Raw genomic sequence first — 144,179 nt, forward strand, 5'->3', positions numbered from 1 at the left:
AAGGGCTTAGGAAGCGCCTTAAAACTCAGTGTTTGATGCGATTGCCCCGTATCGGTACAAAATTCACCAAAGGCTTGGATTGAATCCTATAAATTTCTATTAAGTTAGAAATAAACCTAAGACTTACAAGCATACTATTAGATAGTAAAGGAGTAATGTCTTGTAAGATTGCTACGACAAATCCAAATTCTGAATAATGGTTAGAGGCCATGAAAATCTGAAACAGACCCCATATTTGAAAAGCATGTTTGAAACTTGATTAATTTGCATGAAGGGTGAAAGACCTATCGATTACAAATAAGTTTTAAAGGAGAAAACTAAAAAATATGGAAATGTATATGCATACATAGCTAGATTGGTTGAAAAGGATATAATTAAATTCACGGAGTTGATTTTAATACAAACCCATTCACCAAACGGAATGCTTAAGTCTTTTTGCGATTGATCTAGCAAAATTTCACATATGAAATATGGCAAAATAGATACTAAAACCGCCTTCCCAAAATAGGATTTCGGAAGTGACTATAAAAATAGTCTAAGGGTTTGGAAAAATCTAAATAATGCTAGATTTGAAAGCAAGCTTAAGGAATCCATCATGGGATTAAAGGAAGCATTGCATATAGGAATGGGAACGTGTTTTCTCATGAAGTTAATAAGAGGGTTGGCTTATGCAGAAACATAGAAATTATGATGAATAAGAAGTTTAGTGGGAGCAAAAGGTAAGGTCCAACGAGAAGTTTACAAACTCTATTGTGAAATAACTATCAAATGCTAAATGACTAGATTTGAAAGTATTTTCGACAATGGACCAAGATAAAGGTGATACTTAGTACATATTGGGAATTAAGCTCTATGGTATAGACTTAATTAGATGTTTAAACGAGTAAAGGAATTTACCATATTAAACATGAAGGAATTTAAAAGGCTTTCGACCCATATGTATAAAACTAAGTAAATGTTTAAACTAAGTATAAGCTAGGCTAAGTACTAAGTAAAACAAGAAAGACTCTGGTAAGAGACTTTCAACCATATCACATAGCGAACAATTTAGCAAGACTCAATGAAACTGAATGAGCTAACATGTCAAATTGATGGAATGAAGATTGAGAATCATTATACAATCAAATGCATCATGTAAAGCTATGATATGGAATCGTCAAACGACTTACTTGCTTAGAGCATATGAAGTACGTATATAGTACCAATCAACTTGAATCTAAGTATTAGATCATTAGAATATAGTCTGGAACGTCCAAAGCACTTAAATAAGTAATTGGATGAGTTCTTGACGCATGGAAAAGAATATAATTTGAGCATTGATGATGCAAGCACAATCCTTAAACAAGGATTAAATCCTTAACAAGGAAGCCATTTGTAAGCATGAGGTAAGAATCGCCGTGGCTTGAGAATGGTAACATGGATGTGCGTCAATGTATAATGTTCGGAAATTTAAGGTAAATTTCCATGATCACAAGTGATTAGGGTATCCCAAATCGTTGTGAACCGTTTGGAATGAAACCCAAACAAAGTGTCATCAAGAAGTCTACTAAAGTATATGTTGAGAATATTGTTGCCTTAAAAAGCAATAATAAGGAAGATGTTAAATGGAAAGTTTGTTGTTGAATGTTGATGATTGTAGGTTGTCAAGCTTGGACAATAAATTAGTGGGAGCCATTGCTTGGACAAATCATGAAAATTAGTGGGAGCCATTGCTTGGACAATAAATCCTAAATCACATGTAATCCATTAACACTCTCAAAATTTTATCATCTTATTATGGAAATGGTGGATAATGGAGATGCTAAGATTTGCAAAGTAATTATAACTAAACCTATGCAATAAGTGAACGAAAACATTCACAAATTGCGTGAAAGAAATCAAGCATATTATATATGTGTGTGATTTCTATAAATGATTTATGAAGAGTACTATTCTTAAAACATTTGGGAAAACCATTTACCATAAGATGAAACATTGTGAAGTTTCATAGTGGAATAACTTTTTGTAAAATATTCCACAAAACTATTTAATTATGGTTTAGAATTAAATAATGAGTCAATTCAATTTTAAATAATATTCAAAATAGGGTATCAAGACAATGTCTTGGATAAAGAAACACTTATTAAGTGAACATTGAATATTTTAATCGAAAATTATCCCTGATAAAGGTCATTTAAATGATGGACGATTAATGACCAATAGAGATTAGTGTGTAGTATGATTTATAGCACCGTTTCTTGTGCTACGAAGACATAAATAATTTGCACAGGTATTGGTTTATAACCATACTGGATCGACCTATGAGAATACTTTAGAGATTCAAAATCGTCATAAGTATATTTCTCATTATAGCTATCGGAAATTTTTTCCTAGACCATGAGTATTGTGAAGTCTCTTGTTTGAGTACTAGTCTGTTTTGACGATGGTGAAACGTCTGCCGTAAATGGGGATTATAACGACAGCAATTAGATGGCTAGGTCCACTTAGTAAAAGATGCTACATTACAAGACTGGGGATGTCCCCTACTAACAATAGGGAACATTTCTTTGTTTCTGCAAGGCCTGTCAAAGAGCGAGACTGTGAAAATGCATGGTCGTGCTCAGATGGATTTTAGAAATCATCTACTTATTGACAGTCAAACTCAGATTTCGAGAAACACTTCTGGACGTAATGGGGATGACAAATAATCTTCCCATATAGTTCATGAAGAGACGTGAAGAGACCTAGGAAAGGGGCTATACATTAAAAGCTGGGAGATTGAAAGGAATGGTGTCCTTTGAACAAGTGTATTATTCTGTTAGTGGGTTCCGAATTATTAGAAAGCTAATATATTTAGTAAGGTCAAGTGATCAAAATGGCAGGGTGGAGGCCAATTCCGATTAGTAACATTAATGTATAATTAATGTTACAGCTTAATCTTGACTGAACCCTTCGGGTCACACCCAAGCAACTAACGAGCCGACACGACAAATTAATTCGGAAGTTATTAATGAGTCGACCGAGTAATTAATATTTAGACGTCAGAAATTTGAGCTTGGTGCGTCAAAACCGATCGCTAGATAATCTCAAATGTCGATTTAAAATTTAGGATTTGACAAGACGGGAAAATGCTTCAAGTAACAAGTAAAATCCTAGCCACGCGAAAGGCTAGAAGAGCGCGCCAAATAGGAGCGTGCCACGTGGCAGCACACATGGCAGGACGCCATGTGGAAGCCCACATGGTAGAACCATGTGGTAGCCGCCAAGTGTTGGCAGCCACCAAGTGGCAGCGTGCCATGTGGCAGCGCACCATGGTGGCAGCGCGTGTGGCAAGGGGTCGTGGACCCGGGTGACGAGTCATGGACACGGGCCAAAAGAAAGTTGCCCAACCGAACCCAATTTGGGGCTCAAGGTTGAGTGACACATGGTTAGCTCACAATGCATGTGAGTTGCCTTGGGGACCAAGTGGGAAGGTGGTTCACACCTAACCATGTGACACTTGTTACTTGTTGCTTGGTTTATTTAACTAAGGGTTGAATTCATCAATCTTTCCATGTGGGATCTTTTTGTGACAAGTTCCACATTGAATGATGAGTGGCATTCACAAGCTATCATTCCTTATAAATAGCCAAAGCATGGCTTGAGAATTCTTTGCTTGAGTAGGAGTTAAATAGGGCATTGCCATTGCAAAAACCCTTGAACTCATATAATACTCGGACTTGGTCGGGTCTTACTAACCCTAAGACAATAGACCTTAAGTCAGTGGTCGTGTTGCGGGTGGATCTCCGTCGGAGGCCGTCATAATTTCGGGGCTAGTTTTCAAGTAAGAGCCCAATCGGTCGGGCGAAGCACGCGTTTAAAGTTATAATTCTTATTCTACCTTTTGAGTTTATTTTTTTATGCTTTTATGATTTTAATTATTGCGAGCGTGATCCTTGGCTCGAGTTTTTTCCGTGGTGAGTCGAACTCACCAAACCGCAACAGTTTGTGCACTCTCTTGTTATAGGCACGAGTCATTCTCAGACGGTATATCTCATGACGCAAGGCAGCATTGCATCTGTGTTCCAAGAGTGAGTCTAATGCTAGCCGCATGGCCTCCCAGTTTGCCTCTTCATCGTAAAGCATGCCTCGTAGAGTCGGCTCATAATGCTCGATGGGCAAGACGGCTTCAGCATCATATACCATGAGAAATGGGGTTTCATCGATTGCCCATTTTGCAATTTTCTGGATGGCCTATAGGACATGAATTAGTTCTTCTGCCCATAAGCCATCGGCTCTTTCAATTTTCTTCTTGATGCCATTACAAATGAGTTTGTTGAAGGCTTCAACTTGGCCGTTTGCTTGGGGTCGGCCTACTGATGCAAAATAATATGTCACCTCCTTGATCTCCCAACCAATTTTTTAGTTGAGGCGTTTCAAACTAAGGGCCATTATCAAACACCATAGACATAGGTACCCCAAACTGGGTGATAATGTTATTCCATATGAAAGAGACGACATCCTTTGTCTTGATTTTTTGACCGCCTCCGCCTCCACTCACTTGGTGAAGTAATCTACAGCCACCAGAATACATCTTTTTTCGCATGGAGCAGGCGTGTAAGGACCTAAAATGTCAATGCCCCATATAGAAAACGAGACTGGGCCGTGGATTACCGTCAGGTCAGTAGCCGGACGATGAATGAGCTTGCCAAATTTTTGGCACTTATCACATTTTTTCACCATCTCTTTAGCGTCTGACTCAAGGGTGGGCCAAAAATAACCCTGCTGCCTGGCCCTAACGGCTAAGGATTTGCCGCCTATATGGGAGGCGTAATATCCTGCATGCAATTCTTTGAGAATTTCCTTCCTCTTTTATGGGGTAACACACTTCATAAGAGGTTTCAAAAACCCTGCTTTGAAGAGTTCTCCATTTCTCATCTCGAAGTTTGCAACTCGTTTCTTCATGACGGCTGCCTCCTGTGGTGAATCCGGGAGCGTGCCGTCTGTGAGATAAGCACGGATGCCATCCATCCAGGTAGAGCTTCGGTCAAGGATTCCAATGGGCTCTTCATATATGCTCCTTTTTTCAAGAACTTCCCAAAAGACTGACCGAGGCATGTCACATCAGGCGGAAGATGCCAATTTGGACAAGGCATCCGCCTAGTTGTTGCCAGACCCGGGCACTTGACTTAGATTTAGTGTCCCAGCCTCTTCTTTGACTGCATGTAGGTATTTGATCATTGTCGGATGGGTAGCTTCGTACTGACCCTGATATTGGCTTACAACCAACTGTAAATCAGAGAAGGCGTCAATTTTTGTTGCCCCTGCTGCCTTACACATGCGGATTCCGGCTGGCAGGGCTTCATATTCCGCCTCGTTATGTGAGGCCTGAAACTTATATCATAGTGCATATTCAAATTTTTCCCCCTCAGGTGACTCATAAATAATTCCTGCACCACATCCATTTTTTGTCGAGCTCCCGTCTACATACACTTTCCAAACCTGATCAAGGTTATTTGGAGGAATCGGCCGTGTCATTTCAACAAGGCCAAAGTTTTCAACCATTGGGTACTGGAGTTCAGCATTTCTGAGTACATTGCTAATAAAATAAATCGGGAGCTAAGTGTCGTCTCTCTCAACAAGGAGAACAACACTGAGGGCATGGTCTGAGACGGCAAGGTACATGTACAACGTCTTTTTGGGCAAAGGGCTAACAAGCCTAGGAAAAGAGTGCAAGTGTTCTTTCAATTTCTGAAAGGCCGCCTTAGCATCATCCCCCCATTCAAATCTAGTCTTCTTCCTAATTGCTTGGAAGAAGTAAAGGCATTTGTCACCTGACCGGCTGAGGAACCTCCCCAACGACGCCAGGCAACCGATTAGTCTCTGTACTTCCTTGACAGTGCGGGGTAGCTTCATGTCAATCACTGCCTATATCTTCTCGGGGTTAGCCTCTATCCCCCTTTGATAAATCAGGAATCCGAGAAACTTCCCAGACTCAACACCAAAGACACATTTCTTAGGGTTTAACAAGACCTTATGCCTCCTGAGTATGGTGAAGGTTTCCCGGAGAACAGCAAGGTGATCCGTCTGCTGCTTGGATTTGACTATCATGTCATCAATGTACGCCTCTACATTCCTCCCAATTTGATTAATGAAGATTGTATTAATCATCCGTTAGAAAGTAGCAGGCGCATTCTTCAAGCCAAACGACATCACAATATAGCAGAATAACCACTGATTAGTGACGAAGGCCGTCTTTTCTTGATCTTTTTTCCACAGGGGTATCTGATGGAAGCTGGAATAGGCATCCATAAAGCTCATAAAGGCATGGCCGGCTGTAGAATCGACCAGACTGTTGATCTTTTGGAGCAGATAACTATCCTTTGGACATGCCTTGTTGAGGTCCGTGTAATCAACACACATACTCCAGGTACCATTCGGCTTCTTTACAAGCACAACATTCGCAATCCAGTCGGGGAAATTACATGACCGAATGAACTCAGCATCCAGCAGCTGCCGCCTGACTTCTTTCCTTGCCGTGATTTCTTTTTGTTTGCCGAATGAGCTTCTTTTTTGGATCCACGGCAAGTTTGTGGATAGCGAGATCCGGGCTGATGCCTTGCATCTTTTCTACTTCAAAGGCAAAAATGTCTTTGAATTCTTTCAGCAGGAGGTGCAAATCTGTACCCAACTTAGCATAAGCAGCCGTCCCCACCTTAACAGTACGCTCTAGACGACTGTCATCCAGAGGTAAATCAATATGCTCACCAGCTGGCTGGGGACGGAGCTCATTTGACTATTCACCCGTCGATGATTATTATATTTTCTCTTTCTTCACCTCCACCAGCTGATGAGCCTTTCTTTTCTTTTCGGCTGCTGGTGGGGGTGGATTAACGTCCTTGACATTGTCAAGGTCTATTGGTTCCTGTCCTTGGCCGTCTGAGGCCACAGTGGACTTGACAGCTGAGAGATAACACTCCCAGGTCGTCTTCTAATCCCCATTCAGGGAACCAACAGATTCGTCATCCTTCTCATACTTGATCAGCATGAGGGAAGGAATGATTACTGCCTTGGCCTCGTTGAGAGTTAGACGGCCTAAAATAATGTTATAGCCGGTCAGCTCCTCAACTACCAAGAACTTGACGACCAGGTGTGGTAGCCGGATAAATAGATCAATCCTACCGACTAGGTACACCATCCCCCCTCCAAAGCCAACCAGGGAGTGGTTTACTTGGTGCATGCTGCTGGGCTTGTAATTTAGCTTCTGCAAGCACGGAAGATGGATGATATCCGAAGAACTTCCGGTGTCAATAAGGATTCGCCCAACCAACTGATTGGCGACCTTACATTCAATGACAACCGGGTCATCATGCGGGTGACGGACACTACCCTGTCCTTCTTAGTGATCAAAACGTCTGGAAGGTGGAGCTAGCTGATGCCTACTCATTATCATCATTGTCCATATTTCGAAGATGGCTCTTGGTGCCCCGGATGGTTGGGCCACCACATGAGAACCCACCTGCTATACCGGCTCCTTGTCAGTTTCTGAGCTACTAGCAGGCTGGGGAGTCTTAGAAGACTGCTCCAGGTTCTTCTTATTAGTCCCTTTAGACTTAGAGATGTAGCATTTTAACATCCCCTTGTCAGCCAGACGGTCCAAAACCTGTTGAAGGCTGAAGCAGTCGTTGGTGTCATGGCCAACTTCCTCATGGTATTGACAGAATTTATTTTTGTTCCTTGATTGAATGGAACTTTTCATTGGATTTGACTTCTCAAGAGATAGCCGGTCCTTAATCTCCATGAGGATGGAGTTGCAGTCCTTATTAAACTCGTACTTGGGGACGTACGGTTTAAACTCTATCTTTTTCTTCTAGGACGGCTGGTCAGAATCGCCAACCGCCCAGACTTCTTTTCTCTTCTTGCTCTCTTCTTTTTTCTTTGCCGGCTGAGCAGTCCGGCAGTCTTTTTGTTTATCAGACTTCTTGGAGTCTGACTGGTTGCTAGGCAAGCAGAGGTGTAACACCCCAATAATTCTCTCTTTAAACCTGTGAGGACCCTAAACAATATTAAAGAGAATTACTGGCGTGCTACTGCCACGTGTTCAAACGTTAAGGTTTTATCATAAAATAGCAGCGGAAAAACTAAATCAGTTATAACTAAGTTTCAAAACCAATAACCAAAACCAAATTAAATCTTACAACCTAGAACCATTAAGGCCCTTATTCAAAACCCCACAAAAGTAGTAAATAAATAAAACCAGAGTTTAAATAAATTCAAACTTATGAAGAGAAATAAAATGAGAACAATAACCAACTCTCCACTCAAAATCCTACCACCTTGATGCAAGTCCAAACTATGTAAACACCTGTGATGATTCTGCTCCCCAGTATTACAAGTGTAAATATTGGATCATTACAGGATCATTGAAAGGCGAAGGCCATGACCAAAGAAAAGACACACAAAAGCTCGCAATCAGTAAAACTGAGTACATATAAGCTACGAAAAATAATAAGAAATTTCTAGCATGCTACTAACAATCAATCATCGGATACAATTTAATTATAAACTCAAACACATGACTCAACTGTTTACATTACTATAAGACTGCACTAATTAATAATAGTTAAATCATTTCATTTTACTCATTGGATTAAGCAATAGACAAGGTTGTCCATCCCATGCTGCATTTGGAACATCAATAAAAGAAAACCCATGCCTCCTTTCGGAAACATCAATAAACATCCAACGACCATGGGCGCGACTGCGTGACCGTAGATTGTATGAGATCTCATCTAACTCCTATTTTTGAAAAATATTTGAAATAAGAGACTCGTTGATCAGACGGCCTCGAGAAAAGTGCACGGCTAATACCCCATGTACCCCAACCCTTAATTGTCATTACTCCAAATGTGCACAAATCTAGAGTTTTATTTCTCATCCATCTTGCACTTTACGTGATTTACAAGTTTAGACTTGGTGATGACTCATATGCAAACAATACATAAAAATCCAATATCAATCGATCAAGCAAAGCAAGTTTCCAATTTCAATCCTTGATTTATTTGTGACAGGTAATATTTGTTATTTATTCCTTTAACTACTATTTTGGGTGTTTTTGTCCCTCGGGAGAGTTACAGCTCAGAGACTGGTTGCGTGCGGCCTGTACCTGCAATACAACGGAGACTCCGGGTGGTTGGAGCTTCGCCTCTAACGATCAAGTTAGTACTTGAAGAATAACGGGAGAAAGTGCGAAAAAAGAGGTAAGATCTTCTCGAATTCCGAGATCAGGTGATTCACTGATGTAAGAGAATGTAGGGTATGCTGTAATAAATGTAGATGTCCCAAATTTTTGGGAAATCTCCCTATTTATAGGGTCTTTGGTAAATGTGCCCCTGATTAGGTCATTCTGACCTAATTATTATGGGATGCGTCGCATTGCGACTTTCTCGGGATTTGGGCCGATGAATGCCGCCTTTTCTTCCCAAGTTCAAAGAGAGACACGTGTCAAAAGGAAATTGGCCCACCTTGGACCAACCAAAGTATGACACGTGTCAAGACCTGATTGGGCCATGTGGCATTCGTAAAATTACCCAAAACATTTTCCCCCTCACAGATGTGACGTGGCGCGCCATGTGGCATCTATGACACATGTCACTCTTCCATATGTGGCGATTTCGAAAGGGTTTTTTTTAATTGTGAAAATTTTAACTTTTCACATTTCGGGGAAATTACAAAATTACCCTCAAATTTACCCCTCTATAAATACTAACTTTGGACTCTAGTTTTGGACGTTTCCAAAACATTTTAGAGAGATAAAGTCAAAGAGCTTCTAGAGAGAGAGAGAGTCTACCTAACGTTTGTGTGTGAATACAAACTTTGAATATCTCCTCCTGCTTCAGCCGGTTACCAACTGCCTGTGCCTCAAGCAAGCAGGATCTTTTACAGCAACTCAATCGGACCTCGTCGTTTGCCCCCCTTTCAGAGACAAACGTAAGGTACCGCCTCTACCCCTTTCAACTCATTTAAATTATTTAATTTCGTTCAATAAATGGACTCATCACCAACACACACGGCACGACCTAGGTTAATAGTCAGCCAGCCACCTGGGACGGATGAGTCTAGGATTGGGAGAGCCGGGTCTAGGTGCGTGGAGCAATTTTATACTCCCCAACCAACCATATATGTGTCTGTGCAGGACACGGCGGCTAGAACCAAACAGACGGCCACCAGACGGCGTCAAGGAGACGGTTCTTTGGAGGTACCGTCTAGAGAGGTGACCCCGGTTGAGGGGTCTCAGGGTAACAAAGGTTCTGGGGAGTATTCCCCATCTGGCATCCCAAGAACCCCTTGCGATAAAATTTTAAATGAGGGTGGAGACGGTGAAGAAACCATTTCCCAGATGAAAATTGATCAAGCTGACCCTGCCCACCAAAACGGGGAGGAGTCCACTTATGGGTCAGCCGGTGAAGATTTTCCCTCGGGGTCAAGCTCTGAGGATGATAGTGACACTCCCCTCCCTCTGCTTGAGGATAAAGACGATCCCTTCTAGATTCATGTCTCTGCTAAGGATAGAGACATCATGATAAACGGTATAGAGGGCTTGGTAAGGATTACACCATCCGGGTGCCGCCTGTGTTGGGCACTATTGCCTGGGAGGATGACCAGCCGAACACCGACGCCTACTTTGGTGTTATGAGGCGGCATTTTTGGCAGGTCTCTGCTTCCCTCTTCACCATGCGGTGAGAGCTATTCTTAGGGCTTATGGCCTAAGGTCTGGCAGCTCTTACCAAACTTATGGGCCAACATTCTGGGGTATGTTGCCTCCTGTGAGATGCAGAACTTGAACCCCAGCTGGCAGGCGTTTACCCATATGCACTACTTGAGTCGCAACCCAGGCAGCTGCAGGGCGTGGTACACGCTGACCACCCTTCCAAAGTATCAGATCACGCCGGACAAGGTATCTAAGTATGACGGTTGTAAGACACGGTTTTATTTGCTGTCTTCCCCAACCCATAGGGAGAATCGGGAGATGAGCCGGTACAATAAGAAACCTAACCTTCTGGGTCGCAAGTGCGCTCTCCCCAAAATACCGGGAGACGACAATGACGCAATCATGGAGACAGAGTTATTTGAGCTCCATCCAGAGACTATCTCTACCGGGGACGTAATCAAATTCCCCAACAACTGGATTCCCATGTGCGCATGGTTTAAGGACGAGGCATTCTTGTCCGCCTGCGGCCTCAGCACCATGTTTCCAAAACGTATGTCTGACTGGCATTCGACTTAATGCCGCTTGTATATCTGCTACTTAATCATAGTTTTAATGTTTTTGTTATCTTTTTGCAGAATAAGCGCAAAACATGGTGGCTGAAGAGAAGACTCCCAAATGGTCCTTCGCTCAGATAAGGAGGGACCTGACGGAGGCCAAAGCTGCTAAGCTGAGGGCAGAGGTAAATTCTCTTCACATCTCTTCATTTTATCAGGCGCTACCGGATGCTAAGCTTAGTTATTGATGTTCAGGGTGGAGAGCCTCCAAAGTCCTTCACCAAGAACCTCTGTAAACGGGGTCCTGAGTACGACTCTACCCCCACCAAACCTGCTAAGTCTGCGAGAGCAACTTCAGGTAAGATGTGCCTGGACGGGTCCTCTTGATAGAACCGCCTCCGCATCGGGGGAAGAACACCACCGTGGGAGGCTTCGGAGTGGGCTTTGATTTGGTCCCATCTAGCCTCTATGCGCCTGTGGGTGGAGTAATCCCACAAGCTTCTGAAGGTAAATTCAATCCCTTTGAATCCCGCCTGAGCTGGGCTGGCCGTTGCGAGTGAAATCACACTCGCAACAAACATCCTCGTCAAACAACTGGTATCAATCTGGTGCTGCCTATATGGCTCACTCACCTTTAACGTCTGGTGCAGATCAATCCCCCCAATGGCCAGATGTTAAGGCGCATGTCCGGGCCATGCTGGCGGCTGTGCATAAGAGGGAGAAGGACGCTATTCCCGGTATTGAGGTGTTCAATGTTGAGCGGATCTTGTCACTGCTGTCTGAGGTACACTTAACTCAATTTTTCTCTAATTTAACATAAAGTATCCCTCATGTTTGACACCGCTTGCTTTTGCAGACCATGCTGAGGGTTGAGGGGCTCAAGCGGTCTTATGCCCGGAAGACGGAGGAGCTAAAAAGAGCCATTAAATCGGCTAAGGATTCTATGGATGTTGCTGAATATGAGTGTACAATTAGTGAACTAGAAACTAAAGCCATCTTGATGCAACAGGCGGAGGAGATTAAGGGTCTCAAGCAGGCTCTGGAGTAGGCTAAAGAGAAAACCAGCACGACTGAGGCCAAGCTCAAGAAGATGGAGGATGACCTCCTGACCCTGCAGGGAGTCTTCAAAGAGAATGATGACCTCAAGGCGGAGGTTGAGAAGCTAAAGGAGGACACGGTGCAGGTCTAGAAAAACCTCAAGGCAACCATTGAAGCGGCTGAGAATCGAGTGATTGCCGAGAACGAGGAGGATTCTGACACCGGATGAAGATCACCTGGGCTGCCCTTTAACCTGACAAAGACTAGAGGATGTGGTCTCTGGATTTTCAATATGCCGAGACTTTAGTCTATTTAAGGGAGAAGGGTGAGCCGGATCCTGAATCATTCTCGGCTTAGATTAACAAAGAGTTCACCGAGCCTCCCAGAGAAATGCATGAGGAAGGGGAAGTCATCGATGTCCCTTCTGACGGGAGAACCCCAAAGAGGACCCGGCGGCTACCAACGAAGGGGCTCAGCATCCGGAGAGCCAGGCGGACCTCTCTCAGCCATGATTTCAGCGGCAGTATGCCATTTATGCTTTTTTTCTTTCCTGCCTGCGTGCTGAGTATTTATGTTCTTTACCGACTATGGAGTCGGTTAACAATTTAGTTTCTCTTTTCCCGGATGTGATCCGATAACAATATTTATCCGGATTCTCCCGGTTTTGAATGAAAGTATGTCGACTAAGTCGGCTTTATGAAATTTTATTGTCTTGATTTATGCATGTATATATCTTGCAATTAGAAATTTTTTGCCTATCTTTTTAAAGCACGGGGAAATTACAGACAGTAGAACAGTATACCTGCTATTCTTGCCCCTGATGGTTGTGTGATTGGTTTCGGTCCTTTTATGATTGATTGACTTTGGAATGTTTGATACTTTAAAGAGTATGGAATGTTCCTAAGTCAATCAATCACAGTAGTGATTTCCCCAAACCAAGTGCATAGCCGGCATCCATCAGCCGTTATGCCCAATCCGAGAATCCTCATAGGATTCTTTACTAGGCAAACGAACAACAACCGTTTGTCAGTCATTAACACAAGAGACATTGTCCACCTATCTGATAGCTTTTAAACGGCTGAAAGGCCGTCTGGAGTACCATCAATCACTTGCTCTATTAGGGCAATGGGTTTTTCATTGCTAGCCAAACGGAATGTTTCTGCGTGTCCATCTATGGAACAAGACACATTGTTCGCCTGTTTGTTGAGTCTTAGACAGCGTAGTGGGCGTCTGGTACATTCCCAATCCATTGCACCTACATCGCCTACCCCATTGGAGTAGGGGGCACAACTTGTTCAATAGCCTAACAGAGAACTTCATTATTTGTCGGCTGATGTCTCTTGACATCTGGCTCCTAAACTTGATCATTCTTTTAAACTATTGTGGTCAGACAGCTATGAGTTGACCAATTTGGTTGTTCAATCTTTGTCGTCTACATATTCTGTTAGAGCAGACGATAGAATGTCCTCTGCGACGATAACACCCGGAGGGGCGTCTCCGGACGCCTTACTCAAATTGGAGCAGACACATTTATAAAAACAATTTTGCATCCGGCCATTGGCCTCAATATTAATTCTAATTTTAGCCACTATGTCTTTTGACTTAATATAATTTCATATTTAAATGTCCGTCTGTGTATTACTCACATGGAGGTTCCGTTGCAAGCATTATGTTAGCCGCTAAGTTTTAACTTTAGCTTTATTTAAGTTGTTATCCGCCTGTGTTTTAACTTTAGATTTAGCATTATTACGCATGCATACAAAGCAATTAAACTGATATGGAAACAAAAAGCAGCTTTTCATTGATAGGCTTTTCATTTACAAAAATTTACAGGTCTCAGAAGTAGTACTTTTTCATGTTATCTATGTTTCAAGTTCTAGGCAGCCGCCTTCCGTCTGGAGTTTCCAGGCGGTAGGTGTCGTTTCTTACTTCTTCATAGATCCGGTGGGGGCCTTCCCAATTGGGAGTTAGCTTCCCTTGCTCATTGGCCCTACCCGTTGCCTCCATCTTTCGCAGCACAAAGTCCCCAACTTTCAAGGGTCGTTTTTGCACTCTCTTGTTGTAAGCACGAGTCATCCTTAAACGGTAAATCTCATGACGCAAGGCGGTATTGCCCCTACGCTCCGGGAGCAAGTCTAATGCCAGCCGCATGGCCTCCAAGTTTGCCTCTTCATCATATAACATGACCCGAAGAGTAGGTTCATAATGTTCAATGGGCAAGACGGCTTCAGCGCCGTAAACCATGGGAAACGGGGTCTTGCCGGTTGCCCCTTTTTCTGTGGTTCGGATGGCCCATAGGACATGAATTAACTCTTCAGCCCATAAACCACAGGCTCTTTCAACTTTCTTCTTAATACCGTCTTAGATAAGTTTGTTGAAGGCTTCAAATTGGATGTTTGCTTGGGGTCGGCCGACTGATGCAAAACAGTGTGAGATCCCTTGATCTCCTAACCAAGTTTTGACCTGAGGCGTCTCAAATTGTGGTCCATTATCGAACCAGGTGATAATTTTATTCTATATGAAGGAGATGACATCCTTTGTCTTGATGTATTTTATCGCCTCTACTTCAACCCACTTGGTTAAATAGTCCAAAGCCACGAGAATATAGCGTTTTTCGCCTGGTGCAGGCGCCTAAGATGTCCATGCCCCATTTAGCAAACGGGACCGGGTTGTGGATTGCCGTCAGGTCAGTAGCCGGGCGATGGATAACTTTCCATATCGTTGGCACTTGTCACACTTTCTAACAAATTCCATTACATCTGACTCCAGAGTGGGCCAGAAATAATGCTGCCTGGCTCTCACAGCTAGGGATCTGCCGTTTGAATGGGAGACGCAGCATCCCGCGTGCAACTCTTCGAGAACTTCTCTCCCCTTTTCAGGGGTAACACATTTAAATAAGGGCTTCAAGAAACCTGCCTTGAAGATTTCTCCGTCTCTGATCTCAAAGTTTGTTGCACGCTTTTTCAGCATGGCTACCTCCTGAGGTGAATTAGAGAGCGTGCCGTCTGTGAGATACACCTGGATGCCATCCATACAAGTTGAACTTCGGTCCAGAATTCCAATGGGTTTATCATCAGACGTGCTTCGTTTTCCTATTATCTCCCAAAAGACTGACCAAGGCACATCACAAGAGGCGGGGGATGCTATCTTTGACAAAGCATCCGCCTGATTGTTCTTCGACTGGGGCACTTAACTTAGATGAAATTCTTCAAATGTCCCCGCTTCATCCTTGATCGCCTGCAGATACTTGATCATAGCCGGATGGGTGGCTTCGAACTCACCATGGTATTGGCAAACGACCAACTGAGATTTTGTACAGGCGTCAATTTTTGTTGCCCCCGCCGCCTTACACATGCGGATACCAGCTAGCAAGGCTTCGTATTGCTCCTAATTGTTTGAGGCCTTGAACTTGAATCGTAGCGCATACTCATATTTTTCCCCTTCCGGGGATTCACAGATTATACCTGCACCACAGCCGTTCATAGTAGAGCTCCCGTTTACATGCACCTTCCGAACATGATCAAGGTTATCCGGAGCAGCCGACCTTGTCATTTTGACAATGAAGTCGGCAAATGCCTGACCCTTCACTGCCTTTCTTGGTTCGTAGGTGTAGACACCTAAAAATGTCTCCCCAAAACCAAACCCGATGATAAACAAACTTTCACCACCACCATTGGTCGGGTTCAGTATTTAATCCCGAGAGTGCTTAAAAAATCGTATTTAATTAAATTCAATTTTTGAATAGTCCATGGATCAGTCTTGATGTTTGGTCAAAGCATAGTTTTAATTTCAGCCCAAACTTATTTTACTGTTTTATTATTTAATTTTAGCCCAAACCTTTTTTATTTTATTGTTTTATTATTTATTTTTGGCCCAAAATTTTTATTTATTTTAGTCCAAATAATAATAAAATCAGAAAATGGCCCAAAATTATCAATCGGCACTTAAAATGCTGAACGGATTTAGGGTTAAAAATGAATTTTGACGGAAAAGCGGACTGAAAACCCCCGCGTCACGGCAACAGTCCACTGTGTCACGGGAAACTGTACCGTCTGTCGGTGGGGTTCCCCGTGACACGGGACACCTGCTGTGACACGGGGGTTTTCGTGTTCTTTCCACGTAAACCCTTAACGCGTTTTCTTCCCCGTTCACTAAATATTTCCCGCGTCACACAAAAGTGCACCATGTCACGGGAATGTTTCCCGTCTGACGGTGGGATTTCCCGTGTCACGGTACACTTTTTCGTGTCGCGGTATATTTTTTTAGGGTTTTATCATTTTAGGGTTCCGTGTGTTCCCTCAACACATTTTTTCTATAAACACCCCCTCATTTCTAATGTACGGGGCAGGAATTAATTCTCTATTTTTCTCTCTTCTATGCTCTAGCCTAAACACTAGCCTACCCTTCTTCTTTCAAAATTCCTTCTTCAAGTACTCCAAGGAGTCCATACTTTACTCGTGGTTCTGTCCTTAAGACAAGGCGTGAAAGGTAGAACTGTTTGAGGGTTTGGCCCCATATCAATTCTATTTAATTTAACTTAATTAAATTATTGTTTTATTATTATTTCCTTGAAGTTACTAACTCGTTTATTATTTTATAGTTGCAAGCAAACAAAATCAAAGTAAGAATTATGCTCCTTTTATTTCTATTATTTTTCTAACGATTTTATATTGTTGGAATTATTGTTAAATTGCTTCCAATATTAATGTTTATTCTATTATTATTTATGATTACCATATTGCATGTTTAAAGGGAATAATGTAATTGAAAATCACGCCTAATAAGATAATTTGGACGACCGGTTTAGGTTCCTTTTTAATCTTGTTGTTAATCAAGTGATCACTAATATTTTAGAATTATGTGTTGCATTAATATTAAACCAATTTAGCTTAATAATAGTTTGGAGCAAATTGAATATTTTGTTTGTATTCCTTTGAGATCGCAGGAATCATTTTTCTCTATAAGAATCGAGTAGAGGCCAACACGGGCGAATGTGACTCCATGACTCACTTCGTACCATCATCCCCGATCCTCCTTTCGTGGTTCCGAACCATATGGAGTTAGTAATCTCATGGATTATGAATGGGGTGTAACCTTCACGGGTCAATTGTTATTGCCTATCGTTGTCCCTTTATCATGGTTGCCTTTTATGATCCGTGAACGGTTTACAAGTTCCTTAAAAAATTGTTGGCGGCTCTCTACTTTCCTTGTCCCTAATCAAAATGTCAATTCTCACTTCCTAAGAGTTCCAAGAATATTCACACATGCTTTAACGTAGGCGCACTTCGAGCGACGCCTACAATTTGGCGACTCCATTGGGGAGGATTCTTGGTTATTTATCGATTTGAGTGATCGGTATTTAATTAAGATGAGTGGATGAGACTTGAAAGATTCTTGAAAAATATTCTGTGATTAATTTGGCATTTTTGCATAAGCATAGACGTTTTAACGTCGCATTTAGGTCTGTCCCGTAGGAAATATTGAATAACTTAATTGCGTACGAAGGAAAATAGGGCACCAACCAGATTTTCTGACTGTCGTGCCACGGCAGAATCTTCCGTGTCACGGTGCAGTACACCATCTAACGGTGTGCAGTACCGTGGCACGGGAATCTCTGCCGTGTCACGGCAGTCCTAAAATCAGTCCGGTGGCTTGTTTTCTCTTCTCACAGTCAACTTCTTTCGATTTTTCTGAAAAAACGTGTGTGTTCTACATGTGTCTTAGCCCCGGGGGATTTAAGCTCTATCAACCCAAAAACGCTCATGGCAATAAGGGTTCGTCCGAGTTATTAAATCCACCCAAACCATGGAGTCGAGTTCGATTTCATCACGAACTCGCGGAGCCGCCCGTTGGCATAAACCCTCACGGGAGGCTGCCTTGCTAACACGTCCAAACTCTTAAACATGGTACCCTTTTGACACCTAAAGCTTGACCAATAGTTGAACATAGATCTTGACCCTAGGTTGCAAACTTTTTTTACAGCATAGTGACTAAATGTTGCATGGTTTGTTTGGTACTAACCCTCATGTGTTTACTTTTTTTGTTTAACCCATGACCGAGGGTTTTTATTTCCACATAGTAATTAGTACGGACCTAAAATCGACTAAAATCTGGAAAAACTCACAAAAAAGACCTGGAACTGAGCACCGTGTCACGGCAAGTCCTGCCGCGCCACAATGAACAGTCTCGTGACACAGCGCTTTCTACCGTCTGGGGGTAGACTGCACCGTTTCACGACAGTCAGCACCGTGACACGATGCCCAGGAAAAGTGTCCCGTTAGTGTTTTTTTGGTTTTTGTGCATACGTATGTGGTTTATGTGTCCAATTTGGTGTCATGTCTAGCTGTACGGTCATAACACGCGTCCATAACCTCACTTAATCACTCACATGTCGTGTTCACACACTTTTTTCGTTATTCGTGCACCATTTCATGACCGTATTTTAGGGTAGTTTTTTTTTTGTGTCATTTTTTTTCGGAGTAAGTCGGATGGTATCCTCCCATATTTTTTTAAAACAAAAAAATAAATAGAATTTCAAAATTATAGATTTTTTTTTTAATTTTTCTGGATGGGTTAAGGTTAAGTTTGGACATTAAAGGTGATTAGGGGATTTTGCTCCTACCAATCGGAATGCGCCACGTGGGCCAATCAGGACCTGCCAAGTGTCCCCTAGTTGGAACTGTCAGGGCTTGCCACGTGGCACGCGCTTATTCGTCCACCTTGGACCTGTTATGTCACGACATGTGGCATACTCCATGCCTAATGGAGAAACCGGCCACCCAGGCCCAACTTCCGAGGGAAGCCCAATCGGCCCTAGGTTTACCTAAACCTAGGATGGGCACGTTTCCCAAGGTTATAAATACCTCCCTTAATCCTCATTAAGGGGGGGGTCAGGACAGAAACATTACGGAACACACTAATAACCGGCTGATCTCGCTAACTAAGCAGATTACCTACCTTAAACACTCTCACCTAGAGAGACCTTATTACTTTAATTTCCGCATTAATTACTCCTTAATCAGGTACTAACTTGACCGTTGGAGGCGGAGCTCACAGGAGTCTCCGTTATTTTGCAGGTACAGGCGTCCGGTTCCAGTCTCGGAATTGTAACTCTCCCGCAGGACATCAGAAAACCCCGAAACATTTGGCGCCGTCTGTGGGGAGAGTACTTCAGAGATGGCATCCAAGTCTGTACCGACTTCTGAAGAGAGGCGTCCCCTAAATGACCCTCAAGTTCAGTCGGACCATGACACCGAAAGTGAATTTGAAGTTGAAACTCATACAGCTCCAGACGGGACCCTAAGGGCCCGACGTACCCGTCATACCGAAAGGAGGGAACGGGAGCATCTTCTAACAGGAAGCGAGCCAGCAGGCGCACCGCCTGTTCGGCAACAGCCAACTGATGGGTCTGCTCCCATCACAAGGAACGAACTCATGACCTTCATGAGGAACTTCAAGGGAGAGATTCAAGAGCTGATCAACAAGAAGTCGCCTACTTCAGTCAAGGAGCAGTCGGCCAAGAAACCCCCCACTTCACTGAAGAGGAAGCCAGTTCAAGGGCGAGAGGCGACTCCTCATCCTAAATCTAGGAAGCGGGAGCCACCTGCCCTTGATTTCACAAAATTCCGTTATCCTACAGGAAATAGGAAACCGGTTCGTCATATTCAGGCGGACGGGTCAAAGCAAACATTCATAGATGCTCGGCTACTGCTAGAGCAGAAGAAGAGTGACCGATTGTCAGAGTCGGCTTCTACTTCAAACTTTCAAGACAGTTTGCGAAATGCCTCGATGAGGCATACTCAGTCGTACCATGAGAGTCAGTCAGGCGGCACCTCCCGTCAGTCCGGCTTTCATAGTGCCCAGGCGGTACCAAACTTACCATTTGTGCCGCAACAACAGTATTTTATGCAGCCACCTCCATTTGGTGGACCTACAGCAAAAAACGTCCAACCTATGGACTGGCAGCTACGGTTGCTTAGACTTGGTGAACAGCCGTCGGCCTTCTCCAAGGAAATTACTGACGCCGCTCAGCCGGCCAAAGTAAAAAATGTACTAGTAGGCGCCTATGACGGCACTACTAACCCAGAAGACCATCTGATGGCATTCACCAACCTGATGTACCTTCAAGGGTTGGATGATCCCACTTGGTGCAAGTGTTTCCCAGCGACTCTCAAAGGAATCGCACAGCAATGGTTCGGCAACCTGCCGACTGGTTGTGTAAATAGCTTCAGGACGCTTGCTTACTTATTTGCCTCCAACTTCGCCATGAACATCCCTGCGAAGAAAACGACCCTTGATTTGGGAACAATTCAGCAGGGCGAGAAGGAGGGGCTTCGTTCTTACATTAGGCGGTTCAACCTGATGAGAATACAGATTCAAGGGTTACCGGATGAGGTAGCTTATACCGACTTTTTTAGAGGTCTCAAAGACGGGTCTACCTTCAAATTTGATTTGGTTCGAAAAAGGGTGGCGACTCTTCAGGAGGCCTTGATTGAAGCAGAAGCCTATATACAGGCGACTGATCTTTGTACGATAAAACAGTCGGACGGGAAAAGGTTCGACAAAAGAGAAGGACGACAGAAACAGTCGTCAAACAAAGATGAGAAAAGAAAAGAGGTCTGGGCGGCTGATTCCTCTAAACAGCCGGCCCAGAAAAAGAAAAAAGAATTTAAACCATACTCCCCAAAGTATGCGTTTAACAAGGATAACCAGTTTATCCTAAAAGAAACCAAGGGACGGATCTCAATTGAGAAGCCGGTCCCCATGAAGGGTTCTGCAAACAACCGGAACCAAGATAAAATATGTGCTTATCATGATGACGTTGGTCATCACACCAATGACTGCATCAGTCTTATGCGGTACCTAGACCGCCTGGCTGAGCAAGGTGATCTTGACACTTATGTCAAGAAAACTACGGGGAACACTTCCTCAAAAAAGCTGTCGGACAAAAAGAATCAACAGGCCGACAGCTCCGATACAGATGATGCAGTCGTCTATACCATTGCAGGCGGCTTCTCAGGAGGCGGCCCCACTATTAGGGGCAACAAAGATAATATAAGGCGGTTGGATGTAAATTCCGTTCACCAAGAACGGCCGTCCAAATATATATTTCCTGAGATTGTCATCACTGAAGAGGATCTAGGAGGGGTAAGGGGGCCGCATGACGACCCTCTAGTTATTGAATGTAAAGTGGCCAACCAGAGGGTTGGCCGAATCCTCATAGATACCGGGAGCTCCTCAGATCTCATCGGCAGCAAATGTCTGTCGAAACTGAAATATCAGACTGACTGCATACATCCGGCCTCCCACCCTTTAATAGGGTTTGGAGGAGGAGTCGTCCACCCACTGGGACGAGTAGATTTACCCATTCGCCTGGGCGAAAAAGGGGAAGGACGACACATGGTAGTCCGGTTCCTAGTAGTAGAGGAACTCTCGGCCTACAACATGATTCTGGGTCGACCAACCCTGAATAATTCCAAGGCTGTTATAATCCCGTCTCTTATGTTGCTCAAGTTTGAGAGGGATAATGGAACAGTCGGCTCCCTAAGGGGAGATCAGAGGATGGCCCGAGAGTGCTATCTCTCGGATGTCAAGCCCACTGTTATGGCCACTGGGTCAAGTGGTAAAAAAACAGACCTTGACAATGTCAAGGAGAGTGCGCCTGTTCAAGAAGCAGGCGGCAATAAGAGAAAGGCGTCCCTGACAGAGTCCGCAAGAAAAGCAAGAAAATAGCAATCATTGGCAGAGGAGCGGCCGGATGAGTTCCGCCCTCAGCCGGCTGGTGAGCATGCGGACCTGATCTTAGACGACTCACGTCCTGACCGAACAGTCAAAGTTGGGACGACTGCTCTGAGAAACCTTGGTGACGACTTTCACAACCTATTGAAAGAATACAAGGACATCTTTGCATTTGAAGTCCATGAAATGCCAGGAATTAGTCCTGATCTGGCGGTACATAAACTCGCCGTGGATCCGAAAAAGAAGCCGGTACGGCAAAAGAAGCGGAACCATGGCGAAGAAAGAAGTCAGGCGGCAGCCGCCGAAGTTAAAAAATTACTTGATGCAGGGTTCATTCGGCAATGTTACTTCCCAGACTGGGTTGCAAATGTGGTGCTTGTTAAAAAGCCGAATGGCACCTGGCGAATGTGTGTAGACTACACAGACTTAAACAAGGCGTGCCCCAAAGACAGTTACCCTCTGCCTAAAATTGATAACCTGGTCGACTCAACAGCCGGCCATGCCTTGATGAGTTTCATGGACGCCTATTCTTGTTTCCATCAAATTCCCTTATGGAAGAAAGATCAGGAGAAGACGGCCTTCGTCACTGATCAGGGGTTATACTGTTACACGGTCATGCCGTTTGGTCTTAAGAATGCCCCGGCTACCTTCCAACGAATGATAAACACTGTGTTCTTTGATCAGATTGGGAGAAACGTCGAGGCATATATTGATGATATGACTGTCAAGACTAAACTTCAGAAAGATCATCTTTCGGACCTCCGAGAAACTTTCGCCACACTCAGGCGGCACCATGTCATGCTCAATCCCAAGAAATGTGTATTTGGAGTTGAGTCTGGGAAATTTCTCGGATTCCTTATCAATCAGAGAGGAATAGAAGCGAACCCTGAGAAGGTGCAGGCGGTCATTGACATGCAGTCGCCTCGTACCATCCGAGAGGTTCAGAAGTTAACAGGTTGTCTGGCGGCCTTGGGGAGATTTCTAAGCCGATCAGGCGACAAATGCCTATACTTTTTCCAGGCAATTAAGAAAAAGGCAAGGTTTGAATGGGGGCCGGATGCTGAGGCCGCCTTCCAGAAATTAAAAGTTCACTTGCATTCGTTGCCGAGGCTGGTCAGCCCTTTGCCCAAAGAGGTTCTCTACATGTACCTGGCCGTCTCTGATCATGCATTAAGCGTTGTTCTCCTTGCTGAAAGGGACGGCTGTCAGCTCCCGGTCTACTTTGTCAGTCACGTACTGAAAAATGCCGAGTTGAGGTATCCCCTAGTGGAGAAATTTGGTCTTGCACTCTTCATGGCTGTTAAAAAATTGAAGCCCTACTTTTTGGCACATACAGTCGTCGTGTATACAGACCAACCTATCAAGCGGCCGCTGACCATCATGGAGTCGTCAGGCCGAATGATCAAATGGGCCATAGAAATACAGAGCCTCGAAGTTACTTTCGAGCCTAGAAAAGCAGTGAAGGGGCAAGCCTTTGCTGACTTTATTGTAGAGATGACTCGTCCTCCTGACTCTCAAGTTCCAGACCAAGTATGGAAGGTATATGTGGACGGAAGCTCTACTTCAAATGGTTGTGGAGCAGGCGTCATATGTCAGTCGCCAGAGGGCGACAGGTTCGAGTATGCTCTACGCTTCAGTTTTCAGGCTTCAAACAATGAGGCAGAATATGAAGCTTTACTAGCCGGGATCCGCATGTCCAAGGCGGCAGGGGCAAGAAAAATAGACGCCTGTACCGATTCACAATTGATAGTGAGTCAGTACAATGGCGAATACGAAGAAACCCATCCGGCCATGATCAAGTATTTACAGGCGGTCCGACAAGCAGTCGACTCCCTTGAGGATTTCCATCTGATCCAAGTGCCGAGATCAGAAAACAACCAGGCGGATGCACTGTCAAAATTAGCATCATCCGCCTCCTCTGATACTCCTCGAACTGTTTTTTGGGATGTAATGGAGAAGAGAAGCATCGAGGAAGACCCTATTGGAATCCTAGACAGAAGCTCAACCTGGATGGATTCAATCAGGGCATATCTGACAAACGGTACACTGCCGGATGATCCTCGACAGGCGGCAGCACTGAAAAAACGAGCCACCTGTTTTGAAATGATTAAGGGAGAACTTCACAAGAGGGGGTACCTTCAACCCTTCTTAAAGTGTGTTACTCCAGAAAAGGGACGAGAGATACTAGATGATCTTCACTCTGGTTACTGTGCTTCTCATATAGGCGGTAGGACGCTTGCTCAAAGGGCAAGGCGGCAGGGCTACTTTTGGCCTACTTTGGAAGCAGATGCAATGGAGATGGTGAAAAAATGTGACAAGTGCCAAATGTTTGGCAAACTAATTCACCGACCGGCTACTGACCTCACTACCATTCACAGCCCACTACCGTTTGCTAAGTGGGGCATGGACATTCTGGGTCCATATACGCCTGCTACAGGCGGAAGGAGGTACATACTTGTTGCCGTCGACTACTTCACTAAATGGGTAGAGGCGGAGGCTGTAAAGGGAATCAAGACGAAAGATGTAATTTCATTCATTTGGAAAAATGTCATCACTCGGTTCGGGGTTCCCATGTCTATGGTTTTTGATAATGGTCCCCAATTTGAGACGCCTGTTCTCAAAAGCTGGTTGGGTGACCAAGGAATTTCAAACTACTTTGCATCTGTCGGCCGTCCACAAGCAAACGGCCAGGTAGAAGCCTTTAATAAAATCATCTCAGACGGTCTCAAGAAAAAGATTGAACGAGCAGGCGGCCTATGGGCGGATGAACTACCACATGTTCTCTGGGCCATTAGGACAACTGAAAAAGGGGCGACTGGAGAAACTCCATTCCTCCTAACTTACGGTGCGGAAGCTGTTCTTCCAATAGAACACTACGAGCCGACTCTTCGTGTAATGCTATATGACGAAGAGGCAAACTGGGAAGCCATGCGCCTGGCATTAGACTCACTTCCTGAAAAGAGGGGCAATGCTGTCTTGCGCCATGAGATCTATCGCCTGAGAATGACTAGATCATACAACAAAAAAGTACACAGGCGTCCACTCAAAGTAGGGGACTTTGTACTTAGAAAAATGGAAGCAGTTGGTAGGGCTAATGAGTCTGGCAAACTAACTCCCAACTGGGAAGGACCCTACCGAATCTATGAGGAAGTCAGGGACGGTACCTACCGTCTGGAAACACCAGACGGACAACCGTTGCCTAGAACTTGCACTTACTATTCAATTACGAGGGGCATGCCGTCTGTACCTTTACAGTCGGCTACTCTCCATTGAGTTTTACACTCTATCTTCAGAGGGGCATGCCGTCTGTACCTTTACAGTCGGCTACTCTCCATTGAGTTTTACACTCTATCTTCAGAGGGGCATGCCGTCTGTACCTTTACCGTCGGCTACTCTCCATTGAGTATTTCACTCACAATAGGGGCATGTCGCCTGGGCATATAGTCGGCTACTCTCCATAAGAAGATGGCCGACTGGTTCCAAACACATATCCACCCCCCTAATACTTAGCTAAAAAGATTAGGGCATGGCCGACCCTGTGCCTAACAGGCGGCTACCCTCCTTTTATTTAGCACCAACGTTCACCAAGAACTTACCAAGGCCACAGGCCGGATGATCAGACCAGGCGCCAAGCCAACTGATCAAATCTACAAAACTAATACGACCTGTCCCAACATCATAGCAGGCGTCCGACGGCATCCCTCCGGATGAAATTTGTCGCAGAGAGCAGCTCCCTTTTGGGTGGAACATTGCTCTATAAACTAATTACACGGCACCTATACGACTGTCCCCAAGGGCAACCACGTAGCCGTTTTTGAGACAAGGATAACTCTATCACTAACCAAACCAGTGGTAGCAGTTGACATCTGAGTCAGATGACCGCCTGTATTACTTGGGATAAATGCAGGGGGTACCTATTGAGTTAATAGCCAACAAACGTTGGCGAATCAAGGGGATCAGCCGGCCTCCGCCACCTAGTACCTCTACTACTCAATCTAGATTGTGACGAAGACTAAGTAACTCCTATGTTAACTTAATAGTCACTCAAACTTAGTATGGAGCCTTAAAGGTATGAGTCGTCCGCCTGTTTTTAACAAACAGGGGCTCTCAACCACTACTCTTGCTAGGTTAACAAATTATGAGTTAAAAGCCAACATTGGCATAAAGGGAAACAACCGGTACCCGCCGCTTGTTATCTCTACTACTCAATTCCTTGGCGACTAGGTAATACTCTATTTACTTGGTCAGACCACTTTCCTACTTGGTTAAAATTACAAAAAGACAGGCACGCCTGCCTAAAAAGGATCCAGACAAAATAGTTCGAATACCGATTGAATAAATGGCCGACTGATCGTCTATCCTGGAAACAGACAACCAGTCGTCCAGGGGCATAGGCGGCGTACTAATTATCCGTACCTGTCTGCAACGTTCGGCCATGTACAACAGTCGGTCTAGTAAACAATTGGATATTAGATATGGAATACTTGACAAATTTGAAGCAAAACAAAAATTCATTAAAAATAAGCCGGTCATTAAAGACCAGCAAAATATTCAAAGCCCCGGCCCCCTGGCCGGGTAAATACAAAGCAAACGGCACGCAGGCCGTGGAAAGAATACATTAAGCTTAAGAAGGGGGCAGTTCAGTATTAGCAGCTGCCGCCTGGTCAGCACTCTTCTTGCTGGACTCGGCTTCAGCTGCATCCTTTTTTGATGCCTTACTCCCAAGTGGCACAAGCGCCACAACCGGCTCCTCCTCCTCCTCCAACGCTTCTCCCAACGCCTCTTCTTCAGCAGCCGCCAGGATCTCTTGATTATATGTTTCCGAACACTGGCGGTACGTTCTTTCCCAAGAGGCAAAGTCGGCACTGGGGAAGAGGCGGCCCCAGGTCATGCGCTGGATTTGAGCGGAGTCTTCCATCATCTCCCGGACGAGCTCTTTCTTCTCTTGCTCGGCCTTTTCCGAGAGCTCTTGGGTAAGACTCTTCTCTTGGCTCACCAGGCGTTCTTTTACGCTGGCCAAGGATTTCTCCATGGCTTCGTAAGAGTACATTTTTAGGCGAAGTGGTTTCAGCTCGGCCTTAAGATTTGTGATGGTCGCCTCCAGCTCGTCATTCTTCTTCTGGGCCGCCTCTAACTGAGCCCGAACAGCGGCGGTAGCCTGCGCCTGATAATAAAGAATAACAATGGTCAGTACTTCATTTTGGGCAATTTGAAACATTGCCTTATCACAGTCAGAGGCGGCCATAGCTTTTGCAGCCTTTACCTCTTTGTTCTTCCGATCAAGCGGCTTGCGAAGGCCGTTAACTCGGAGCAGGGCCTAAGTACAAAAAAAAAAAAAAAAAAAAAAAACAGGCGTCAGTTTCCAAACAAAACAAAATAACAGGCGTCCTGGAATTCAAATACTCAAAAAGTATACCTCAGCAAGGACCCCTGCAATCCCATCAAGGTCAAGGGTGCCGACACCCCTGACCGCCTCCTTTTCAGATGGAGGAACTGCTTTGATCATGGACTTGGCTACCTCTACCAAGTCAGGCCCCTGAGGGCCGGCTGCATCAAGCGTAAAAAAGCAAGTTAGACCTAGTCAAGAAGGAAGCAAGTGTAAAAGTTTTTACAAGTAATTGTCCATACTTCTAGGCGACCCTGCCGGGGTTTTAGAAGAAGTGGCCGGCTGCTTCTCAGCCGCCACTGTTTTTCCTGGAAGACCTAGGAGAGCTTGCAACAGTCGTCCTCCGGGCCTTGGGGTCCGGCTGTTGCGAGGAAGAAGCTCTTGGAGTGCCCGACTGAAAAAAAAAGGAACTCCTAAAAGAGGAAGAGTTAGTATATGCATAAGACAACTCCTAAAAGAGGAAGAGTTTCGAAGCCTACCAAGGGTGCCCCCTTGTTGGGGGAGTCGGTACAAGACTGTTGCATGAGAGAGGCCCGCAACATGGCCGCCGCAGTCTTGGATGCTGTTATTTTACTCATGGCGTCAGCTGCAAAAAATAAACAGCAAAGTTAGTAAAAATCCCAAGTAAACAAGGCGTGAAAAAACAGAGTATTTGTCAGGCCGGCTACCTCTAGAGCACCGACTGCTGAGGCCACAGGCGGCCAAAAGGTACTCGTCATAGAGCCACTTGAAGCTCGGGACGCAGTTTAGGGGTACTTGCTCTCGTACCCCTGAAGTAGAGTTCACCCTAGTCTCTACTTTGAAGAGTCCTTTGTCTAGGATCTCTTTTTTAGCCTTTGGGGGAACAGGCGGCATGCTGCGGCCGCCTGCGAGAAGAGGCGGATCCCTATTCCACTTGTTAAAGCGTTTGTTCAGCTCCGTGTCTGAACCCTCGATGATAAGGAAGGTGTTCCGCCAATCCTTCCATTTGTTCGCCTTACCTCTCGTCATGAGGTAGCCCCTATGGCTTGTTAATTGATACCAGCCGGTACCTCCCGACTTAGGGGTCCGGCTGAGATAGTTCATGTGGGCGAAAGCCTCAAAGCTTGGCTCCACCCCGTACATTTCGCACCCGGCCACATAGCCGAGTACGTTTACCCGAGAGTTGGGGGCTAAATGCCATAACCCCAAATCATACCCATCTAAAATCCGCTGAACAGCCGGATGTAATGGGAAGCGCAGTCCAGCTTTGATGGCCGCCACATAGCAGCCAAAGCAGCCGTCATCATAGCTGGTACCAGCCGGCCAGACGACAGTGTCTTCTGGATCCGGCACGAACAGTAAAAATCCGGGGCCCATTCTGTGGTTAGCTATAAAGCTCTCCACTTTGTCTTGCATGGCTGCGATCCGGCCCCGGGGTACCGTGCAGTAGTAGGGGGTGTTTTCCTCTCTGTAAGAGGCGGACGGCTCCGCCCAATTGCCCCCCTTCTCAACTGCATGAGAAAGCCTCGCCTCTTGTAGTCGGCTGTTTCTTTCTTCTGAGCCTGGAGAAGCGTGGCCAGAAGAGCTGGACTCGGACTCGTCCTCTGACGAGTCCGAAGAGGACGACTCCTCCCCTCTCCCAGAGGGGCCCGCCTCCTCTCCCTTAGAAGGAGCAGGAGGAAAATTAGACATATCAACGGTGAAATGGGAAGGGACCACCTTGACCCCTCCCTCAGAACTGTCGGCTTGGCAGCCGCCTCGTTTCACTTCTACATCTGGCGCCTGGTCAGATGTTTCACTAATGAGCACCCTTTGGGAGGAGCCGTCCGAGTTTGAGATCATAGCAGTCTTTTTTGTTCTGGCCATCACGTTCTGCATAGACACAGATACAGTCGGACTTTGTATAAAGGGCAAAGATGGGTCCAGAAAAGGGCAGGCGGCACTCCTAGTCCTAGATTCAGCCGTCCCCGGTGACCGGCTGATCACTAACTTAGGTCGTGTCGTGTGCTTCCGTGATGCCATTTCAAAAAATAAAAAGAAAATTAAGAGTAAGAGAACTGAGTTACCTGAACGAGTGACGGTTGATGAAGTTCTGGAAATCCGGTGCAGTCGGCTTGTCAGAACAGGCGGTAGGCAGAAAAAGTCCAAAATGTCAGAGCAAGTTCAGGGGTCCGAATGTTCTCAAATAGTTCTCAAAGTGTGAAAATGACTCAAGGCAACTCTCCCTTATATAGGCGAAGTGAGAAGGCGAAGGGTCACTTCCAGAATTCAAAATTTGGGCGGGAAAATCTCTCGTCCATTCGCCGACTGACACCTGTAGCAGGCCGTCGCCCGTTACAGTGCGACACCTGTCACAGGTAACACGTGACCAATCACGTGCCACCTGTGAGGGGCAAATGATTAGGGGATTTTGCTCCTACCAATCGGAATGCGCCACGTGGGCCAATCAGGACCTACCAAGTGTCCCCTAGTTGGAACTGTCAGGGCTTGCCACGTGGCACGCGCTTATTCGTCCACCTTGGACCTGTTATGTCACGACATGTGGCATACTCCATGCCTAATGGAGAAACCGGCCACCCAGGCCCAACTTCCGAGGGAAGCCCAATCGGCCCTAGGTTTACCTAAACCTAGGATGGGCACGTTTCCCAAGGTTATAAATACCTCCCTTAATCCTCATTAAGGGGGGGTCAGGACAGAAACATTACGGAACACACTAATAACCGGCTGATCTCGCTAACTAAGCAGATTACCTACCTTAAACACTCTCACCTAGAGAGACCTTATTACTTTAATTTCCGCATTAATTACTCCTTAATCAGGTACTAACTTGACCGTTGGAGGCGGAGCTCACAGGAGTCTCCGTTATTTTGCAGGTACAGGCGTCCGGTTCCAGTCTCGGAATTGTAACTCTCCCGCAGGACATCAGAAAACCCCGAAACAAAAGGTGTGTTTGTTTTGGTGTCACAGCACTTGGTCAAGAAGCAGGGGTAGATTGTTACGGTTCGAGTCAATACCTCAACAACCTCTTATACCAAAGAGGCGTACAAGGAAACCACCACAATCATCTCCACAAGATCCATCTCCAGTCTACTTTCAACCAATGGCTACTAAGGAAGATATCGAGAACATCAACAGGACAATTGAAATGTTGTCTAACATGATGCAAACGCTCACCACTAGAGTCAACACGGTAGAGCAAGACAATCAGAACAGTTTCACTGCCGCTGCAATGGACAAGATTAAGGAACAGATGAGTAAGATTTTTGAAGAATTCACTTATGTAGAGCAACTTGTCGCCTCTTCGTCCATAAGGGACAAACTTCCTGAGAAGTTTTCCACTGCTGACATTTCCAAATTCAAGCCTACTGATAATCCGCTCTTCCATTTGAAGGCCTTTTCTGCGACCATGGCTCTTAAGGGAGTAGATGTGACACTCTTCCCTACGGTGTTCCCTCTTTCCTTAGAGCACGCCTGTCAACAATGGTTCTACTCTTTGGAATCCAAACATGTTGCGACCTTGGAGGATGTTGCCGAAAGCTTCATGAATCGTTACAAGTGTAACATTCAGGCCAAGACTTCTGAACGTGAACTCTCCATTCTCAAACAGAAAGAGAATGAAGGCTTCACCACTTAATTAAGCAGATGGAGGGAAACAGTTGCGCTCTTGGTGGATTCCCCCAAGGAAAAAGAGATAGTTCGCTTGTTCATTGCCAATTTGACTCATAAGTACAAGCAACATTTGAAGTTTCTGCCTTTGAGTACCTTCAAATCTGTATACGATATTGGAATCAATATTGAGGATGAACTGATGAATACTGCTGGTAGCAACAATAATAACAGCACTTGGAAAAACAAGAAGAACAACACTCCTTCTTCTTCGTCTTCCAAGCCCAATAATGCTACCATTAATATCAATATCAATGATGTGCTGGCTCTTAATGCTCCTCCTCAAAGATTCGAAAGGCAAAGGAGGGTTTACACGCCTTTAGGAATGACTTATGACGCTGCTTTTGACCGTTAGCATGGTTAAGGATTTATTATGCCAATCGGACCGTTTCCAGAACCTCGACTAGAGAATAGAACCGCTAGCTATGACCCCAATGCTTATTGCAAGTTTCATCAAGGCAAGGGTCATAATACTGAGAAGTGTTGGAGGTTGAAGGATGCGATCCAAGACCTAATTGATGCTAATCAACTTCCTGTCCCTCCAGGGGGCAAGAAGCCTAACATTCAAACAGGTCCTCTTTCTGATGCTTTGGCTATCATGGGAGATGAAGTCTCCTTTGATCCGTCAATACTCATTCAACCTGTGAATGAACCTTTGCCGGAAGTGGTATTTGTCTCGAGCTATGAAGAAGTGAATGGAATTTGGGATAGTGACGATGAAGACGTCTATCTCAAGGATATAGCCTGTTCATCTCTTGGCACAAGTGAAGATGTTTGGGGAGACCTTGAGGTTAAGGTTCTCATTAGAAGTGGACGGTTGCAACAACCTAGTCCACCTCCACCTCCACCTCCACCGCAATCACAACCAATAGTTGACCCCATCGACCCTGTGAACAACGATGTGGTCAAACAATTACAAAAGACCAACGTGGAAATGAATGTATGGAAGCTTTTGGCCACCTCTCACGAGCATCGAAAGGCTGTGATGAATGCGCTGGTGAAAATAGGAGTTGATGATGATATGACTCCTTAAGGACTGGTCAACTTTCTCACTACTGAATTGCCAAGTACTAGCAATTTGATTTCTTTTTCTGACAAGGATCTGCCCCCGGAAGGGGACCAACATAACAAGGCCTTACACCTCACTATGGTGTGTAGGCAGATGAATGTTCCTATGAGCCTGGTTGATAATGGCTCTGCAATCAATGTATGCCCACTCCGCACTGTAAAGAAGTTGGGCATAAAGAATGAAAAACTGACTCCCTCTACTCAAGGGATCCGTGCTTATGATAATACTCGCCGTCAAGCCGTGGGTATTATCATACTAAACATAACTACTGGGGCCATTGAACGTTGCACCAAGTTTCAGGTGGTGGACATTAAGGCCTCTTTCAATCTGTTGTTAGGACGTCCTTGGCTTCATGAGCTAAAGGCGATCCCATCATCGTTGCACCAGAAATTGAAAGCCATAGTAGGAGGGGTTCCAATTACCATTGATGCCTCTCCCATGCGCATTCAAGTTATCGACACTCCTATCGTCCATGTCGAACATGACGAAGAAGATGAAGATCTTTTGGGGTTTTCACTCGATGATGTTCTCATGATCGAAGAAGAGGAGAAGCGTCATCTCGACTTTAATCCCTATTCAAACACCAATATTAATGCCATTATGAAGAATCAAGGGCATTTCCCTGGAATGACCCTCGAACTCAAAAAGAAAATGGCTGAACTTTGGGGCCATCCTGGTACACTCAAGAAAGATACCTTTGGCTTGGGATTCAAGCGAACAAAATAAGATGTGAAACAAGCCCTCTTGAAAATGAAGGCTCGCAATAACGCTCGAATCATGAAGATGGAAATGGCCATGGATCCATATCCATTCACCCTCAATGGCCAGTACATCAAAGAAGGGGAAGACTTCCCATGCTATGAATTCCCTGAACCTTTCGTCCACGATGGGAAGCGTGAACCAGGATTCGAGATGTTCCTCGATTGTGACTTTGTCGATGAAGGCGAAGAACTCTTCACAACTGAGAAACCAGCTAGTCCAAGCTCTGATGATCTAAACATTGACCTTCTTTTTGGACTAGAAAAGAATGAATCCAAGCCTACCTACAATGATGATTCCGAGCTCATTCAAGCTGTTATATCAAACAAGGATTTTGACCCCTCCGAGTTAATCGTCCAGGCTGATGATATTTCAAAGGGATGACGCAAGACATGTAGGATCACTACGCCAAACGGAGAGAAGTTGGAAATAACCGCTGGCGAAGGTCCTATGTTTGATGAGTCTGAGTCGTCCGGGTCCGAGTCCGAGTCTGAGTCTAAGTCTGTAGATGAGTCCCTAGGTTCTGAGGCCGACCCTCTTTCTACTATAGAGTCCAATCCTTAGTCTCTTGTTGAGTCTTCTCTTTCCGGTGAGGTCACAGCTGACCTTGCCCCTTTTGATGTATTGACCGATGAATTCAATAAAATGAGTACCTTTGCTTAAGATGCGTGTCATTCCCCTAACCCTGATCAATATTGCTTTGCTAACGATAAAAATGACAAAGAAATAATAAAAGCAATGGAAGAACATGAAAATAAAACGACAGTTATCGAAGATACAGAAACATTTAATATTTCAATGATACGACTATTAAAGAAGTAAAAATTGGATTAACACTAAGTCAAGATGAACGCAAAGAGCTAATTAACTTGCTTAGTGAATTTGTTGATGTATTTTCTTGGTCATACCAAGATATGCCAGGAATTGACAGGGATATAGCTCAGCATACGATACCACTCATTCCAGGTATGAAGCCTGTCAAACAAAAGTCGCGCCGTATGAAACCGGACGTGGCTCTCAAAATCAAAGAAGAAATCAGAAAGCAATTGGCCGCAGGTTTCATCAAAGTATCCAAGTATCCAGAGTGGATAGCAAACGTGGTTCCAGTTCCAAAGAAGGATGGAAGGGTCAGAATGTGTGTTGATTACAGGGACCTCCAGTTCCAAAGAAGGATGTAAGGGTCAGAATGTGTGTTGATTATAGGGATCTCAATAAGGAAGCCCGAAAAGATGGGTTCCCTCTACCTCACATTGACATTCTGGTCGATAACACAGCAAACCATGCACTCCTATTGTTCATGGACGGCTACGCCGGATATAATCAAGTATTAATGGCCGAAGAAGATATGGAGAAAACCACATTCATCACACAATGGGGTACGTATTGCTATACGGTAATGCCATTCGGGTTGAAAAACGCGGGTGCCACCTACCAAAGAGCAGCCACGACATTGTTACATGATATGATGCACAAAGAGGTGGAGGTCTATGTTAACGATATGATCGTCAAGTCAAAAGATCGCCCAGGCCACATCATTGCACTTCGCAAGTTCTTTGAAAGACTCTGCAAATACAACATGAGATTAAATCTAGCAAAGTGTGCATTTGGAGTCACATCAGGCAAGCTACTTGGATATGTGATCAGTTCTCGAGGGATCGAAATCGATCCCACAGAAGTCAAAGCGATCATGGCCATGCCACCGCCTAAGAATGAGAAGGAAATTCGAGGCTTCATTGGAAGGCTGCAGTATATAAGTAGGTTCATATCAAAACTCACAGCGATATGTGAACCTATATTCAAGAAGCTTAAGAAAAATGTCCCAGTCACATGGGATGACGATTGCCAAAAAGCTTTCGACAAAATCAAAGAGTACCTGGCAAACCCACCCGTGCTAGCGCCAGCAATACCTAACTTTCCTCTTCGACTCTACCTTACGGTCACAAGAGAAACGATGGGGGAAATGCTAGCACAAGAGATCGAAAGCAAGGAGAATGCAATTTAATACTTGAGCAAGAAGCTTCAAGGATACGAGACACGATACACACCACTTGAAAAGTTTTGGTCTGGCACTTGTGTGGGCCGCACAGAAACTAAGACATTACATGCTCACTCATACAGTCCATATCGTGTCCAAGATGGATCCTCTCAAATACTTGTTTGAAAAAGCAACACTCAATGGCAGATTATCAAGGTGGATAGTCAATCTTGCTCAGTTTCACTTGAAATTTGTACCACAAAAAGCCATCAAAGGTTCTACGGTTTCTGACTTCTTAGTAGATTTTCCGCTAGAAGATGTTGAGAAAGAAGAAGATGAATATGATTTCCCTGACGAAGATTTACTCATGACCAAAGATGATAGCTTGACGCTCTATTTCGATGGAGCTTCAAATCAAAAAGGTTGTGGTGTAGGAGTCTTCCTTGTATCACCCAATGAAGAGCATATCCCAATTTCCATGAAGCTCGACTTTGATGTCACCAACAATGCCGCAGAATATGAAGCATGTATTTTGGGATTAGAAACAGCTGTGGCCTTGGGAATCAAGAAGCTCAGAATCTACGGTGATTCTTCACTAATCATTAACCAGATCTCCAAGAGATGGAAAGTGAGAAGTAAAAGTCTCGCTACGTATCAATCTCATTTAGAAACTCTCACGGAGCAACTAGATGAAGTGGAATATACGTATTTGCCTAGAGAAGAAAACCAGTTCGCCGACGCACTAGCTAAATTAGCATCAATGGTGCGAATTCCAACGGATACAATTAAAATGTCGTTGACCATAGAAAAGAGATATGAACCGGCTTATGTTCACGCACTTGATGATGAACAAGAATTGCAAGAAGAAGATGAAGAGTCATGGTATACAGATATCCTTAACTACGTGACAAGAGGAGAATACCCTCCTAATACTGATAAAAGGGCACGTCGTGCTTTGAGGCTCCTGGCCTCATAGTATGTGCTCATTAGGGTAGAACTCCACAAAAGGACTGCACTAGGAAGAAATCTCTTATGCATAGCCAAGAAAGAAGCACACAAAACCATGGAAAATCTTCATGCCGGCATATGTGGAACGCATATGAATGCTAAGATGTTAGTCAAGAAGATTCAACGACAAGGTTATTATTGGACTACTATGGAAAGAGATTGTCACGAATACGTCAAGAAATGTATGAAATGTCAAGTTTTTGCAAATTTACAGCACGTTCCACCTTCGCTTCTCTACACATATACCTCTCCATGGTCTTTCTCTACTTGGGGTATCGATATCATTGGAAAGATAACGCCACCAGGACAAGGGGGACATGAATTCATTCTCGTAGCAATCGACTATTTCACCAAATGGGTCGAAGCTGCCTCATATGCTAAGTTAACGGCAAAACACGTATCTCAATTCATTGAGAAAAATATCATATGCCGCTATGGGGTACCTAATGAGATGATCAGTGATAATGGAACGCATTTCCAAGCCTAATGCGCGGAATTATTACAGAAATATCATATCAAGCATCACAGATCATCACCCTACAGACCACAAACAAATAGTGTTGTCGAATCGGCCAACAAAAATGTGAAAACTATCATCGAAAAGATGACGGAAAATTACAAAGATTGGCCAAGTAAGCTACATTTCGCCCTTTGGGGTTATCGAACCTCTGTTCATACATCAACAGGGGCTACCCCTTTCTCTTTGGTTTATGGAGTTGAAGCTGTACAACCAATAGAGCTCGAAATCCCTTCTCTCTGAATCGCGTTGGAAAGCCAACTAGATGAAGTCGATTGGATTAGAGCAAGATATGCTGAATTAGTCTTACTTGACGAAAAACGCTTGGCAACTTTGCATCATGTCCAAACCTATCAACAGCGCATGGCGCGACATTTCAATAAAAAAGTCAAGCACTACTGGAAATAAGGTCATCCGTAACGGGCAAAAAGGGCCCATCCGTAACGGGCAGCGTCCGTTACGTATGCGGCCGTTACGGATGGCCATTGTTATTTGTAACGGGCACTGTCCGTTACGAATAACTCATTATTCGTAACGGACATTTCAAGTGCCCGTTACGAATAACCCATTATTCGTAACTGACATTTCCGAATAATGGGTTATTCGTAACGGACATTTCAAATGCCAGTTACGAATAATGGGTTATTCGTAACGGACACTTGAAATGTCCGTTACGAATAAGGCCTTTTTTGTATTAAAATAAGTCCTTATTCGTAACGAGCAACTCAAACGCCCGTTACGAATAAGTGATTATTCGTAAGTGACATTTGAAATGTCCGTTACGAATAAAGTTTTATAGTATATAATTAAATACGTATTTATAACGGGCAACAAAAATGCCCGTTACGAATAAGTTATTATTTGTAACTGACAAGTCTCCTGCCCGTTACAAATAATCATTAAATTAATTTTTTTGATTAAATTTCGGCACCATGTATTTATATATAATTAATATATATTAATTAAAACCTGTTATAATAAACCTGTACCTGTAAATAAACAATTATACCAAACAATCTTTCGTAAAAATTAATACGACGTAATATAAAAATTGAAGTAGTAAAACTACATTACAAATAAAAACTTGTATAAATTTATCCAACACATACAACAACACTAATAATATTACTTTGTTCTACCTAAACTAATAGTTATGCATTCAATAAATATTTACTTCTAAAGTATTGCGCCCACTGTTCTCGAACCACATTCAACTCGTCAACATCATACCGGGCTGTTCTTGGACAAAAATCCTATTAAAAAAAATAAAACATATGAATGAGGTTACAAAATAAAAACAATCCATAATAAAAACAATCATTAGAATAAATAGGATGGTCCAAATTATAGAAATAAAACTCAAAATATAGAAATAAAACACATTACATCCTTAATTAACTTATATTTTGGTTTCTATGAATTGAAATCAATGAAAAGTGACCATTTACTCACTTTTGAGAGCATATAAAGCCAAAAAGGCTTTAAAATTGCCTAAGGGACTTCTATCTTTCCCATCTTTCATGTGGTCCAATTAACACAACAAAACGTATAACATCCTTAATTAACTTATATTTTGATTTCTATGAATTGAAATCAATGAAAAGTGACCATTTACTCACTTTTGGGAGCGTATAGAGCCAAAAAGGCTTCAAACTTGCCTAAGGGACTTTTATTTTTCCCATCTTTCATGTATTGGTTTAAATTAACACAATAAAACACATAACATCCTTAACTAACTTATATTATGGTTTATATGAATTGAAATCAATGAAAAGTGACTATTTACTCACTTTTGAGAGCGTATAGAGCCAAAAAGGCTTGAAACTTGCTAAGGGACTTTTATCTTTCCCATCTTTCATGTATTGGTTTAAATTAACACAATAAAACACATAACATCCTTAATTAACTTATATTTTGGTTTCTATGAGTTGAAATCAATGAAAAGTGACAATTTACTCACTTTTAGGAGCGTATAGAGCCAAAAAGGCTTCAAAATTGCCTAAGGGACTTCTATCTTTCCCATCTTTCATGTATTGGTTCAAATTAACACAATATAACACATAGCATCCTTAATTAACTTATATTTTGGTTTCTATGAATTGAAATCAATGAAATATGACCATTTACTCACTTTTGAGAGCATTTAGAGCAAAAAAGCCTTCAAAATTGCCTAAGGGACTTCTATCTTTCCCATCTTTAATTTCATGTATTGGTCAAATTATAGAAATAAAACACATAGCATCCTTAATTAACTTATATTTTGGTTTCTTTGAATTGAAATCAATGAAAAGTGAGCATTTACTCACTTTTGGGAGCATTTAGAGCCAAAAAGGCTTCAAAATTGCCTAAGGGACTTCTATCTTTCCCACCTTTCATGTATTAGTCCAAATTATAGAAATAAAACACATAACATCCATAATTAACTTATATTTTGGTTTCTATGAATTGAAATCAATAAAATATGACTATTTACTATAAAAATGCTTCAAAATTGCCTAAGGGACTTCTATCTTTCCCATCTTTCATGTGTTGGTCCAAATTATAGAAATAAAACTCATAATTTATAGCAATATGGGATGAGTAGTGTATTAACCTCCGATCCATTTGTATGAATTTCAATTTTTGCCTAGCTATGTGATCATTTTCCCCTTAGATAATACAATGGATCAATGTTAAACAACAGAAAGTAACAAGCTTCCACCATAAGCTTTAGAGTGATAAATGCAAAATGACATAAATTGAGGCACTTACTAATATAATGCAACGAGGACATGAGCAGCAGAATAAGTATTGTTCTTTTAGAGCCTTATGTCGAGTCATGGTGCTTCCAGCAGTTTCTATGCAACTTATTAGTACCTTCAAGAGCACCAAAAGATAACAATCAGAGAAACACCAACATGTTAACCTATACTAATTTCTTTGATATGCAAAGTTTAATAATTTCTTTGATATGCAAAGTTTAATAATTTCTTTGATATGCAAAGTTTAATAATTTCTTTGATTCACCTAATTAAAAACCTATACTTACAAGATTCTTTGTTACAATAAATAAATAAATAAATAAATAAAATAAAATAAAAAAAAAAGAAGAAGAAAGGGAAAATCCATTGATATCTTCATTTAAAAATAACATAATAGAAAGATCCTAAAGCAAGACTAAGCTATTTCCCAAAACAGTGAAACACCAAGATTATAATATGTTAGTAAATCACTAATGTGATGAATCTTTTAGACTCTTGAAGTCCCAAGCTTCCTTTCAAATAATCGCCACAATAAGTATATCTGCAACACGCTCGTACCAACTAGATCAAATGATTCCGTAACGGCTTTATGGATTGCTCTCTTGCTCATAACTTTATTCACTGCATTGTCATACAGATAAGAGACAGTCAACACGATAACAGTTTATACCGACACTTAGAGATATTAATACTTATGGCAGACCATTGTTAGGCCCACTAACAGATGAATTCAACGTCGTGTAGAAGTGACCACAAGGAATGTAGGTATTAGAAAGTACTCTAAAATTCAAGAAGGCATCTGAAATGGGTGATTTCTAAACTCGAGAGGAGATTAATAAAGTACCTATTGCATGTCGATCAGTCTGTGCCTCTAGCCAATGCTGTTCAAACTGAATGTTGTAAAGAGATTGACCGAGCTTTTCAATCGGCTCTACCAAAGGTTTCACATGCTCTGCAAACATGAACCTAAATTTGACAAACAGCCATCTCACCTTATATCAGTATATTAGAAACCTCTTATGAAGCTAAAATAGGGAAAACTGTTGTCTTACCATCCTTTGCATGCTGGTCATAGTATGAAAAATGTCCGACTTGTACATCGAAATCAATGGTTTCATGATAAGGTGACTTATTGGTGAAGCAGAAACTGAAAGGTCCTTTTTTATGAGCAGTAAAGTCGAATTTTTCACTGATCTTATCATGGGTGTCAAGGATCTGATCGCCTTCAGGTCCCTTCACCTATAAAACACAGCAATAAAAATGTTCCATTCATAAAAATCATATTATATGGGTATTTATCACATAATAATCACAGTAATTAACCTAACCCCTAGTACAATTCAACCAATGGAACCACCAGAGAGTTCCATGTTCCACGTTCCAGTAAACTTATAGATCAGTCAAAGACTTTCATTGTCATTTGTTAATAAATTAATCAAACAATAATTAAAACAATAATTAAAAATAAAAATTAATCAAACAATAATCAGATTAATACGCAACACATCTTAAACAATAATTAAAAAAAAAAATTGCATCAATTTTATTGTCATTTGTTCATAAATTAATCAAACAAACATAAACCCAACTTCATCGGAATTACCATAAATTATAAGTATTTGTTAAAAAAGAAATTGATCAAATCGAAACAAAAATAGGAAAAGTTACAGACTTCATAGCAAATAAACACTCAAAATGTTCATATCAACACAAAAAATCAAGCAAAAACTAGCAGAAAAAAACAGCGAAATTCGAATATTAACCCCAATTTGACGAACAAACTGAATTCACAAAATCGATTGTACATACAAAAACAAAATTGACAACTGACAGTACAATCTAAACACTAATCCAGAAAAAATAACGCATCAATGAAGATCTTACTTCTTCCCATGGCGGCTAAACTTGAAGAAAATTTGAGCTTCGAAAAACGAAAACCCTAAGAACGGGAAAAAGAAGAAGGGGAAATTAAAAGTTAGGGTTTACTTTGAAATCACTCTCCTGATAAATCAAATTCAACATATAAAAAACCCCTAATTTCAAATTGAATATGAACAATGGAAAAGAGAGAGGAGATTACAATTTTGGAGCGGCAGGGTTTGCCGCAGGAAGAGTAGATGAGATTAAGAACAGGCTCATTAGATTCAGAGAAATTGGAGAGAGAAGTGAGCTCCGCATGTTGTTGAGCTTCTGCTACGGATTTCAGAAGAGCTCCACAATCTCTGCACTGCAACGATACGCCTGACATCCTCGTTACTCAATAGAGAGAGAGAAAAAACGGAGCTTGAGCTGAGGATTTCAGGGATGACGATGAGCGAAAGGGGAAATAATATTTTGAGAGAGAGAGAAAGGGGAAATTAAAATTTAGGGTTTACTTTGAAACCTAATCGTAACGGGCAAGACTTGTTAGTTACGACTAGTTGGTTATTTGTAATGGGCAAGATTTGTTGGTTACGATTAGTTGGTTATTCGTAACGGGCAAGACTTGTTGGTTACGACTAGTTGGTTATTCGTAACGGGAAAGACTTGTTGGTTACGACTAGTTGGTTATTCGTAACGGACATTGAATTTGCCCGTTACAAATGATGTAATTGTAACGGAAAATCATATGCCCGTTACGAATAGCTTGTTACAAATAAGATTTTTTTCCACTAGTGAAGACTAGGGACATCAAAGAAGGTGACCTGGTGCTTAAGGCACTTTGCAAAAATGTGTTGGATCCAAGAGGAAAATTCAGACCAAATTGGTCAGGCCCGTACATTGTTAAAGCCACCTTGTCCGGCGGAGCGGCACAATTTGTAGACATGGACGGGGTAACGGTTTCCACAATTTAACCAACTTGGATCAACTCAAGAAATTATATGCGTAGTTGCATGGGTTCATGACCTAATAGAGCTACGTTTGGCCTGTTTCCTTTTTTAAGGATACGTAGGCAACCCCTCAAGGGAGCCCGGCCACTTTAAAAAAAAATCATTCCTCTGTCGATCAAGTATACGCGCCAGTTCAACATTGTGTCACGACAAAATGGAGCTAGAATAAAAATTATAAAAAAAAGTTTGCCGCGCCACGGGAAACTCTACCGTGTCACGGAAAATTTCCACCGTGGCATGGTGGACCTGCAGCAAAAAAAAAAAGAAAAAAAAAGTTTGCCGCGTCATGGGAATTTCTACCGTGACACGGTAGAATCTCAGATTTTTCGATTTTTTTTTAGTGACGCAATCTTCGCAAATTCAATTATTTGTTCGACGTTTTTTATTTGTTCTTTCATTGCGTTTGACTTCTTGACTCGGATATATAAAAAAATAAATAAATAAAGAGTCATTGTAATTTTTATTTAAACGAAAATAAATATGTTATTATTGAAATAAATGTGACTAAAATTATTGGCATCATGCGCCTTATTTTAAAAAATTATAAATCATAAAAGCAAAGCAATACTGATCTAATCCCTCTTCACTTTAGGAACTTTCTTCTCTTTTTCAACTAGGTCAGCCTTCACCATTAATGTGTCTTTTGTAGCCCGAACCGTCACACTCCTATTCGAACTTCCACTCCTTTCACCGTTCTTAGAATTCTTTGGTTGCTTCTATCTATAAACCATCTTCTCTTTACCCTTCCCTTTCACATAGTTCTTCCTCTTAGGCATTGTAGGAGTCTTAAACTCAATCCCTTGTGTTCTTGGGCCGAGACGATCTTTAGGATGCGCCTTCTTACTTCCGAGACGCCCCTTCACATCAAAGTTGCGTGATCCGACTCGATCCCTTCTACTTCTAGGATTCAACCATGCCTTGTATGCACTAGATAAGGGAGGAGGAGCTTGGTTACTTGCAGAAACGGTCCACAAAGGTCTTCCAATCCAATAAGCCTCGTACTTGTGAACGTTACTTTCATGCAACGATACTTCACGAGGACTATCGTTATAGCGTGGAACTACTTGTTCAAGTCCATACTGTCGCATCAATCGAGAAGGACAATTGTAGACACCCATTTGTGTCTCCCCAAAACCAAACCCGGTGATGAGTGCCTTTCACGTCGAATCATAATCGAATGAAACGAAAGTGTGGAAAGGTCTAGTGTTGCGGAAAGTTTTATTTCTTTTCTTTTCTCTTCTCTCTGTTTTTGAAAACTTTATTTTAAGGAAAACAGCCAATCCAGTTTGGTTGGTCCATAATATGGGTCCAATAGGGGTGTAGTTGGATGGAGCTTGCAAAGACCTTTCCAACGATATATTATAAGCCCAATTCCGATGAATATTGAGGAAGTTATGGCCAATTTACTAAACTGGGCCCGGTTTGAGTTTTAAGTACGGCCCAATGATCTAGGAGAGGGCCTAATAGGATTTACCATTCCTAATGTAATTAGGAATGGTTTTGGTCTTCTAGAACATTCTAGAAGGTTTTATCATTCTTAATTCAATTAGGATTCTTTAGAGTTTTAATTAGATCAAATAGCATTTTCGACTGAAATTATATTATTTTATCTTCAAGTACGGTAAAATTATCAGATTTTCGAAAACGTGTTAAAATCCGGTTTGGCGTCCAACCCCAGGCCTTGGCGCCTGGAACCAGGATTGGCGCCAGACGCTAGCCATTGGCGCCTGGCGCTAGCCACTGGTCCTGGCGCCAATGAGCCAGGGTTGGCGCCAAATTGTTTCTGTGATCTTCAGACTCTGTTTTGATAAATTATCTTTTTTGGCGGATTTTCTCTATAAATATCGTATCAAAAACTCCGTTTTGAGGGACGAATTTACATCTATCATTCATCAACTCTCATCAAGATTTTCTTGATTATTCTCTCTCTCTTTCTTTTTCTAAACTAGGCCTTTTCTCAAATACAAAATTCCGCATTCACAAGATCTAGATACACCTAGCCATATTCGAAGTTTCCTTCTCCCTCGACGTGAAAGGTTTTTAATTTCTGAGGGTTTGGTCCCAAATCTCTATTATTTAATTTAATTGTTTTGTTTATTATTTTCCTTGAAGTTACTAACGTGTGTATTTTGTAATTAGAAAGAGGTACGAGGCATCCAAGTAAGTACTTTATTGATTTAATTGATTTTATGATGTAGACATCATGTTTATATTGTTATTATGATATTCCTAGTATCGTGTCTAGGGTGTTTTTAATATTAAGCATGATTAAGAATATGATGCTTCCTATGTTCTTTCTAACATTTATGATTATGATTGATGATGATTATTCATTATGTTGCTTGATATATATTGAATATTGTTATTGCTTGATCACCTTTTATTGCAGGTTAAAGGGAATTGGTATTTACAACCACGCTTAATAAGATATTTAATAATCTTGTTAGGTTAATTGTGATTATAAATTCAAGTGATCGCCAATAATAGTTTATTTGTGCATTAAATTCAACCAAAATAGATTAAACATGTTTAGGGTTAATCCTATTGATTGCATGTTAATCAGAAAGCCCACATGAATACGAGCAGAATAAAGTAGAGGCCTATTATTAGGGCAGGTTCAATCTCTTTTAGGTTGGATTTGTACCTTCATCCCCGAACCCTTATTTGGTTCATGACCTTATGGAGTTGATGATCTCTTGGATCGTTAAGGGGTGTAACCTTCACCTCGTGATGGTTTACAAGTTCCTTAAAAACTTGTTGGCGACTCTTTTGCTCTATCTTCTTCCCTTTTGGACGCCACCGTACTTTAGTGTATGATCACAGTGGGGTTCAAGCTAGTGAGATAATTAAAGGCTTGAAACTATTCCCTACAACAATAAAAAGTCAGTCTTGAGATACTAGGAACACGGCAATACGGAGTATCATTCGTACCAACTATCCTAGTAAGCCTCCACCAAGGCACCACCCAACGAATGGAAAATTCCCTCTTTGCAAAGAAATTCTTCCAATCTTCATACGACATGTTCACAGAGTAATTCTTCATCCTGCGGACTAGATTGTTGGGACCATATTTTTCATATCGACGGGGGCTTCAAAAAGTTCTAAACGCTCCATCAACCAAATCTGCAAAACAAAAAATCAGCCGAAAAAAAAAATTGCAGATTCCACCGTGACACGGCACGAATTCACAGTGTCACGGCAGAAGACCACTGTGACACGTGCCTATTTTGTGTCACGGGGGCTACTCAGAACACGTTTTTACCTGCAACAGTACCAGAGAGCCCTTTCTGACGGCTTTCCGGTCAGCTTTTGCTTCGTCAAGGCCGCGTAAAGTTTCTCCAAGGCACGTGGGTATAGGAGATCTCCCAGATTCAACATGTTCAAGCACAGATGCTAGACAAGCATGTCCTATCCTACCGTTTGCAAATAAAAGTTTGCTAAACATGCAAAAAAATATAAGCCCTTCTACGGTATACATGATAAGACTCAGAGACAGAGCGATTGAAATATTAATTTGCAAGTTTTTCTAAGTCTACTTCATTAGCATACACGATTTTATTTAAATCTGGATCTGTTACATTCAGATGGCGTTCAAAGTCTTGGTAATAATACTCACGTAGGGTAGGCATGGCAATAAGATTTCTGGCAGGAAATCCAAAGATGGCACCGAATTCCTCCGGCAGGGGACAGATTTCATCGTAATCAAATTTAAAACAATGTGTTTCTGGACTCCAATAGTCTAATGCTGCCCTAAGAAAATCATGTTCAATCGCTACATGTCTCAGGGCTAGTAAACCCCTAACATGAAACAATTCCAACTCTCTTTTGTCAGCATTGGTCAAAGAATAAGACCAGTCGCGCAATGTATTATCAAAATTCTAAGACATTATTATTGAAATATGAAATTCTAATTATTTTGTGTCTCGTAATTATGCATATCTTGATTATAATGGTCCTATTTTATAGCAAAAACGCTCATAACTACTCAGAATCTATCTTTCTATACGCGTAAACCACACCGTTGTAGAATACGCGCACCGTGACACGGGAATTCCCATAGTGTCACGGAAATTAGTGTCGCGACATGGCAGATTTTGCCGTGACACGGTGTACGGTGTCGTGTCGCGACGCCCACACGTTTTTTTATCCTTTTCTTGTATCTATCCGAATTTTTATTGTTTTATCTTCACCGTTTATTTTTTTTAATTTGTTTTTTCGAGAGTTTAATTCCTAATAAAATTCTCAATTTTTTTTTATTTTATTAATATTTTTATTTTTATTTTTATTATTTTATTTTATTATTATTACTTCTATTCATCTTTATTATTTATTATTTTATTCTATTATTTATTACTATTTCTTTTTCTTTGGGGAAGTTATTAACCTCGTCCCATTTCCAAACATTTTTTGGAGTAGTTATAAAACTTATTTATATTTTTCTTTTCTTTTTGTTTCTTTTTTTTCTTTTGGGGAAGGTCAGTACCCTCCATTTACTCCACTTACGTTTTTTTGTCGCGTCATTATTAAATACACAATCACACACAATGAGTCTCAAGCACACACTAACACACACTAATAAATACATAAACTGTGAATAATGTACAAAATGAGTCATAATATATAAATAAGCAGCGTCATGTGTCATCATAGTATGTACAAATAAAGACCCTCGGTCAAAAATCTGTAGAACTAGAAGAGTGAGGATCAGTGTCATCTCCAGCCTATGAATATGGGAGCGGCGAGCCAAAGAGCCCCGCCATCATCCGGGTACGAGGAGTAGTATCCCTACTAGTCCCTGTAATTCCAGTAGCAGTCAAACTCAAAGCAGGACCCGTCCAACTGGCAAACGACGTAGACTGACTCAAAGAAACAGGAAGCGTCGGTGGAGGCATCGTCCCATACACTAGAACTGAAAACAAGCCCGACACCGGTGGAGGAACCCTAGAGGATGGAGCTGAATATAAGCCAGGATCCACAGGAGTGATAACAGGCCTACGCTTGGGCTGTGAAGACTTAGAAAACGATTGTCGCTGCCACTGACCCTGACCCTGAAAATGCTGGAACGACTGGGGGACTGAGGCTGCTACCACGGAGCCTCCTGAAATGGCTGAGAAAGCTGGGGATCCCGTTGAGACTGAGAATGCCGATGAACCTCAGGAGATCCTCTACCACGACTAGGCTCTCCCTCGTCCGAGCCTCTATGCCTCGAGCGCGAGCGGGACCTCCGTCGCTCCTGAAGGACACAAAATCAAAGGATGTCAAAAGTGCGAAATAAAAACAAATGGTAAAAATGAGAAAAAGTGAACATGCCTCAAGAACATCGCTAGAACCGCTCCGACAACTCGCACCACGTCGAAGCTTGATGATGCAGTACTTCAGAGCGTCAACCAGCTTCATGAATCCCATCATCTCTGCACGGGTAGGCTGAGAACAAAACAGAGAAAAATCAGTAACAAGCAGTATTAAAAAGGATGAATAATGTATCAAAAGCTTACCAGCTAAAAAACATCAGGCAGAGACTCCTGCGCCTGTCTAAAACCCTCTGGCACGTCAACAATATGGTCCACAGTAATACCAATCGGCCCTGGGTAGCGGACAGATTGAGGCGGAATCTCAATCCTCCCCACACGGCGAACAGTCGTCTAAAAATACGATCGAATAATCAAGTTATTCGACTATTTAAACAGAGACTTACAACAAACTCCTCAAAAGAAATCTTACCTCAGGAAGACGGGGTGGAGGAGCCAAAGAGGGAAGCAAGTCCTGCGCATAATCGCCCTCCATACGCACAAGCTCCTGCCAAGGAAAAGTGTAGCGCTCTCCCTTGTTTATCAACTACCTAAGCAAGCGCGAGTCCAGCATCGACTCCGGTGGAGACAAGGGCACTACAAAGTGATTACCACTGTGGTGACGAACGACACGCTCCCCCAGATACCAGACAAAGCGTCTGGTACCAACAAAAACAGTGCGGTACGCTGAAAGCTGCAAGGCCTCGAGAAGATTAGTCATCCCAGCCCAAGGACGATACTGGACATCAATAACAACCTGAAAACCATAAACAGTTGCAATGAAGCGCCGGAAATAACGTCAAGATAGAAAATAACAGGCTACAAAAGTAATTCTTACACCAGCAGAAGAGGTGCCTCGGCGTAGCAGCCCGCGTAGTGCAGAGACAAACTCCACCCGTGACTCTCCTCGGTCACGCCAGCTGGCCCCGACAGGGAAGTCATGAACCGCTCCACGACGCCGTCGAGGGGCAAATTTCGGAAAGTACTCGTAGAACCATAGCTGCAATGAAAAGAAATCTTTCAGCACATAAGTCAAACAAATTAAAATAAAATAAGAAGAGGAAAAGATCGTCACCTCTACGACTCTCCATAAACCGTAGACAGTGACAGGGGACTCGTCGTTCAGCTGCCTACAGCCATGACGTAACGGCAAGAGAAGATCGACATATCCAAGGCTGGCCCAGCTATAGGATCCTATCTCACTGATCCTAAGCAAAGAAGGACGGTAGCAAACGAGCGCACGCGAACTCCTATCAGGAGAAAGAGTCATGGAAAGGAGAATCAAATGAAGATCCGCACTCGCTGCTCATGTGATGTCTCCTCCATGTCAAAACCACGGGCCAGAACCGAAGCCAACTCTGATTGCCCGCTCCTAGGACCACCTCGAGACACCGGATAAGTCTTGATATGCTGAACAATCGGACCTAATAAATCGGCTGCCTCAGCCGCTCCCCAAGAAAGATCAGACATATGTGCTACGCCCCGGTAATTGAAGCGTAGACCACTGATCATGATAAAGCCCAGAGGGGTCACTGTCGTCTCCCCCAAAGCAAAGTGAAAAGTGTTGGTAGTATCCCAAAAATACTCCAACAACGCGCGAACGACTGTCGCACCACAACCCCGGGGGCTGCGAAACCCTACGATTGCCGAATAAAAGTCTACTAGACTAGCTGATTCTCATAAGGCGTTCGTAGCAGTATCCCTCGTGATAATCCGATGAAGTCCAGGAATCAAATATCCGGCTTCAGAACCGTGATGGCGAAGCGTGCTGTCGACTATGCCGGCAAGTAGACGATGAGAAACGTGGTTCTCATGACAGAAAACCAACTGGTCTGGTGTCCACGGAGGTGGAGCCAAACTTCCTCTATGACAGGGTAAAGTCGTATCCCCTAATCAAAAGTAATTCCTAAATCCTCTCACTAATGTAGATAGGGAAGTAGGGTCGAATCCATAGAGAAACGAGTCTTTCTATTCCTAATTGATTAAAGTAATCTAAATTATAAAGTAACCAATATGTAAATTTGGATAATAAACTAAACTACAGAGATTAAGAATAAGGAGAAAACAATATATAAAAGGATGTAGGGCATAGGTTCACCAATAAATAATATTCCAAGGTAAAACAAGATAATCAATCATCAATGCATACATTAATCAGATCATAAAGGGTTTTCGCTACGTATTACAATCACACAATTAATTTACCGGTATTAAATCTCATCTTTCGAATCTCGACTCAACCATTTATAAATTAACCTGCCTATTGAAACTAGACCTAAACATTAATTCTCATTTGTCGAATCTCGAATCAATATTGTTAAACTCATGCATAAAATATCTGCGCAAATCTAGTCACAAAGCGTTAAATCAATCAATAGGAAATTAATCTAGCATTGACAATTAACAACAATAAATTACCCCTTCATATTATTTATGGATCTACATAAACCCTAGAAATAAAACTACTCACACATAATAGAAACTAAACTAATCAAAGCAATAAAACAAGACATGATCAAAAGAATAAAATAAACAACTAAGATTAAGAGAAGACAAATCGTTACCAAAATAAATCTGGAATTAAGAATCAAGTTAAGAACAAAAGTATAAGAGAGAGAACTAATCTAAAAGCTAAGTATAGAGAGAAAATCTAAGAAAACAAATTAAGAGAGAGTAAAAGAAGAGAGTCAGTCGATCCTAAACTCGTTTTACGGAGAAGTATTTATACTCCGTAAGAATCCTAAACTAAAACAAACTTAAACGACAAAATTAACTCCTAATAATAATACGCGCACGATCGGGCGAGGCATCGCCCGATCGAGCGCGCCTTTTTCCTTCAGGTATGTTTCTCGCGTCCGGCCGGGAGCGTCTTCGGGCGCCGACCTTTGCATCTCTCGCCCGGCCGAGCACGCCTCCGGGCGCCAGCCTCTTTGGCCGGGCGGCTCTCTTGGGCCACTATTTGGACTACGATTAGGCTCCAATTCTTCGGGCCAATCTGGGTTTCCTCTTCGGGTCTTGAATACTCGGTCCAAATGCCCCGGTATCACATATACCGAGCCCGTAATCACCAGTTCGATGGCTCTAACCGACCCTGGGCTATAATATATGGTCGTGCTTCTCCAATGTTGTCTTTCTGCTGCAGTCTGCTGCAGGTGCTGCTGATCTGTTGTTGCTGGTCTGCTTTTGCTGCTGCCTGCTGTGCTGTCCTGCTGTGCTGTTTGATGACTGCTGCAATCTGCTGCTGGTTGCTGTGCTTGCTGCTTGCTGTGCTTGCTGCTTGCTGTTGTTGCTGGTCTGCAGTGCTTGTTGCTGTTCTGTGCCTCTGCTGCTCTGTTGTGTGTTGCTGTGCACTGCTTTCTGCCTTGTTGTTTTATGCTGCTGTTTTGTGCTTTATTTTCTGTAGTTGAGGCTAGCTTTGGTTCTATTTTTTGCTGTCTTTTTGTTGTATTAGTTTTCTTGTCAGTTTGCAGGCTTGTCTGCTACTGACTGTTGGTTTTGGTGTCTTTTGGGTGTTTGGTTTTGTTGTTTTTCTGGTTGTTTGTTGTCTGGTCCTGGTTTCCGGAACCCTTCCTAGAAGGTGGCCGGAAATTTGAGTCCAGTTGTTCTAGGTCCTTCCTAGAACCCTTCCTAGAAGGTGGCTAGGTTTGGATCTAGAACTGGTTGTGGGGTTGGCCTGTTGTTCTCAGGTCTTTTGGTGTTCTGGTGGTAGTTATAACTTAGCTTTTGTAAGTTGTAACTTTCTCTCTTTGGTAATAAAATCTTATTTTCCAAAAAAAAACATCTCGGGAAAATGCTCCAAAAGTGCAAATCCCTGCAAAAGTTAACCAAATCTACGAAAACACTAGAAAACACCAATTAGTAATAAAAGTGGCTCTAAAGAGCCAAAAACACTACTAATTATGACCAAGAGACGGGGGTAAAATACTATATAAAATAGACACATCAGACTTCCCCAAGCCAAACCTTTGCTTGTCCCTAAGCAAAGATCTCATCAATGAATAAATAAATATGCTTCACCCCAAAAAGTAAAAAAAACCAAGCACAAACGATTCAGGGTAAATCAAATAAACATTCTTCAAAATCTACCAATCAAATCCATCCAATTACCTTTTCTCCCTGACAATTGTCAAATAGAGCAAACCACAAGAGCATATAGAATTCAAGACCAGCGCTCACACACTCAACTCTCATTTATGTGGCGAGTAAAAGATGTACTCGATCGTTCTCCAACCAACCCCTTTATGTGAACAATGCCCTCCCAACTCACACTCTCGTGTGTATAAAACAATGAACGCTCAACCTACTAGTTGACTCGAAATATGTTAAGTCATAACTTGCATTGATAAACAACACTTTCACATTCATACAACTCTATGCACAAAGGTCGGAAGGTCTTTAAAGCTTGTAATGTAAGGCTAGGGTGAAGGGTAGGAATCATTTGGGAACAAGTGAGGGAAAAGCTATGCTTAAGGGAACAAATCCTAATAAAGCCCATGATAAAAATAAATAATGATCAACATCTCCTACATAACCAACTCTAACAAAAATCCACCAAATATACTCCAAACAATATAAATAATCCCAATCTTACATTTTCACTCATAAGATATAATAATGAAGAACTTGAGTGAATAAACAAACTTTATTTCCAAACTTGATTTTTTCATTGAAACTCAATTTTTCTTTCTGATCAACCTCCAACTAGAACATTTGAACATTGAACGTTTTTTTTTTGCTTTTTTTTCCTATTGAAGTTCACTTATTTTTTCACCTTTTTTCTTGAACTTCTCTTTTTTTTTTCATAACATCATGCTTTATTTTTTCAAGAAAATATAACTTTCAAACTTATCAAAAATAAACATGTACAAAAATAAAACAACTTCTCAAATCCCACCCAAATTGTGCAAATAATAAGCACACTACAAACTCCCTCACCTCACTCACTAATAGCTCCCCCAAGCCAAGGTTGGGACTAGTAACCAACGGGGCAAATCGGCTTGTAATGTGGCTAATAAACAACAAAAAGTCAAGGCAACAACATGGGTAGCAAGAAGGGAACAAATGTATCTACAGTCATCTGGAGGCTACTGTAGACACCCATTTGTGTCTCCCCAAAACCAAAACCAGTGATGAGTACCTTTCACGTCGAATCATAATCGAATGAAGTGAAAGTATGGAAAGTCTAGTGTTGCGGATAGTTTTATTTCTTTTCTCTTCTCTTTGTTTTTGAAAACTTATTTTAAGAAAACAGCCAATCCAGTTTGGTTGGTCCATGATATGGGTACAATAGTAGTGTAGTTGGATGGGGCTTGATAAGAGCTTTCGAATGATATATTATAAGCCCAATTTCGATGAATATTGAGGAATTTATGGCCAATTTACTAAACTGGGCCCGGTTTGAGCCTTATATGCGGCCCAATGATCTAGGAGAGGGCCTAATATGATTTATCATTCCTAATGCAATTAGGAGTGGTTTTAGTCTTCTAGATTCTTCTAGAAGGTTCTTTTCATTCCTAATTCAATTAGCATTGATAAATTGACTTTGGTTGTCTTTTCAGAGTTTTAATTAAAATCAAAGAGCATTTTTTGAGGAAAATACGATTTTATCCTCCTGTACGGCAATTTTTATCTGTTTTTAGAAAATGCGCGAATTTCTAGAATCAGCGCCAAACGTCAGCTATAGCGCCCGGCGCCAGCATTGGCGCCTGGCGCCAACAGCCAGCGTTGGTGCTGGTTCGTTTTTATGTGCGCCAATGCTCTGTTTTAATAATTTTATCTTTTTGGCTGATTTTCTCTATAAATAACGTCATAAAAACTCCGTTTTCATTCACCAATTCTCATCAACATTCATCTATATTCACATACAATCAGTTTTCATTCACTTCTTTAATCGTTCATCATTCTCTCTCCCTTTTTCTAAACTAACTTTTTACATACAAAATTCCGCATTCATAAGATCTAGAAACACCTAGCCATATTCGAAGTTGCCTTCGCCCTAGACGTGAAAGGTTTAATTTCTGAGGGTTTGGTCCCAAATCTCTCTTTCAATTATTTAATTTAATTGTTTTGTTTATTATTTTCCTTGAAGTTACTAACGTGTGTATTTTGTTATTAGAAAGAGGTACGAGGCGTCAAAGTAAGTGCTTTAATGGTGTTTAATTGATATTATGATGTAGAAGTCATGTTTAAATTGTTATGATATTTCTAGTATCATGTATAGGGTAATTTTAATATTAAGTATGATTGTTACGATGCCTTTTATTCTCTTCCTAATATTTATGATTTTTAGTATCATGTTAGGGTTAAAGATTTGATTTTTATTTCTTAGTGACATGCTAGGGTTTTTTTATTAATCTTGTTAGTATCATGCCTAGGGTTTTGCTATTTTTATTATGCTTTAACATGATTTATGATTATTTTTATAATTGTTTTGATTATGATTATAATTTTTATTATTGCTATAATTATTATTATTATGATTAATATGATTGTTTTTATGATGATTATTGTTTTGATGACTATAATTATCATTTTGATTATTTATTATGTTGCTTGATATTTATTTTTATTGCTTGATCACACCTTTTATGCATGTTTAAAGGGAATTTATACTTGTAATCACGCTTAATAAGATAATTAATAATCTTGTCTAGGGTTAATGTGATTATAATTTCAAGTGATCGCCAATAATAGATTTGTTTGTGCATTATATTCAACCAACATAGATAAAGAGTCTTAGGGTAATCCTATTGATTGCATGTTAGTCAAAAAGCGCAAATGAATACGATCAGAATAAAGTAGAGGTCTATTATTAGGGCAAGTTCAATTTCTTTTAGGTTGGATTTGTACCTTCATCCCCGAACCCTTATTTGGTTCTAGATCTTATGGAGTTGACGATCTCTTGGATCGTTAAGGGGTGTAACCTTCACCCTGTGAACGGTTTACAAGTTCCTAAAACTTGTTGGCGACTCTTTTGCTCTATCTTCTTCCCTTTTGGACGCCACTGTACTTTAGTGTATGATCACAGTGGGGTTCAAGCTAGGGGTTAATGCTTGAAATTTATTCCCTACAGTTTTTGGCGACTCCGCTGGGGAGGATTTCTATTTTAATTCTTGAATTTGTTTCGGCAATGATTTAGAATGAGTGGATGAGACTCGAAACGTTCTAAGTATTTCATGTGCGTAATTTTGATTAACATTATTGTCATATGCATAAAAAAGATCTCATTGGAAAGACCATCCGTAATGAGTTAAAACATAGGATTTTACACGTAGGAAATTTGAGAAATATCTTTCACAACTAGGACCGAAATAACACCGCGCAAAACTGGAAAATTTTATCGAGCACAGAAAGTTGCTGAGGCATGTGGGAATTAGCACTAGGGGCCAGAGTATTGGCGCCAGACTTTTAACTGTAGCGCCAGACGCCAGCATTGGCGCCAGGCGCTACAGCTAAAAACTGGCGCCAGTCTCTATTTACTGGCGCCAACTTCCCCTAATACCGAGCTAGAAATATGCGTTCTAATTTCGACCAGTTTTTCGTATTATTTGCTCGATCCTACTTCCTGATTGAATTTTTTCTCACTTTTCTAAACCCATATGTGTTCTACATATGGACATAACCCTCTGGGAATTCATGATCCATCTACCTGATTGAACGCTCTGTGCAACAAAGGGTACATTCGAGAATGTTGAATTCACCAAACCATGGAAGCGAGTTTTTTCTAAAGCTCGCGGTGTCCCATCCACTCGCGCCAACCCTTCACGGTTAGGCTTCCGCGCGGTGCTACCAAACAATTAACCATGGACCCTCTATTGACTAAACCATATCCCGAAATTTAAAGAACTAGAGCCATGGTTAGGTTGCAAACTCATTGCATCATATTGTGCCTACTTGACTAATTGTGCATTATTTGTTGTGCCTATATTCTATGTTTCTCTTAACCGTTTATTAAGCTTGTGTTGAGACTAAATAAATTAATGACTTAAAGAACTTTGCCTAATTAATTAATTAATCAGTTAATTTGAGTCAATAAAGTCTAATATTTTAATCAGAATTGACCTAGTACGACTTTAGGCATACCCCAGCTGATTAATAACACCGAAAACAGTCCCAGATTGAAGCTCCACTATTGGCGCCAAAATCTGAACTGTAGCGCCACCTGTGGAGTGTGGCGCCTGGCAACAACTCTGTCTTCTGGCGCCAAGCTACATAGTGTGACGCCAGTTCTGTCGTTTTGCCGACAGTTCGGATTATTGGTCGAGTCATCACCTAGTGTCTAATTAACCAGTTTGCTAATTAATTCGGTTAATTTTAGCTATCAATAGTACTTGGTTGAGTCATTAATCGAGTTTAAGCAATAAGTCCCATGGTCTTACACAAGAGTCCAAGCATGTCACTTACACTCAACGCACACACCAATACACATACTTTGACCATGTTTAAGAGAGTCTTGCGTGCGCGTTTTTTCCGTCATTTTTTTTAGGGGGGTAAGTCGGATATTAATCCTCTAATTTAAAACTATACTTAGTTCCCTAAAAATATGTACATTATTTTTGCCAAAAATATGCACCCATTTTTTTTTTAATTTTTTTCCTCCTTAAAATAAACCGTAAAGTCAAGTTGATTCGAGTCAAGTAATTAAAATGCAAAAGTTTAAATTACAGCGCGTGGTCGAGGAAGGAAGGACAGTTAATCAAAGACAACCTTTTCGTACAAGTCAAACTTTTCGACAAACCCATAGCTCGCAAGAGGAAAGATAAGACTATAATGGAAACACAGGAAGAAGTCAATGAGCTTAGGAACCAACTGGTTACCGTGATTGAGACACTGAAGCTCCTCACACTCAAGATTGATGATCCCGTGAAGCAACAACAGATGGACCTCATGCAAGAGACTCTAAGCAAGCTATCTAGCGACTACAAGTTTCAAGGGCTTACATCACAAGGGGTCTCGGTGTACAAAGATCTTCTTCCACAGAAGTTCAATGCTAATGACATCCCAAAATTCAGAGCAACTGATACCCTTATTTTCATTTAATAGCATTTGAAACAATAATGAGTATTAAGGGTATCGATAAGAAGGTTTTCCCCTCTCTGTTCTCACTATCTCTCGAGACCGTTTGCCAAAAATGGTTCTTTTCTCTCGAGAAAGAAAAGACTTCTACCTGGGAGTCCATAACAAACGCTTTTGTTGATAGGTACAAGTGTAACATTTAAGTTGAGACCGACCATAGGGAACTTGAGATCCTCAAGCAGAAAGAGAATGAAGGCTTCACCTCTTTCTTTAACAAATGGAGGGAAACCTCAGCTAAGATGATTGAGGTGCCAAGTGAAAAAGAGTCTGTGAGGTTGTTCATCAAGAACCTTAAAGAAAAATATTCCAAGCATCTCAAGTATCAAAATAATCTCCATACCTTCAAGGCCGTCTATGACATTGGGATCAATATTGAAGACGACCTGGCTAAGTTAAAAGCTACCAACAATAACTCCAACAGTGGCTGGAAAGGAAAGAAGAACGACAATCCTTCTTCTTCCAAAACCACCCACTCAAACAACGTTAGCACTTTTAATTTAGGAGAAGTCCTTGCTATGAACAATCAAGGGCAAAAGAAACCATTTAGGAGGAACTTTACTCCTATTGGCATGAGTTATGACACCGCATTTGATCGATTAAATGCAAAAAGTCTTATAACTTCTATTGGACCATTTGGGGACCTACTAGTCGAAAAGAGGTCGGCTAATTGGAACCCCAATGCACACTGTAAGTATCACCAAGGTAGGGGCCATCTCACCGAAAACTGTTGGAAGCTTAAAGAAGCCATCCAAGATTTAATCGATAACAACAAGCTACCATTGCCCCCTGCCAGTAAGAAGCCAAGCATTGATAATGCACCTCTTGCTCACACCTTGGCTATCTCTGATGAGGAAAACGAGGTTGACCCCTTGTCTCTCATTAAACCTGTCAAAGGAATTCATGCCATTGAAGAAGACGAGAAGATATTCTTTCGACGCCATGGATTACCTTCTAGAACCGGCAAGTAAAGAAGATATACAATTGCTCACACTGTCTATGATGGAAGTATCGCATTTACTACATGAAGCTCTCAAATGGAACCCCAAAAGAAATATGACGAGGTTCCACTTCTGAAAGATGAACCTAAAAGAGAATTCACACCAGTGAGAACGACTTATGAGGCAAAGCATTTTCCTTTACAAGTCACTGAAAAACCCAAGAAGGGTAATAGAATCTACACTCCAATTGGGATCCCATATGCACAAATGTTCGAAATGCTTTCCGAGAGTGGCGAGATCAAACCTCTCGAACCGAGACCATTCGAATCATTGAAAAGGACATATAGGTATTACTGTCATTATCATCAATCAGGGGTCACACTATCGAAAACTGTTTCAAATTCAAAGTTTTGGTTCAGAAAATGATTGATGAAAAGAAACTAGTCCAAGTTCCACAAGAAGACGATGCAACCATTAGTGGAGTTTGGGACAGTGATGAAGAAGATGTCTATCTAAAAGACATAATAGGATCTCCACCTTCTGTGTCATACGCCATGGATGACTTTTGGGCTGAAGAAGACTTATCGATAGACGTCCTCACAAGATCCGGGAGAATGCAACCTCCCGTTTCAACACAACCTATGCCAACCACACAACAAGTTCCCATACCTATCATTGAAGACAATGATATTGTTAAGCAGTTTAAGAAGACAAAAGTTGAGATGAACGTATGGAAACTTTTGGCAACATCCCGAGAACATAGGTTGGCTGTAATGAATGCCTTGGACAAAATTGGGATAGATTCTGACACTACTCCTCAGGGATTAGCCTACTTCCTCACAAGTTATCTTCCTAGTCCAATTAATTTGATCACCTTTTCTGACAAGGATTTACCCCCGGAAGGTGACAAACACTACAAGGCATTAAACCTCACAGTAGTTTGCAAGAGAATGAATGTTCCTATGACTCTTGTAGACAACGGATCGGCCATCAACGTCTGTCCACTTAGAATTGCGAGAATGCTAGGCATAAGGGATGAAGATTTAACTCCGTCTACACAAGGAATAAGGGCCTATGACAACACTCGTCGTCAAGCGCTTGGTAAAATTACCCTGAATGTGACGGCAGGAGCAATAGAACATGCTACTACTTTCCAAGTAGTAGACATTAAAGCTCCGTTCAATCTGCTGTTGGGACGCCCTTGGCTTCATGACCTAAAGGCCGTCCCTCATCTCTCCACCAACAAGTAAAAGCTATAGTTGGGGGAATTCCTATTACCATCGATGCTTCGCCTATGAGGATCAAGTCTATAGAAAATCCAATCATTAATGTGGAGCACGACGAGGACAATGAAGATTTATGGGGCTTTAACAAAGAAGTCTCCTTAATCCAGGAGGATGAAAGGACCCCTCTTTGCCATGACCCCCATTCCAACATGATTGTAAATATTATGCTGAAGAAACAAGGACATTTTCCTGGGATGACCTTAGGAAATAAGAAAGGAACGGCAAAACCGCTGGAGTCACCTGGCCTCCCTAAGTTAGACACTTTCGGACTTGGTTTCGAACCGACTCGGAAAGATCTCAAGAGAGCTCAGGAAAAGTCAAAGGCACGTAGGGACGCTCGCATTCAAAAGAAAGCAATCCCAATGGATCAGTACCCTCTTACACTTAATGGTCAATTTATAAAAGAAGGAGAGGACTATCCGTGCCATGAATTTCCCGAGCCATTTGTTGTAAACGACATAAGACAACCGGGATTTGAGATTTTCTTGGATTGCTACTTCACTGATGAAATCCCAACTCCTGTCCACAAGGAGAAAGCACTCCATGCTTTGACTTTAACGTCATGGGATTACTGTTTGGGCGAGAAAAGAATGAGCCAACTTATAAAGAGGATAGTTCCTCGCTAATTAAAACACTCCTACAAAGCTAGAGCTTCAATCCCTCGAAGCTAATCACTCCAGTTGAAGGATCAGTACAAGGGTGGCGCAAGACTATCAAGGTGACTACTCCAAGTGGAAGGAAGATATCCATCACGACAGGGCAGGGACCAATGTTTGAAGAGTCGTCTGAGTTAGAGTCTGAGTCGGAGTCTCCCCCACTAGAGTCTTCTAAGTCTTTAGTAGTAGCACCTTCCCCTCCTATTTCTTCTCCTAGAAATAATTAGTGATCAAGTCCCTGAGGACATATCACTCTTTGATGTAATGATTTCAGAGTATAATAATATTTCTTCTTCTCCTTATTTCTCGTGTTCTTCTCTAAACAAAGATGACGAGCATTGCTTAACTAACGATTAAAAAGACAAAGAAATTATTAAAGCAATGGAAACACTCGAAAAGAAAACACCAGTAATTGAAGAAACTGAAACGATTGATATCTCAAATGATTCAACCCATAAAAGAGAAGTTAAAACGGATTAATACTGAATAAGCAAGAAAGAACCGATTTAATTAACTTACTTAAAGAATTTATCGATGTATTTGCTTGGTCATACGAAGATATGCCAGGCATTAATAGGGAAATAACTAAACACACTATACCACTAATTCCAGGAATGAAACCCGTAAAACAAAAGTTACGTCGAATGAAACCCGATGTAGCTCTTAAAATAAAAGAAGAAGTTCAAAAACAAATAACTTCAAGTTTCATCAAGGTATCCAAATACCCCGAATGGGTCGCCAACGTCGTCCTAGTTCCGAAGAAAGACGGAAGGGTAAGAATGTGTGTCGACTATCGAAATCTAAATAAGGCAAGTCCAAAGGACGACTTCCCTTTGCCACACATCGATATTCTGGTAGATAACACGGCAAATCACGCGCTTCTCTCATTCATGGATGGGTACGCAGGTTACAACCAGATTCACATGGCAGAAGAAGACATGGAGAAAACAACTTTTATAACACCATGGGGCACTTACTGCTACACGGTAATGCCATTCGGGTTGAAAAACGCGGGTGCTACTTACCAACGTGCATCAACTGCCTTACTCCATGACATGATGCATAAAGAAGTCGAGATATATGTTGACGATATGATTGTGAAATCAAAAGACCGTCTAGGCCATCAAGTAGCCTTAAGGAAATTTTTCGAAAGGCTAAGAAAATATAATATGAGGTTGAATCCATCTAAGTGCGCTTTTGGAGTTACCTCAGGCAAGCTTTTGGGTTATGTCATAAGCTCTAGAGGAATAGAGATAGACCCAACCAAGATCGAAGCAATCATGTCAATGCCACCGCCCAAGACTGAGAAACAGATTCGAGGATTTATTGGCCGGTTACAATATATAAGTAGGTTCATATAAAAATTGACGACCATATGTGAACCAATCTTCAAAAATCTTAAGATGAATGTACCAGTGATATGGGATGATGAGTGTTTTGGGGTTTTCTGATGTCCTGCGGGAGAGCTACAATTCCGAGACTGGAACCGGACGCCTGTACCTGCAAAATAACGGAGACTCCTGAGAGCTCCGCCTCCAACGGTCAAGTTAGTACCTGACTAAGGAGTAATTAACACAGAAATTAAAGTAATAAGGTCTCTCTAGGTGAGAGTATTTAATGTAGGTAATCTGCTTTGCTAGCGAGATCAGCCGGTTATTAGTGTGTTCCGTAATGTTTCTCCTCTGTTCTGTTAATTATTCGGTCCCTTGATTAATGAGGATTAATCGAGTATTTATAGCCTTGGGAAGCGTGCAACTCTCTAGGTTTAAGGTAAACCTAGGGCCGATCGGGCTTCTAGACTGAAATGGGCCTTGATGGCCGGTTGTCCCATTTGGCATGAGTGGACACGTGGCGTGTCTTAAGTGGTCCGTGGAGGACGCGTGGCGGAACCTGGTTGGTCCACTTGTCAAACGGCGCTTGGTGGATAAAAATCCCCTAATCATTTGCCCCTCACAGGTGGCACGCGACTGGTCACGTGTCGCCTGTGACAGGTGTCGCACGGTGACAGGCGACGGCCCGTTACAGGTGTCACCTTGCAGACGGCCGGGAGATTCTCCCGCCCAAATTTGAATTCGGAAGCGACCCTTCGCCTTCTCATTTTGCCTATAAAAGGAAGTGCTGACTTCGGTCATTTTCACATTTGAAAATTTTTGCGAGAACATTCGGACCCCTGAACTTGCTCTGACATTTTCGGACTTTTTCTGCCTACCGCCTGTTCTGACAAGCCGACTGACCCGAACTTTCAGGACTTCATCAACTGTCATCCGTTCAGGTAACTCAGTTCTCCTACTTTAAATTTTCTTTTTATTTTTTGAAATGGCACCATGGAAGCACACGACACGCCCTAAGTTAGTGATCAGCCGGTCACCGGGGACGGCTGAATCTAGGACTAGGAGTGCCGCCTGCCCTTTTCTGGACCCATCTTTACCCTTTATACAAAGTCCGACTGAATCTGTGTCTATGCAGAACGTGATGGCCAGAACAAAAAAGACTGCTAGAATATCAAACTCAGACGGCTCCTCCCAAAGGGTACTCCTTAGCGAAACATCTGACCAGGCGCCAGATGTGGAACGAGGCGACTGTCAAGCTGACAGTTCTGAGAGAGGGACCAAGGTGTTCCCTTCTCATCTAACCGTGGACATGTCTAATTTACCTTCTGCTCCTTCTAAGGGAGAGGAGGCGGGCCCCTCTAGGAGAGGGAGGCGTCGTCCTCTTCGGACTCGTCAGGGGACGAGTCCGATTCCAGCTCTTCTGACCATAGTTCTTCTGACCATAGTTCTTCTGACTCAGAAGAAAAACATAACCGCCTACAAGAGGCGAGAAGTTCCCATGCAGTGGAGAAGGGGGATAATTGGGCAGAGCCGTCCGCCTCTTACAGAGAGGAAAACACCCCCTACTACTGCAGGGTGCCCCGGGGCCGGATCGCAACCATGCGAGACAACGTGGCGAGCTTTATTGCTAACCACAAAATGGGCCCGGAGTATTTATTGTTTGTGCCGGATCCAGAAGATACTGTCGTCTGGCCGGCTGGTACCAGCTATGGTGACGGCTGTTTTGGCTGCTATGTGGCGGCCATCAAAGCTGGTCTGCGCTTCCCATTACATCCGGCTGTTCAGCGGATTTTAGATGGGTATAATCTGGGGTTATGGCAGTTAGCCCCCAACTCTTGGGTAAACGTACTCGGCTATGTGGCCGGGTGCGAACTGAACGGGGTGGAGCCAAGTTTTGAGGCTTTCGCCCACATGAACTATCTCAGCCGGACCCCTAAGTCGGGAGGTACCGGCTGGTATCAACTAACAAGCCACAGGGGTTACCTCATGACGAGAGGTAAGGCAAACAAATGGAAGGATTGGCGGAACACCTTCCTTATTATCGAGAGTTCAGACACGGAGCTGAACAAACGTTTTAACAAGTGGAATAGGGATCCGCCTCTTCTTGCAGGCGGCCGCAGCATGCCGCCTGTTCCCCCAAAGGCTAAAAGAGAGATCCTAGACAAAGGACTCTTCAAAGTAGAGACTAGGGTGAACTCTACTTCAGGGGTACGAGAGCAAGTACCCCTACACTGCGTCCCGAGCTTCAAGTGGCTCTATGATGAGTACTTCTTGGCCGCCTGTGGCCTCGGCAGTCGGTGCCCTAGAGGTAGCCGGCCTGACGAATACTCTGTTTTTTCACGCCTTGTTTACTTGGGATTTTTACTAACTTTGCTGTTTATTTCTTTCAGCCGACGCCATGAGTAAAATAACAGCATCTAAGACTGCGGCGGCCATGCTGCGGGTTTCGCTAATGAAGCAGTCGTACGCCGACTCCCCCAGCAAGGAGGCACCCTTGGTAAGCTTTGAAAACTCTTCCCCTTTAAGTTGTATTATGCATATACTAACTCTTTTTGTTTTCAGTCTGGCACTCCAAGGGCTTCTTCCTCGCAACAGCCGGACCCCAAGGCCCGGAGAACGACTGTTGCAAGCTCTCCTGGGTCTTCCAGGAAAACGGTGGCGGCTGAGAAGCAGCCGGCCACTTCTTCAAAAACCCAGGCGGGGCCGCCTAGATGTATGGACACTTGCTTGTAAAAACTCACTCTTGCTTCCTTCTTGATTAGGTCTAACTTGTTTTTCCTTTTGCTTAATGCAGCCGGCCCCCAGGGACTTGACTTGGTTGAGGTAGCCAAGTCAATGGTTAAAGTAGTTCCTCCCTCTGACCGGGAGGCGGTCAAGGGTGCCGGCACCCTTGACCTCGATGGAATTTCGGGGATCCTAGCTGAGGTATACCCTTTTGAAGTCCCAGGACGCCTGTTAACCCTTATGATTGGAAACTGACGCCTGTTTTTCTTTGTACTTAGGCCCTGCTCCGAGTCAACAGCCTTCGCAAGCCGATTGATCGGAAAAACAAAGAGGTAAAGGCCGCAAAGGCTATGGCCGCCTCCAGCTGTGATAAAGCAATGTTTCAAATTGCCCAAAATGAAGTACTGACCATTGATCTTCTTTATTATCAGGCGCAGGCGACCGCCGCTGTTCGGGCTCAGCTAGAGGCGGCCCAAAAGAAGGTTGACGAGCTGGAGGGGACCGTCACCAAATTTAAAGCCGAGCTGAAACCCCTTCGCCAGAAAATGCACTCTTACGAAGCCATGGAGAAATCTTTGGCTAACGTAAAAGAACGCCTGGTGAACCAGGAGAAGAGTCTTACCCAAGAGCTCTCGGACAAGGCCGAGCAAGAAAAACAAGAGCTCGTCCGGGAGATGGTGGAAGACTCCGCCCAAATCCAACGCATGACCTGGGAACGACTGTTCCCCAGTGCCGACTTTGCCTCATGGGAAAGAACGTACCGCCAGTGTTCGGAAATATATAATCAACAGATCCTGGCGGCTGCTGAAGAAGAGGCGATGGACGTTGCGTTGGAGGAGGAAGAGCCTGTTGTGGCGCTTGTGCCACTTGGGGGAAAGGCATCAAAAGATGATGCAGCGAAGGCCGAGTCCAGCAAGAAGAGTGCTGACCAGGCGGCTGCTGCTGATACTGAACTGCCCCCTTCTTAAGCTTTAAGTATATTTTTTCTTTTCACGGCCTGCGTGCCGTTTGCTTTGTAATTACCCGGCCAGGGGGCCGGGGTTTTGAATATTCTGCTGGTCTTTTATGGCCGGCTCATTTTAATCAAATTTTTTGTTTTTGTTCAAATTTGTCTAAGTATTTGAAATTTGCTCACTAGACAGACTGTTGTATATGGCCGAACGTTAAGACAGGTACAAATAGTAAGTATGCCGCCTATGCCCCTGGACGACTGGTTGTCTGTTTCTAGGATAGATGATCAGTCGGCCATTTAATCAATCGGTATTCGAACTCTTTATTCAATTTGACCAAGTAAATAGAATTACCAAGTAGCCAAGGAATTTAAGTAGGAAAACAAGCGGCGGGTACCGGTTGTTTCCCTTTATTGCCAATGTTGGCCTCTAATTTGTTATTTGTTAACCTAGCAAGAGTATTGGTTGAGAGCCTTTGTTTATTAAAAACAAGTGGACGACTCGTACCTTTTAGGCTCAGTACTAAGTTTGAGTGACTATTAAGTTAACATAGGAGTTACTTAGTCTTCGTCACAATCTTGATTGAGTAGTAAAGGTATCAGGCGGCGTAGGCCGGCTAGACCCCTTGATTTACCAATGTTTGTTGGCTATTTACTCAATAGGTTATCCAGTAGGAATAGGGGTTCGAGTGCCCTTGTTTGTATAAAACAGGCGGACGACTCAAACTTTTTAGGTTCCATACCAAATTTGAAGGAGTGACTATGAGTTAACTTTGGAGTTACTCAGTCGCCGTCACTTTTATTTGAGAAGTAGAGGTACCAGGCGGCGTAGGCCGGCTAGACCCCTTGATTCGCCAATGTTTGTTGGCTATTAACTCAATAGGTACCCCCTGCATTTATCCCAAGTAATACAGGCGGTCATCTGACTCAGATGTCAACTGCTACCACTGGTTTGGTTAGTGATAGAGTTATCCTTGTCTCAAAAACGGCTACGTGGTTGCCCTTTGGGACAGTCGTATAGGTGCCGTGTAATTAGTTTATAGAACAATGTTCCACCCAAAAGGGAGCTGCTCTCTGCGACGAATTTCATCCGAATGGATGCCGCCGGACGCCTGCTATAATGTTGGGACAGGTCGGATTAGTTTTTAAAAGTTAGATCAGTTGACTAGGCGCCTGGTCTGATCATTCGGCCAGTGGCCTTGGTATGTTTTTGGTGAACGTATGTGCTAAGTAAAAGAAGGGTAGCCGCCTGTTAGTTACAGGATCGGCCAGGCCCTAAACTTTTTAGCTAAGTATTGTGAGTAAAATACTCGAGGGAGAGTAGCCGACTGTAATGGAACAGACGGCATGCCCCTGTAAAGATAAAGAGTGAAACTCAATGGAGAGTAGCCGACTGTAAAGGTACAGACGGCATGCCCCTCGTAATACAAAATTGAATAGTAAGTGCCAACTTTATTAAGTAGCTCTTTACTTTACATCATTCAAAAGAAATATTTCTTAAGGTTATCTACATTCCAAGTTCGAGGCAACGGTTGTCCGTCTGGTGTTTCCAGACGGTAGGTACCGTCCCTGACTTCCGCATAGATTCGGTAGGGTCCTTCCCAGTTGGGAGTTAGTTTGCCAGACTCGTTAGCCCTACCAACTGCTTCCATTTTTCTAAGTACAAAGTCCCCTACTTTGAGTGGACGCCTGTGCACTTTTTTGTTGTATGATCTAGTCATTCTCAGGCGGTAGATTTCATGGCGCAAAACAGCATTGCCCCTCTTTTCAGGAAGTGAGTCTAATGCCAGGCGCATAGCTTCCCAGTTTGCCTCTTCGTCATATAGCATTACTCGAAGAGTCGGCTCGTAGTGTTCTATTGGAAGAACAGCTTCTGCACCATAAGTTAGGAGGAATGGAGTTTCTCCAGTCGCCCCTTTTTCAGTCGTCCTAATGGCCCAAAGAACATGTGGTAGTTCATCTGCCCATAGGCCGCCTGCTCGTTCAATTTTTTTCTTGAGACCATCTGAGATGATTTTATTAAAGGCTTCTACCTGGCCGTTTGCTTGTGGACGGCCGACAGATGCAAAGTAATGTCCAATTCCTTGGTCTCCCAACCAGCTTTTGAGAACAGGCGTCTCAAATTGGGGACCATTATCAAAAACCATAGACATGGGAACCCCGAACCGAGTGATGACGTTTTTCCAAATGAATGAAATTACATCTTTCGTCTTGATTCCCTTTACAGCCTCCGCCTCTACCCATTTAGTGAAGTAGTCAACGGCAACAAGTATATACCTTCTGCCGCCTGTAGCAGGCGTATATGGACCCAGAATGTCCATGCCCCACTTAGCAAACGGTAGTGGGCTGTGAATGGTAGTGAGGTCAGTAGCCGGACGGTGAATTAATTTGCCAAACCTTTGGCACTTGTCACATTTTTTCACCATCTCCATTGCATCTGCTTCCAAAGTAGGCCAAAAGTAGCCCTGCCGCCTTGCCCTTTGAGCAAGCATCCTACCACCTATATGGGAAGCACAGAAACCAGAGTGAAGATCATCTAGTATCTCTCGTCCCTTTTCAGGAGTAACACACTTTAAGAAGGGTTGAAGGTGCCCCTTCTTGTGCAGTTCCCCCTGTATCATTTCAAAACAGGAGGCTCGTTTTTTCAGTGATGCCGCCTGTTGAGGATCATCCGGCAGTGTACCGTTTGTCAGATATGCCCTGATTGAATCCATCCAGGTTGAGCTTCTGTCTAGAATTCCAATAGGATTTTCCTCGATGCTTCTCTTCTCCATTACTTCCCAAAACACAGTTCGAGGAGTATCGGAGGAGGCGGATGATGCTAATTTCGAGAGTGCATCTGCCTGGTTGTTTTCTGATCTCGGTACTTGGATCAGATGGAAATATTTGATCATGGCCGGATGTGTTGCTTCGTATTCGCCATTGTACTGACTCACTATCAGTTGTGAATCAGAACAGGCGTCTATTTTCCTTGCCCCGGCCGCCTTACACATGCGGATCCCGGCTAGTAAAGCTTCATATTCTGCCTCATTGTTTGAAGCCTGGAAACTGAAGCGTAGAGCATACTCGAACCTGTCGCCCTCTGGAGATTGACATACGACGCCTGCTCCACAACCGTTTGAAGTAGAGCTTCCGTCCACATATACCTTCCAGACTTGGTCTGGAACTTGAGAGTCAGGAGGACGAGTCATCTCTACAATAAAGTCAGCAAAGGCTTGCCCCTTCACTGCTTTTCTAGGCTCGAAAGTAACTTCGAGACTCTGCATTTCTATGGCCCATTTGATCATTCGTCCGGAGGACTCCATGGTGGTAAGGGGCCGCTTGATCGGTTGGTCGGTATACACGACGACTGCATGTGCCAGAAAGTAGGGCTTCAATTTTTTAACAGCCATGAAGAGTGCAAGACCAAATTTCTCCACTAGGGGATACCTCAACTCGGCATTTTTCAGTACGTGACTGACAAAGTAGACCGGAAGTTGACAGCCGTCCCTTTCAGCAAGGAGCACCGCGCTTAACGCATGATCAGAGACGGCCAGGTACATGTAGAGATTTTCCTTGGGCAAAGGGCTGACCAGCCTTGGCAAGGAATGCAAGTGAACCTTTAATTTCTGGAAGGCGGCCTCAGCATCCGGCCCCCATTCAAACCTTGCCTTTTTCTTAATTGCCTGGAAAAAGTATAGGCATTTGTCGCCTGATCGGCTTAGAAATCTTCCCAAGGCCGCCAGACAACCTGTTAACTTCTGAACCTCTCGGACGGTACGAGGCGACTGCATGTCAATGACCGCCTGTACCTTCTCAGGGTTCGCCTCTATTCCTCTCTGGTTGATAAGGAATCCGAGAAATTTCCCAGACTCAACTCCAAATACACATTTCTTGGGATTGAGCATGACATGGTGCCGCCTGAGTGTGGCGAAAGTTTCTCGGAGGTCCGTCAGATGATCTTTCTGAAGTTTAGTCTTAACAATCATATCATCAATGTATGCCTCGACGTTTCTCCCAATCTGATCAAAGAACACTGTGTTTATCATTCGTTGGAATGTAGCCGGGGCATTCTTAAGACCAAACGGCATGACCGTATAACAGTATAATCCCTGATCAGTGACGAAGGCCGTCTTCTCCTGATCTTTCTTCCACAAAGGAATTTGATGAAAACCAGAATAGGCGTCCATAAAACTCATCAAGGCATGGCCGGCTGTTGAGTCGACCAGGTTATCAATTTTGGGCAGAGGGTAACTGTCTTTGGGGCACGCCTTGTTCAAGTCTGTGTAGTCTATACACATTCGCCAGGTGCCATTCGGCTTTTTAACAAGTACCACATTTGCAACCCAATCTGGGAAGTAACATTGCCGAATGAACCCTGCATCAAGTAATTTTTTGACTTCGGCGGCGGCCGCCTGACCTCTTTCTTCACCATGGTTCCGCTTCTTTTGCCGTACCGGCTTCTTTTTCGGATCCACAGCGAGTTTGTGTACTGCCAGATCAGGACTAATGCCTGGCATTTCATGGACTTCAAATGCAAAGATGTCCTTGTATTCTTTCAACAGGTTGTGAAAGTCATCACCAAGGTTTCTCAGAGCAGTCGTCCCAACTTTGACTGTTCGGTCAGGACGGGAGTCGTCTAATATCAGGTCCGTATGCTCACCAGCCGGCTGAGGGCGGAACTCATCCGGCCGGTCCTCTGCCAATGATTGCTATTTTCTTGCCTTTCTGGCGGACTCTGTCTGGGACGCCTTTCTTTTTCTGTCGCCTGTTTCTTGAACAGGCGCACTTTCCTTGACATTGTCAAGGTCTGTTTTTTCTCCACTTGACCCAGTGGCCTTAGCAGTGGGTTTGACATCCGAGAGATAGCACTCTCGGGCCATCCTCTGATCTCCCCTTAGGGAGCCGACTGTTCCATTGTCCCTTTCAAACTTAAGCAGCATAAGTGACGGGATTATAACAGCCTTGGCACTATTCAGGGTTGGGCGACCCAGAATCATGTTGTAGGCAGAGAGTTCCTCTACAACTAGGAATCGGACTACCATGTGTCGTCCTTCCCCTTTTTCGCCCAGGCGGACGGGTAGATCAACTCGTCCCAGTGGGTGGACGACTCCTCCTCCAAACCCTATTAAAGGGTGGGAGGCCGGATGTATGCAGTCCGTCTGATATTTCAGTTTTGACAGACATTTGCTGCTGATGAGATCTGAAGAGCTCCCAGTATCTATGAGGATTCGACCAACTCTCTGGTTGGCCACTTTACATTCAATAACGAGAGGGTCGTCATGCGGCCCCCTTATCCCTCCTAGATCCTCTTCAGTGATGACAATCTCAGGAAATGTATATTTGGACGGTCGTTCTTGGTGAACGGAATTTACATCTAACCGCCTTATATTATCTTTGTTGCCCCTAATAGTGGGGCCGCCTCCTGAGAAGCCGCCTGCAATGGTGTAGACGACTGCATCATCTGTATCGGAACTGTCGGCCTGTTGATTCTTTTTGGCCGACTGCTTTTTTGAGGAAGTATTCCCCGTAGATTTCTTGACATAAGTGTCAAGATCACCTTGATCAGCCAAGCGGTCTAGGTACCGCATGAGACTAATGCAGTCGTTGGTGTGATGACCAATGTCATCATGATAAGCACAGATTTTGTCTTGGTTCCGGTTGCTCGCAGAACCCTTCATGGGGAGCGGTTTCTCAATTGAGAGCCGTCCCTTTATTTCTTTTAGGATAAACTGGTTATCCTTGTTAAACACATACTTTGGGGAGTATGGTTTGAATTCCTTTTTCTTCTTGGCCGGCTGTTTAGAGGAATCAGCCGCCCAGACCCCTTTTCTTTTTTCATCTTTGTTGGACGACTGTTTCTGTCGTCCTTCTCTATTGTCGAACCTCTTCCCGTCCGACTGTTTCATTGTACACAGATCAGTCGCCTGTATATAGGCTTCTGCTTCAATCAAGGCCTCTTGAAGAGTCGCCACCCTTTTTCGAACTAAATCAAATTTGAAGGTAGACCCGTCTTTGAGACCTCTAAAAAAGTCAGTATAAGCTACCTCATCCGGTAACCCTTGAATCTGTATTCTCATCAGGTTGAACCGCCTGATGTAGGAACGAAGCCCCTCCTTTTCACCCTGCTGAATTGTTCCCAAATCAAGGGTCGTTTTCTTCGCAGGGATGTTCATTGCAAAGTTGGAGGCAAATAAGTAAGCAAGCGTCCTGAAACTGTTTACACAACCAGTCGGCAGGTTGCCGAACCATTGCTGTGCAATTCCCTTGAGAGTTGCTGGGAAACACTTGCACCAAGTGGGGTCATCCAACCCTTGAAGGTACATCAGGTTGGTGAATGCCATCAGATGGTCTTCCGGGTTAGTAGTGCCATCATAGGCGCCTACTAAAACATTTTTTACTTTGGCCGGCTGAGCGGCTTCAGTAATTTCCTTGGAGAAGGCCGACGGCTGTTCACCAAGTCTAAGCAGCCGTAGCTGCCAGTCCATAGGTTGGACGTTTTTTGCTGCAGGTCCACCAAATGGAGGTGGCTGCATAAAATATTGTTGTTGCGGCACAAATGGCAAATTTGGTACCGCCTGCGCACTATGAAAGCCAGACTGACGGGAGGTGCTGCCTGACTGATTCTCATGGTACGACTGAGTTGGCCTCATCGAGGCATTTCGCAAACTGTCCTGAAAATTTGAAGTAGAAGCCGACTCTGATAATCGGTCACTCTTCTTCTGCTCTAGCAGGTGCCGAGCATCTGTGAACGTTTGCTTTGACCCGTCCGCCTGAATATGACGAACCGGTTTCCTATTTCCCGTAGGATAACGGAGTTTTGTGAAATCAAGAGCAGACGGCTCCCGCTTCTTAGATTTAGGATGGGGAGTCGCCTCTCGCCCTTGAACTGGCTTCCTCTTCAGTGAAGTGGAAGGTTTTTTGGCCGCCTGCTCTTTGACTGAAGCAGGCGGTTTTTTGTTGATCAACTCTTGGATCTCTCCCTTGAATCCCCTCATGAAGGTCATGAGTTCGTTCCTTGTGATGGGAGCAGACCCATCAGTCGGCTGTTGCCGAGCAAGCGGTGCGCCTGCTGGCTCGCTTCCTGTTTGAAGATACTCCCGTTCCCTTATTTCAGTATGACGGGTACGGCGGGCCCTTAGGGTCCCGTCTGGAGCTGTATGAGTTTCAACTTCAAATTCACTTTCGGTATCATGGTCCGACTGAACTTGAGGGTCGTCTAGGGGACGCCTCTCTTCTGGGGTCGGTACAGACTTGGATGCCATCTCTGAAGTACTCTCCCCACAGACGGCGCCAAATGTTTTGGGGTTTTCTGATGTCCTGCGGGAGAGCTACAATTCCGAGACTGGAACCGGACGCCTGTACCTGCAAAATAACGGAGACTCCTGAGAGCTCCGCCTCCAACGGTCAAGTTAGTACCTGACTAAGGAGTAATTAACACAGAAATTAAAGTAATAAGGTCTCTCTAGGTGAGAGTATTTAATGTAGGTAATCTGCTTTGCTAGCGAGATCAGCCGGTTATTAGTGTGTTCCGTAATGTTTCTCCTCTGTTCTGTTAATTATTCGGTCCCTTGATTAATGAGGATTAATCGAGTATTTATAGCCTTGGGAAGCGTGCCACTCTCTAGGTTTAAGGTAAACCTAGGGCCGATCGGGCTTCTAGACTGAAATGGGCCTTGATGGCCGGTTGTCCCATTTGGCATGAGTGGACACGTGGCGTGTCTTAAGTGGTCCGTGGAGGACGCGTGGCGGAACCTGGTTGGTCCACTTGTCAAACGGCGCTTGGTGGATAAAAATCCCCTAATCAATGAGTGTCAAAAAGCCTTTGAAAAGATCAAAGCCTATCTCGCAAATCCTCCCGTATTAGCACCAGCACTTCCTGGAATACCTCTTAGGTTATATTTGACGGTTACCAAAGAGACAATGGGAGCTATGCTAGCACAAGAAGTAGAAGGCAAAGAGAATGCAATCTACTATCTAATCAAGATGATGCTCGAATACAAAGCACGCTATACGACACTCGAGAAGTTGTGCCTCGCCTTGGTGTGGGCCACAACCAAGTTAAGACATTACATGCTAGTGCTTACCGTCTTCGTAGTCTCCCGACTAGATCCACTCAAGTATCTATTTGAGAAATCCCACTCAACGGACGCATATCGAGATGGATAGTCAATCGAGCCCAGTTTGATGTAAGGTTCATGCCACAAAAAGCTATCAAAGGATCCGTGGTGTCAGACTTTCTAGCAGATTTTCCAATAGAAGACTCAACGCCAATACAAGACAACGAATTTCCTGACGAAGACCTAATGGTTACTGAAGATGATACTTGGACCTTATACTTCGACGGAGCCTCAAACCAAAAGGGATGTGGCGTTGGAGTATTACTAGTATCACCTTAAGAAGAGCGTGTTCCAATCTCCATAAAGCTTGATTTCGACGTTACCAACAATGCTGTTGAATATGAAGCATGCGTGGTAGGCCTTGAAACAGCTTTAGCATTGGGAGTAAAAAAGTTAAGGATATTCGGAGACTCTTCTTTGATTATCAATCAGATATCTAAAAGGTGGAAAGTAAGGAGCAAAAGTCTAGCCCCTTACCAAACCTATCTGGAAACTCTTACCGATCAGTTAGAGAAGGTAGAATACACATATCTACCTAGGGAAGAAAATCAATTTGCTGATGCCTTGGCAAGACTAGCCTCAATGGTTAGGATTCCCACGGAAATCGAGCAAATGCCTCTAACTATAGAAAAAAGGCACAAACCAGCATACATCCAGGCTATAGAAGACGACGAAGTAGTCCAAGACGAAGAAGAAGAAGAAGAAGAAGAAGAAGAACCGTGGTACACGGATATACTCAATTATGTCACCAAAGGAGAATACCCTCCCCATGCTGACAAAAGAGCAAAACGAGCATTAAGGCTTTGGCTTCCCAATATGTACTCATAGACAATGAGCTACATAAAAGGGTACCTAAGGGTCGAGCTCTCTTATGTGTAGGAAAGAAGGATGCACAAAGGGCAATGAGGATAGTCCACGAAGGAATCTGTGGCACTCACATAAATGGCAAAATGTTAGTCCAAAAAATAATGCGAGAAGGATATTATTGGACTACAATGAATAGGGATTGCCATCAATATGTAAAAAGATGCCCTAAGTGCCAAATTTATGCCAATTTACAACATGTCCCTCCATCCTTTCTCTACACCTACACTCGCCATGGCCATTCTCTACCTGGGGAATTGACATCATTGGCAAAATCACTCCCCCAGGAACAGGAGGCCACGAATATATCTTAGTAGCAATTGATTACTTCACAAAATGGGTCAAGCGCAATCATACGCTAAACTCACTGCAAAACATGTAGCACTCTTTATCGAGAGAAATATTATTTGTCGATACGGAGTCTCACATGAAATGATAAGTGGCAATGGAACTCACTTTCAAGCCGAATGTGAAGAATTGTTACAAAAATATAGCATTCGACATCATCATTCTTCCCCTTACAGACCTCAAGCAAATGGAGCAGTCGAGGCAGCTAACAAAAATTTAAAGACTATCATCGAGAAAATGACGAAAAATTATAAAGATTGGCCTGACAAACTTCACTTCGCATTGTGGGGTTACCGCACGTCAATTCGCACATCAACAGGAAATACGCCATTTTCCTTGGTATATGGAATGGATGTCGTACAACCTGTCGAACTAGAAATACCATCTCTACACATTGCGTTAGAGAGCAAACTCGATGAAGTTGAATGGACTAGGGCAAGATATGAAGAATTAATTCTACTCGATGAGAAACGACTAGAAGCTCTACATCACACTTAGTGTTATCAAACTCGCATGGCTAGGCATTTTAATAAGAAGGTCAAGACAAGAAACATCAAATTAGGAGACTTGGTGTTAAAAGCACTAAGGAAAAATGTTTTAGATCCAAGGGGAAAATTTAGACCTAATTGGTCTGGACCCTAAATTGTCAAAACAATCCTGTCAGGAGGTGCAGCAAAACTAACTGATATGGATGGCAATGAGTTCTCGAACATGACAAATCTTGACCAACTTAAGAAATACTACCCATAATTACATGAGTAGGATACTCAAGAGAGCTACGTTTGGCCTGATTCCCTAAGAAAGGATACGTAGGCAACCCTTTACGGGTGCGGCCACTTTATTTTTCGACATTCCCGCGTCCCAGAATTAATTAAAAATTCGACAGAAAATCGGCGAGATATCGGCATCAGAGAGAAGAATCTGGCGCCAACCAACGACCATCAGCGCCAGCCGACGGCACTGGCGCCTGGCGCCAGACTTCCCTGGCAGGCGCCAGTCGTAAATAAGTGGCGCCAATTCACAGACAAATTCTGGGCAAATTTCGGTGTTTTTCGGAAAATTTTCGACTTCCGTACTCGAAGAATTTTTGGAAAATTAATTTTTTCGGTTTTCATTGCTTTAATAAAATAAATTTAAAGTACATAATTTAATTAACAGCTGAAATTTCATTGATAAAATAAAATTACATTATTGATGGAATTTTAATAAAGCTGAAATAAATTAACTTTAAATAAAAAAATATAAACTAAGTCTAATAATTTGAAATTAAGCAATGCTCCTAATCTTTCTTTTCTTTCCTAGCCCTTTTCCAATTTTTGTCTACTCCCTCCTCCTCATCCATAACCTTAGCTAGTAGGCATCCTTTAGAGGACCTACATTCAATCTTAGAGTAGATGGTCTCCCCTTTAGCTAGGACTCCATGCTTCTTTTCTACCCAGACTTTTTTATCTGTGGTGTCAGCTTTCCTTTTTCCCTTATCTTAGGTAGTATTTTTCTTCCTAGGCATTGCAGGCGTTTTGAATTCAACTCTTTCACCTAAGCGTTCCTTAGTAGGAATCACCTTGTCACCTAGACGACTCTTCACACCAGTTTTACCCTGGTCTTTCTTCGAATCCTTCGAAGGTTTCTTCAGCAACCACTTCTTCACATCATTGGGCAAGGAAGGAGGAACCTTTTAGGTAATTACTTCCCATAAAGGTTTGGCACTCCAATAAGCATCAAATCTGTCTACTTCTTGGGAAACAGGGTACTCATAGGCGGGACGAAGATCCCCAGAAGGAATATTCTGAAGCAAGTCGTATTGTCTTTTTACCCTGCAGGGATAATAATAAGTCATACGAGACAAACTTGGAAGACGGCAAAAAGGTTGCTTGTTGACACCAACCATCCTTTCTATTTTCCACCATGGGATGACCCACTTGATAGCAAAATTGCGAGATTCGAAGACCCTTCTCCACTCATGGTGCCCAATTTTAGGGAAGCGTTTCTTCCTCCTCACGAAGCAATTTGGGGTGTACTTCTCAGTGTTGTCCGGAGGGCTAATTAATTCTAGCCTATCCATTAGCCACATCTGTAAAAAAAATTGCAATGCAAATAAATTATTATTACAATACAAAAATATATTTTTTGATTTCTGTAATTAAAAATATTATTTTTCTACCTGTAATAAAATTGGAGAGCCACAAAAAGGTGCTTTTGGGTTCCTTTTCAATTCATCAAGACTAATCATGGTCTCTCCAACTATCAATGGCATTGGATTTCTCCCTGATTCAATTTGTTCTAGTACGGTGGTTATAATTGATTGACCTTCATTATTTTTACCACTACTAAGAAAAAATTGATTAAGCATGCAAAATAAGAAAGCCCTTCTTCTATAAATATGAAAAGACTCAGAAAGAGGTTTATCAAAATAATGGCGTGCAAATTCTTTCAAATTAACTATGTTGCCATCTACTATTTTTGATAGATCCCTTTCTTTCAAATTGAAGAAGCGCTCAAAATCCTTATAATAATATGCCTCTACTCTAGGGATTACTACGAGGTCTATTGCAGGGAAACCTAAAATAGCACCAAATTCTTCCGACAAAGGGCTAATCTTATCATACCCTATTCTAAAGCAATGAGTATCAACATTCCAATATTCTAGAGCGGTATGAATGAAATCTAAGTCAAGATCTACCCCTTTGATGCCATAAATTCCCCCCAAGTGAAACAAATCTAATTCTTTTCGTTCTCTGGCATTAAGAGATCGACACCATTCATGGGTGTATTGGGTGAAAGTTTTGGTGACTAGAGACATGATATTATTTTTCTAAGGCCAAGAATTATTTTATTTGCTGAAATTATGAAAAGAATCGGCTGGATAGGGGGCTATTTATACACAAATTACGAGCAGTTTTAATCGGGGTAAAATACGGAGACAGCGCCAATTTGACTTTTATTTGACTTTTCCTTTTTTCATTTTTCTTTTGGGGGAGAGAGTCGGATACCCTCCATCAATAATAAAAATGACGGAATTTTTGCGCAAAATTGTTTGTCACACTTTTCTTGCACACACAAACATGCACATAAAAATAATAATAGAAAACATAAATAAACTCATAATAAGTATGTATATAAAAAAAATAGTGAGTCTAAGGCAAAGTTCTATACAAAGTCAAAATAAAAAATCACAGGAACAAACTACGGCGCCGGGGGACGTACAACCATCATCTCGTAAAATTGCGCCGTACGTGGAGTCACCTCTCCACCAGCTCCGGCTCCAGCTCCAGTCTCCGTAGGAGGAGGAAAGCTCAATGTGGGTCCCCTCCACCTAAGATCAACTTGAGGCTGAGGCTGCAGAGGCTGCTGCGATGACGAGCCAACCTCGTACATCCCACCACCTCTGAAAGCCGAGGTAGCCTCTCCCTGGCCTACCGGCGCAGTATGAGCACCCTCAGAGGAAGAACCCGAGCCCTCCGCAACATCAGCACGGGCAGCCTCAGAGCGACCGCCTCTACCCCCTGACGTAGTACGGAAATGTCTCGAGCTAGACCTCGCCGGATCCCTCCGCACCTCAGGTCTCGTGCGGGTGTGAGAAGCAATAGGTCGGCTCTGAAAAAAGAATTAAATCAGAAACAAGGCAAAATGGAAGCGGTAATGCAAATACATATGAAAGAAAGACCACCTTTCAGACGGCATCGGCCCGACGGTAGGTAGCCGCATTCCTCATCCGGACAAGCTGACTCCGGAAGGCATCTATACATCGTGCCATCGCCGAAACCACCTCGCGCGAAAACTGTCAAAGAAATAAGTCAGTAAATATGCGTAATATATATGGACAAAAATGCAAATAACCAAGCTTACTCGAGTCTGGTGGCGAGGAATCGACCGCTCTACGAAGCGCTCGCCCTCGGGAGCCGGAGGAATCATCTCCTCGTTCGACCCGTATGTCCCCTGGTAATGGATGGACATAGAGGGTGGCACGAATTCAGCAGCACCGTCCTGGTAAAGCAAAAAAAAAAAAAACACTAAGTCGGTAAAGCATTAATTGGGGGCTATTTAACGGAAAGTAAAACCTGAAAAATCTTACCCTCACATCCTCAGCCGGTACAGGGGCTGGAGCTAACAACGACAGTAGCTCCTCAGCATAGCATCGCCCGGTGATCACTTAAGACCGCCAAGGGGTACCAGCTCCCTCGGACATGCTCAACAACCGTGCGGCGTCGAACATGTGACGTGGTGGAGGAGCAGGAACGACGAAAACATCAGAGGAATGTTGTCTAGAAACCCTCTCTCCTAATTACGCGATTGATCCATAAGTCCCCAGGAAATAGCGACGCTCAACATAGTAATGTGCGGCTAACCCAGGGACTGTCCAGCCGACCCACGGCCGGTACACCACCTTAGGCCCCTGCAAAGAGCATCAATCAGGCGAGAGTTTACCTAAAGCATCACAAAGAGGCAAATAAGAAGAAATCTTACCGCGATGATCCAGTCTCGGACATATGTAGTGGACACCTCCACACGGCGGCCGCCCCAAGAAGCACTCACTGGAAATCCGCGCGGCGACGGTCTCGCCGGCGCAGCAGAGGGGAAGTACTCGTAGAACCAGATCTACAAGGAGTTAAAATTATAAGCAAGTGCTAACTAAAATGTAGAGCTAAACTTTATAAGGAATAATGTTTACCTCTACGACCCTCCAAAAGGCGGACAAAGCAACATTCGTCCCAAAGGACCGGTGTCGACACAAGTCCCTCATTGCACAAATGAAGTCAGTGTAGGCCAAGCTAGCCAGTCATAAGTCCCGATCTGGTGAAGATCGCGGAAAGTAGGAAGGTAGTAAAGCAAGGCCCTACTACCCTTGTCAGGGGAGAACGTCCCTGACAACAACATTAGTGCAAAGATGCGCACCCGCTGCTCTCGGGTGGTCGCATCGTCATCAAAAGCCGCTGCCAGCGTCGAGCGGCGAATCCCCCCGTCACTAAACTGAGACGACTCGACCTCAGCTCGGGCCCGAATAGTGATCGGCCCCAACATCTCCTCAACCTCGGGAGAAAAGACGTCGATTCCACCGTCGAACGGCAGTGGCACAGAGCTGAACTCCATTCCCGTGATGAGACTGAAGTCTGTAGGAGTGACATCATCTCACCCCAGGGGAAGTGGAAAGTGTTGGTGGTGTCTCAGAAAAACTCCACCAAAGCACGCACTACATGGTGACCCCCGCTGGAGGCAACCATCGCCTCGGAGGTCTCTAATAAAGTAGCAAGTCCGCAAGACTCCCATAGGAGTCTCGTCTCAAGGTCCCTGGCGATGTACATCTTGTACAAATCGTCCAAGCCATCACAGCCGGAACCGTGATAGCGCGTCCTCCCGACCGTGATGCCCCGTCTCACCCTCTCAGAAATGTGGTGGACGGGGGCAAAGAACAGGGTCCGCTCATCCCACTCGGGGAGTCGACTAAGCGAAGTGGATGGTGTAGCGTCGTTCTCTATGGGCTCATGCTCCCGTCGAGTGTTTCGGGACCGTGAACCAAAGCCTCGCTGTCTAGCCATGCTACATTGTGCAGAATCATCATAAATTAAGGTTCTATAGTATCTAAGGTTCGCCTAGCCGCATGATACTATGTTCGCAAAAAAAAAAAAACAGAGTACGTAGTACTAAAACAGAGCACAAATTCAAATTGAGCATATACGACATTTTTCAAGTAATCAAACAATTTCTTGCAATACTATAGTAATTATTGTGACAAATTGGACAAGAATTGCTAGCAAAAACATCAAGAACGGGTCACATTGTTCTTCACGACCTTAAGAGGTCCAACAATGGCAAATTGCTCATTTCTTCACCAAATTGAGTCAAACAAATCTCAAATTACTCCCAAGGCAATATATAAACATAATCAAGCAATTTCATGGCATAAAATTTGATAAACAAAGCAAATTAAGCATTATCAATTTCGAATTTTCATGAAATTCGAATATAAACATGTCAAAAATTCATAAAAACCGATGTGGGTTTGAAGAAAACTTACATAGATCGGGAAAATGGATGAAAAAAGCTTTAATTTGCAACAAATATGAGTGAATTTGGTTGAGAAACGAGTAAGAACCAAGCAATTGAAGTTCTGCAGTTTTTCGAGCAAACACGGCGAAGCAAAACAGCGAAAATGAAGAAGAAAGGGGTATTTAAGGAAAACCCTGTGCTGGCGCCAAGCGCTAGGCGTTGGCGTCAAAAATCAGGCTTGGCGCCTGGCGCTAAAGGAAATTGTGTGGCGCTGATGGTTTTTCAGCGGCGCCAGAACACTCAGCTTCTCAGTGAGGTTTTTCTACCCCCTTGCAACATATTTTGGGTTCGTTGGTACGCCATTTAGCCCCTCTAAGAAATTTAACATGATTTTTAGTAATCGGCTTGATTATACCAAGTGATCGACTTGATGAAAGATCGTCTCACTTAGCTTAAAGCGCCTAAGCATTGACTCATTAACAAAAGGCACCGATATAGTGGTTCGTTCAGCAAAAGGCACCGACGTACAAGTTCAAAGCAACGGAAGCGCCGACGTACAGGCATAGCGGAAGCAAAGTTCAAGCGAGCTTTTAAAGATCGACAAGCGTGGGTCTTTGGTAATTTTCCTCGGAATATTATCGCAACAAATGAGGATAGCTTCATGCGAGGATATCTTCGACATCGTTCCCTGGCTTGCGGAGAGTTGTCACAAAAAACTGAAGGTAATTTCAAGCGAAGTTGTCTTCGACCGTGTTCCCTTAGACGTGGAAGATGGTCATAATGCGGATGAAGATTGTCTCAAGCGAAGCAATCTTCGATAGTATTCCCTTGGACGCGGAATATTATCATAGCGGAGGAGGATCGTTTCAGGCAAAGCAATCTTCTATATTGGAAGCAGTTACAAGCGTAGTGGTTTTCAAGCGGGATGACATTCTCTAGCTTGTAGGAGGTCATCAAAACAACAGTAAAGCGACAACAATTAGTTACTTTCTGAGACGTGTGCTCGACGGTGCAAGATACGCGTTTCTTAACTCTCTTATCTATTTAACTAACGCTAGTTTGCAGGTATCGGCGTTACAAGAGTGATTTAGGATCGCAGAACGTTCTGAATTATCCTCCGTCCCTATCGATACTTTGACTTTCGTTTTCGAAACTTGCGTTTCTCCAAACTCAGTCAAAGTGGGGGCTTCTGTTGACACCCATTTGTGTCTCCCCAAAACCAAACCCGGTGATGAGTACCTTTCACGTTGAATCATAATCGAATGAAGTGAAAGTATAGAAAGTCTAGTGTTGCGGATAGTTTTATTTCTTTTCTCTTCTCTATGTTTTTGAAAAATTATTTTTAGAAAACACCCAATCCAGTTTGGTTGGTCCATGATATGGGTCCAATAGTAGTGTAATTGGATGGGGCTTGACAAGAGCTTTCGAACGATATATTATAAGCCCAATTCCGATGAGTATTGAGGAATTTATGGCCAATTTACTAAACTGGGCCCGGTTTGAGCCTTATATGCGGCCCAATGATCTAGGGGAGGGCCTAATATGATTTATCATTCCTAATGCAATTAGGAGTGATTTTAGTCTTCTAGATTCTTCTAGAAGGTTCTTTTCATTCCTAATTCAAATAGCATTGATAAATTGACTTTTGTTGACTTTTCAGAGTTTTAATTAAAATCAAAGAGCATTTTTGAGGAAAATACGATTTTATCCTCCTGTACGGCAATTTTTATCTGATTTTAGAAAACGCGTGAATTTATGGAATCAGCGCCAAACGCCGGCTGTAGCGCCTGGCGCCGGTGTTGGCGCTTGGCGCTAACGTTGGCGCCTGACGCCAACCGCCAGCGTTGGCTCTGGTTCGTTTTTCTGTGCGCCAATGCTCTGTTTTAATAATTTCATCTTTTTGGCTAATTTTCTCTATAAATAACGTTGTAAAAACTCCGTTTTCATTCACCAATTCTCATCAACATTCATCTATATTCACCTACAATCAGTTTTCATTCTCTTCTTTAATCGTTCATCATTCTCTCTCCCTTTTTCTAAACTAGCTTTTTACATACAAAATTCCACATTCATTAGATCTAGAAACACCCAGCCATATTCGAAGTTGCCTTCGCCCTAGACGTGAAAGGTTTAATTTCTGAGGGTTTGGTCCCAAATCTCTCTTTCAATTATTTAATTTAATTGTTTTGTTTATTATTTTCCTTGAAGTTACTAACGTGTGTATTTTGTTATTAGAAAGAGGTACGAGGCGTCAAAGTAAGTGCTTTAATGGTTTTTAATTGATATTATGATGTAGAAGTGTAATACCCCATCTTTTTTTTTTAGCTAGTATCCTTCGCGAGTGGTTTCCCTACTAACTTATTTTCTAATGAATTATTATCTTTAATTACAATAAATATGTATATATATATATATTTATTTTTTTATTATTATTATTATCATATCTCGTTAGTTTATAAGGATGTTAGTTAAGAATAATTTGTATAGTATGTACGGAGTAATTGGTGCATGACTGGTATGGTATTTGACTTACATTGTTGTCTTACCATTTTCATTTTTATTTTAACCAACTTTATTTCTTGAAACCCAAGTGGTGCGTGAACTTGATGGGTGGACATTTGTTAAGGTGAAAAGTTTAGTAGTTAGTTGCTAACCTTTAGATTTCTTAACCTCCATTTTATGTCACTAATAACCGCATTAATTTTGCGTTCACTTCCTATTCTTGTAAGCCATTCAAATCCCCTCCATTCAACTTCTCACTCCATCTATATTAAGAGCTATGTGCCGTGAGTCTTGGCTGCCAAACTCTCTTATTTTTTTCCTCACAAAATTCCACTCAAAATTTATCTATACTACTACACTCAAGGGGAGGAGATTGAAGGGGGAAGTATCGTTCTTTGGTCTTTCTTGTGTAACTTCTACTCTACAATAAGGTAACTAGCATAATCTCTTTAACTTAGAATTTCATAGTTATAGATGTCAGATTACGAATTAGAGTGGGTTAAATTGTATTTTGCTAATTAGAATCATATGCCTTACTGGTCCTATCGTATCTAATGTACATGTTAATTACATATGTTATAGTTTAGTTGGTTTTGTACGATGGGTTTGCGTGAGTATGAATGATTAATATTTAAACTCGGTGGTTTATATATACTTGACTGACCTCACCTATTATCATGCCAAGTTGTAGTCTAATATGTAGCCTAGTCCTAATTTCTAGCCACGTACAATGAATTATTAGGCAAATTGTGTTAGTGGAATGCATCAAACATATATTTTCCTTTAATCTTGTCAGACTTTTATACACTAATTAATTTATGAATTGAATTGTTACTTCCATTCGTATGATTTGGGTCTAGTAGAATCATTTTATGATTATAGAAGTTAGGAAGGAAACCTTTCTCATGTGATTAATAGTCTAATATTAAATAGTTAAACTTTAGTATTTTTGTTATGCGTGCATAATGATTGATTGGACTCCATTGATATTAGCTTGTTATTGATCTTATGTCTGATGGCGGTACAATTGAATTAATTCAGCTTTTCAGTTTAATATTAGTGGATTTATAATTCTAATGTACTGTGAAATAATATTATTCATTATCCATGTAAAATTATTTGTTTGTCCTACTGTTATGTTTATGACCATGCATCCTTGCTTAGTTTATATCCATGTAAATATTTAGTATTTCTCTAGATCCTTTTTGGTTTGTTTGATGGAGGTAGATACTAAAAAGACTTTTGATGTAACCCGTATGACGTTTTGAGTGTAATAAGGCTTTATAGGCCGTGTTTTGAACCTAGTTTCATCTATCTTGTTATGAAACTCTAAACATAGGTCTTTCTTTTGCAAAACGCTTTCGTCTCTTAAGTGGCATTTCCGTCCTGATGTTATTTCCGCTGACATTTTTCCGTTGTTAAGGATGGGGTGTTACAAGAAGTCATGTTTAAATTTTTATGATATTCTTAGTATCATGTCTAGGGTAATTTTAATATTAAGTATGATTGTTACGATGCCTTTTATTCTCTTCCTAATATTTATGATTGTTAGTATCATGTTAGGGTTAAAGATTTGATTTTTATTGCTTAGTGACATGCTAGGGTTTGTTATTAATCTTGTTAGTATCATGCCTAGGGTTTTGCTATTTTTATTATGCTTTAACATGATTTATGATTATTTTTATAATTGTTTTGGTTATGATTATAATTTTTATTATTGCTATAATAATTATTATTATGATTAATATGATTGTTTTTATGATGATTATTGTTTTGATGACTATAATTATCATTTTGATTATTTATTATGTTGCTTGATATTTATTGCTTGATCACAACTTTTATGCATGTTTAAAGGGAATTTATACTTGTAATCACGCTTAATAAGATAATTAATAATCTTGTCTAGGGTTAATGTGATTATAATTTCAAGTGATCGCCAATAATAGATTTGTTTGTGCATTATATTCAACCAACATAGATAAACAGGTTTAGGGTAATCCTATTGATTGCATGTTAGTCAGAAAGCGCACATGAATACGATCAGAATAAAGTAGAGGCCTATTATTAGGGCAGGTTCAATCTCTTTTAGGTTGGATTTGTACCTTCATCCCCAAACCCTTATTTGGTTCTAGACCTTATGGAGTTGACGATCTCTTGGATCGTCAAGGGGTGTAACCGTCACCCTGTGAACGGTTTACAAGTTCCTAAAACTTGTTGGCGACTCTTTTGCTCTATCTTCTTCCCTTTTGGACGCCACCGTACTTTAGTGTATGATCACAATGGGGTTCAAGCTAGGGGTTAATGCTTGAAATTTATTCCCTACAGCTACCTAAAAGAATGAACGCCTTCGTCCTCCTCAATGTGCATAATAATGAATCATATAAACATTACTTATAGTTGCAAACCAATACTCAAATTCATTGACATACCAGGAACTAACACACATTCCTAACCAAATCAACTAGTTAAGCACTGTATTCACAAGTAGTTGGGAAAAATTGACACATGTTGAAGTTTCAAGGCAATCAAACATCAAATCATGATCAACTAATCCACAATGCTTATCATCATATACCAAGAATCAAAACAAATTTCTCAAGTATGGGGCATAGGGAAGCATGATTTACAATTCATTGGAACGTACTTTTAGATTTTTTTATTTTTCAATTTTTTTGTATTTTTTTCTATATAAGAAAGCAATAAAACTAACCCAGAAAGCAATAAATCTAAACTAAGAACACACACCAAAAATAAAAGAAAAGAGAAAAAGAAAGATACCTAATCCAAAATCTCCCCCAAGCCAGAATCAGACAATGTCCTTATTGGCTTGGGAACTAGCCCAACATAGCTAGTCCTGATCATCCTCATCCATGGAGCCGAACCCTGCACCTCCACTGCCACCTACACCACCTGCACCAGAAGAGCTACCACCAAAATAATCAGCATGAAAACTCCCCCCCCCCACCCGCCGGTCCCCCGAAAGGAATGTCTTGGTCGTTCCCATGGAAGGCTAAATAGTCAGTATAAATGCCTTGGGCAGTGGGATCCCTATCGTATCCCTGGGGTGGAAGCTGAAACCAGTCAGGATAAATAGCATCATCGGGAATGTTGCCCCGACGAGCATAATTATCGAACATAGGGTAGAGAGCTCTACCCTGGTTCCTCTCCAGGTACCCTAACCTCTGGTCTATGGAGCCTACCATCCTCCTAAGGTCAGTGTGGGAATGCTCGATACGTCCTAAGGCCTGACCTATACTCTGAAGGTCCCAAATTGGGTCAGAGTCAACATGGGGGACGAAGTGAGGCATGCGAGGTGGAGAAAATGCCACCTCGGGCTGGGGCTGAGGCTGAGGCTGGGGTGGTGGAACTGGTAGTGGTATTGGTGGTGCTTGCCTCCTAGTGTTGGCAACTAAAAGGTCATACGTATAGGATGGTTGCCCTGGGGGAAAGGCGGTCAAGTCAGGACTAGGTAGGGGAAAGATGGGCAAAGGCTGCTCGGCCCCAGTCCTAATACACCAGTGGGGTGTCTGCTCACTATCCGGTCGTACCCACCCCAACTCCTCAAAAATACCTAGCAGTCATATAGGTATCTGGTCCACATTTGGTCAGTTGGTGGGGTCCACCCTCAACAAAGCCGACCTTTTTCACTACTATTCTAGTGATAAGGCCTCCTATACGAATGGGGGTGCTAGACTGGGTACTGGCTGTGGCATGTCTGCTCAAATGGTGAATAATATACCTACCCATGTCCAGTTTCCCAAACCCAAACACATAGTGTCCTATAACAGCTAGTTCATTGGTTTGGGCGTTATGGGGCTTGTTCCTACCTAAAAAACACAAACCCGCAAATCTTTTCCAGATTTTTGGGATAAGGTGATGAATAGGTTTGGTACTAGCATGTTGGGGGTCGGGAGTAGGCAAACCGGTCAGGGAATAATAAATGTCACCCATTTTATATTCAGCATGCCATTGGTGTGGTAATTCAGAATTTAATTCAAACAATTTACAAAATTCCACATAAGTTAAACTAATATTCCTATTGTTCAACCTAAAAATTAAATTTGGTCCATTTTTACTATTTACAACTCTCAAAGAAGTCAAGAATTCACAAGTTAATTCGCGGTATGTAGGATAATGCATATCAACGAATTTTCTCATGCCTATGTCATTTAAAAATCTTTTCACAAAATCATACAAACCATACGATTCTAAAGTAGGGCGGTGTAACCACCGTGAAGGAATTACCTCGCGCCCGACTAGGTGTTCTAGCCGCTCCTTTTTCTCCTGGCTAGCAATACGGATCGTCGACCAGTATGAGAGTTGTAAATCCGGGTCATACTCCTCCCTCGAGCTAGAACTCCTACCGAAAATAGATCGAGTCCTCTTTGAAGCCATGACAAAAATGGGTATAAAAGAAATTAATTTGAACGAAATTCAAAAAATTTTATATAGAAATGTAGAGGATGAAGAGAGGATTAATAATATGCAAAAAGTTTTGGATTTGGTTGAGGAATGAAGGAGAAAACATAGAGAGAAGTTAGAGGAAATTTGAGTTTTAGAGAGAGAAAGTTATGGAGGAAAGAAGAAATGAAGGAAGAAAGAAAAAGAAAGAAGAAGAAGAAAGCGGACGTGCCCCTCGCGCCCGGTCGGGCGATCTGAAAAATAATATGAATGAAGCTCTCACGCCCGGTCGGGCGCTATTCGCCCGATCGGGCGATCTTAAAGCCCGATTTTCATCAACTCTCGCGCCCGGTCGGGCGCCCTTCGCCCGATTGGGCGATCTGATGATGCAATATTCGCCTCTTCTCGCGCCCGATCAGGCCAAGTTTGCCCGATCGGGAAGACAAATATGTCCGTATACGACGATTTTCGCGCCCGGTCGGGCGCCCATCGCCCGGTCGGGCGAAAAGATCTGATTTTTTAACCCAGCTCTCGCGCTCGGTCGTGCGAGCTTCGCCTGGTCGGGCCCGAGGCTAAATGTCGAATTTTGTTGCTTTCTTCTTTTCTTCAATTTTTGGCTAACTCTTTTCCTTCAAAACTGTACAAAAACTCATAAAACTCATTAAATTCCCTCATCTTTCCTCTCATAAGAAAAAGAAAGAAAAACTAGTCTAAAAAGCATTAAAAATACGGGTTGCCTCCCGCAAAGCGCTGGTTTATCTAGGTCCCGCACGACCTTCTTACCAAGTACAAGAACTAGGAACCTCGGCCTAACGCTTCATCGGGCGGTTTCTCACCCGGTCGAGCGGTGTTTTGGCTACGACGCGGCTTCTTTACATGCCCTGTGGGACGCCAATTCACCTTATCTGGTGGATCCTCCTTGACTTGGGTTGGGGTCTCTTCAATGCTACGCACTAAAGATCCTTCTTTGATCGAGGGTTGCTTCAAATTATCATTGCATTTAACACTTGCAACTCGATCTGGTGGAACACTCACCGTAGGCTCAATTTGCACAACTTGCTTGATTGATTCCACCTTCTCGTCCTCAAAGCCAAGACCGACAGTGTAGAGGGCTCTTTCTATTGCATCAACTTCCTTCTTCCATTTGTCTATCTCATCTGAAAGGGATGCAACACAAGATACCGCCTCCAAGGGATCTTTTACAAGAGCTTAGGGCTTGTTAGAATAACTTTGAACCACATTAACACTAAAGCACTTCTCCTCTGTCATGGGGCTTTTAGGGGTGTTATTAAGATTAAAAATAATTTTATCGTTCCCTATTGATAGTGTTAACTTGCCACTTCTCACATCTATGATTGCTCCTGCAGTGTTAAGGAATGGTCTACCCAAAATAATTGGGGTTTGCAAATCCTTAGCCATATCAAGAACAACAAAATCAACGGGTATATAAAATTTACCTACTCTAACAGGGACATCCTCAAAAACACCTAAGGGGTATTTGAAAGAACGGTCGGCCATTTGTAGAGTAATATTAGTAGCTTTTAATTTACCCATATTCAACTTGGAACACACTGATAATGGCATAACACTAACGCTAGCACCCAAATCACACAATGCATTATCAATCATTAGATTGCCAATATGACAAGGGATAGAAAAGCTACATGGATCTTTTAATTTAGGTGGAGATTTATTTTGAAGTACGGCACTACACGCTACAGTGAAAGCTATTGTCTCTACCTCATTAATAGACCTTTTTCTTGTCAATATTTCTTTCATAAATTTAGCGTATGCAGGAATTTGTGTGATTAATTCAGTGAAGGGAACTTTTACCTTTAGATCTTTTACCATCTCCAGGAACTTACCAAACTGCTTGTCCAAGTTTGTCTTCAATTGACGATTGGGGAATAGAAGTTTGATAACTGGCTTTGGAACATTATTTCTCTTATCTGGAGTGGTCACCTTCCCTAGAGTCGAATCCTGCAATGTGTAATTAGATATATTAGTACTATGCTTTAGCCCTGCGGGGCTATTAGCTACATTGTCAGGTTTAACGGAATCAAGATTAACATTATTTATTAAAACAGGTTCATCATCTCTGGGCATAGGGGGCCCTTCATAGTTTGAACCACTCCGTAGAGTAATTGCATAAGCTTGATCCGTAGGCCTGGTCGGCTGTGCTGGCAGAGCTCCCTGTTGGCGGGCTTGTAGAGTAGCGGAAAGTTGTGCAATTTGATTATCTACAATTTTATTGTGTGCTAGAATTGAATCAATTTGTGCATCTCTACTCTCCATGTGCTTCTGCATATTAACCAGCATCGCTCTAATTTCTACCAAAGCAGGGTCAAAAGATGAGGAGGATTGTTGTGGTTGGTTCTTCAAGCCAGCATTGGGATGGTAATATTTCTTCTATTGTTGTTGTGGCGCCTGTGGTTCTTGTGGTGGTGGGTTTTGAACATTAGTACTCCGGTAGGAAAGGTACGGATGATTCCGATACCCAGGATTGTAGGTGTTGGAGTATGGGTTATTCTGCCTATAAGCTTGAAAGGCATTAACTTGCTCCACGGAACTCCTGCAATCTTGTTCCCAATGACCTATAATTCCACAATTTTCACACAAAGCCTAATTAGCATTATTATTATTGCAGAAACATTAGCTAAATTGGCAGTGCTAAGATTATCTAATTTTTGGCAGATAGAGGTCAATTGCGCTTGCAAAACGGATACAGAGTCAACACTATGCTTCCCCTTGTTAGAAAAACCTCTAGGATTCCCATATTGGGAATTATGTATCGCCATAACTTCAATAACCTGACCTGCATCATCAACATTAAGATTCATAAACCTCCCACTAGCTGTAGAATCTAAAATTATTCTAGATGAATTTCCAATGCCATTGTAAAAGGCTTGGATTAACTGCCATTGTGCCAAATTATGGTGGCGGCACTCTCTTTGTAAGTCCTTGAACCTCTCCCAAGCCTCATATAAAGTTTCATCGGCTTCTTGGGCAAAGTTCTAAATCGCACTCCGGAGTACGGCTGTTCTCTCTGCAGGATAATACTTGTTATAAAAATTCAAAACAAGAGTTTCCTAGTCAGTTATACCAAGTGCAATTCTATTTAAACTATTAAACCATAATTTGGCTTTTCTAGTTAAAGAGAAAGGAAAGAGAATCTCCCTGATTTGGTCTTGTGTGACCCCGGCTTGCCTGATGGTATTACAATACTGACAATAGTCTGCAATGTGAAGATTTGGGTCTTCACCCTTAGCTCCACTAAATTGCTTCCTCTCTATCATCGTTATAAATTGAGGTTTAATCTCAAATTGTACCCCATCAAGAGCCGGAGTGGGAGTGAGATGTGGAAAATCTGTAAGCTTTGGTTGTGAGTAATCACTAAGCTTCTTTAGAGCCGTCAACTCTAATTCAGGATCTGATGATACCTCTGAATCGCTAGAACCAGTTGGAGGATCGCGGTGATTATTATTATCACCAGAGTCCACCAGAATTTGCTTGTAAAGGTTTTTCTGTCTATGGAAGGATCTTTCGATCTCAGGATCGAATGGGACGTACCCAGATCTGGAACACCCGGGCATAAACAAAAAACTAAAAGCAAATATGAGACTTGCCTCAAAGAACTAACGTTCTCTGAGACAAAAAGAAATAACCTAGACTACAAAATAATCAAAAACAAAAATAAAACTGTTTCCCCGGCAACAACGCCAAATTTTGACAGGGGAAATTCGTATCCCCGAATCAAAAGTAATTCCTAAATCCTCTAACTAATGTAAATAGGGAAGTAGGGTCGAATCCACAGAGAAACGATTCTTTCTATTCCTAATTGATTAAAGTAATCTAAATTATAAAGTAACCAATATGTAAATTTGGATAATAAACTAAACTACGGAGATTAAGAATAAGGAGAAAACAATATATAAAAGGATCTAGGGAATAGGTTCACCAATAAATAATATTGCAGGGTAAAACATGATAATCAATCATCAATGCATACATTAATAAGATCATAAAGGGCTTTCGCTACGTATTACATTCACACAATTAATTTACCGGTATTAAATCTCATCTTTTGAATCTTGACTCAACCATTTATAAATTAACCTGCCTATTGAAACTAGACCTAAACATTAATTCTCATCTGTCGAATCTCGAATAATTATTATTAAACTCATGCATAAAAGATCTGCGCAAATCTAGTCACAGAGCATTACATCAATCAATAGGAAATTAATCTAGCATTGACAATTAACAACAATAAATTACCCCTTCATATTATTTATGGATCCCCATAAACCATAGAAATAAAACTACTCACACATAATAGAAACTAAACTAATCAACGCAATAAAACAAGACATGATCAAAAGAATAAATTAAACAACTAAGATTAAGAGAAGAGAAGGGAAATCGTTACCAAAATAAATCTGGAATTAAGAATCAAGTTAAGAACAAAAGTATAAGAGAGAGAACTAATCTAAAAGCTAAGTAGAAAGAGAAAATCTAAGAAAACAAATTAAGAGAGAGTAAAAGAAGAGAGTCATTCGATCCTAAACTCGTTTTACGGAGAAGTATTTATACTTCGTAAGAATCCTAAACTAAAACAAACTTAAACGACAAAAGTAACTCCTAATAATAATACGCGCCCGATCGGGCGCGCCTTTTTCTTTCAGGTATGTTTCTCGTGCCCGGCCGGGCACGTTTTCGGGCGCCGACCTTTGCTTCTCTCGCCCGGCCAGGCGCGCCTCCGGGCGCCAGCCTCTTTGGCCGGGCGGCTCTCTTGGGCCACTATTTGGACTACGATTGGGCTCCAATTCTTCGGGCCAATCTGGGTTTCCTCTTCGGGTCTTGAATACTCGGTCCAAATGCCCAGTATCACATATACCGAGCCCTTAATCACCGGTTCGATGGCTCTAATCGGCCTTGGGCTATAATATGTGGTCGTGCTTCTCCAATGCTTGTAAATTCTCCTTAACATCTCGGGAAAATGCTCTAAAAGTGCAAATCCCTGCAAAAGTCAACCAAATCTACGAAAACACTAGAAAACACCAATTAGTAATAAAAGTGGCTCTTCTACTAATTATGACCAAGGGATGGGGATAAAATACTATATAAAATAGACACATCACTCTACCTGTAGAGGGTCGAGGCTCAGACTCTAAGACGTCATCATCCATACCCTCGGGAATCGTGGGAGTGTCCTCCCGAAAAGCCTAACGCCGGGCATGAGTGGAAAGATTGCGATCCTGTCGTCTAGGCATGCTATTATAAAAATTAAAATCTAAATGCTTAGCATCATTTCCTAAGATATTTAATTATTTATATTGAGTTGCATTTTAATAAAAAACTAAATGCTTAGCATCATTTCCTAAGTTATTTAGTTATTTATTGCATTTTCTATTATACGCTAAATTTCTACCTCAAGGTTAAAAAATTTCAAAATAATGGAATTATTTATAGTATCTAGTTTCTCCATGACGAACTAATACTATGTTCTCTTAATTGCATGATACTATGTTCTCCATGATAATGTAGTACATACACAACACAAAACATGTTTCAAAATTGCACAAAAACAATAGATCAACGCATCATGGCATGTTTTAGAAGATCTACAACCAATATGTCATCATTTCAAGTGCAAAAGAACAACATGAACAACAAGAACACCATTTCCCATAAGTAGTACCAAAAATGGTGATTTGCTCAATCTTCACCAAATCATGCAATTTTTGTCTCAAATCGCTCACAAACACACATACATACATATACAAGTAAATTCATGACAAGAATTTCAACATAAACCTCAAAATAAAAAAAATCCCCAAATTGATTTTTAAGGGTTTTTTTCATGAAATTACTCAATTAAAGCAAATTCGAGACAAAAATCAAAGGAAACTTACATGGATCCTTGTGGAGAATCGGAAATGAAGAAAGTAGCAAAAAATTGGAGCAAAATTGATGAGAATTTGAGCTCCAAATCTCGAAAAACCGTGAAGACAACAGTGCAGGTTGCCGCGACACGGTCAGTTTAAGCCGTGACACGGTGATCAGGTCCCGTGTCACGATGGTTCTGGGAGACGACGGAGCTCCGGTCAGCAGCGACGAGCTCTAAACAGCAGCAGCAACGAGCAGTAGCGGAAATAATAATAAAAAAAACAAAAACCCTAGCAGAACAGCCGTGTCACAGTATGGAACTCCGCGTGACGGGAACCACAACCGTGCGCCGGTGTATCCTCGCCGTGGCTCGGTGATGTGAGCAGCTTAAAATAAAAAAATGGAGAAGAGGAAGAGCGGAAGTAGCAAGAAAATGGCAGAAATGGTGAAGAACAACTCGAATTTAAAGACAAAAAAAAGCATCCCGTTACATCCCATTTCCCGTGCGACGGTTTCCGTTTCCGCGTAACGGTAACATATTGACGTGGCGCATGTGATCTGGACTGGTCAAAGATGCCAGTTGACTTATTTGCAACCACGAAATTTCCCGTGTCACGAGAATTTATTCCGCGTGACGGGGATCCTTGCCGTGTCACGGGAATCTTGCTTCGTGACACGTTGGTCTCGCATGTGTCCTACACATTCCTTGAAGCTGTCAGCGAATATTCCTGGCATTTTAACTAAAATTGCGCAATTTTCCATACAAATTGGACAGTTAGTAAATTACGCGGAAATTTTAACTGACGTTTAAAGGGTATCAAAATTACTATTTTGCCCCTAGCAAGCCTCAAAGTCAATTTGCCGACGTTTTAAACACCTAACATGGTCGGATAGTCGATTTGAAGGTGTGAATCATCTGCGGCCCACGTTCGGGGATAATCGAACCATCATACACTTGCAAATTTCAGCGATTACAGTAGTTGTCGGCTTTCCTCAAGCATGGAAAGCATTATCAGTGGATTTTTCTTCAAATATAGAAAACCGCCAAGTCGGCTTTCCTCAAGCATGGAAAGCGTTATCGGTGGATTTTTCTTCAAGTATAGAAAACCGCCAAGTCGGCTTTCCTCAAGCATGGAAAGCGTTTTCGGTGGATTTTTCTTCAAGTATAGAAAACCGTCAAGTCGGCTTTCCTCAAGCTTGGAAAGCGTTATCGGTGGATTTCTTCAAGCATAGAATAACACCAAATTCATACGTCGACTTTCCTCAGGCATGGAAAGTATCATCTGGTAGGTTTCTTCAGGCTTAGAAAGCTACCAAATTCCTCAGTTGGCTTTCCTCAAGCATGGAAAGTGTTTCAACGAACGTCATCCGGTGGATTCCTTCAAGCATTAGAAGCTACCAAACACACGTGTCACCGATACACTGGTGCCAGATACGTATTTTATCCTTTTAATCTTTTATCTGTGGAATTAGCATTTTCTGCAGGTATCGGCGTATACTGAGTGATTTAGGATCGCAGAACGTCTTAAATCATTCTCCGTCCCTATCAGCTACTTTGACTATCGTTTTCGAAACTAACGTTTCTACAAACTCAGTCAATGTGGGGGATTCTGTAGGCACCTAAAAAAGTCTCCCCAAAACCAAACCCGATGATGAACAACCTTTCACCACCACTATTGGTCGGGTCTAATATTTAATCCCGAGAGTGCTTAAAAAATCGTATTAAATTAAATTCAATTTTTGAATAGTCCATGGATCAGTCTTGATGTTTGGTCAAACCATAGTTTTAATTCCAGCCTAAACTTATTTTACTGTTTTATTATTTAATTTTAGCCCAAACCTTTTTTATTTTATTGTTTTATTATTTATTTTTGGCCTATACTTTTTATTTATTTTAGCCCAAATAATAATAAAATCAGAAAATGGCCCGAAATTATCAATCGACACTTAAAATGCTGAACGAATTTAGGGTTAAAAATGAATTTAGACAGAAAAGCGGACTAAAAACTCCCGCGTCACGGCAATAGTCTATCGTGTCACGGGAAACTGTACTGTTTGACGGTGGGGTTCCCCGTGACACGGGACATCTGCTGTGATACGGGGATTTCCGTGTCCTTTCCGCGTAAACCTTTAACGTGTTTTCTTCCCCGTTCACTAAATATTTCCCGCGTCAGACAAAAGTGCACCGTGTCACGAGAATGTTTCCCGTCTGACGGTGGGATTTCCCGTGTCACAGTATACTTTGCCGTGTCGCGGTATATTTTTTTAGGGTTTTTATCATTTTAGGGTTTCGTGTGTTCCCTCAGCACATTTTTTCTATAAATACCCTCTCATTTCTGATGTACGGGGCAGAAATTAATTCTCTATTTTTCTCTCTTCTATGTTCTAGCCTAAACACTAGCCTACCCTTCTTCTTTTAAAATTCCTTCTTCAAGTACTCCAAGGAGTCCATACTTTACTCGTGGTTCTGTCCTTAAGCCAAGGCGTGACAGGTAGAACTGTTTGAGGGTTTGGCCCCAAATCAATTCTATTTAATTTAATTTAATTATTGTTTTATTATTATTTCCTTGAAGTTACTAACTCAATTATTATTTTATAGTTGCAAGAAAAAAGAATCAAAGTAAGAATTATATTCCTTTTATTTCTATTATTTTTCTAACGATTTTATATTGTTGGAATTATTGTTAAATTGCTTCCAATATTAATGTTTATTATATTATTATTTATGATCACCATATTGCATATTTAAAGAGAATAATGTAATTGAAAATCACGCCTAATAAAATAATTTGGACGACCGGTTTAGGTTCCTTTTTAATCTTGTTGTTAATCAAGTGATCACTAATATTTTAGAATTATGTGTTGCATTAATATTCAACCAATTTAGCATAATAATAGTATGGAGCAAATTGAATCTCTGTTTGTATGCCTTTGAGATCCCATGAATGCTTTTCACAATAAGAATCGAGTAGAGGCCAATATAGGCGAATGTGACTCCATGACTCACTTCGTACCATCATCCCCGATCCTCCTTTCGTGGTTCCGAACCATATGGAGTTAGTAATCTCATGGATTATGAATGGGGTGTAACCTTCACGGGTCAATTGTTGTTGCCTATCGTTGTCCCTTTATCGTGGTTGCCTTTTATGATCCGTGAACGGTTTACAAGTTCCTTAAAAACTTGTTGGCGGCTCCCTACTTTCCTTGTCCTAATCGTAATGTTAATTCCCACTTCCTAAGAGTGTCAAGCATATTCACACAGGCTTTAACGTAGGCGCACTTCGAGCGACGCCTACAGTAGGAGATTTCAAGAGACTGCATTTCAATAGCCCATTTAAGCATTCTTCCGGATGAGTCCAGGGTTGTCATTGGCCGCTTGAGGGGCTGATCATTATAGATCACCACCGGATGTGCCAAGAAGTATGGTTATAACATTTTAACAGCCATGTAAAGGGCAAGGCCAAAATTTTCAACCATGGGGTACCGAAGTTCAGCATTTTTGAGCACATGGCTAATGAAATAGACCGGCAGCTGATTGTCGTCTCTGTCAACAAGGAGAACAACACTGAGGGCATAATCTGAGACGACTAGGTACATGAAGAGTGTCTCCTTTGGAAAAGGGCTAACAAGCCTTATTAAGGAGTGTAAATGTTCATTCAATTTCTGAAAGGCCACCTCAGCATCATCCCCCCATTAAAATCTAGTTTTCTTCCTGATAGCATGGAAGAAATAAAGTCACTTGTCACCTGACCGGCTGAGGAATCTCCCGAGCGCAGGCAGGTAACCGGTAATGCTCTGAGCTTCCTTAACAGTGCAGGGTGACTACATGTCAATCACCGCCTGAATCTTCTCGGGGTTAGCCTCAATCCCCCTTTGGTCAATTAGGAATTCGAGAAACTTCCCTAACTCAACACCAAAAACACACTTTTTGGGATTTAACATGACCTTATGCCGCTTGAGTGTGGTGAAGGTTTCTCGGTGATCCACAAGGTGATCCTTCTGCTGCTTGGATTTGACTACCATGTCATCAATGTACGCTTCTACATTCCATCCAATCTGATTAATGAAGACTGTATTAATCATCCGTTGGAATGTTGCCGGTGCATTCTTTAAGCCAAACAGCATCACAGTATAACAAAATAACCCCTGATCAGTGACGAAGGCCGTCTTCTCTTGATCTTTTTTCCACAGGGGTATCTGATGGAAGCCGGAATAGGCATCCATTAAACTCATCAAGGCATGCCCGGCTGTAGAGTCGGCTAGACTGTCAATCTTTGGAAGCGAATAACTGTCCTTTGGACATTTCTTGTTGAGGTTTGTGTAATCAACACACATACGCCAGGTACCATTTGGCTTCTTTACAAGCACAACATTCGCAACCCAGTTGGGGAAATTACATGGCCAAATGAACCCAGCATCCAGCAGCTTTTTAACTACGGCATCTGTCGCTTGACTTCTTTCCTCGCCGTGATTTCTTTTCTTTTGCCGGATGGGCTTCTTTTTAGGATCCACGGTGAGTTTGTGGACAGCATGATCCGGGCTGATGCCTGGCATCTCTTCCACTTGAAAGGCAAAGATGTCTTTGAATTCTTTCAGCAAAAGGTGCAGATCTGCACCAAGCCTTTCAAAGTTAGCCGTCCCCACCTTAACCGTCCGCTCTGGACGACTGTCGTCCAGAGGGATATCAATGTGCTCACCAGCCGGCTGGGGACGGAGATCATATGACCGTTATCCGGTCAGTGATTGCTATTTCTTCTCCTTCTTCACCTCCACCAGCTTCTCATTTTTTCTTTTCTTGGCGGCAGCGGGAGGGGGTGAATTAGGATCCTTGACATCATCAAGGTCTATTGGCTCCTTCGGCTGACCGGCTAGAGAAGCAGTCGGCTTGACGTTTGAGAGATAGCACTCTCTTGTCGTCTTCTAATCCTTGTTGAGGGAGCAAACAGTGCCATCATCCCTTTTATATTTGAGGATCATGAGAGTTGGGATGATGACGGCCTTGCACTCGTTCAGAGTGGGTCAGCCAAGGATGATGTTGTAGGCAGTTAATTCCTTAACCACCAAAAACCGGACGATAATGTGTTTCCCTTGTCCCTTCTCTCCCAGCCGAATTGGAATGTCAATCTGTTCGACTGGGTGCACGACCCCTCCCCCAAAGCCAATTAATGGGTGGGAGACGTCACGCAGACCGTCCCACTTGGAATTTAGTCGGGACAGATACTTGTAGCTGATGAGGTCAGAGGAGCTACCTGTGTCTATGAGGATTTGGCCAACCAGCTGGTTGGCAACCTTGCACTCAATAATGACGACTGGGTCATCATTCGGTCGGCGGACTTTACCCCGATCCTTCTCAGTGATGAGGACGTCTTGGAATGTTCCACTTGAAAACTCCTGTCCATTATCAACTGAGTGGATCATCCTCTTCAGGTGATCCTTGGTGGCCCAAATGGTCGGGCCACCGCTTGCGAATCCGCCAGCTATGGTGTAGACTGGATCCTTATCAGTATCCGAACTACTAGTAGGTTGGATAGTCTTTGATGACTGCCCCAGATTCGTCTTAGAAGCCGCTTTGGACTTCAAGACATAGGACTTCAGCAAGCCCTTGTCAGCCACACGTTCGCTTAAGACTATAGAAGTCGTTGGTGTCGTGGCCCACTACCTAATGGAAATGGCAGAATTTAATCTTGTTCCACGACTGAACAAAACTTTTCATAGGATTCGGCTTTTCAATAGTAAGCAGGTCCTTCACCTCAGTAAAGATGGTGTAGCAGTCATTATTAAATTCATACCGCGAGACATACGATTTGAATTATTTCTTTTTCTTTTTGGACGGCTGATTAGGTTCCTCAACCGCCTGAACTTCTTTTCTCTTTTTTCTCTCTTTAGCTTTCTAAGCCGGATGAGCAGACCAATTCTCCTTTTATTTGTCGGACTTCTTTGAGTCCAACTGATGGCTGGACGAGCAGAGGTCGGTAGCTTGAATAAAGCTCTTCGCCTCCATCAACGCCTCCTGGAGGGTGAAAACCCTCTCACGGACAAGGTCAAACTTAAAGGTCGACCTGTCCTTCAGACCCTTGAAGAAGTCTGTATAAGCTACCTCATCATACAGTCCTTGGATTTGAATTCTCACCAGGTTGAATCGCTTGACATAGGAGTGGAGCCCTTCTCTATCTCCCTGCCGGATGGTGCTCAAGTCGAGATTGTCTTTTTGGCAGGGATGTTCATCGCGAAGTTGGAGGCAAACATGAAGGCAAGCTTCCTGAAGCTATCAATGCAACCGGCTGGCAGGTTGCCAAACCATTGTTGGGCAATGCCCTTCAATGTAGCCGGTAAACACCGGCACCACATAGCGTCTTCCAGCCCCTACATGTGCATGAGGTTGGAGTAAACCATGAGGTGGTCCTCCGGGTTGGTGGTACCATAATAAGCACCTACCAACACATTCTTAACCTTGGCCGGCAGTGTGGCTTCAGTTATCTTCTTGGTGAACGCAAAAGTTTGTTCACCAAGTTTGAGCAGTCGGAGCTGCCAGTCCAAAGGTTGGACATTATATGCCGCCTGATCCCCAAAGAGGGTCGGCTGCATGAAGTGAGGGGAGTACGGACCTTAGACCATAGAAGGTACATACGGTGCTGTAGACACCTAAAAATGTCTCCCCAAAACCAAACCCGATGATGAACAACCTTTCACCGCCATTATTGGTCGGATTGAGTATTTAATCTTGAAGTGCTTAAATACATATTTCCATTTCATAAACTTACCCAATTCCTAGCCCATTTCCCCAAACCATAAATTATTTTCCTCTTTTCCTGCCTTTAAACCCAAAATAATTCATTTCGTGTCCTTTAAAATCATTCATTTCGTGTCCTTTTTATAAAAACGTTTATCCCAGATTATTTTAGTCCATAATCTGGGTCTAGTGATTGAATAGTTGGATGGGGCTTTAAAAGATCTTTCCAACGATATATTATAAGCCCAAATCCGAGTTATAACGAATAAGTTATGGCCAAAATATTAAACTGAGCCCAAACCGAACCTAAGCTTTCCAACGATATATTATAAGCCCAAATCCAAGTTATAACTATTTTTGTTGAATTGCTTCCAATATTAATGTTTATTCTATTATTATTTATTGATCACCATATTGCATGTTTAAAGGGAATATGTAATTGAAAATCACGCCTAATAAGATAATTTGGACAACCGGTTTAGGTTCCTTTTTAATCTTGTTGTTAAATCAAGTGATCACAAATATTTTAGAATTATATGTTGCATTAATATTCAACCAATTTAGCGTAATAATAGTTTGGAGCAAATTGATTCTTTGTTTGTATGCCTTTGAGATCGCAGGAATCACTTTTCACTATAAGAATCGAGTAGAGGCTAATACGGGCGAATGTGACTCCATGACTCACTTCATACCATCATCCCCGATCCTCCTTTCGTGGTTCCGAACCATATGGAGTTAGTAATCTCATGGATTATGAATGGGGTGTAACCTTCATGGGTCAATCGTTGTTGCCTATCGTTGTCCCTTATTCGTGGTTGCCTTTTATGATCCGTGAACGGTTTACAAGTTCCTTAAAAACTTGTTGGCGGCTCCATACTTTCCTTGTCCCTAATAGTATAATGTCAATTCCCACTTCCTATGAGTACCAAGCATAGTCACACATGATTTAATGTAGGCGCACTTCAAGCGACACCTACAGGTGCGTTCCCAATCATCTGAAGGCCAGAGTGGACGGTATTACCGCCTGTATGGCTCTCATGCAGAGACTGAATATTCCCTACAGATGTATTTTAGAAGCTTTCTAGGACGCTTGATGTAGAAGCTGACTCAGACAGCTGCTGACTCCTTCTACGGGTAATGATTTCCCGAGCATCAGGAGTTGACTTTTTGTTTCCCACCGATTGTTTATCCCGGATGGGATTTCTTGTGTTCTTATGGGGCAGAAGAATCTTGGACCATTCGAGGGTCCCGACTGCCTTGTCCTTTGGATGCGGAGTCGGCTGCCTGTCCCTGACTAGCTTCTTCCTCCCAACAGGATTCTTTCTTGCCGACTGACCCTTGCTTGAGCCAGCCTTACTCTTGGTGATGAAATCCTTGATTTCACCCTTGAAACTAGTCATGAATCTCATGAGGTTGTCCCGGGTGACGGGAACGAATCCACCTGCCGTACGGGTTTCCCTTTCCGGCTGGCCAGGGGGCCAACTTGTACCCGCCTGGCTATCGCCTCGCTCCAGAGTGTCTCGGGGACGGATGCGTTTGGTGATCAGGGAGCCATCTTTGGCATTATAGGTTTCTACTAGAGGATCATCATCCTCTTGGTCAGTAAAGACCTCCGGCTGGTCAACCGGACCTTCAAGAGGTAATATAGACTCTTAAACCATCTTTGAGGTACTCTCCCCACAGACGGCGCCAAACGTGAAATTGCAAGGAGGGGCAAAATTGAGGGTTTTTATTCTTTCTAATGAAGTGGGCTTGGGGTTTTTTTTACTAATTGGGCTCAAATTAGTGAGTTTAAGGAGAAATATAAGAAGAGTTAGTCCAAGTACAATGATAATAGAATAAAATACTTTTCTTATTGAAGTAATCCTCATTATATATATACATAAATCTTTGGTTAAATTATATTAGAATAATCTAAACAAATACATAATTATAATAATAAACATATGGTTATTATAAAATATAATTATAAATTTTACAAAATTACGGGGGATTACAAGAGGTCGGTTGCTTGAAAGTAGCTTTCCGCCTCCCTTAGGGCCGCCTGTAAGGTGAATGCTCTTTTTCTGACAAGGTCGAACTTAAAAGTTGACCCGTCTCTCAGACCCTTAAAGAAGTCTGTGAACCTCGTCAGACAGTCCCTGAATATGAAACAAATACATAATTATAATAATATACATATAGTTATTATAAAATATAATTACAAATTTTACAAAATTACGGGGAATTACAAGAGGTCGGTTGCTTGAATGTAGTGTAGACACCTAAAAATGTCTCCCAAAAACCAAATCCAATGATGAACAACCTTTCACCACCATTATTGGTTGGGTTGAGTATTTAATCTTGGAGTGCTTAAATCCATATTTCCATTTCATAAACCAACCCAACTTCTAGCCCATTTCCCCAAACCATAACTTATTTTCCTCTTTTCGTGCCTTTAAACCCAAAATCATTCATTTCGTGTCCTTTTTATAAAAATGTTTGATCCAGTTTATTTTAGTCCATAATATGGGTCCAATGATTGAATAGTTGGATGGGGCTTTAGAAGAGCTTTCCAACGATATATTATAAGCCCAAATCCGAGTTATAACGAATAAGTTATGGCCAAAATATTAAATTGAGCCCAAACGAACCTAAGCCCACCTTACCTACGACCCAATGATCATGTGGAGGGTCCAAATGATTTAATCCAATTCCTAAACCAATTAGGATTAATTAGAAGCTTATATAAGTTTCTAAAATATCTTTATTATCCTTTTTGAAAAGATAAGATTAAAGAGTTTGAAATTGAATAAAACTCCTTTTTTTGAAAGTTCTAATTCTATCCGAATTGAAAGACATTCAAAGATAGACAGATATTATTTTTGTGACTCATATTTTTTATCCAAATTTTATATGGTTGGATAGACCTTGAAATTATCTTTCCAATGATATATTATAATATCAATTCGAGCTATAACGGAAAAGATATGAATAAAATGTCAAACTCTATCCAAAACTGATACCGTCTCATTATTTCGGCTATATCTTTTTTTCTACAAAATATTTTAATCTGATTTTAATTGGGTTAGAAATTAGACTTGAAGATCTTTCCAAAAATATCTTATTCATCTTATTCCAAAATCTGGATCAAAAGATATGATAAAAACAAAAACCGCAAAAATTGCAGTCTATCGAGTTTTATTCCGATTTAATTCGGATCTTATCTTGATTCTTCGACCTTCTTTTTTTTCTATAAATAGAGGTCATATCTCCCCTTTTCCAATCATCAACAAGCTTGATCATAAAATAATTCTCTTCTCCCTCTTTAGCCTAAATACTAGCCATCCTATTTTCTCAAAATACTTTCCCTAATTAAGCACTCCAAGGAGTTCATACAATACCCAAAGTTCTATACTTGAACCAAGGCGTGAAAGAAATTCAAGGAAACGCGGAAAGTGAGTAGTTATTCACTTAATTACTCTTATTATTATTCTTGTTGCTATTATCATGATTAAGTTTATTTATATTTGATTTGACTAACGTTATCATTGTTAAATTGCTTCCAATATTAATGTTTATTCTATTGTTATTATGATCACCATATTGCATGTTAAAGGGAATATGTAATTGAAAATCACGCCTAATAAGATAATTTGGACAACCGGTTAGGTTCCTTTTTAATCTTGTTATTAATTCAAGTGATCACTAATATTTTAGAATTATGTGTTGCATTAATATTAAACCAATTTAGCTTAATAATAGTTTGAAGCAAATTAAATATTTTGTTTGTATGCCTTTGAGATCGCATGAATCATTTTTCACTATAAGAATCGAGTAGAGGCCAACACGGGCGAATGTGACTCCATGACTCACTTCATACCATCATCCCCGATCCTCCTTTCGTGGTTCCGAACCATATGGAGTTAGTAATCTCATGGATTATGAATGGGGTGTAACCTTCATGGGTCAATCGTTGTCCCTTATTCGTGGTTGCCTTTTATGATCCGTGAACGGTTTACAAGTTCCTTAAAAACTTGTTGGCGACTCCCTACTTTCCTTGTCCCTAATCGTATACGTCAATTCCCACTTCCTAAGAGTGCCAAGCATATTCCCCACATGCTTTAACGTAGGCGCACTTCGAGCAACGCCTACAATTTGGCGACTCCACCGGGGAGGATTCTTGGTTATTTATCGATTTGAGTGATCGGTATTTAATTGAGATGAGTGGATGAGACTTGAAAGATTCTTGAAAAATATTCCTGTGATTTAATTGGCATTGTCACATATGCATATGCATTTTAGGTCACCTATTTTGCCACAATAGTACGTGTTCTACGTATGTGGCTAGCCCGGGGGATTTAAGCTTTATCAACCAGAAAACGTTCATGACAATAAGGGTTCATCCGAGTTTTTAAATCCACCCCAACCATGGAGCCGAGTTCGATTTCATCACGAACTCGCTGAGCCGCCCGTTTGCATACACCCTCAAGGGAGGCTGCCTTGCTAACGCGTCCAAACCCTTAACCATGGTACCCTTTGACACCCAAAAGCTTGACCATAGTGGAACATAGATCTTGACTCTAGGTTGCGAACTTCATTGCATCATGCGTGACGATTTGCTTATGTGTGCATTTTTTTATTGACCTTTTTTTATTATTATTTTTTTTATCTTATCAAACCCTTTTTTTTTATTATTAGAGTCAAGCCATAGATTTTTTTAATTTTTGAGTCACCCGGATTTTTATTCCCGTATACTGCACAAGAGTCAACTTGTTTTGGTCATATCCAGACTTCTAGAAAGAGTTACGTGTCGTGCGACCTATGGATCTGTAGCCCCGAGTTTTATCTTTCATTTGGAATTGGTTTCGTCCCAATTAAAGTCACAGATAAAAAGTTATAACCGATATACTACAGCCTGTCCAGTTTAGATGTCTTTTTAACGTTACCTTTTTTATTTTTTTTATTTTTTTATTTTTTTTTTAAAAAATAAAAAATAAAATCGGTCAAGCTAGTCTTAGCCAAGTCCTTTAATCCGTGTCAACTCGTATAACATAGGATTATAGATTTATTTTTTTATTTTTTTTACCCATGAGTCATAACTCTTCTAGAATTCTAGTCCTCTTCCTAGTTTCTTAAGATCATTTTTTGTGCTAACCTTAATTGTGTTCTTTGTCTTTGATTGTGGTTGATCTTATTTATGACTAACGATTTCCAATGGACCGTTTTCACCTAGTAATAGCATAAACATTAAAATTGGACAAAATTTATCAAGTTAGTTTGTATTTTAGTCTTCCGTGCTATTTGGTCATTGGGTCTTTTGTTTTTCACAACGTCCTCGTGTCTAGCCATGCGATCATACCACGAGTCTTAATAAACTCACTTAATCTCACATGTTGAGTCATTGCACACACTTTGTCTTCGAGTAATGCACTATATTGTTTATGATCGTATACTAGGACCATGCATGCATCGCTTTCCGTCGTAATAGGAATGAGTGGAGTATTTCCCATCAGTTTTCAAAACTGTTTCATACACTCTTCCTTTCCAATTCGAGTATTGAGTGAATGCATTAAGTGAGTTAATCCTTACACAATAATTGAGTCTAAAATCACTAGGCAATAGTTGGAAGAATAAGGGGAACATTACTCCTTCCTTCTTTCCTTCCAATCTAAGCATCAACAACAACAACAAACTTTTTTCCTCACCAGGCGGCAAGAAGTTACTCATAAACAGCCATGAAGATAAAGCACAATGCAAGCTTCTCACCAAGATTTCATGTTTTCTTCTTCTTTTGTTTCAAACCCTTCCCCCTAAAAGTCTAGCATAGGTTCTCCTTATCCATGTGTCTATGTGTCACATTTCTTACCTTCTTCATAAATGAGCATCTCTTTCTTACATTTGATCATGTGATTAAAAGAAAAAAAAATCAATTAGCGAACTAAACACAAGGTACACCAATGATTTCAAGCACCTTTGCAACCCTGTCATTCCCTGTTAACCGTTCAATCACATTCCATTTCTTCATCAACCACTTTGAGCCTCGTCTAACGTTTGGCCTTCATTTCTTCAACCCACATTCACTTAACCTCGAGATTGGAAGATGTGTAATTGTATAACATTCAAAAAGCAAGTAAAAAAAAAAGAAAAAAAAGCAGCAAAGCAACAATAAAACAATGTCTAAAGGCAAGTGTTCCAATGTCTTTGATATGAACACGTCTCAAATTGCGTCTCTCATCGAGTGCTTGGTACCGTGCCTGAGAAACATGAATGCTAAGTGAGTGATGGACCGCATGATCTGAGATTGCCTACATTGATTCAAAAGAATGAAAAAAAATTAAAGAAAAAAATATATGAAAAATAAAACTTGCAAAGTCTAATACACAATTGCATATCTTGGGGGCTTCACTCGGGTCTTGAGCCTTTTACCCTTTTCTTCCTTAAACCTTCAGCTTAACCACATTACAACCCTTGAAAGACCTCTTTGAGGTGTACACACACTTGTGCAAATTTCAGTTAGAGATACGTTCGACCTGATTCCTAACGGATACGTAGGCAACCTCACATCGAGGTGCGGCCACATTCACATTCATATCTATGCATGATCGAGTTAAAAAATATCCAATGCTTATCTCTATATCCCTACCCATTTAGAGCTAGACTTGGGGGCTTGAACCCACGTCACATTAGCTTACCTAGCCTAAAGAGTCATCATCTTTGACTCTTCTCACATCTATTTCCCTTGCAGCCAGCCTTAGTATCACATTCACACACTTCACTCACACATCCATATCCATATCAATCATCCTTCCCTTTAAGAGCCCTTTATCATGAAATTTTGTTTCAACACTGTGCATGTTTCATCATATTTAAAGACAACATTCATTAGAAGAAACATTGTATACTTGCTTAGCTTCCTGACCTGAGCAATATTCATTGTTTCATGCATCGCATAATGTGCTGAGAAACATTTATATATCAATGATTTTTAATCGTACAAAACATATCGTGCTTAGCTCCTTGACCTAAGCAACGTTCATAATCACTTCATCTATATACGTGCTTAGCTTCCAAACCTAAGTGACGTTCAAGATCGTTTCTTTACACCATATATGATGCTTAGCTCCATGACTTAAGTTCATTCATCTATCGTGTCACATGATGCAATTTTCCTTAGCTTCCGAGCTTAAGAACATGCATCATGCATACATTATTTTCAAGACAAGCAATTCAATCCATACAATTCATTTCGTCTTGCTCAAGGAGGAAGTTCAAAACTTCTTCCCTTTTTCATTATTTTATTTTGGGGAAGTTCAAAAGCTTTTTCAAATTTTTTGTAGAGGGAAGTTTGAAAATAAAATTTCATTTTTCATGTCTTTCTTTTTCGGGAGAAAGTCGGTACCCTCCACTCATGACAAAAATTGACGGAAAATTTTTGCTTTTGCATCTTCGTTCTGCACACACACACTCAAACTATACACACACAATCACAAGTCATACTCATGTCATGTCAAGTCAAACTTGGTCAAGTTAGTTGGTCAAGTCAATCATAGTCTATACGAGTCCCCTGGCAAATTTTATTTTGCAGGTCTCAATTACAACCCATGTCCGAGGACAAGCGGAACATCTACAACCCACGTCCGGGGACAAGCGGACCATTTACAGCCCAAGTCCAGGGGACAAGCGGACCATCTATAACCCACGTTCGCGCCAAGCGAACCAACTACAGCCCACGTCCGGGGACAAGCGGACCGTTTACAGCCCACGTTCGGGGACAAGCGAACCATTTACAGCCCACGTTCGGGGACAAGAGAACCAACTACAGCCGACGTCCGGGGACAAGCGGACCATCTACAGCCCACGTTCGGGGACAATCGAACCACCATCATTTCATGACGCAACGTTCTCGATACACAGAGACTTGCAATCTCATCATCTGTCGACTTTCCTCAAGCATGGAAAGTATTATCGCTGGATTTTTCTTCAAGCATAGAAAATCGCCAAATTCTTTTTTCGGCTTTCCTCAAGCATGGAAAGCATTATCGGTGGATTTCTTCAAGCATAGAAAAACGCCAAAATCATATGTCGACTTTCCTTAAGCATGGAAAGTGCCATCTGATAGGTTTTTTCGGGCTTAGAAAGATACCAAACTCAACTGTCAGCTTTCCTCAAGCATGGAAAGTATTTCAACAAATGTCATACGGTGGATTCCTTCAAGCATAGGAAAATACCAAACTCATTTGTCACCGATACACTGGTGTCAGATAAGCGTTCTATCAGTTTACTCTTTTATCTATGGAATGAACATTTTTGCAGGTATCGGCGTATACAGAGTGATTTAGGATTGCAGCGTCTTAAATCATTCTCCGTCCTAATCCACTACTTTGATTATCGTTTTCGAAACTAACGTTTCTACAAACTCAGTCAAAGTGGGGGCTTCTGTAGACACCTAAAAATATCTCCCCAAAACCAAACCCGATGATGAACAACCTTTCACCGCCATTATTGGTCGGGTTGAGTATTTAATCTTGGAGTGCTTAAATCCATATTTCCATTTCATAAACCAACCCAAATTCTAGCCCATTTCCCCAAACCATAATTTATTTTCCTCTTTTCGTGCCTTTAAACACAAAATAATTCATTTCGTGTCCTTTAAAATCATTCATTTCGTGTCCTTTTTATAAAAACATTTAATCTAGTTTATTTTGGTCCATAATATGGGTTCAATGATTATATAGTTGGATGGGGCTTTATAAGAGCTTTCCAACGATATAATATAAGCCCAAATCCGAGTTATAACGAATAAGTTATGGCCAAAATATTAAATTAAGCCCAAACCGAACCTAAGCCCACCTTACCTACGACCCAATGATCATGTGGAGGGTCCAAATGATTTAACCCAATTCCTAAACCAATTAGGATTAATTAGAAGCTTATATAAGTTTCTAAAATATCTTTATTATCTTTTTTGAAAAGATAAGATTAAAGAGTCTGAAATTGAATAAAACTCCTTTTTTTGAAAGTCCTAATTCTACCCGAATTGAAAGACATTCAAAGATAGACAGATATTATTTTCGTGACTCGTATTTTTTATCCAAATTTTATATGGTTGGATAGACCTTGAAATTATCTTTCCAATGATATATTATAATATCAATTCGAGCTATAACGGAAAAGATATGAATAAAATGTCAAACTCTATCCAAAACTGATACCGTCTCATTATTTCGGCTATATCTTTTTTTCTACAAAATATTTTAATCTGATTCTAATTGGGTTAGAAATTAGACTTGAAGATCTTTCCAAAAATATCTTATTCATCTTATTCCAAAATCTGGATCAAAAGATATGATAAAAACAAAAACCGCAAAAATTGCAGTCTATCGAGTTTTATTCCGATTTAATTCGGATCTTATCTTGATTCTTCGACCTTCTTTTTTCTCTATAAATAGAGGTCATATCTCCCCTTTTCCAATCATCAACAAGCTTGATCATAAAATAATTCTCTTCTCCCTCTTTAGCCTAAATACTAGCCATCCTATTTTCTCAAAATACTTTCCCTAATTAAGCACTCCAAGGAGTTCATATAATACCCAAAGTTCTATACTTGAACCAAGGCGTGACAGAAATTCAAGGAAACGCGGAAAGTGAGTAATTATTCACTTAATTACTCTTATTATTATTATTGTTGCTAGTATCATGATTAAGTTTATTTATATTTGATTTGACTAACGTTATCATTGTTAAATTGCTTCCAATATTAATGTTTATTCTATTGTTATTATGATCATTATATTGCATGTTAAAGGGAATATGTAATTGAAAATCACGCCTAATAAGATAATTTGGACATTCGGTTAGGTTCCTTTTTAATCTTGTTATTAATTCAAGTGATCACTAATATTTTAGAATTATGTGTTGCATTAATATTAAACCAATTTAGCTTAATAATAGTTTGAAGCAAATTGAATATTTTGTTTGTATGCCTTTGAGATCGCATGAATCATTTTTCACTATAAGAATCGAGTAGAGGCCAACACGGGCGAATGTGACTCCATGACTCACTTCGTACCATCATCCCCGATCCTCCTTTCGTGGTTCCGAACCATATGGAGTTAGTAATCTCATGGATTATGAATGGGGTGTAACCTTCATGGGTCAATCGTTGTCCCTTATTCGTGGTTGCCTTTTATGATCCGTGAACGGTTTACAAGTTCCTTAAAAACTTGTTGGCGGCTCCCTACTTTCCTTGTCCCTAATCGTATATATCAATTCCCACTTCCTAAGAGTGCCAAGCATATTCCCCACATGCTTTAACGTAGGCGCACTTCGAGCGATGCTTACATGTAGCTTTCCGCCTCCCTCAGGGCCGCCTGCAGAGTGAAGGCCCTTTTTCTGACAAGGTCGAACTTAAAAGTTGACCCGTCTCTCAAACCCTTAAAGAAGTCTGTGAAAGCTACCTCGTCAGACAGTCCCTGAATATGAATTCTTGTCAGATTTAACTGCCTGACGTAGGAGCGTAACCCTTCTCTCTCTCCCTGCTTAATGGTGCACAAGTCAAGACTTGTTTTCTACGCAGGGATGTTCTTTGAGAAGTTGGAAGCAAACAAGAAGGCAAGCTTCTTAAAGCTATCAATAGAACCGGCTGGCAGTTAGCCAAACCATTGTTAGACAATGCCCTTTAATGTAGCCGGGAAGCATCGACACCAAGTGACATCGTCTAACCCCTGTAAATACATGAGGTTATTGTATGCCATGAGGTGGTCTTCCGGGTTAGAGGTACCATCATAAGTACCTAAAAACACGTTTTTAACCTTGGCATGTTGTGCCGCCTCTGTTATTTCCCTAGTGAACGCAGAAGGTTGTTCACCAAGGCGGACCAGACAAAGCTGCCAATCCAGTGGATGGACATTGCTATATGCCGCCTGACCTCCAAAGAGGGTCGACTGCATGAAGTGAGGGGAATATGAGCCTTAGACCGTAGGCAGTACGTACGGTGCATTCCCAATCATCTGAGGGCCAGGGTGGACGGTATTACTGCCTGTATGGCTCTCATGCAAGGATTGGGCATTTCCTGCAGATGTATTCTTAAAGCTGTCTAGAAAGCTTGAGGTGGAAGCTGACTCAGACAGCCGCTGATTCCTCCTGCGGGTGATGATTTCCTGAGCATCAGGAGTTGATTTATTTTTACCCACTAGTTGTTCACTCTGGCGGGTGCTTCTAGTATTCTTCTGGGGTAGAAGAATTTTGGACCAGTCAAAGGTCCCGGCTGCCTTGTCCTTTGGATGTGGATTCGGCTGCCTGTCCCTGATTGGCTTTCTCCTTTCTGGAGGAGTCTTCCTTGCCGACCGACCCTTACTTGGGCCAACCCTGCCTTTGCTAATCATCTCCATAATCTCACCCTTGAAGCTGTTCATGAATGTCATGAGCTCATCCCGGGTGACTGGAGCTGATCCTCTGGCCGTCTAGGTTACCCCTTCTGGCCGCCCAGGGAACCTGCTTGGACCTTCCTGGCTTGCATGTTGTTCCAGCTGTTCTCTAGAGCGACTCTATCTGGAAATGAATGAGCCATCCTCGGCCATATACGTTTCCACTTAGTCATCATCATCCTTATGGTCTGTGAAGACCTCCAGCTGAGGAATATTGAGGTTACCCGGCTGAGTAGCCAGTTGCTGGTTGGTAGAATCAGGAAGTGGTACACATTCTTGAACCATCTTTGAGGTACTCTCCCCCACAGACGACGCCAAATGTTTTAGGTGTTTTTGTCCCTCGGGAGAGTTACGGCTCGAAGACTAGTTCGGTTGGAGTTGTACCTGCAAAAACAACGGAGACTCCTGCTGGTAGGAGCTCCACCTCCGAAGATCACGTTAGAAATTGAATGAAAGGAAAAAGTGCAGAAATTTAGGTGGGATCTTCTCAGATTGCGAGATTAGGTGTTTTCTATTAAGAGAGAAAATGGATGCCAATTGCGGTTTTTCGGGAATCGGGCCTTGAAGGCCGTAATTCTTCTGATTTATCCGAGGCTGCCACGTGTCAGCTAGTGAGTGGCCTTAGATGACCTGTCCAGACTTCACATGAACATCTCTGATTGGTCCACATGTCTAGGGTATTTTTACAATAAACAACACGTAAGCAAAATTGGCGAATGAAATTTTCCAATTTAAATTAATTAAATATAAAATATTATCATTTGATATTAAGAAAATTATCTAAATATATAACAAATTTTAGCACATAAATATATATAAAAAAAAATTTAAAAATTCAAACAAATTGTGCATCGCACGGGCTTCATCTAGTCATCAAATATCAATAACAATATACTCCGTACTAAAAAAACACTAACGTTTTCTTTATTTTTTTTTTTATTTTTTAGATTGAATTTTTTACATAAATAAAACAATAAAAAAAATTATTGTACAATATACTATAAGTTTAAGTAAGAAAATAAAAATAAAATCAAATTCTAAACACAATTTGTGATACATAATATTGTGTACTACTCTATCATTTTTTCAACAGGGAATTTTTTATGGGAAAATTGATAAAAATAATCTTAACTTTTGCCAATTTGTTCAAAATAATCCCAACTTTGAATTATTTTTAAATAATCCGAACTTTGGGGGTCATTCGCTCAAAATTATTCCAACCGGTCACCAACCTATTATAGTAGGTTAAGGTGACACGTGTCACCATATGAGTGCTTGAAAATTAAAAAATATAATAAAGGAATAAAAAATACAAAAATACACAAAAACCCAATGCCACCCACAACCAGTGTCCCCACCACCAGTCAATGCCCTAAATCCCCCGTTCCGGTTCCCTTACCCCCTAACTCATTGAATATCGACCCAAAACACCACTATCGCATCCCGATCAAATTACAAACCCTTAATAAACCGCAAGGCCACCGCAAAATCCCCCAAATGGCCCTCCGATTTCGAGGGTGGAGGAGGGTCGATCGTGGTGTTTGTGAGGTGGGGCTTGGTTTTTTTAAGGGTTTTGGTTCATTGATAATGGTTTTATGTGGTTTCAGGTTAAAGGAATTTAAGGGGTAGGGGAGGGCACAATCAGCGCCTGCACCGGCGCGGGGGCGGGGAGGCTGGAAGAAGGCTATCGGGGGTGGTGGGGGTTGTTTTGGGTGTTTTTGTCCCTTGGGAGAGTTACAACTCGAACACTGGTTGCAGGAGACATGTACTTGCAAAACAACGGAGACTACGGGTGTTTGGAGCTCTGCCCCCGACGATCAATTTAATACTTGAATATGAGTAGGAGAAGGAGCAGAAAACGAAGTGACATATTCTCGGATTCTAGGATCAGGTGTTCTTTGATGTAAGAGAATGTAGGGTAGGTGTAATAAAATGATTGAATGTGTCCCAAAATTGGGGTATATCTCCCTATTTATAGGGTCATTAGGGAACGTGCCCTCTCTTAGGTCATTTGACCTAGATTTGGTGGGTTGCGCCGTTTTGCAGCGTTCTTGCGAATTCGGCCTTGAAGGCCGCAATTCCGGAAAGCATCTGAGATTGACACGTGTCAGCTGGCAATTGGCCCAAATGGAGCTGCCTATGCTTGACACGTGGTCCTATCTGATTGGTCCACATTGACAGGGTATTTTTACCCAAAACATTTGTCCCTCACAGGTAGCAGGTGGCGGGCCACGTGGTGCCTGTGACACGCGGCATTTAGGGAGTGGTGAACAGTAAAAATTGTTCACCTTCTAGGGTATGACGAGGATTCCCTTGTTTTAGCCCTCTATAAATAGAGATTTTTTACCCTTCTCTTTCCTCAATTCCAACAAAGCATTTGACTATTTTGAGTGGGAAAGAGAGAATTTCTAGAGAAAGAGGCTCTACATGCGTCTGTTGTGAATTTGAGACTTCTGCCTGCATTTCGGGGAGCACATCCGGTCACCGCGTGTAGCAGTTTTTAGATTTTCAGAGCCAAGTTTAAAGGTAACCGCCTCTACTCCCTTTAAGTTTTTTATACTTTTCCGCTTGTGTAGTTAAGCTTCAAAAATAAAATGGACTCTCCATCGACCCACACGACACCGCCTAGGTCATTCAGCCGGTCTCCTGGTACGGCTGAATCTAGAACTGAGGTTGCCCTTTCTGGACATTCGGACCTATTTTTCTCATCCTCGAACTCCTCCATCTCTGTGTCTATGCAGGACACGATGGACAGAGTTAAACAAACGGCTATCAAGCCTAGGAAGCGGCGCGCTAGGAGAGTGCCTGCTAATGAAGTTATTCATGATAAGGAATATAAGGGTTCGAAGGAGGAGCAGGAGCAGGCTGGGTCTCCCCCGGGTGGCACCCCCCTCAACCCCTAGTGATACAATCTTGGAAGAGGCAGACAGCGAGGATAATGCTTCTTCCTTAGGCTCTAATGAAGGGGGGTCAGGCGGTGAGGAATTCGCCGAGAGGTCCGGGTAAGAGGCATCAAGCTCTGGCCAAGAAAATATGGCAGCTGACTACCAGCAGCCGCCAAAAGGACCGGATCAGCCCAATCCCTTAGTAACTAAGACGCTTCCTAGGGACTTGGTTGTTATGCAAAGTAGCTTTCGAGCCTTTGCGGAGGCATATCCGATTGGGGAAGGCTAAAGGATAGAAGTTTTGCCGCCTAAGGCAACGCTTGCCTAGAAGGATGCTCTTGAAAATGCCGACAACTTTTTGGCTGCTACGAAGCCGTGATCAAAGCCGACCACTGCTTTCCCCTTCACAAAGGGATCAATAAAATTTTAAAGGGGTATGACTTGGGAGTCTGGCAGCTTACTCCTAATTTGTGGATAAACATTGTGAGCTATATTGCCGCCTGCGAGTTCCAGGACATAGAACCTAGTTTTACGGTGTTCGCTCATAAGCATTATATGAGCCGAGCCCCAAGCGAGTATAGGGCGTGGTACACTCAAACCAAACACTCGCAGTACTTGAAGTCCTTGGACAAGTTGTCCTAGTGGTCCGGCTGGAAGGAGAGATTCTACTTGATCTCTTCCCCAGCAGTGGGACACAACCGGAAACTACGCCGATACAATCAAGATCCGGCGCTGCTCGGGAAAAAATGCACCCTTCCCCGGATGTTATCCAGAGCCTACAAGCAGATAATGAAGCCTGGCTTTTTTGGAACCAAGACTGAACCCCTGGAGGATGGGACTCAAATAATTGTTCCAAAGAACTGGAAACCCCATCCAAATTTGAAGAACGAGGCATTTCTCTCTGCCTGTGGGCTTAGCTCCATGTTCCCACAGGGTAGACAACTACTACACACCCGCCAATTTGTCGTCTGTATTGATGCCTTAACTATCTTTGTTGATCTTTTTAACCAACTGTTTCCTTTCTTTTTGCAGAAGAAGCAAAGAACACGGTTCCTCCAGAAATGACCTGCTAAATCGGCTACTCAACTGAGGAAAGAGAAGATTCTTAAGAAAAAGGCCGCCTTAGAAGCCAAGGAGGCCAAGAAAGGAGGGGTAAGCCCGCCTGCTATACTTTCTAGCTTTTATACCAACTTAGTTATTTACCGATTATACCCATTTCTTTGAACGTACAAGTTTTTCCATTTGTAACTCATTTTTCATTTGCAGAGTGGAAGCAAATCAATTCCCCGCTCAATTACAAAAATATTCAAGCGACCAAGGGATGAGATGGCCAAGACTCCTTCTAAAATGGCCAGGAAGGACCCTCCCCACACATCTTCTTGAGCCAAATCTGACATACCCACAACCGCGGACAAAAGACCGGCTGTAATGAAGGCTCTGAGTGAAAGCCTCAGAGCAAGGGAAAAGTCGGATGCTTCTGAAGCATCGAAGAGTGGCGAGCCACTCACTCTTGAGGGTGGCTCGGTAGCGGTTGAAGTCGAGTCTTCCCAGCTAAGAGTCCAAGGTAAGACACAAATCGAACTCCCCTGATCGGTTGACTATATGCGAGTCAAGACTCGAGTCAACCCGTCTGAAGGTTCGATGAGCAGGCGGCATGAGTCGGGTGCCGCCTATGCTGCCTTCTCACCAAGTACTTCTTTTGGTGCAGATACCCCCTCAAGGCCGCCTAACATGCAGGTGTTTTCCAAGAGGATGGTGCGGACCCTCACCAGGACAAAGAAACACTCTCTGCCTGATGTGCAGGTGGTGGATTTTGATCGGATCTAGGGCCTATTGGCTGAGGTAACTTATTACCTAGAACTTCACTTTCTAAACTTTTTAACTCACTTAGCTAACCGTCTGACCCCTACCTTTTCAGGCAATGCTGAGGCTGGACGGGCTAAGGGTTCCCACATGCGGAAGGCATAAAAGATAAATGATGCTAAACAAAGGGTCGTTCAAGCTCTCAACTCTGCTGAATACAATGTGATGTTGAAATTAAATAAGTAGAGTAGAAATAGGAGGAGCTGATAAAGAACTTGACGATTGATAATGACGCTGCTAACGAGCGGGTGGCCAGGCTTGAGCTGGATTTGAAGACTGCCCAATTAGATCTCAAGGCCTTGGAGGGAGTTAACAAGGAGAATGCCTAATTGAGATCAATTGTCAGCCGCCTGGGTGTCGAGCTCGTCCAGTAAAGAAACCAGCACAAGGACGAGATTATCAAAGAGCAAAAGTGGCTGGTGGCTGAAAATGAGCAGGACACTGAAGCCCGGATGCACATTGCATGGGGTCTGATCCACCCTAACATTGAGTTTGATGTACTCAAATTGTGGTATGATTACGCCACTGAGGTGTATGACGCTCGGGCGCTCAATGAGCAGGCTCCACCTCCCTTCAAGGCATGGGCCCTTGAACAAGGCTTTGAGGTCTTCGACGATGAGGAAGAGCCAGCTGCCAACTAGGATAATCAGGTCCAGGCTAATGAAGCTCAAACTAATCAAGTCTAGGATGGCTAAGTCCTGAATGCGCAAAACGAAGCAAGCCTCCTAGCAGGCCAGGACCAGCCAGAGCAAGCCCATCAACCTTAATTCAACCTCCCTTCTCCTATGGCAGTATGCTTATGTTATCTTTCTTGCATGTGAGCTGAGTATTTCTGTGTATCTTTTATTGACTAAGGAATCGGGTGACAATTTTATTTTCTTCTGTCCCGGTTGTTTATCCGGTTAACACTATTATCCGGATTTAACCGGCTTTGAATGAAATTTGGCGACTGAGTCGGCCTGATGAATTTGTTAATTTTGTTTCAATTTTTCACGTAAATTCTGCAATTTTTGCCTAACTTTTTACAGCATGCGACAATGATTATATTGGCTACTCTTTCCCTTGGCGGCTGTGTGATCGGTTTTAGTAATGACTTGGGAATGTTTGATGCTTTAAAGAGTATGAAATATTCCTAAGTCAATCAATCACAGTAGTGATCACCCCAAACCAAGTCCACTGTCGTCACATAAGTAATAAATAGCCGTTCAACCCAGCTGTGGAGTATTCGCAATCCAGAATAAACTGTCTTTTAATAAACTAGGCGGGAACTTGCCGCCTGACAGCTGATGGGATAGAGAACATATTGTCTGCCTGTCTGATGGTCCTCAGACAACTTAAAGACCGCCTGGGGTGCCTGCAATCCATTGCACCTGATTCATCTGCCCCATTGGGGCTACTAGTACAATTTTGTCAAATAGTCCAACCGAGAACTTCAGTTATCAATTGGCCGACGTCTTTTGACATTCGGTCTTTACACTTAACTGTTCTATTAGACTATTTTGGTTAGACAACTATGAGTTAACCAATTAGGTCATTCAATCTTTGCCGTCTTCATATGCTTGTAGTGCAAATGATAAAATGCCCTCTGCGACGATAATACTCGGAGGGGCGTCGCTGGACGCCATACTCATATGGGAGCAGACGAATTTATAAAATAAATTTGCATCCGGCCTTTGGCCTCTTTAAATTAAATATTATTTTAGCCACTAAGTTTTTTACTTAGTTTAATTCATTATATGGACCGTCTGTATATTGCACAGATGATGGTCTACCATTATGCATGTATATATATATACAAAGTAATCAAGGAAATTTGAAAACAGAAAGCAACTTTTTCATTGCTAGGCTTTTTATTTACAAAAATTTACAAGTCTTAGAAGTAGGACTTTTTCAAGTTGTCTACATTCCAAATCCTAGGCAGCCGCCAACCTTCTGGAGTTTCCAAACGGTAAGTGTCGTTTCTCGCTTCTTCATAGATCCAGTAGGGGCCTTCCCAATTAGGAGTTAGCTTTCCTTGATCATTGGCCCTACCAGTTGCCTCCATCTTAGGAAACATAAAGTCCCCGACTTTTAAGGGCCCTTTGTGCACTATCTTGTTATACACACGAGTCATTCATCGTATAGCATGGCCTCCCAATTCGCCTCTTCATCGTATAGCATGACTCATAGAGTCGTCTCATAATGCTCGATGGGCAAGACGGCTTCAGCACCATAAACCATGAGAAATGGGGTTTCACAAATTGCCCCTTTTTTGGTTGTCCGGATGGCCCATATGACTGAAGTAATTCTTCATCCCATAAACCACCGGCTCTTTCAATTTTCTTTTTATACCGTCTAAGATGATTTTGTTGAAAGCTTCAACTTGGCTGTTAGCTTGGGGTCGGACGACTGATGCAAAGCAATGTAAGATCCCTTGATCTCCAACCAAGTTTTAAGCATAGGCGTCTCAAATTGAGGTCCATTATCAAACACCATAGACATAGGTACCCCAAACCAGGTGATAATGTTCTTCCTTATGAAGGAGAGAACATCCTTTGTCTTGATGCCCTTAACCGCCTCTTCTTCCACCCACTTGGTGAAATAATCCACAACTACCAGAATATAGCGTTTTCTGCCTGGTGTGTGTCGTCATCCTTATTAAGTCCAGAAGTGTTTCTCGATTCCGAGTCCGACTGTTAATAAACAGATGGTTTCTAAAATCCATCCGAGCACGGCCATGCATTTTTACAGTCTCGCTCTACGAGAGGCCTTGTATACAACAAAGACATCTTCCCTATTTTAGTAGGGGGACATTCCTAATCTTGTAATGTAGCTCCTCTTACTAAGAGGACCTAGCCGCCCGAGTGTTGCCGTTATAATCCCCTATTACGGCAGACGTTTGACAACATCAAAGCGGAGTAGTACTCAAACAAGAGAACTCGCAATACTCATGGTCAAGGAAATAGGTTCCGATAGCCATAATGAGAAGTATACTTATAACAATTTTTAATATCTTAAAGTATTCTCATAGGTCGATCCAGTATGGTTCTAAACCAATACCTGTGCAAATGATTTACGACAGTCATGTCCTCGTAGCATAAGAAATAGTGATATAAATCAGACTACACACTAATCTCAATTGGTAATTAATCGTCCATCGTTTAAATGACCTCGATTAGGGGTAGTTTTCGATTATAATATTCAATGTTCATTTAATAGGTGTTTCCTTACCAAGACTGGTCTTGATACCCTATTTTGAATATTGCAAGAATCGAATGGACTCATTATTTAATTCTAAACCACAATTAAATAGCAAACGGAATGATAAAATTGCATGAAATTTTAAATTACTCCAAAACCTGAATGGTTCATCTTATGATAAATGGTTTTTCCGAATTTTTTAAGAGTATCACTCTTTATAAAACATCTAAGAAATCACACCCATATCTAATATGCTTGATTTATTTCATGCAATTGTGAATGTTGTCGTTCACTTATTGCATAGGTTTAGTTATAACTACTTTGCTAATCTTAGCATCTTCATTACTGATCACTTTCATAATAAGACGATAAAATTTGAGAGTGTCATGGATTATATGTGATTTAGGATTCATTGTCCAAGTGATGGCTCCCACTCATTTTCATGATTGAAACCTTCAACTTGACAACCTACAATCATTAGCGTTCAACAACGAACTTTCCATAGAACATCTTCTTTATTATCGCCATTAAGGCAATAATATTCTCAACATATATTTTAGTAGACTTCCTGATGATTCTTTGCTAGGGTTTCATTCCAAACGGATCACAATGATTTGGAATACCCTATTCACTTGTGATCATGGAAATTTTCCTTAAATTCCTACACATTACACATGGATCCATGTTCATGTTACCATTCTCAAGCCACGACTCATTTTAAGCTCGTGCTTGTTAACGGATTCCTTGTTAAGGATCTAATCCTTGTTAAGGCTTGTGCTTGCAACATCAATTCTCAGATTGTATTTGTTTCCACAAGTCAAGAACTCATCCTATTACTTATCTAAGTACTTTGGATGTTCTTGGCCATAATCTAACGATCTATTACATAGATTCAGGTTTATTGGTACTTCATACATACTTCACATGCTCTAAGAAAGTAAGTCCTATGACGATTCCATATCACAACGTACATGATGGATTAAATTGCAGAGTAATTCTCAATCTTATTCCATCAATTTGTCATTTTAGCTCATTAAGTTTCACTGAGTCTTTGCTAAATTGTTTTCTATGTGATATGGTTGAAAGTCTCTATTAGAGTCTTTCATGTTTGACTTAGTATTTAGCCTAGCTTATACTTAGTTCAAACATTTACTTAGTTTTATACATATGGGTCGAAAGTCTTTCAAAGTCCTTCAACTCATGTTTAACACGGTAAAATCCTTCACACGTTCAAACATTTTATTAAGTTTATACAATAGAACTTAATACCCAATACGTACTGAGTATCGTCTTTTGCTTGGTCCATTGTCGAAAATACTTTCAAATCTAAGAATTTACCATTTGATAGTTATTTCACAACAGAGTTCGTAGACTTCTTATTGGACCTTTATATAATTTAATTTTGCTCTCGCTAAACTTCTTATTCATAAGAATTTCTATGTTTCTCCATGAGTCAATCCTCTTATTAACTTCATGAGAAAACACGTTCCAATTCCTATATGCAATGCTTCCTTAAATCTCTTAACGGATTCCTTGAGCTTGCTTTCAAATCAAGCATTACTTAGATTTCAAAACCCTTAGACTATTCCATAGTCACTTCCAAAATCCTATTTTGGGAAGGCAGTTTTGGTATCTATTTTGCCATATTTCATATGAGCAATTTTGCTAAAGCAATCACGAAAAGACTTCAGCATTCCGATTGGTGAATAGGTTTTTATTAAAATCAACTCCGTGAATTTAATTGTATCATTTTCATCCAATCTAGCTATGTATGCATATACATTTCCACATTTGTTAGTTTTCTCCTTGAAAACTTATTTGCAATCGATGGGTCTTTCACCCTTTATGCAAATTAATCAAGTTTCAAACATGATTATCAAACATGGGGTCTGTTTCGGATTTTCATGGCCTCTAACCATTATTCGGAATTTGGATTTGTCGTAGGTATCTTACAAGACATTTTTACTATCTCATAGTAAATAGTATACTTGTAAGTCTTAGGTTTATTTCTAACTTAATAGAAATTTATAGGATTCAATCCAAGCCTTTGGTGAACTCTATACCTATACGGGGCAATTGCATCAACCACTGAGTTTCAAGGCGCTTCCAAAGCCCTTTTATTATGTTGATCTTACTCCAACATTTCTGATGTTTTGTGAGTAATAAATTCTCTTTTAAGGCACTTCTAAAGTCCTTTTGAGTATTCTTGATCAAGCATTCTCACGAAGCCCTTTTAAGGTCTTCCGAGATTCTCAGTTCTAGTTTGTTGCTAAGCTCGATTGTCATCAAGTTCATTTTCCTCCCACTTGTCGTTTTGGAAACGTGTTACTTTCCAGAAAGACACCACTTAGAGCAACAAACACTTTGTTCTCAATAAGGTTGTGGAGGTAATGCCCATGGTCTCACTTGAATGCTTACAAAGAGACATGTATATTGTCTTTGGGTAAAAGTTCGTTGTAAAACAAACAGTTAGCTCCCACTTGAGCTATCTTAGCCTTTAATGAGCCATTAAGCTCCCACTCAACCACCTAGCTCTTGCTAAGCTGGTGAGCTCCCACTGAGTCACTTAGCTCCCACTGAGCTAATGAACTCCCACTATGGCTAAGAGTTTTAGACATATACTTGAAAAGACATTTAGAAGATAATTCTATCCATAACTGAATATGGCGTCTTTTCTTAGCTTCGACATTTTGTTTAGTGTAACATTAGTCCTTCATGCAAATCTTAAGAACTTTATAGGAAGGGATGTGATCCATCATTGTTCGAGTCATTTTAAATGGCATCGAGGTCTCCGTGAAGACACACTATGTTCTTTGTGGAGTTATTTATGAAAATTTCAATTTCATAACTTTGTGATGGTCACGCTTGGCTCAAGCAAACATCGCTCAATCTAATCTAGATGTTTTGATATCTTCCCAAGTCGATTTTGTACTTCACTGAACTCTTGAAGTATTCAATGTCAAGTTTGTTCACATTTGATGAATATAGCCATATTCTTTCAAATTCTTTGTGAGACGTTGAAGTAAATGAATCCTCTTTAGCTTTTGGAGTCAATTGTCTACACCAAAAACAATAGCTCTTTACTTTGTCGGTTTCAACAAGTAAGAATTGCTTGTCTTAGAATGATTCCGAATCGATCAACTATCAAGAGCCTATCTAATAGAGCCTTGAGTACGTTCTTGTCAATGTGACATTGCTAAAGATGTTCGGAACGCAAATTATGCCCATGAATTTAAGCTTTTTCTAGTTTATCATGTTAAGATAATGTTTGTTTATAATCAAGCATTCTTGACTCATGGTTTAGACAACCATGCCATTCGAATAAATTTGTAACTATTGCTTATTGCTTTGAATGTGAGTCTTTCCGTGTGTAAACGGATCAATTGCTGATTGTGGAACACAATAACCATTTATTTGTTCCAGCCTTAGCTTAAAGGTCTTTAAACAAAGAATACGTCCTTACAACTGATGTAGAACCACTTGCTTCATTCTTAGCTTAGCTTGTAAGTCGATAACTTAGCTTATCTTGAATAGTTTGAGGTCACTTTCAAAGTGGAACACTCTAGCAGTATCCGATACTTGTGAAGATAACAAATTGTTAAGTTAACTACAATAACATGAACTCATGGGTTGAAATGGAATCTAATTCCTTTTCTTCGTTCCTTGTTTCCTATATTTCTTATTGTACGATATCTCATAACCTTACTTTAATAACTATTTCTTTAAGAGTCTTTGACTTTTATACTTCGTTAGGCATAATTAAGCATCTAATGCGCCGTAAAACAAAGTTCCATCTTTTCTTTTTAATTCACGCTTGAATTACTACATCAATGAGTCCTACTCTTTTATGTATTAAGCGAAAATATATGTTGGTTGTCAATATTGACAATTTGAGTTTGCAACTCAATACTTCATGTTTTATCAAAACTACCTAGTATTTTGAATACATGATGTCCAACCGTCCTTTCGGACTTTATTATAAAAGTCATTTATGAGAATTGTATTTTAGAAATGTTTTACTTTACTTTGAGAACCATTCTCAAAGATTTCCTTTACCAATCATGAAAACAATACAGTTTGATTTGGAATTCTACAAAAACATAAATATAGATGCATTTGGCAACTAGCATGACCCCTTGAGATCTTCAAATCTTCAAAAGGTCTTCATTGCAACTTTCATGGCTACGTCTTCCAAGAACCTCCATCTTCAAGACTTGACCATAATTAAATGCAACTACTAGTATCTACGATTAGGACTAATCTAAATATTAAGGTACAAAAATGCTCAACGGTACGCAGACCATATTTAGATTTACAAAAATACATCACGGATCGCAGTTCGTATTTTCTATCCTAATAAGGCCCCACTAGTTGACATTTCATATAACAGGTGAGAAAATATACATTCCATTCATCCATTCACTATTTGTGGATGGCCCATGCATTTTACAACAATAAACAAGTAACAATGCATAATTAAACACGCGTGAACTAGTAACTAATCTAGGTGGTTAATCCAATTAACACGCCTAATTAAAACTAGTTAAAGTTGTTTTAGCCGGTTATGTAAATAAGCGTAATCAACATTTGAAGCTCCCACTAAATTCCGCATCCAACTTAATTAATCCAATTAATTAAGCCGGTAATTCCCTAAATTTGACAAAAAAAAATTGCCAATGCCGCTCAAAATCGAGCCTAGCCTCCAAAATTTATTAATTAATTAAAACAAATTAGATTAATAAAATAATTAAAACGACAATTTTTAAGCAAAATACGTAGTCCAAAGTGTCTAAGTGCCTAGCACTAAGACATGGAGTGCTCACATTTCGCACAACCGTTTGATGCCCAATGAACGTGGGAGTGGGCCCAATGTCGCTAAGCGTTACACCGGCCACATCAGCGAACTTTCACACATAAAAAAAGTGGTCCTTGATGGCCATGTTGAACAAATTCATTGCACTACATTGCTTCACAAGCAACGTCTACGCAAACCCCTAATTACACGACGCATGCACCAAGTCCCAAGCGATGCACGATGTGCTCATGCTTGCACCATTCGCGGCCAGCCACGCAAGGCTGCACGCACAGGTGCGCACAACACCTTGCTGCTACTGCGCTGTGCTGCTGCTTGGTGCTTGCTGGCGCGCCATGCTGCTTGCAGCAAGCAGCAGCCACGCATCGGCTAGCACGCAAGCTCGGGGCTGCATCCATGGCAGCCACACGCGGGCTGCTATGCAGCCCGGCAAGCCAAGTGATGTGTTACCTTGTTTTGTGTGCCATAGACTTGGGATTTTAATCCCAATTTTGCGTGACATAATTATTAATTCTAAACTAATTTTAGAACTAATTCATTTGAGCAAAATTAAAAAAAAAAATTTAAACAAGTCTAACTTAATAAAAATTTTAAAGTGCATGTAACCAAAAGAATTTCCAAGAACCATTCTTTAATTAAATTGGTTTAACTTGGTGCAACAAAAATAATAGGGCAATTACTCACTATTAATTTAATTAATTTAAATTAACCTTGAGTTTTTTACAAAATAAGAGGGAGTTGGAAAAATGAAAATAAATTCAATAAAGATTCCAACTTTAATACTTGTGAATCCTTGAAAAATTATATCTTCCAATATGAAGATAAAAAAAATTTCTATCACAAAATTTCAAACTTTATGATTCCAATCAACTAAAAAATGATTAAATCAACAAAGTTTAACAAAAATTCATGGAATTTAGTAATATAAAGTTACAATCACTTAACATAATTAAATATTGAATCTTTAATACTTGGAAGCCTCAAAGAACAACAATTTCACACTTAATGCAATTAGTTTGCAATTATGTGAAAAAATAAATCCAAGCATTCAAGCACAAATTACTACCAAGTAATCATACGCCTAAAGAGGTTTAAAATTGCATATAAAATATGTATTGAAACAATTACATAACCACCATAAATATGCAATTAATTTTCAAGGTTAGAAAGATTTAAATTTTTTTGTAAAAACGGAAAAACCCTCGAAAGTAGCATTTCTGATCGTTTTTGGCTAAAAACCGTTTTGGAAGGGAAAAACCATTTCCATAACACATTTTCCACCAAAAATTCACTATTTTTGGGTCAAAATCTGGGTTCGGGGTTGAAGGTAGCTTAAATACAAGGTTAAAATAGATAATACGAGCTACTAATCTAATTAGCAACTTGAAATCACCTTGAAAAATATTATGATTTTAAAACAAGCGTGGCTCCGATACCGCTGTTGGGGTTTAGTAAGTCCAACTTACCGCGAAAACGACCCCGACCCAAAGAATCACTCGCAATTAATAAAACAATAGAGCATAACAAATAAACATAAAAGGATAAAATCGGAATTTACCTTTGACGCGTGCTTCGCCCGACCTAATGGGCTCTTGCTTGAAAGCTTTAGCTCTAAAAATACCGAGCCTCAAACGGTATCCACCCACAAAGGACAAACACCAACTTTTTAGGTCCGCTACCTTGGAGTTAGCAAGGTCCGACCAAAACCCAAGTGTTAATGGAGTATAAGAGTTTTTGCCAAAATGCAATGCTCTTTCTAACTCCCACTCAAGAACTTTTCTCCAAAACCCAACATGGGTAGTTATAGGGAAAAGTGGGAGTGAGAATTTCAATCCCATCAATGTGGGATCATGAAATTCCATAACTTAATTTAAAGCTAAAATAAATTAAATAGGCAAGCAAGTAATAAATTAACAAGTGTCCTTGTTGTATGTAAAGAGAAGTGAGGACCACTTAGAGAGGAGGGGACCATACTTGCTCCCCACTCCTTCTTCTCCTTGTGCCATTTTTCCTCACATAAACACACTCCCTTCACATGCTTCCCTAATGACACGGCCTTAGCACTCGGCCCAACCTAGCCCCACACATGAAGGCTGCTAGCTGCAACCTTCTCGGCCCAGCACGCCCACGCACATATGTGCGGGCTGCTGCTGCCGATTGGCGTTGCTAGCAAGCCACGCACATGTGCGGGCTGCTAGCAGTGGCGCGCGCCAGCAAGCCACGCAATGCTTGCGGGCTGCTGGCCGTGGCTCGCTAGCAAGCCTCGCACATGGTGCGGGCTGCTAGCTTGCCTAATCCCCTAGCATTCGGGATTCCTTGATAGTGCGCGGTGAATTCATGTCAATCACCGCCTGTATCTTCTTGGGGTTAGCCTCTATCCCCCTTTGATCATTTGGAATCCGAGAAACTTCCAAGACTCAACACCAAAAACACATTTTTTGGGATTTAACATGACATTATGCCGCCTGAGTATGGTGAAGGTTTCTCGGAGTTCATCAAGGTGATGCGTCTGTAGCTTATATTTGACTATCATGTCATCAATATACGCCTCTACATTCCTCCCAATCTGATTAATGAAGACAGTATTAATCATCCTTGGAAAGTAGCTGGTGCATTCTTCGAGCTAAACGGCATCACTATATAACAGAATAACCCTTGATCTGTGACAAAGGCCTTCTTTTCTTGATCTTTTTCCACAGGGGCATCTGGTGAATCTGGAGTAGGCATCCATAAAGCTCATAAAGGCATGCCCGGCTATAGAGTCAACTAGATTGTCGATCTTTGGTAGTGGATAACTGTCCTTTGGACATGCCTTGTTCAAGTCAGTGTAGTCAACACACATGCGTCAAGTACCATTCGGCTTCTTTACAAGCACCACGTTCGCAACCCAATCAGGGAAGTTACATGGCTAAATGAACCCGGCGTCTAACAACTTTTTGACCTCGGCAACTGCCGCCTAACTTCTCTCCTCGCTGTGATTTCTTTTCTTTTTCCGGATAGGCTTCTTTTGTGAATCCACGGTGAGTTTATGGACAGCGAGATCCGGGCTGATGCCTGGCATCTCTTCCACTTCAAAGGCAAAGATGTCTTTGAATTCTTTCAGTAGGAGGTGCAAGTCTGCACCCAACCTTTCAAAGGCAGCCGTCCCCACCTTACCAGTTTGCTCTGGACGGCTGTCGTCCAAAGGGATATCAATGTGCTCACCAGCCGACTGGGGACGGAGATTTTATGAACGTTCCCCGGTTAGTGATTGCTATTTCTTCTCCTTCTTCACCTCCACCTATTGTTCAATTTTTCTTTTCTTTGCAGATGCTGGAGGGGGTGAATCAGGGTCCTTGACATCGTCAAGGTCTATTGGCTTCTTTGGCTGACCTGCTGCAGCAGCAGTCAGATTGACGTCTGAAAGATAACACTCCCTTGTCGTCTTCTGATCCCAGTTAAGGGAGCCAACAGAGCCATCAACCTTTTCATACTTGAAAAGCATGAGAGCTAGGATGATGACGGCCTTGCACTCGTTCAAAGTGGGTCGGCCAAGAATGATGTTGTAGGCGGTCTGCTCTTTAACCAGCAAGAACCGGACGACCATGTGTCGTCCTTTTCCCTTCTTCCCCAACCGGATGGGTAGGTCAATTTGTCCGACTGGGTGCACGACCCCTCTACCAAAGCCAACTAATGGATGGGAGACGTCGCAAAGATTGTCCAGCTTGTAATTAAGCTTGGACAGACACTTGTAGCTGATGAGATCAGAGGAGCTACCCATGTCTATTAGGATCCGGCAACTAGTTGGTTGGCGACCTTGCATTCAATGAGGTCGTCATGCGATCGACGGACTTTGCCCCAATCCTTCTCAGTGATGAGGACGTCTGGGAATGTTCCGCTGGAGGACGCTTGTCCATCATCAACTGAATGGATCATCTTCTTTAGATGATCCTTGGTGCCCCGGATGGTCGGGCCACCGCATGCAAATCCGTCTGCTATAATGTAGATCAGATCTTTTTCTGTATCCAAGCTACTAGAAGGCTGGATAGTTTTTGACGACTGCCCTGAATTCGTCTTAGAAGTCGCTTTGGACTTCAAGACATTGGAATTCAACAAGCCCTTGTCAGCCAGATGGTTCAATGTCCGCTTGAGACCATAGCAGTCGTTGGTGTCATGGCCCACTTCCTAATAGAAGTGACAGAATTTATTCTTGTTCCACAACTGAACAGAACTATTTATAGGATTCGGCTTCTCAATGGTTAGCCGGTCCTTCACCTCTGTAAAGATGGTGTAACAATCTTTATTGAATTCATACCGTGAGACACACGGTTTGAATTCTTTCTTTTTCTTTTTGGACGGCTGATCCAGCTCCTCAACCGCCAAACTTCTTTTTTCTTTTTGCTCTCTTCAGATTTCTGATCCGGATGAGCAGATCGACTCTCCTTTTCTTTGTCGGACTTCTAGGTTTCTAACTGATGGCTGGACGAGCAGAGGTCGGCAGCCTGAATAAAGCTCTCCGCCTCTATCAACGCCTCTTGAAGGGTGAATACCCTCTTGTATATGCTACTTTGTTAGACAACCCTTGGATTTGAATTCTCACCAAGTTAAACCGCCTGACATAGGAGTGGAGCCCTTCTTTCTCTCCTTGCCGGATGGTGCTCAAGTCTAGACTTGTTTTCTTGGCAGGGATGTTCATTGAGAAGTTGGAGGCAAAGAAGAAGACGAGCTTCCTGAAGTTGTCAATGCATTTTGCTGGCAGGTTGCTAAACCATTGTTGGGCAATGCCCTTCAATGTAGCCAGGAAGCACCGACACCACATAGCGTCCTCCAACCCCTGCATGTGCATGAGATTGGAGTAGGCCATGAGGTGGTCCTCCGGGTTGGTGGTACCATCATAGGAACCCACCAACACATTCTTAACCTTGGCCGGCTGTGCCGCCTCGGTTATTTCCTTGGTGAACGCAGAAGTTTGTTCACCAAGTTTGAGCCCACGGAGCTGGCTGTCCAAAGGTTGGACATTGTACGCCGCCTGACCCCCAAAGAGGGTCGGCTACATGAAATGAGGAGAATACGGACCGTAGACCATGGGGGTACATACGGTGCATTCCCGATCATCTGAGGGCTAGAATGGACGGTATTACCGCCTGTATGGCTCTTATGCAAGGATTGAGTATTCCTTGCAGATGTATTCATGAAGCTGTCTAGAAATCTCGAGGTAGAGGCTGACTTAGACACCTGCTGACTCCGATTTTGCTCGATGACATGCCGAGCATCGGTGTAAGTCTTCTTGGTGCCATCCAGCTCAACAGCATAGATGACCTTCCTTGTGCCCGTCTGGGGCATAAGGATCTTCGACTAGTCAATGGCAGGCGTAGTCTTATCCTTGGGGTGTGGAGTAGGCTATTTGTCCTTCACTGACTTCTTCCTTGTAGTTCGAGGAGACTTTTTGGCCGCCTGACCCTTTCTAGAGCCAGTCGTTTTCTTTTTTATCAGTCCCTGATCTCACCCTTGAAACTCGTCATGAATTTCATGACATCGTCTCTGGTGACTTGAACCTAACCTCTTGCCGACTGAGTTTCCTCTTCCATCTGACAAGGAGGCCTGCTTGTACCCGCCTGGCTTTCACCTCGTTCCAGAGTATCTCTGGGATGGATGCGCCTAGAGATGAGTGACCCATCTCTAGCCATGTATGTTTCCACCTGAGGATCATCCTCCTCATGATCTGTAAAGACCTCCAGCTGATGAACCTTAGGGTCAGAAGGCGGTACAGAATCTTAAACCATCCTTGAGGTACTCTCCCCACAGACGGCGCCAAATGTTTTTGGTGTTTTTGTCCCTTGGGAGAGTTACAGCTCGAAGACTGGTTGCACGCGGCCTGTATCTGCAAAACAACATAGACTCCGGGTGTTTGGAGCTCCACCTCCGACGATCAAGTTAGTACATGAATATTAGAAGGAGAAGGTGCGAAAAACGAAATGAGAACTTTTTGGATTCCGAGATCAGGTGTTCTCTGATGTAAGAGAACATAGGGTAGGTGTAATAGAATGATTGAATGTGTCCCAAAATTGGGGGATATCTCCCTATTTATAGGGTCATTGGGAACGTGCCCTCTCTTAGGTAATTTGACCTAGATTTGGTGGGCTGCGCTGTTTTGCGGCGTTCTTGGGAATTGGGCCTTGAAGGCCGCAATTCTAGTAAGCATCTGAGTCTGGCACGTGTCAGCTGGCAATTGGCCCAAATGGACCTGCTTATGCTTGACACGTGAACCTCTCTGATTGGTCCACAAGGACAGGGCATTTTTACCCAAAACATGGGTTGTTGTAGGTTAGGGCTGAATTTTTTTGTTTATTCGTTAGTTTTTTAAAAAAAAATTACAACCAACCACGTGATGATACGTGTTAATAAAATAAAAATAAAAATAATACCTTTTAGAAGGTTACTGGTAAGTTGGGATCAATTTGAGCGAATGACCCCCAAATAGTGGCGATTCCAGTATGGGTTCAGTGGGTTCAGCTGAACCATATTGGATTTGAAAAAAAAAAACAAAAAGGTTTTTTTTCACAAAAAAAAATCAAAACAAGAGATAAAGATTGGACCAAGCAAATATTTATATTAGACAATGCGCGAACTATTGGTTAGTGCTTTATAATTCAGAGGAAAGGTCTGGGTTCGAAACTGTAGACACCCATTTGTGTCTCCCCAAAACCAAACCCAGTGATGAGTACCTTTCACGTCGAACATAATCGAATGAAGCGAAAGTGTGAAAAGTCTAGTGTTGCGGATAGTTTTTAATTCTTTTCTCTTCTCTCTGTTTTTTGAAAACTTATTTTAAGAAAAAATCCAATCCAGTTTGGTTGGTTCATTATATGGGTCCAATAGTAGTGTAGTTGGATGGGGCTTGCAAAGACCTTTCCAACGATATATTATAAGCCCGATTCCGATGAATATTGAGGAAGTTATGGCCAATTTACTAAACTGGGCCCGGTTTGAGCTTTATATGCGGCCCAATGATCTAGGGGAGGGCTTAATATGATTTATCATTCCTAATGCAATTAGGAATAGTTTTAGTCTTCTAGATTCATCTAGAAGGTTCTTTTCATTCCTAATTCAGTTAGCATTGATAAATTGACTTTTGTTGACTTTTCAGAGTTTTAATCAAAATCAAATAGCATTTTCAAGGAAATTATATGATTTTATCCTCCAGTACGGAAAACTTATCTGATTTTCGAAAATGCGTAAAAATTAAGCTTGGCGCCTAACCCCAGGCCTTGGCGCCTGGAACCACGCCTGGCGCTAGCCATTGGCGTCTGGCGCTAGTGTTGGTGCCTGGCGCCAGCTAGCCAGGGTTGGCGCCAGCTCTGTTTTTTGTGCGTCAGACTCTGTTTTGTTTAATTAATCTTTTTGGCTGATTTTCTCTATAAATATCGTATTAAAAACTCCATTTTCTTCATTCATTTATCATCAATTCATTCATCACCAATTCATTCATCACCAATTCTCATCTACACTCATCTACAATCAGTTTTAATTAGCATTCATCAATTCTTTTTTTCTTTCTCTAAACTTTGCTTTTACATAAAAAATTCCGCATTCACAAGATCTAGAAACACCTAGCAAATATTCGAGGTTGCCTTCGCCCTAGATGTGAAAGGTTTTAATTTATGAGGGTTTGGTCCCAAATCTCTCTTTCAATTATTTAATTTAATTGTTCGTTTATTATTTTCCTTGAAGTTACTAACGTGTGTATTTTGTTATTAGAAAGAGGTACGAGGCATCAAAATATGTACTTTAATCCGTTTATTGATATTATGATGTAGACATCATGTTTATATTGTTATTATGATGTTCCTAGTATCATGTATAGGTTAACTTTAATATTAAATATGATTCCTGCGATGCTTCCTATGTTCTTCCTAATATTTATGATTGTTAGTATCATGTTAGGGTTAAAGATTTGATTTTTATTTCTTAGTGACATGCTAGGGTTTGTTATTAATCTTGTTAGTATCATGCCTAGGATCTTACTATTATTATGCTTTAATATTAACATGAACATGATTATGATTATAATTATTATAATTTATGATTATGATGATTATGAATATTATTATCATTATTTTGATGATGATTATTTTATTTATTATAATCATTATTATGATTATTTATTATGTTGCTTGATGATAATTATTGTTTGATCACGCCTTTGATGCATGTTTAAAGGGAATTTGTACTTGTAATCACGCTTAATAAGATATTTAATAATCTTGTTAGGGTTAATTTGATTATAGTTCAAGTGATCGCCAATAATAGATTTATTTGTGCATTAATATTCAACCAACATAGATAAACAGGTTTAGGGTTAATCCTATTGATTGCATGTTAATTAAAAAGCGCACATGAATACGATCAGAATAAAGTAGAGGCCTATTATTAGGGCAGGTTCAATCTCTTTTAGGTTGGATTTGTACCTTCATCCCCGAACCCTTATTTGGTTCTAGACCTTATGGAGTTGACGATCTCTTGGATCGTGAAGGAGTGTAACCTTCACCTCGTGAACGGTTTACAAGTTCCTAAAACTTGTTGGCGGCTCTTTTGCTCTATCTTCTTCCCTTTTGGACGCCACCGTACTTTAGTGTATGATCATAGTGGGGGTTCAAGCTAGTGGGATTTAAAAGCTTGAAACTATTCCCCACAGAAACCCACTAACCTTTTTTTGAGGTAAAAACCCACTAACCTTTCACTTCTTTATTTTTTTTTCTTTTCAATATAAATATTTGAACTCTTATTCCCAATTATGAAGACTGAGCGTCATTGTGTCAGCATTCAATTAGTGGGCTTCTCTTGGAGTCTTGTATTTGTTCTTCAATTTAAGTATAGCTTTTATTTTTATTTTTAGTTTTAAATTGTTAATTAAACTCAAAATTTGTTATTTATATTGTTAATTATTGAATAACTGAAGTTGTAAATGCTTGATTGGATTTGTACAATTGTTAATTAACTGGAGTAAATTGGTAATTGGATAAATGATGTGAATTGTAAAACTGTAAAATCAAAATCCGTGAAGTAGAATGTTAATACGTATATATTCTAGCATTGTGTTTTACAGTTTGGATATGAAAGGCTTAGAGTATTTTTGAAAAAGAACGTGTACAGTTGAGTTCAATTGTAATTTAGTTAAACTTTTTTTTTTTGTTGTAATTGACATGTATGTATTGTGCATAGCCGAATTAACAGATATAAAATTTATTTTAATTATGACATTTGATGTCGCTGTATTAGTTTGGAGACTCCGAACCCATAACGAGCAATTCCTGGAATCGCCACTGCCCCCAAAGCTTGGATTTTTTAAAAAATAATCCAAAGTTGGGATTATTTTGAGCGAACCAGCAAAAGTTGGGATTATTTCTATCAATTTTCCTTTTTTTATTTTAAAACAAGACTTTTGTGTTTAATTATGTATGAAATGAAAAAATATTAGGAAAAATTAGAAAAAATAATCCCAACTTTCATCCATTTTGGTAGAATAATCCCAACTTTGGATTATATTGGAATAATCCGAACTTTAGGGGGTCTTTTTTTTCTTCAATCCCTGACCGGTCAACAAAAGTCAATGACCTATTATATTAGGTCACTTGACACGTGTCAAGCCCTGATTGGTCCAATTTTTTTTTTTAAAAAAAACAAAAAAAAAAAATTACCCAACCAGCCTCGTCAAACCCCCACGCAACCACCACCTTAATTGTCGTCGGCCCAGCCACCTGCCTCGTCGGACCCCTATGCAACCACCACCCTTGTCGCCGCTCCGGCCACTAAGCTACCATCTAAAGCACCATCCCCTACCCCGAAATCCCCACGCAACCACCAATTCCACCTTAAAAATCGTCGCCCTGCCGCTAATTCCCCCTCCCCCTTAGCTGCTAATTCCCCGTCCCCCGCGCCGCTTATTCCCCCTCCCTATGCGCTGCTAATTAACGAGTTGAACAATGTAATAGCTTGAAATTAGTTGCGAAATTGCGGTTGCGGTTTTGGTTGATGTGTATTTTGCGATTGAAATACAGATTGTTTGGTAGTTTTGAGGTTGGTGGCTACGGCTGGGGTGGTTGGGGTGTTTGGTGAGGTTGTGGTGTTGTGGTGTTTGGCCAGGCATGAGTGGAAGCCAACAACGGGGTGGGGGGTGTTAGGGGTTTAGGGATGAAGGAGGTCAGATAGGGGGTGGAGGTGGTGTTTTCCGGGGTGGGGGAAGGTCGGGGTTTGGTTGCGGTTTGAGCCGTGATTTTCTGGTGAAAGAGGGAGAGGGCGGTGGGTGGGGTGGGGGCTCCGGTGAGCTGGGGTGGAGGGTTGGGTAATTGATGGTGGGTTTTTTTTTTCAATTTTGTTTTTTTTAAAAAAAAATTTTAACCAATAAATTTTTTTTTTTTTGAAAAATTTTAACCAATTAATTTGTGACACGTGTCACTTTAACAAAAAAAAAATAACCCATTCAACCGATAACTGGTATTTGGGATTGAAGAAAAAGAAGACCCCTAAAGTTCGGATTATTCCAGTATAATCCAAAGTTGGGATTATTCTACCAAAATTGATGAAAGTTGGGATTATTTTTTCTAATTTTTTCAAAATATTATAAGTCATCAGTTGATTATTGAATAAAAAAAAGCATAAGAGAGAATGAAATAATATGTAGTAGTGGGTAAAAAGGGAACTTTATTTGCATGGTAAATACATATTTATAAGTAATCCATTTGGAACAAGAAGAAAATGATATAAATTTGTTGGAGAAATATACCATATATAAACATACATATATGCATATTACAAAATACTTATTTTTCTAATAACAGACTCTTTCATATAAACCATATTAAATTCATTTAACGAAGTTATTAGACAAATTAAATATATTGTTAATTAGATAATAGTTATTGAAAATTATCGTTCATGACATAAGATCTAACCTAGTACTTAAAGGAGTTTATAGGTACTATAAAGCGGAAAATCATGAATTATGTTCATAAAGCACCTACTCCCAAGATTTTATGCATAACACACAAGACACATAATCATACCTTTGAAGTGTGAATTCCACGAAGTTATTTAACAGGCAAATCAAGGAGAGAATAGAGCCCCAAGCGTTGCTCCTCTACTTGGTCCACGGGATTCAAATGAGTCGTCCACCAATACTAGATTGGTTTAGTGAGGGTAAGAACCATGATCACCACCTTTAATGGACAACCGACCACCACACGAACCAACACCACCACGAACCACCACCGGCACCGAGGAGGAGGGTAGAGCTGTGAGAGCGAGAGAGAGATTTGAGAGGGTTGGCTTCGTGTTTGCTAATTCGGGTTTGATCAAATTGATCACTGAATTCAATGTGTGAAAACCCTAGTCACTTAGTCTATTTATAATCCCATTATAATTAAACTAAATCACGAAGCCCAAAACCCTCCTTATTCCTCCATATGGCCGACCACTAAGAGTGATAAGGCCTGTGATGGGCCTCATCCTCTAATGCTCAATCTAAGCCCTTTGTGTGACCTTATAGGATCCGTCCAATTGGGCTTTGGCCTATTTTACTAGCGTAAATATTTTCAGTTCCTCTAGCTATGATATAACGACGACCCAAATGTACGAACTTAATTATCTCCATGATTTGATCCATTTATATATTTAGTAATTGCACATGACGAAAACATAATTCCTTCAATCTCCCACTTGTCTGAGACTAGTGTGCAATATTCTAATTCCTTAAGCCAATATGTGTCGATTTGATAATATGATTGCATTACATGTCAAAATCATATTAATATAAAAATAATTTCTTGAAATCTAAGTTAGAATTACAAAGTAAAAATTGCTCCCATTAATCTGAACTTTGTCTCGTCTGTCGAAAATAATCCCAACTTTTGTTTATTATCTATCACTCCCAACTTTAGGGGGTATTAATTTTTGTTGCACCCAACAGGTCATCTAACCTGATGTAGCAGGTTACCTAGCCACGTGTCAACGTATGATTGGCTTAATTTTTTTTTAAAAAAAAACAAAAAAAAAACCCCACAAACCACCCATGCCCAGCGGCTGCCACCACACCCCCACCTCCACCCCGCCAGGAAATCACCCCTACCCCCGAAAAACCCCTCTCCTACTGCCGGAAACCACCGCCCATCTTTCCCCCTCCCTCGAAACCCACCCCTTCCCTTCCCCCACCCCCGAAAACCCCTCCCCCACCCCCGAAATCCCCTCCACCACCCACGAAAACCCTTCCTCCACCCCTTCCCTTCACCCACCATAGTTTCCCAAATCAAGAGCAAGGAGGCCAAGAAATTGGCCGAAAATGGCAAAAATCGGCCGATTTAGGGTTAACACCAACCATTCAGCCTGAAATCGGCCAATTTCGGCCGTTTTCACCCATTTCTATGGTCGTTTTCAGGGAGAAATGGGGGTGTGTTTCTGGTGGTATTTGGGCGTTTCTGAGGGTGGTTCCGGCGTCGAGGTGGTGAGCGCGGGGAAATTAGGTAGTTGACTAACCTCCTCACGGCCAAACAAAATTTATTATAATCCTAAACTAACCCCTAAACAAGTCTAGTGGTAAGTTCGGAGTCGAACCACAAGGAACGGTAATGTTAGATTGTTCTCGATCTAATTCTTAAGCTACGCCGAAGTCGGTTTATGGATAGTGGACACTACAACTACACTAACACACATATAAAGATCAAGATATTATAAAGTCTACTAGGGGCAAAGATCCACTTTGAACAATTAACAAGTTAATGGGAATCGATTTGATAATCAATCATGCAAAGAAAGAATTAAAATGGAAATTAATTACACTCGAGAGCAATCTCTCAAATTCCTAGCCTAGATCCCTCATTGACTAGGTGCATAGAAGAAATTTACCCAAAATGCAATCAAATATATCAATTCTAATTCACAATCCCTTGTCAAACTAGATCTAATATGAAATTAAGTTTGCTATCTTGGGATATCAATCCAATCTAAAACAAACAATATGCCATCATCAATTCAATCAATTTAATCACACAATTATCATTAAATTTATCTCAAATAACTCAATTAACCATAACAAAGCTTCACTCAACACCTATTAGAAGGAAATCTACTCAAACATGATTAACAAAGCAATTAATAAAGCATAAAGAGAAGAGAGAGTAAGAAATGCTCATTGATATAAAATGGAGATCTTCAAATCATCAAATTCCTCCTTTGATTATCCAAAATCCATGAAAACCATTGTTTTTCTCACTTTCTCTCTCCAAAATTTGAGAGTTTCTCTCTCTAAAAACCTAAAACTAACCTAAAAACTACTAAAATATGAAATCCCCCCTCTAAAATGAGCAAAAAATCTATTTATAGTCCTTACTAAATTGCCTAGGAAGCTCCGCAAAAAGTCGAGCAGCGCGCAGAGGAGCGGGCGCTCCAATTTCGTGCACGGGCGCTCCTAGCTGCAGCAAAATATGGCAGAATCGTTCCAGAAAGTTTGGAGCGGGCGCTCCTCATAGGGAGCGCGCCCGCTCATATCGGACTGGGCAAACCGGTCAGCTTCAAATGAGCATATCTCCCACGTTTTACAATGAAATTGGACATATGACCTGTCGTTGGAAAGATCTCGAGATAATCTTTCATCTCCAATTGGAATCGCCCCAAAATGTTTTGTAGATCAAAATATATAGGCGTTTGAAGTTCGATCGTTGCAAATCAAGTGCACATTTCTTCATTACTTGTTCTTTTATGTTTTATATTTCTTCAATCTTGAGCAATGAACTTATCCAAGTGTTCCTAAACATAATAATAAACCAATAAAGTTTAATCTAATGCCATAAGCAACCAAAATATGCAAGAAAAGCCAAAATTGAGTAATAACGACGTTTCACACGCAATCATGACAAATGTAGTTAAACGTTATTAAAACCAAGTAAAAAGATATAAAAACTATGAAAAAACTAACTAGAAAACTCTTAAAAGTAGCGACATAAATGACACTTATCAGTGGGCCAAAGGTTGCGACGCCGAGAGGGGCCAGGGGTTCCGGCGTGGAGGTTGGGGATGAGAGAAGCTAAGGGAGGTGGTGGTGGTGGAAGGTGGCTGAGAGAAGCAAAGGGGAGGTGGTTGTTGGGGTTTTTTTTTTAATTATGTTTTTAATTTTTTTTTCTATTTTTTTCAACCAATTACCTAATTTACCGGTTGCAAGTCATTAGGGTGCAATAGAAATTAATACCCCCTAAAGTTGGGAGTGATAGATAATAAACGAAAGTTGGGATTAATTTTGGCGGACGAGGCAAAGTTCAGATTAATGGGAGCAATTTTTCCAATTACAAAACCAAATGATTACTGAGTAATATATTTGAACGTGCCCACATATTTTTTTAATTCTCCTTCTTCAAGCGGCCATGACACATTCCCTAATTTAATCGGTAGACTCAATCCAATCTTATGGAAACAAGGCTCCCACTCAACATTTGAAATAACCGGTAAACATCCTTTATAGCCTCTCCAGTTACGGGGAGACGATTGAATGCACCATAGTCAAACATCCATTGAATGAAATCAATGTACCACTCATGTCAAAGGAATCCACTAATAATTCTGGAAGCTCTATACTTGAACTTCAAAGAAGGTTAATAATTCGATCATGCATCATTCATGCATATCCAAGTGACTGACCGAGCATCACTATGCCCCTATAGCCCATGAAACTGCGCTATCCAATCATTTATTGAAATCATTTATGTCTACTTTAAAGATTTTGAACTAGGATTTTAAATAATATATGAATTTTGTTCACCTATGGTGTTTCATTCACCAGGTCATCAACCTGATGAGCCTATCAATTCATAATTATTTTGGACATTTTATTTAATTCCAAAACCATAATTAAATAAGAGACATGATAATTTCTGTTTTAAACATAATTCTGCAAATTGATGCATTACTTATGTAATATGTTTTCTCAAAACATATACAACTTAAATTACATGACTTGCTTCAATCCAAGTCTTTAATATGACTCTCATATCTTAGTCTATGGTGATTTCTCACTCATAATAAAACTTTGCAGATCATGACATCCCGCTTGTCATTGATCTCCATAAACGAGGTGATATCTCATATCTATTTGTTTGGATTTTTGATGTGACCCTAGCTCCTTTGTTTTTGGCAAAGGTGTCCTTTTATTCAACAAGACAATTTGATCCAAATTTCCTTCTTGACTACTCTTACTGTAGCTAAAACACATATTCTATCATTGAGTATGCGACACTAATCTGCTTTAAATATTTTCCTTGAAGTTACTAACATGTGTATTGCTCTATTTCTGTATAAAGCATGCTTATATAATTTTAATTCCTAGTATCATGTTAGGATATTATTTAATGCTTTCTAGTATCATGATTAGGTTACTTCCTATTTTCTTTTATCATGTTTGTATCATGTTAGGGTTAAAGATCTTATCTTTAATGTTTAGTGACATGCTTGATGAGTGTCATTTATGGCACTCATGGGGTAGCCTTTTAGGGTGTTTTCACCCTATTTTTCATAGTTTTCTTTTATCATTTTGGTCTTTTCTCCTTTAGTTTCTCTATTTCTTCTTTCTTCGTGTTTTACTTTCCTTTATGTGGTTTTCTTCGTGTTTCCCTTTTATATTGCTCTTTTTCTCTTCTATTTTCTCTCTTTGGTTACTTTTGTAGGTGCTTAAGGAGTTGGCTTTGCAAAGGAATCAAGAAGAGCAAAAAGGGCTAAGCAAAGAAGAAGCAAGCTCCTTGGAGAGGGCTTGGAGGGGGCACGAAGAGGGCGTTCTACATTTGCCAATTGCCACAGGCGCGGGTCCTGAGGGCCGCAGACGTGGTTAAAGTGCAGCAAATTGATGATTTTTGGAATAAACTCTCCGCGCCCTAGCCGCGGACGCGGAGAATCTAGAGAGACCGCTCCCTTTAGAGAGACCGCGGCCCCCTGTTTTCACTTGGGAACAAGGCATCTGTTGCGCCCTTAGCCGCGGGTGCGGGTCTTGCCCAGATTGCCCGCGGAATTAGTTATGGGTTATGTACCCATTTCTCCGCGCCCGCAGGATGTTCTTGGAGAGGGCGCGGCCGATCAGTTTTTCTTCTTTATCTATAAATACTCTTGTAATTCCTTTTCAAGGCTAACGTTTAGATAATTATTCATTTGCTTAGTTTTTAGAGAGAGAAACAAGAGAGAAGTTAGAGAGAAAGTAGATATTGGAATTCTTTGATTTTGATTTGTATTACAACATTGCTTCAATCAAGTTTGGATTTCTTCTTCATATCAATGAACGTTTGTGAGATTTCTTTCCTTTGAATTTACTTCAATTGCAATTTTATTTAATGTTTGAATGTTTGGTTTGAATTTTGATTTAGGTTTGAGAATTTGTTGATTGATTGATTTTCCTTTTGATTTAGCTTGAAATGAATATGTTTGTGATTGAATTTGTTTTGTCTTTCAATTTCACCATGATTAGTGAGTAGATTAGTTGCTAGGGAGAAGGGGAAGCATGCTTGATTGATGATTTTTGCTAGTTGATGATCATTGATTGATTGAATTGTTGCAATTAAATTGGTTGACATAGTTGTGCATGTGATTAATTAGACTAAGAGTGATCAACCTATAAGATTAATCTAGATTGCATTGCATATTTCAATGACATGAACCCTTGATTTGAGAATTGCTTTAGTTGATTGAATTTGATTGTGATTCTCCTTGTTAGCCATTCATAGTGAACCCTAGCTTGGTTTGTAGGAGATAGCCTTTTGATTCCTTTGATTGCAACTATTTTTTGTCCCTTGTAATATTTGAATCAATTGAGCGATCTATCAATTAGCATCATCATTGAGCTTGCATGTGCAACCTATATCCATAGTGTTTAGCATATTGATTGAATTCTTTGATTTGTCTATCTTCTTGATATTCTAGTTACCAACCACAACAATTGATATTCTTCGATTTAGCTTGACAATAGACTTTATCATAGTTCCTACTCATTCCTTTGGGTTTGACCCTTAACTTACCGCATACTTGTATAAGGTTTGTTAAGTGTTTATAAATTTAGTTTGACCAAGGGAGAATTAGATAACAACCTAGTTTTCCACTTGTCAAAATGGCGCCGTTGTCGAGGAGTGACATTGGTGCTTTGTTATAGTTGTTGAGTCTATTTCATTCTAAAAAAAAAAAAGGATTTTTCTCTTATAGGCTACACTTGTAGTCGTGCTACTAATCATTTCTTTTGAATTTGTATGCGTAGAGCACGTGGTCATTCACAAGTGTCATTTAATCCGGAGATCGAGAGGACTATTACAAGATTAAGGGTTGCTAGTTATCTTTGAGCTCTAGCATTTCAAGTGAGGAAGAGCCATTACAAGAAGGACAAGCAAGAATGGGAGAGAAACCGAGAGTGGAATTGAAAGAATTGGGGATTCCCGGTGCATATAGATTTGAGAATGGAATTGCTCCACCAACAACACCGGCAAATGATTTTAAAATTAGGCTGGCTATGATCACTTTGATAGAGAGGTGACAATTTAGTGGAGCCAAGCATGAAAGCCCGCTAAATATTCTTAAGGAGTTTGAAAAATATTGCAATACTATCAAAGTGAACGGAGTTTGCCAAGAATTCATCTGCCTCAAGCTTTTTCCCTTTTCTCTCATAGGACGTGCTTTAGAATGGCTAGACAAGGAGGTTAAGACGAATTCTCTAACGACATGGGATGAGGTTACAAAAGAATTTCTAACTCGTTTCTATCCACAAAAGAAAATGGCGGAGGCAAGAGCTTTGATTCAAGGTTTCAAACAAAAGCCAAGCGAGAGCCTCTGTGAAGCGTGGGAGAGATATAAGGAGTATCAAAGAGAGTGTCCTCACCACGGAATTCCAACCTATCAAATTATTCAAATTTTCTATGGAGGCCTAAGTCCCCAAGGCAAGTCATGCCTTGATGGGGGAGCCGGAGGTCCCATCATGAATAGGACAGAAGAAGAAGTGGTAGACATCATTGAGGATGTTGTGAGGTACTATAGAGATTGGAAAGATGGTGAGAGATATTCAACTATAAAGAGTAGATCTTCGGTGTACTCGGTTGATCATCTAAATGCAATCAATAATCTCTCCTCACAAATGACAAACTTGGGGAAGGAAGTGATAGCAATCAAGGAAAAATTGGAGAGTTCTTCTTCCCAAGCTCCAAGTCTTCCCTCCCAATTTAAGGGGAGAGGTACTCCTTCTAACTCTCATCCTCCTCCTTCTTCTAGTAACATGCCTAGTGGTTGTTTTTTTTGTTATGTGTGTGGTTCATATGATCATAATGCTAGTAATTGACCTCATGCTTTTCCGGATGGTAATGATGATTTTGATAATAATGAGAGTGAACATGTGAACTATGTGTCAAACAATAATAATGTGCAAAGTTTTGATAACCAAAGGGGTCAATGGAATAGGAATTACCAAAACCAATGTAATTTTGACAACTATAACCAAGGTGGGGGTTATAGGAACCAATAGGGGTGTACACCGGTCCAAAACCGGACCGGACCTGGACCGGACCTGTTTGGACCGGGGACCTGAATTGGGTAATTATGAGGACCGGGGACCGGACCTGAATTAACAGGTCCGGTTCCGGGCTAGACCTGAAAAATCAGGTCCGGTCCAGGTTTGGACCTGAATGGACCTGTTTTGTGATTTTTTCGTTTTTTTTTTTTTTAATAAAAAACCTTAATTCATTATTTCGAATAAAAAATACCCAAACATAATTAGATAATTTAGCAAAGTACTCATTAATTGAAATTCTACATGCAAAAGTTGTAAATAATCAATTAAATTCAGAATACCAAATCAATGAAAGAGCAACCACGAACGACACTCCAACTAAACGGCTTCACCGCTGCTGCTGTTTCACTTAGGTGGTTTTCTTCACAGATCCGTTGTTCTGCCAGCCCAGAAAAATCAAAGCAGAGCCTCTGAATTCCCGTAGAAAATGAAGGATTACAGAACACAGCTAAGTCACCTCGACTTCTCCGTCCGCTGCTTCGCTTCACCGCTGCTGCACTGCTTTACCGCCGCTGCTCTGCTACTTTGCAGCAGCTTCGCTAGCCCAGAGAACAACCCAACCAAGCCTCCTTCGGTGTTCTTCGCTATTCTGCTGCTCAAAAAGTTCTCCTTTTTTTGTTGCCCAGCAAGATCTCAAGATAAGCTCTAGAATCTCACCACCAAAAACCCCAAAAATAACTTACCGGAGAAATGGAAAATCGCGCAGTAGCTGTCTCATGCGGTGGCCGGTGGGCGCCTGGGCTTCGCCTGAGAGAGTGAGGAAGGCAGGAGGTGTCGGCGGTGGGCGTTGCCGCGTTGGGCTGAGACTGGAGACAGTGAGCGTGAGGGAGAGGGGGAGACAGCCAGGGAGTTTGGAGATTGGAGTCTTGGAGAATGGAGATAGTCAGATAGCTGTTTGTTAGGGTTGCAGCGTAATTTTGATTTTTGAATTTTTTTTTTTTTTTTTTTTTTTTTAAAAATACAATTTTTCCGGGTTTCAGGTCCGGACCTGAAAACCCCGGGTTTAGACCGGGTCCGGACCGGAACCGGGAACCTTGATTTTTAAGGACCGGGACCGGACCTGAATCAACAGGACCGGGACCGGACCTGAATCAACAGGTCCGGGTCAGGTCCGGTCCGGATCAGGTCGGTTCAGGTCCGGTTTCAGGTCCGGTCCAGTTTTTGTACACCCCTAGGAACCAAGGTTCTCGGGGTAACTATAACATTCAAGGTTATAGTGGCCAAAATCAAAACCAAAATTATGGTAATCAAAACCAAGGTTATGGAAATCATAATCAAGGTGGTGGTAACCATAATCAAGGTTATGGTCAAAATCAAAATAGGGGTAATTGGAACATTCAAGGGAGAGGCAATTTTCAAAATAATGCTCAAAGAGGCCCTCCAACCGTATTTGCTCCAAAGAATCAAGGTGATAATTCCTATTCACAATCCTCTTCCTCTAGGTCTAATTCGGAGGAAATCATTGAAAATTAAACAAAGTTGTTGAACACTTACATGGCCGTAAGTGACAAGAAATTCAATGAGATGATGACTCATAATAAGATGCTTGAAAACCAAATTTCTCAACTTGTCAATGCTTTGAAAGACCATGCTAGTCCTTCTTCTTTACCTTCCCAAGGCTTAGATCCCAAGAGACTCGTGAATACTATTGTTACAAGGAGTGGTAAGGTTCTTGAGGAGAGTTTGCCTAAGAAGAGTGAAACTAAGGAGGTCCCCAAGGAGGTCTTGGTAGAGGGTGAGAGAGATGGTGCATCTTTGAGTGAGGTTGTGATTGAGACACCTAGAGAGGTGAGAGTAGAGAAAGAAATTGTGAAACCCAAGCTTCCATATCCACAAAAATTTATGAGACATAAGTTGGATGAACAATTTGGAAGATTTATTGATATGCTTAAGCAACTTCATCTTTCTCTACCATTTACCGAAGTTGTCACACAAATGCCCAACTATGCAAAATTCCTCAAAGAAGACATTTTGAGTGGTAGGAGGACTTGTGATGTTGTGGAGACGGTCAACTTGACAGAGAATTGTAGTGCAATTATAATGAACAAGATGCCACCCAAGTTAAAATATCCCAGAAACTTCTCTATCCCTTGTGCCATTAACAAGATGCAAATTGATAATGCCTTATGTGACTTAGGAGCTAGTGTTAGCCTAATGCCATATTCGGTTTATCAAAGACTTGAGTTAGGGGAACTTGTGCCTTCCAAAATTACCTTGAAATTGGCCGATAGGTCAATTAAGATTCCTAAGGGGAAGGTAAAGGATGTTTCTTTGAGAGTAGGGAAGTTTGTGATTCCGGTAGATTTTGTGGTTCTTGAAATGGATAAAGATGCTACCATTCCTATTATTCTTGGTAAACCTTTTCTTGCTACCTCGGGTGCCATGATAGATGTTAAGAGTGTGAAAATTTCACTCAAGTTAGGAGAAGAGGTCATTGAATTTGACTTGAATGAAAGCATGACGT

General features: G+C 41.5%; 1 protein-coding gene across 1 annotated transcript; it reads right to left on the reverse strand.

The window, feature by feature from the left end:
- Positions 1 to 37,385: 37,385 nt before the first annotated feature.
- Positions 37,386 to 110,415, reverse strand: LOC110724054 (transmembrane emp24 domain-containing protein p24beta2-like). Its single transcript, XM_021903453.1, has 5 exons — positions 109,990 to 110,415; positions 40,134 to 40,320; positions 39,926 to 40,033; positions 39,092 to 39,702; positions 37,386 to 37,593 (listed from the first exon to the last, which is right to left on the reverse strand). The coding sequence occupies exons 1-4, from the start codon at positions 110,413 to 110,415 to the stop codon at positions 39,569 to 39,571; spliced, it is 855 nt and encodes a 284-aa protein (XP_021759145.1). The 3' UTR covers positions 37,386 to 37,593; positions 39,092 to 39,568.
- Between the last annotated feature and the right edge of the window lie 33,764 nt (positions 110,416 to 144,179).

This window comes from Chenopodium quinoa, unplaced genomic scaffold (assembly GCF_001683475.1).
Source record: "Chenopodium quinoa cultivar QQ74 unplaced genomic scaffold, ASM168347v1, whole genome shotgun sequence".
Taxonomy (NCBI): Eukaryota; Viridiplantae; Streptophyta; class Magnoliopsida; order Caryophyllales; family Amaranthaceae; genus Chenopodium; species Chenopodium quinoa.

What these genes read in the sequence shown, in the direction of transcription:
- LOC110724054 (XM_021903453.1), bottom strand. Translation starts at nt 110,415, where the DNA reads ATGAACAGCTTCAAGGGTGAGATTATGGAGATGATTAGCAAAGGCAGG. An exon ending in TGATTGGGAATGCACCGTAC is followed by an intron (nt 40,321 to 109,989) that starts GTACTGCCTACG and finishes TGTGTTTTATAG; the next exon opens with GTGAAGGGACCTGAAGGCGA. An exon ending in TGACCAGCATGCAAAGGATG is followed by an intron (nt 40,034 to 40,133) that starts GTAAGACAACAG and finishes TCATGTTTGCAG; the next exon opens with AGCATGTGAAACCTTTGGTA.